The sequence below is a fragment of the Astatotilapia calliptera genome, chromosome 11, assembly GCF_964374335.1.
Source record: "Astatotilapia calliptera chromosome 11, fAstCal68.1, whole genome shotgun sequence".
Lineage (NCBI taxonomy): Eukaryota > Metazoa > Chordata > Actinopteri > Cichliformes > Cichlidae > Astatotilapia > Astatotilapia calliptera.
Window position 1 is genome coordinate 29,243,566 of NC_137432.1, and position 126,260 is coordinate 29,369,825.

General features: G+C 41.0%; 5 protein-coding genes and 1 long non-coding RNA gene across 18 annotated transcripts; 3 read left to right on the top strand and 3 right to left on the bottom strand.

Annotated features, from left to right (window-relative positions):
- Positions 1-7,598: 7,598 nt before the first annotated feature.
- Positions 7,599-11,178, bottom strand: LOC145431838 (uncharacterized). Its single transcript, XR_013912142.1, has 6 exons — positions 10,901-11,178; positions 9,510-9,527; positions 9,148-9,177; positions 8,767-8,814; positions 8,594-8,650; positions 7,599-8,251 (listed from the first exon to the last, which is right to left on the bottom strand). It is a non-coding gene; the product is annotated as an uncharacterized LOC145431838 (long non-coding RNA).
- A 1,298-nt stretch (positions 11,179-12,476) lies between these two features.
- dhdds (dehydrodolichyl diphosphate synthase) lies at positions 12,477-20,280 on the bottom strand. 2 transcript variants are annotated; one of them, XM_026185020.2, is made up of 9 exons: positions 20,194-20,280; positions 19,735-19,804; positions 18,888-19,004; positions 18,650-18,792; positions 17,375-17,491; positions 17,187-17,288; positions 16,960-17,074; positions 14,684-14,791; positions 12,477-13,202 (listed from the first exon to the last, which is right to left on the bottom strand). In XM_026185020.2, the coding sequence occupies exons 2-9, from the start codon at positions 19,795-19,797 to the stop codon at positions 12,960-12,962; spliced, it is 1,008 nt and encodes a 335-aa protein (XP_026040805.1). In that variant the 5' UTR covers positions 19,798-19,804; positions 20,194-20,280; the 3' UTR covers positions 12,477-12,959. The 2 variants fall into 2 exon arrangements, with proteins under 2 accessions (XP_026040805.1, XP_080164190.1); XM_080308064.1 differs by having other exon boundaries at positions 19,914-20,203.
- A 7,023-nt stretch (positions 20,281-27,303) lies between these two features.
- ago1 (argonaute RISC component 1) lies at positions 27,304-50,066 on the top strand. Its single transcript, XM_026185428.2, has 19 exons — positions 27,304-27,807; positions 32,064-32,250; positions 36,341-36,461; positions 37,365-37,546; positions 38,124-38,260; positions 38,596-38,730; positions 39,758-39,845; positions 40,542-40,689; positions 41,508-41,627; positions 41,740-41,862; positions 42,535-42,668; positions 42,912-43,096; positions 43,285-43,444; positions 43,697-43,787; positions 45,898-46,092; positions 46,181-46,315; positions 46,410-46,511; positions 46,659-46,858; positions 47,355-50,066. Exons 1-19 carry the CDS (start codon positions 27,783-27,785, stop codon positions 47,461-47,463), a joined length of 2,577 nt encoding a protein of 858 aa, XP_026041213.1. The 5' UTR covers positions 27,304-27,782; the 3' UTR covers positions 47,464-50,066.
- Positions 50,067-50,166: 100 nt separating this feature from the next.
- On the top strand, positions 50,167-89,155 carry ago3a (argonaute RISC catalytic component 3a). 4 transcript variants are annotated; one of them, XM_026185426.2, is made up of 19 exons: positions 50,167-51,135; positions 64,797-64,968; positions 65,330-65,450; positions 65,650-65,858; positions 67,032-67,168; positions 71,085-71,219; positions 71,322-71,409; positions 71,984-72,131; positions 72,306-72,425; positions 74,066-74,209; positions 75,001-75,134; positions 76,186-76,370; positions 77,216-77,375; positions 77,542-77,632; positions 78,445-78,639; positions 78,998-79,132; positions 79,713-79,814; positions 80,555-80,754; positions 80,877-89,155. In XM_026185426.2, exons 1-19 carry the CDS (start codon positions 51,117-51,119, stop codon positions 80,983-80,985), a joined length of 2,604 nt encoding a protein of 867 aa, XP_026041211.1. In that variant the 5' UTR covers positions 50,167-51,116; the 3' UTR covers positions 80,986-89,155. The 4 variants fall into 4 exon arrangements, with proteins under 4 accessions (XP_026041211.1, XP_026041212.1, XP_080164191.1 ...); XM_026185427.2 differs by having other exon boundaries at positions 74,066-74,188; XM_080308065.1 differs by having other exon boundaries at positions 71,085-71,409.
- Positions 89,156-98,781: 9,626 nt separating this feature from the next.
- LOC113032076 (uncharacterized) lies at positions 98,782-109,569 on the bottom strand. 9 transcript variants are annotated; one of them, XM_080308061.1, is made up of 6 exons: positions 109,431-109,569; positions 106,557-106,613; positions 105,531-105,896; positions 101,462-101,701; positions 99,632-99,733; positions 98,782-99,314 (listed from the first exon to the last, which is right to left on the bottom strand). In XM_080308061.1, the coding sequence occupies exons 1-6, from the start codon at positions 109,438-109,440 to the stop codon at positions 99,268-99,270; spliced, it is 822 nt and encodes a 273-aa protein (XP_080164187.1). In that variant the 5' UTR covers positions 109,441-109,569; the 3' UTR covers positions 98,782-99,267. The 9 variants fall into 9 exon arrangements, with proteins under 9 accessions (XP_080164187.1, XP_026040523.1, XP_026040524.1 ...); XM_026184738.2 differs by having other exon boundaries at positions 99,637-99,733; positions 106,557-106,616; positions 109,431-109,562; XM_026184739.2 differs by having other exon boundaries at positions 99,637-99,733; positions 109,431-109,455.
- LOC113032075 (uncharacterized) lies at positions 108,628-120,325 on the top strand. Its single transcript, XM_026184733.2, has 9 exons — positions 108,628-109,032; positions 109,347-109,404; positions 113,821-114,168; positions 115,351-115,617; positions 116,779-117,066; positions 117,417-117,530; positions 117,706-117,764; positions 117,861-119,750; positions 120,144-120,325. Exons 2-9 carry the CDS (start codon positions 109,365-109,367, stop codon positions 120,171-120,173), a joined length of 3,036 nt encoding a protein of 1,011 aa, XP_026040518.2. The 5' UTR covers positions 108,628-109,032; positions 109,347-109,364; the 3' UTR covers positions 120,174-120,325.
- The last annotated feature ends 5,935 nt before the right edge of the window (positions 120,326-126,260 follow it).

Consider the following 126,260-nt stretch of genomic DNA (forward strand, 5'->3'; position numbering starts at 1 on the left):
AGTTTGTTAAATAACCAGCTTGCTGTGGATATTTAATCTCCAATTAGGGCAAATATTAAATGTCATAGACCTCCGGAAGGCCCATCAAGAAGCTCCTAGCAGTGCAGGTTGGAAACTTGGGACATAATTTCCTCTTATTAACGTTTGTTAATTTAAGTGTGTTTTAATTTCCTGCTGTGACTGTTTGCGTTACATAATTTTCTCATTTCACCAAGAACACAGTCGTTTACAATCATGTAGCCTCTGACATGAGAGTACACGACATTAATTTTAAGGGTTTAAATTTCCAGTATTAATTAACCTTTACTTTAACACCTTTCTTAATGACTAATTTCAATCACTGCTGCAATTTCAATTGAGATTTCCAAACTGATCCGATGAGGATATTCTGCTGAATTTCCATTAATTCCCAGGAACTCAAATGTTTGCATCTTGTCATTCACAGACACACACACGCACACACTCATATACATGTATTGCTTGTACATGGGAAAGAATCTTAAGACACAAGGAGCTTCCCAGCGTAGATAAGCAGCTGAGTCAGAGTTTAGGAGTGGTTTGCTACATGCACTTCATCTGTGAAGTATTCATGTTTGTTTGAAGTCTTAATGGTTAATAATAGGGTGTTTCCCGGTTTCATGTCACTTCTGACCATGTTTCAAAAATACCAAACAGAATCAGATAGTGACTTTGAGGCATGTTGACACGCGAGTATTTAGTGCATTCATGGACATCCTATCTTGATGTGTTCCCTATTGGCCTCAGTCTAATTAGTAGACCCAAAAAATGCAATACAATGCACAAAAGAAATCTCCCCTTTCGAACAGTAAAAGCTGGGGGGGGAAAAAACGTGAAGAGGTTGACTCCATCGTTTCATGCTTCCCACAAATATCGGTACTAAAACCTGAACGGTGTCAGTCTGGATTAGTGTCACACATTCACCAGGACCAGCAAACATTTTCTGGGTACACTGTGTACTTTATTCTAAACAGCCAATGAAATCCCGTAGACTCTCCTTTCTTCCCGTCTTGGTCCCGCCTCATGTCACAATTTACTGCCCACTGGAGCTCAATCCCCCCCCCCCCAGCAGCAGGGGATCTACTGTGAGTGAGCGAAACATATGAAAGGGACGGAGGTAGATGTGTGGCACAACTGTCGACCAAGTCAAAATCTCCTGACATGCAACAGCAGCTCAGGACTGAATGCTCAACGTGACTGTGATCAAGCAGTTGAACCACTCTATTGTCTGGTCATCCACTACATTCATCACTATGGCATGAGTATATTGTTGACATGCCTGTGTGGATTTGCTGAACAAGATCCTGTGTGATGGAACAACTGGAAACATCTAAAAGAAACTTAAAGCTTTCACAAATGTTTAATTACAAAAAAAAAAAGGATTTTTGGTTTTGTGTGTTATTCACAAAAAATAAAAAAATCCATTGTTTAAATCTAAAAGTGAATGTCCCTTTCAAAGAAACACCAGGAAAATAGTGTAAAAGGGAAGGGTGAGTGGATTTTCGAGCTTCTATACTGTCCAGGTACAAAATGTACACAATATACACATGCCAGGACTCCAGCAAGACCAGGACTCAACAAAGATGTTAAATGGTAAATGGCCTGTATTTGTATAGCGCTTTTCTAGTCCCTAAGGACCCCAAAGCGCTTTACACAACCTGTCATCCACCCATTCACGCACACATTCACACACTGGTGATGGCAAGCTACAATGTAGCCACAGCCACCCTGGGGCGCACTAACAGAGGCGAGGCTGCCGGACACTGGCGCCACCGGGCCCTCTGTTAGTCTCTGCTGGCCCTGCACACAAACTGACAGCATAAAAAGAACAGCATAAAAAAACCCCACACTGTACAGTGAATTGAATTTAAATTACCCCCCCAGTTTAGATTACAATTTCTTTTGTAACATTTTTATCCAAAGTCTTCACCCTTATTCATGCTCATGAGTTTGTTAGATACAAAACTGTCCTTCTAGGCGTTTTAAATGTCACACTGCTCATCAGGCGCTGCTTCATGAGCAAGTTTTTGTTTTCATAAGACGCTGACAACTTTTTTTGTTTTTCTTTTTTGGAAAAAAAAAAAAATCATCTGCAATAAGGTGCCACAACAAACTCAGTCAACTTTCTAACTTCAGACAATGTTAATTAGCCCACTATCTCAGGTAATAATCAGCTGTTTGCTTTGGAGATGTTTCTTCGCTCCGTGTTTGTGAACACGTGGTGAAAAGTCAAAAACGTATCTGAATTAAGTTTGCGCGAATTAAAAGTGACAAACAGCTTTACCGACACAGCGCGGCGATTCCAGTTGTTATGTCACAAAGTGATCGTCGTGGACGCTTGTTCATCATCAGCGCTCATGTCTTTACCTTTTTCCTCTTTTAAAAGTATGGACTGAAGATCGGCGTGCTCACCTGCAGCTGTGCGGGGGGTTTGCGCAGTACGGGGAGAGTCAGCCTGCATGTGTTTTTATAAATTGCGCACTGTGGGCATTTTATAAAGTCTATAGGAAGCCGGGACGTGGTCGGTATGGAAGGGGGTGGGGCACTGTGAGACAGACATGCCAATGTGCACGTGAAATGCACAGAGCCCCACGTTTAGGAGGAATGGGCTCGTCCGCTATATGTGCGCTCGTATTTAGCGCTGGAACATTTTGTCTTTGCGATTTATGGATTTGTTTTATGTAACAGCAAAACAGACTGTAGGTACCCGGACATGCCATGTGTAGCATACGCTTCGGGGTATTTTTAGGTTTGAACACTAAACAAACGGAGAGGCTGTAGTAATATATAGGCTGGCTGGTATTAAATTTGTGAAGTAAAGCATAAAAATGTCTATATGCTCAACATCCCTCATATTTAAATTATTTTTGAAAGAACAAAAAATATGACTTTGTAGATTTTTTAAGTGTTTGTTGTCCATACCGTATATGACATTTGCAAAATGTTTAGAAATCAGACTGACATAAAGTTGTTTTGATTGTTTAATGACAGTCATCTTCACTACATGCTGGTTTCATTGCATGTTTTTGTCAGATTAAAACATCTACTTCAGCTTTTGTGACCAGTGTGAAATTTGCTTTTTTGGCAGTGAGAATCTGAACAAGTTTGGATTAAAAGTTTCTTTTTGACTCGGAACAATCACATTGATATCAGGTCAAACACTTAAAAGATCTCTAAACTGGGTACTTTTTGCCATGTAGGTGGACTGAAAATGTAGGTGCTTTTGTTGACATTATGGGTGAAAAATGACCTAAAACACTACAAATGAGGGCATTCAGGAGAGTCATCATATCTAATTTTGATGGCCTTATATCTTGTCACATGAAATATGCATAACCCTTAGAAGAATGTTGGAAACATTTTAGAGATAAGTTGTCTTGATTTGTCTTCATCTGGTACTCAGTGTTTCTCAAACTATAGAGCAGGCCCTACAGAGCCACTGTAGGTTTTATATGGAGTGATATGAAGTCAAATGAATATGACTTTTGAAGAAACTTTTACCAAAAAAGGTGGAGGGGTGCTGATGTTGCTGTGCAGACAGATTTATTCTTTCTTTCTTTTTTTTTTTTGCATTAATGATGGATGGAAATTTGGGGGTTTGGGGACTGAATGCTTTTCTGTGTTTGAAGTGGGACATACAGGAAAACCTTTGAAAACCACTGAGGTAGAGAAGGGAAATAAGTCTGATGAGATAATTAGTTCAGAACTAAATCAGCTTTAACATGAAAGCCTGTCTTTTACTGACTGTAGTTAATCACTGAGTCATTTTGGTTAACACAGTCGTATATTTTTTTATGTTACATTATTTTACAATAATGTCATTATTTCACATTATTGGACATAATTAAACTGTAACTTTCTTTCTGTTATGTTAGTGTTTGCAGTGTAGAAGGTGATAAAGTTAAGAAGGATTCAGTTGCATTTGGATTTGAACCAGTGATTTGAATAAATGACCTCCTGTGCGAGGTGGCTGGGGTCACGAGCATTCCCTACCTGGGAGAGAAAGCACACGTCGAGTTACCATGTAATTTAAATCAGTAAGCTATTAATTTACTTCAGCTGCAGGAAAACTTCATTCTCCATCTTTTTGTGTCATATGTGCTCTGGAGCAGAAAAATTGTGTGCTTATCTCATTAAATTTGATTTATAACTTTAAAATGCTGCGGCATGGTTAAATATACCTGTGGTTTCCATTGTGTTATTAATCATCTTCAGTTGCAGTTTAATAAGTGTCGCCCTCTTGTCTAACCCCTTATCTTAGGTGATTTGTTGCTGCCCACTGACATAGTTTTCAAGGCATCGTCCAGGCATTAACACAGGAGTGACATAACAGTTAAGTGATGTGACATATGTGGTTACCTAACAGTGTAGGGAGGCCATTATATATATGACCACATATGATCCCAACAAGCAGATGGAGGGTTTTTCCCTGCATTAACACATTCATTGTATTTTATCTGCTGAAAACAATTTTGTATATTTGGTGATAAACAAGCAAACTACCAAAGGAGACGTAATTAAGAGATAACTAATGGACTTCTTATTGTTGGCCCGGCTTCCTGCAGATCCATGTGGTTTACAGTGCACACTGTCGTTTTGTGGTATCTAACCTACAGTGGCTTGCAAAAGTATTCTGAACAGCCACAAACATGAATCAATTTTATTGGAATTCCTCGTGAAAGAGGTGTACACGTGAGAAGTAGAACAAAAATCATACATGATTCCAAACATTTTTTACAAATAAATAACTGCAAAGTGGGGTGTGCGTAATTACTCAGCCCCCTGAGTCAATAATAATAATAATAATAATAATAATAATAATAATCAGATGAGGTGGACAGCGTTTGTGAACAGCAGTTTTCAGATCTTGCCACAGATTCTCGATTAGATTTAGATCTGGACTTTGACTGGGCCAGTCTAACACATGGATATGTTTTGTTTTAAACCACTCCATTGTTGCCCTGGCTTTATGTTTAGGGTCATTGTCCTGCTGGAAGGTGAACCTCCGCCCCAGTCTCAAGTCTTTTGCAGACTCCAAGAGGTTTTCTTCCAAGATCGCCCTGTATTTGGCTCCATCCATCTTCCCATCAACTCTGACCAGCTTCCCTGTCCCTGCTGAAGAGAAGCACCTGCTGAAGAGATGCTGCCACCACCATATTTGACAGTGGGGATGGTGTGTTCAGACTGATGTGCAGTGTTAGTTTTCTGCCAAACATAGCGTTTTGCATTTTGGCCAAAAAGTTCCATTTTGGTCTCATCTGACCAGAGCACCTTCTTCCACATGTTTGTTGTGTCCCCCACATGGCTTGTGGCAAACTGCAAACGGGACTTCTTATGGTTTTCTGTTAACAATGGCTTCCTTCTTGCCAGTCTTCCATAAAGGCCAACTTTGTGCAGTGCACGACTAATAGTTGTCCTATGGACAGATTCCCCCACCTGAGCTGTAGATCTCTGCTGCTCGTCCAGAGTCACCATGGGCCTCTTGCCTGCATTTCTGATCAGCACTCTCCTTGTTCGGCCTGTGAGTTTAGGTGGACGGCCTTGTCTTGGTAGGTTTACAGTTGTGCTATACTCCTTCCATTTCTGAATGATCGCTTGAACAGTGCTCCGTGGGATGTTCAAGGCTTGGGAAATCTTTTTGTAGCCTAAGCCTGCTTTAAATTTCTCAATAACTTAATCCCTGACCTGTCTGGTGTGTTCTTTGGCCTTCATGGTGGTGTTGCTCCCAATATTCTCTTAGACAACCTCTGAGGCCGTCACAGAGCAGCTGTATTTGTACTGACATTAGATTACACACAGGTGCACTCTATTTAGTCATTAGCACTCATCAGGCAATGTCTATGGGCAACTGACTGCACTCAGACCAAAGGGGGCTGAATAATTACGCACACCCCACTTTGCAGTTATATATTTGTAAAAACTGTTTGGAATCATGTATGATTTTCGTTCCACTTCTCACATGTGCACCACTTTGTATTGGTCTTTCACGTGGAATTCCAATTCCAATGAAATTGATTCATGTTTGTGGCTGAAATGTGACAAAATGTGGGAAAGTTCAAGGGGGCCAAATACTTTTGCAAGTCACTGTAACACAGCATATCTCTTTAGAGAAGATGCATGGCATAAACATTAATACACCGCATAGGATGTAGATGAGCAGCCTTCCATTTTCCATGAAAACATCTGTCTCTCAGATCAAAAGCCAGTATTTTGTACAGATTTGTATTCAACAATGAATACTGAGCATTACTCTGAAAAGTGTGGTAATCCTGTTACACATATTTTTGTAATAATTGAAACTAATAAAATCAACTGTACTTTTGCCTTGCTCTATATTGCTTGTTGAGAATGAAAGAAAGAAAAAGAAAGAAAGATTAAACCTGCACCATATCTGAATATTATTATCATTTGCTGCTTTGTCTGTATAGAAGCACTAATACACTAGCCTAAAAAAAGGGATGACATCCTCAGAGATACGTCAGCACCCTCAATAATGCGTCATGTTTGACCGAGTTCAGGAGCTGTATAGGCCAAAGGAGAGGGAGACCCCCGCAGGAACAACGATATGCACCTCATCTCTCTGTGGTGATGTGGCACTGACTCCTGCTGGTGCTATGGAGCAAAGACAGTGATGAGGATATCCAGAGGTGTAAACCCCTGAAGCATCAACATCCAGTAGTTATGTTATGTAAAATATTCCAATTGAAGTGAAAATTAAAACTCACTCCAATACAAAATGTGGAAGAGCAAAGAACAAGCTAAAAACAAACAAAATTAAAAGGTACTTTTAAGGTTGAAGGTAAATGCAATAATTTCATAAATGAATCTGTGACTATACACTGATTATTTTTGTTTATCGGACTTAAGTGGCAAATTTTGTATTCTTTAAGTTTATGTAGTTTTTAGGTGACAGTAATATAGTTGTGTTTAAGGTGGTGATCAAATGTGGCATTTAGTGTATAGCTTTAAGGCGTTGCAGGCTTTTGTGAGATAACTTCCACTTGAATAAAATATTTTTCTAGCGCTCTACATTAATGATTGCTCAAGTTACCAATAAACATTTACACGTCACACTTTGCGTATTTTAATGGTTAATGCAATGAGATCACCTTGTCTTAAGGTTTATTTTTTCTCTCATTATAGTGCTAACAAGTTTAAATATACCCAAAACAGGTACAAAAAAAACACTAGCAGCTGCTTAAAATTTCATTTACATGACAACCTTAAATAAATATTTAAAACCTTTAAGTGCCAGTCCTTGGGTGATAATTTAGTAACAATTTATATTAAATTACAAATTATACCAGTAACATTTCCACATAGAGAAGTGTGAAAATTAACTAGCCTGTTGAAAATAGAAAGCCAAGCCTAACAGCAATACCCAAGCAGTCACAAGTAGGGACGAGACCCCATGGATGTAAACTAAAATGGATGTCCTGCCAAAATGGTGGAGCCTGCAGTTTGTTTATGATGAAACCTTTTCAAGGTCGCTGTATCACCTTTTCAAACGTCGTGTCGCAGCATTTCCATTTTTCTGCTCCTTCATCGAGGATTTCCATTTCAACAGTGACCCCAAAAAGGACATTTTGAAAATTTTTATTCAAGAACATTAAGATCAACCATTGGAGTCAGAAAAGCAGAAAACAGAAACATAACTTAACAGAAGTTTTTATCAGATGACTGGGTTCACATCAGCCATTTTTTTGGGACGCATCAAACTTAAACATTTTTTTTGACCTAATAACAGTATTCTTTTTTTTTGTCTGTAGCATTTTACATCAACATACAATGTTTTTAAAACATTTGGAAAGCAATAATTTTATTAGTTCAACATTAAACTACAAGGAGATAAGCGGCAAATTCATATTCTCCTGCAAGATTTTATGCTTTAGCTGCCTTATGTTTACAATTAGATTCAAAATCCAACTTGTTGGAAAAGCTGTTACATCTGTTGTTTAGAAGTTTAAAACAAATCTGGATTAGACAAACTAAAAAAAATGCCACGACTACAGGATATGGACGGTATCCGTTTTTAAAATTGATATAAAATGGATATGAATGTGAAAACAAAATTTTGTTACATCAAGTGCAAGCCAAAAACAAAACTATAAATGACATTTGTAATATAAAACTTGGTAAAAAATACTTATTTAAAACTGTACAATCACCAAGTACACAGAGTGAGCACATCAACCACTATTCATTTGGCTTCAGTGGCTTCAGCCTTGGGCTCCTGCGGACAGAAAAACAAAAAACACGCCAACAGCAATGTCAACTGCATTGTTTTAGTCACATGACAACTTATTCTTAATTTTATTGATTATATTAAAAGGAGTCCTTGCAACACTTATCCATTATGAGAACAAATAAAACAGTAACTGCCTCACAGGTTTCCAGAACTCACACACATCATTTTTTTAATATCTAGTTCTTTTTTTACTCATTTAATCTTTAAACTCATGAACAATTAAAGCAAATAAGTTAAGATAACATAAAAAAGGAGAAACGACCTGGAAAATATAAGAACATCTGTTTGATGTAACATTTATTAATTTGCAGTGTAACAGAAACAAACCTCAGCCTTGGTGCTCCCATTCTCAGCGGGTTTGGCTTTCTTTGTTTTGGGTGCCCTCTAGAAAATAAAATGATAGTAACAAATTAATCACAGAAATGAATCAAGCAAACATGTGGCAAACATCTTACAGAGCTGTTCCCCCATAGTAAGTGTGCAAGATTTTGGTTCAATACCTTTGCAACAGCCTTTTTCTTAGCCTCCACTGCCGCAGGTTTCGGTTTCTACAAGACAAGAAAGAAGATATTTAAATCAGTTTGAGATAACAGAATATAGATCCGTGAAATCCTAGGTAATAAAAGCTTATTACAAGTTAATAAACTTCTTGATCATGGGCTACATCCTCATGTCACATTAGGTAAGAGTGTAAGAGAACCTTTAATATATTCTTAAAAAATGTAAAATTTAAATTTAATACACACATGATAGACTACTTCAACTTCAAGTGGTTGCTTCTTACAAAAAATAGTGAACATTTAACAAAAACGACAGGATAATGCACATTAAATATACTGAGTACATCTAAAAATGCTTAATTGTGTTTAAAAAGAACTTACTAATGCCAGCCGTGCAGAGGTTCTCTTAGGCTGTAGAGCCACAAGGAAGTGAAAGTTAAAACAAACAGTGTCTTATTTTGCATCAATATTAATAGCTTTGTTTATACATGACCTTTAAAGAGTATGCAATTGCAAAAAGTAAGTTAAAACAAAAGCAAAAAAAAGAGATGAAAATGGGAGTAGAGTTTGAATAAATATATTAACTAAGTACAACACTCATCATCCTAAATAAGGGCACAAAATATATTATATCAGTGGCAAAAAACATACAAACGATACATCAAAAACAAGCATTTATCCACAAATTCTAAATGCAACTGCTGCATCAACACAATATAAAAATATATTCATTTTAGACAAACCTCAGAGGAAGCAGGTGCCTGTAAGACAAGGAAGGGGAAAACATTACAAACTGAAAAGTAAAACTACATAATAATAATAATAAATACAGATTTAAATAGCACAAAACGTTTTTTTTTATTTTCTGTGTGCACTATTTTACATTGTTTTAATATAAAAATGTTCACAGAAGATCTAATATATATGTTACATTTTTTTAACACTGCTCTTGATTTTTCAAGTTCACAAAGAGCTTTCCCGCGCATATTTGAATTCAAATTTGGGCAGTCCTGTCACCATGACACCGCCTTGGCGCCCTGACAGCTTCCTTTGTTTTGTATCAGTGCGCGCCTACAGACAGCTGTTGGGAAACTGATAAGATTACTACTTTACTAATCTGTACCTACGACAAATGGAGCTCAACGAATGCCTGAAGAGGTTTCAAGGAAGACAAAAAAAAAAAAAAAAAAAAATCACGGATGAGACTGAGATTTTCATCGAAAAACACCCCAAACAATCCTGTTGTGATAATTTAATTTTAAATCGTTAAATATGCATTTTTTTTAATAGTATGGCCACTCACTGCACCTTAAATTAATGTGTTGAAAATACGATAAAACGCACACAAATGTGCAAAAAAAAAAAAAATCTTATTTTTGTATTTATACGTTTTTTCCTGCTGCGCACTTGCAAACTGCAATCCAATCGCGTTTGACGTTTTTAATAAATATTTACTACTGTTAACAAACCCATTTCAAACGACGATGCAAGAACCAGGCTGGCACATATTATTCAAAACCTGAGCGGAAAAAAATAATAATCGCCACCTCCCCTCCCCCAACTCCTTCCTCAAATTTGCAGCCTGCGTTCGAGCTTATTTTGATTGCTTGATAACGGCGCAGTTCATATTTATCTTCATTAATTCGGATCCCAAGTTATGCATTCAAGCATCGACGCGCAGGTTGAGAAAAAGAATAAAGAAAAACAGTCATTGTCCATATCGAAAGTTTGTTACTGCGTTTACAACAGCAAGATTTGTGCCCTGCCTACTGCCAAAGAGAGGGGGGGAAAAAAGATGGTGTCAGAAATTTTGCACAACGCAATGTCAACGGCTGGACTAACCAGAGTTTGGCGCTGGAAGACAAAAAATTTACAAAAATACACGCAACTGTGCGCGTTTAACTCATAAGAATAATTTAAAACCATGAGCAAAAATTTCAACTTTTGTTTTCGACGAGTGGGAGGATGCTTGCGCTCCTCTCCACTGTCAGACCGCCATTGCTAAAACGCTTGTTAGGGATGATGACGTTCTTCTTAAGCAGAAATATCAGGCGCAGTCTTGTGTTAACTTAATGCTACGAAAACGATTCCAGTGCACAGACTTAAATTAAATTTAAATTCATGTTTTTTTTACCTTTGCTTTGCCCATGTTCTCAGCGGGAAACGAAGAAAAACGTCAGGAAAATACAGCTGCGAAAATGGCTTTTTTCGAAGCGATAACAGACGCCAACCAAGCGCGCACAGCGGAAAATGGCGAATGTATAATGCAAACGAATGTTCTTGTAGTTTATACACTGAAATATAAGAACGAAACCGGTTTGAACCAGTTTTGTGTTTCGAATCTCGCCATTGGATAGAAAGGCGTCACGTGGGTTGGAGGCGCCTCCCATTTGTTAAAAAGGCAGACGGCAACTTGAAGGAATACGGATTATAGTCGCGGGGTGGCGCTGTATGAACGACTGATTCGTTCTGCTGTACCGAAAAAATAAATACGCAGATAATGGCGCGTCAAAGTCGTTGCACCTTTTCTCACCGTCTATCGAATAAACTGAACAATTTTTGCTCACAAAGTCCGCCAGAACCAAATTTTATGGTGTATCTAATATCCCCGCGTTGCAACTGACCAATCACGTTGTTTGATGTCATAGCTTTGAGGCAAAATACGGTCGCGGGTGAAGATTAGACTATGGTGCTTTCTGTCAGCTTGTGGTGGATGAATGTCTATTTGGCTTGGGCATGTAAGACTGTAATTTTAGCCCTGTGTAAAACCAAAAATCAACATTTAGTTATTATTATTATTACCTGAGGGATTGAGGGTCAAACCAAGCGTTGTGTGAAGAAATACTAATACAGACATATACAATTTGTAACTGGTAGATGTTTAGTGGATTTTAAGCTGTCTGACTATATATTAAATAGCTAAAAGTAGGATACCTATTCAACACTAAAATACTGTTCACATGTCTGTGCATTAGTAGTAATATTCCAGAATATTCCAGGACTGTATGCCTGATGAGTAGTATAAATTCATGCTTATACCTATGTATGTGTATATAAGCATATTTTTGTGGGGCAGTATGTTTATAGTATGGTGTTTCTAGTTCTACCAAAGTTTATCAATTCTTCTGTCAGTGTATAGATGATGCAAGTTAAATAAAATTGGTTCCTAGAAGTGTTTCCTCTGGAGGGACAAGATCCAAATATGATGATTTGATGAAGAGATGTCTTGCATTTGAGTTTGTGATTTAAAGACTGAGGACTTCTTGGATAAAATTGGGACATTTTTTCTTCAATTTTTTCCCAAATAAACAAAACCCAACAAACATCAAGCTGGAAAAAAGTAAAAGTGGTTCTTTCCTTGTGTTATACCACCAACTGAGATGCAGAATAGCAATTACAAGCAGTTATTTAAATTTTTGCAATACATAGCGTATTAGTAGTTGATAAGCTTTAAGGCTCAATACTTCCAACAGGTAGCAGCAGAAATTATATCGGTACAGTTTTATGTGCTGAAAGTCATCTACTTGCAAAAACGACTCGTTAATCCAATAAAACACCATCACCAGTTTTCCCCCTGAGAGTCCATATATATCAGCAGCATGGACCACACACATATTTTTTGCTGCACAAGTTAAGACAATAGATAACCATATTTTGGAAGCCAAATGGAGACAAAAGCTTAGACTTGTAGTATGTAAGTACAAAACAGAGAATTTCACATCATTTAATCATATCTGACATACAGTAATCATTTTATTTTGTTCCAGAAAGCTGGTCAAAATATAGTTATGTAATCAAAATCACAGTCAACAAACAACACTTTATGCTTCAACAACAATTTAAAAGTTCTGTGGACGAATGTTTTGGAACCGAAACACAGGATCCGTGGCTTTCACTCACATAAAATGACCTTCCGTTCAACGGCATGCATTTAACTGACAGTTTATACGATGATTTAACTACATCTTGACCAGTCATTTCCACCTATTAGAGTTTTTAAATCTACAATCATAAATAGCAGGATTATTCTACAGCCCCATAGGGGTAAAACTGCCCTCTTATATGAATCAGCAACAAAATAAAACCGCTCCCAGTTACTGCTTGCTCTTCCCTTTTCCACAGAAGCCCTTTTGGGAAGAGGACATAGGAGAGGCTTCGTCCCCGCTTCAGAGGATTTGTTCTTCTATGTATTCTTAGGCCAACAAGGATTCACTGCATAAGTCAGAAAAGAAAGAGTCTCTTTTGTGCTTCAGTGCTTTTAGGAAGTCTCGAACTCGTTCTTCCCGGCAGGAAGTGTAGTGTAGTAGCGCCTCTTGTCTTCTCTGGCTATCGACGGGCTTTCCATTGCTGTGATGCTGCAAGAGCTCTGCTACACAAGCACGATCTGCTTCTAGCTGCTGCAGAGCCTGATGCTCTCGATGGAGGTCTCTAGCTTTCTGTAATAACAAACACACCAAATTAGACATACATTTAAATATATACATAGATACAGGAGTTACTTTAATCTTTCTCTGCCTGTTTAACAACACTGTTTCACAAAGTAACACTGATCTACATTAATTGCTACGGTTAACAAGTGATGAACCTGCAACTCACACAGCCAAAACATAAGCCCTTTTCAGATATGGGATGCATAACACAGCTGCTTATTGCTGCTTATGATTCTCCAAAACAACTAACCAAGTGCCAGCGTGTCACAATCTAGTATACTCATAGTGCTTGTCCAAAAGCTCTGATAAATGGAGGGTTTCATCAGAAAAATTGCAACCTCTGTGCCAAATCAAACATGGGGATCTTTCCATTGTAGTGATCCCTTTGGGGTGGGTGGAGCAGCTGGAAGTTCTGTTCCAAAGAACTCACAAAAATGCAGGGAAGACATGCAGTCATAATCATGCACCGCATCCATGCCCCGTGTCTCACTTGCTTCCCTGTGTTTGCACTTATACTTGAACATATTTGCCAACAAGTCCATACACCTCTTTAAGCCACTGATACTGACACATTTATTCCTATTAAGTTAAATAAATATTTGTTCTCTTTATTCTTCTTTGCTGCGGCCTTTGAGTCAGTCATAACAGCGACCAGGGTGCAACATGGAGCTGACACAGTCAGCTGCCATCACATTAATGAAAAGCAGAGCATGGCCGACAGTGGGTGACAGGGGTCATAACTACAGTAGTACCCAAACAGCTAAGCCCAATTAGGTTCAAAACCAAAAGAGCGGTATGGTTCAGTTATATTAGACATCTGAAAGTACATTTTTGTGCTGCTTCTAAATAATATTATTCTAGTTATACAGGACCTTTAGTCACATTTAGATCCTTCCCAGCAAGGAAATAAAGGAGGCCAAAAATAACAAACATGATGACCCCAAAAACACACCGTATTCTTCGACTGCCTCACTCTACACAGCCCTTCCAACTCTGGGGACAAAAAGCTATGGAGTATTCAAACTAAACACGAAAAACTGACACATACTGTTGAGACTGCACTTCTTTTTTCTTATAGTGAGTTTCACTGATCTAGCCTACTTCGGATCAAAGTGGGCTGTATGTGGCCCACAATGTAAAATGAGTTTGACATCCCTGGTCTAAACAAATAAACTCCTTTCTCATGTTCGTTCCCTCTTTCTTACGTGCACACATGCTTTTGAAAATCACTCTGGGAGAGCACATTTGTTTAACTGGGGCAGTTCTTGGAAGCTGTGACTCAGGGTTCCCTCACATTATAGATTCATCACTAAATGCAGATTTTCATGGAGATAGCTTTAATTGGGAAAAGACTGAAATTCCATGAGTGAACCTGAACTAGTTACTTAACCTAACATGAGTGATGACTCTTGTCAAATGCGCTCGGACACACCGCGTGGCTCACACAGTGTGAGTAAACCCTAATTCTGTCTCAGTATTATCCTTACCTGGATGGATTTGTGATTTAATTGATACTGCAGAATGGCTTCACACAGGTTCCAGAATGAGTACTCTGGCCACAGAACGGACTGAAATACTAGGCAGGAGTGAGAGGTCTGCAGAAAGAGCACACACGAAAACCAATACAAGTTTACAGGGTATCTGAGAAAAAACTGGAAGAACAAAATAAAGCTTTTACAATTTGTGCTGTAACCCAGTCATTAGGTTAATACTGTCTTTCAGTGATTGCACCCCCAAACTGGAAGGGAGACTTGTCACAGGCTTTAAGGAATGTAGAAAGAAAATCTTACGTGCAAATAAATCACTAAAGATATATATAGAAAGATAAGTCAGAGGAGATACAAAGAATTCTCTCGGAGTCTGTTTCAGCTGTTCAAGACTATTTTTTTCTCGTAAAACCCAAGTACTTACCATCCCTGATGGTCACTAGATAAAAACACTGATAGTGAATTAAATATAAACTGTAACTGTACTCATACAATGAAACACTCATCACAGATTGGTTTCTTTTGGCATCAGACAGTTTTGCTGGATTATTTTCACAGACAGCTTTGAAGGTTAACATCATGAATGACCAATACATCTTGCAAAACAAGTCCAACCACCAGTGTTACTCTGTTCTTAATTCACAAAAAAACATTACTCATCAAGCCCTTTCTTGCGATAAAAGGGGTTGGAATAAAACACACATGTTTATTAAAAGGCCAGAAATTAAATAAAGTAGTACATCTCAATACTTGAGCAGTATTCAGATTTTCGTTTGGAGCCAGGAAAAACCCTGCTCCTAAATCATCATGATCCCTAAAGACTCAACCAAGCATAAATCGAAATCCTACTTTGCTGTTTTCATAGTTTCATAGAAAAACAGCCCTATCTTCAGGGGTAAATCAATTCAAGTTTATATATGCAGCACCAGCTGGCAACAACAGTCATTTCAATGGGCTTTATATTGCAACATTCTCAAATTGGGGACATCCTGACTGGAATTGTTCAAACAAACAATTCCTATGCAAATTATTGCAAATGACTAATTTGTAAGAACTCTTGAGCATTTGAAATAAAGGCCAGGATGGCCTGTAAGTGGCTAAAACATTTGGATTAAGTGAATGCTTTACAGGTAGTAAGTAACTGCAGTCACCTTAGAGCCCTGTGGTACGGAGCCAAATAAATTGATCATATTTAAAAATTTTAAAATGAATTATAACAACAACACCTCACTGAAGAGCTGAGGGAAGATTGGATAGTTTATATGATGTAAGTGTTAGAGTTGCTTAGAGATCAATAGGAGAGAATCAGTCTAAATGAAGATGAGGTTTGTGGGAAATGCGGTCCCAATCAAAAGTTTAAGACCATTTGAAAAATGGCTAAAATATCATATTTTGCATGGTTGGATCTTAACAAGGTTCCAAGTAGAGCTTCAACATACAACGAGAAGAAATGGGAGTGAGACAAAACATTTTTTTTAAGCATGCAACTAATTGAAAACAGCGATTAAACTGAAACAGGCTGTTTTACAGCTGATCACAAGTTTAGGACCACACCTTCAAAAAAAACCAAAAACCACACAACCAAAAAACATAAACTACCTCAAAACAGAAATCAAAGTTCCAAATATGAACTCAGCAATGAGTAGCTTCACCGTTATTATTGATTAATGCAAAAATTTGTTGCGGTATGCTTGATGCAAGCGTTTTCATCCAAAACACCTCTTGTCACGGCAGTAATGTTGGAAACCATCGGGATCATCTTCCACTTGACCTTTGCGTTTCATAACCCTCAGGATCGTTTAAGAAATTCCAAATGACTGTCTTACTGCATCCGACCTTAGCAGCGATGGCGCACTGTGAGAGACCCTGCTTATGCAGTTCAACAACTTGACCACGTTCAAAAAGGGAAAGGGTTCTTTTTGCCTTTGCCATCAGAACGTGACGACAGTGTGACTACCTCACAGAAAATGACAATGAATCCTCATTTTTGCACAGATTTGGCCTTTTAAAGGCATGTGGTCCTAAACTTTTGATCAACTGTAAAACAGCCTGTTTCATTTTAAGCGTTGTTTTCAATCATTTGCATGCTCAAAAAAAAATGTTGTGTCTCACTCCCATTTCTTCTTGTTGCATATTGAAGCTCTACTTGGAACCTTGTTAAGAACTAACCATGCAAAACATGATTTTTTGCCATTTTTCAAGTGGTATTAAACTTTTGATTGGGACCGTGTATGGTGAACTTTATTAGCTGTTGATGACACCCATCTCACTCTCACCTGCCAAAGAAGGAAGTCGCTGAGGCGCACCTCTCCAGAGGTGCGGATGAGCAAATCAGGATTTGGCGAGTTATTGCTGTACAGACACTCACTTAGCAATGCCTCCGACACATCACTACACATCACAGAAACACAAACAGCTTGTTAACACAATGGCTCTCCAGGACACCTTTCTACAGAGTATTTAACAAAGGATGACAAGATGAACTCATTGCTGTTTCGTTTACCTTCCTTTGATCAGGCCTTGCTCTACTCCCCATGCCATTTCCCTGACTGCATTGGTGATTTCATATCTTGATGTGTAGGCAAAACACACATTGACAAAACACCTACAAAACAAGAATTTGTGGTGCTGTGGTCACTTCTAATGTACAGGATATCATGCACAATGAAAAACACAAGCTACTAAGCATACTTATTGTGATTCCTGGTTGTGAACACGGCTTTGGCAATAAGCTGTTGAAGGTCAAGTGGCAGCATATTCAAGTCGCCCAGCACTCGGATACAAACGCCATGTTTCTCTAGATTTTCACTGCAAAACAAAACCGAAAGACATTTATAGGAAAAGCATGAAGATGAACAGGATATACAGAAAGACTACTCAGGATCCTGAAACTTGTCTGTCTGCATTTTCTACCCAGAAAAACACAAAGGAGACTCCGGAGAATTTTGAGTACTCAGTGTGTACAGTGGACTTGAAAGAGTCTGCTGTCCAGCACTGTGCAAAAGTGGTTTGTCATAAGGATGTCAATCGTTCGAAAAATAATAACCTTGTATCATAAACAGCCAGCAGCCTCATAAACAAATTTGTCCAAATTTTGATAGACATAATACAACATCCAATAGAAGGGGATTTTTTTTTTTTTTTACAGTGTTAAATTCTTTAGACAGGTTACTCAGATTAAAAAAAAAAAAGGAGCAAAACATGGCATTTGAACAAGTGAGCTACTTATACCACAGTCTTGTGTGCAACAAATACAGACTAAAGGGCAATATTAAGCAATGGATTAGTCAGCAAGCTCTTTGTTTTATTTCTCCAAAGTGAAGAAATAAGTCAGCTGTAAAATATTTCATACTTGTGTGGAAACAGAGAGAAATGGCTTGCAGACTAACAGGCCTCCACCTTAGCTTGAAAATGTATCTGCAGCAGTCATCAGCTGCTTAATAAATAAATAGTACATGCACCACAATGACCACAGAGTAAAATGAAAAGAGAATCCACGTTAGTTGACTAGTCTGAGCTTGACATACTGCACTACAGTGAAAAAGTAAGCACTATTGAAGAGACCAGTGGAAATAACGGACTCCCTTGCTTCCTCTTGGCCATCCCACCATTAGCACACTGCATCTGACTCAGTGTCTGATGCATTGCATTAGTAAATGTTTCTGTGTCAACACTGTTGTTGTGTCTGTCTGAACCAAAAGTAACAAACAAACAACTAACAACAGATTTCCATCCAAGCCCACCCTAAAGGTGAACTCCAAGGATCTCGTGCCTCTGCTGGAAACAGGTCGTCAAAACTGGTTTAAAATTGTTTTCTCATGTACAGACCCTCATTTACTTTAACTTCAGATTTATGCTTGAGCGCTGCAAGTCACTCTTTCTAAACTTTACTTTAAGGAAGCAATGAATCATATGATGTACAAACTGTGACCACAAGCAAAGTGGAAAACTCAGCTCGAAACTCACTGTTCCTCCAGCAGCCTTTCAAACTTCTGCCTGGCGAGCTCCATCAAACCATCCACCTCATCTTCGGTGCGCTTGAAGTTCTCAATGCTGAAGGCATACACCGTCACCTCTGGGATGTTCAGATGCTTGCACCAACGTAGTGTCTGGTGTGGAGAAGACGAAGCATTTTGACACACATCATCAATTTGTTTCTGCCCATGTGACATGCATTTCCTATAGCCGAAACCCCCAAACTCACCTCTGCCAGCTTGTTGAAGCCCTGCATGTGTCCTTCCTGCCGTTCCATGTTTTTCTTACGTGCAAAACGTCGATTACCATCCATGATGAAGGCCACATGTTTAGGCATGGGTCCTGCCTGAAAGACAACAGTCAAAAGAGTCCAAAGAAATGCAGAAGAAAAAGCATTAATGCAATCTACGGTAATCCATAAAAGACCAACACTGTCTAATGCTATGTAGATATCTGCTGATATCTTATCACAAAAATGTCACGTACAACTTTTTTTCGAAACATTTCAAATTTAAATAAAATAGCAATTTCCAGATTAAAAAACCCCCCCTCATCACCATCAACTAATATGTTTGCATTTTGAACGATAACTAATAAGTCATTCCCTGTGGCCCCCTCAGGGGTTACAGACAATAGCACCAGCTCATGCCCCTAGATATTTAATTAAGAACTATTATTATTATTATTATTAGTAGTAAGCTTTTCTTTATGGTATTTTCTGAATCTTAACCTTGTCAAACAAATAAATAAATAGTTTGATGTTTTCTAAATGGCTCAGTTTGTCACTCTATTTTCTATCCAGATACTCTGAAATGACATACTTGATATTTTTGTCAAGGCACACATATTTGGTATACATATATGCATTCGTATAATTCTCAGATTCCCTTTCTTATATATTGCACACCTCTGTTGCTTGTGAAGCCTGCACACAAGAATTTCACTCGTATGCGCTGTACCAGTGTACCAGCACATGTGATGTGACAATAAAAGTGATTTGATTTGAGTCACAGAAAGGCAGAAGACCGACAAAAGCGAGGCTGGAAAAGACAGCCAACTTATAACGTACAGCTTACCTTTAGTATATTGGCAGAAATCTTTTCAAGCAGGGACAACTCGCCTTCTTTTATCCACGACATATCCGTGCTGCCGAAAGACAGAAAGGTTTATTTATAAAAAGGTGGTTGGGGGGGGGGATTCAATGAGCACTCCTACCGCACACACTCCCTCTTCCAGAAGAAAAAAAAAACTTCACCAAGTTTTAGCTTTCACGAAAGGGAAGGCATCTGGTTCCCACATTAACGTCCCATTTTTAGAAGATATTGCATTACATTTGCAGCCACTTATGGATTTCACCGTTAACTGCAAGCCCGGCTCACGAGACCTGCAGGGAACTAAACCGCCGCGAGACTGGAAAAGGACTGACGGGCGCCCTCGTTGCCCAGGAAACACATACAGTGCTTCATTCATTCAAACTACTGAAGCACGAGCTGTTCTACTCACAAACTGCGATCGTTTTATCACATTTCACATACCTTCCAACTCACAGCCTTAACGATGACGACCTCTTCCGTATTGGAGTGAAGTGACGTATGAGCGTGCTGACGACTTCCTGTCAGCAGTTAGTAGATTTTTGAATCATGCGGATGGACGCACGCTACGCTTCAATCAAAGGACTGACTGTGATTTCCTTAACTAAAGGGAAGTGGTCTTCTCAACGTTTACTGAAGTAAAAACACCACAATATGAACTAAGGGATGACAAGTAAATTAAAATCTATTATTTTTAATATCTTTTTAATGTCTTTTTAAAAAAATATTAAATCGAACATAAAAAGCCAAAGACATCAATGGGGTTTGAGAGTGTGTGTGTGTGTGTGTGTGGGGGGGGTTGTAATATAATAATCCAATAATAAATAGGAAAAAATCCAACAAACACCTGACACTGGACCTGAGAGATGCACCTTGCCCTTCAGCTGATCCATTTACTGTTCACTGAGACCTCATCAGCAATCGTGTCAGTGGAAGGGTGGCTGTCAAGAAGCCATTCTTAACGAATGGAAACAGTGAGAAAAGGCGGAGGTGTGCCATATTATATAAGAAGTGGACTGAAAATCGATGGAAACAGATGTTATGGAGCGATGAATCCAATTATAAAATGTTTGGTTCAAATTACTGTCAGTACTGAGGAGGTCGTGAGAGCAGTACAACAGTCTGCAGCTATCTGCTGGTGCAGGCTATAGTTTTAGGCTGCATTGCAACCAGTGGTGTTGGGGATCTTGTCAAAATTGATGCAATTATGAATGCAGAAAAGTACTCTCTACTTTTGAGCCACCATGCAGTGTGGGAATATTTTGACAGAGAACAGAACAAAAAGCAGCCAACATCTTAAGAAGAGCTTCAAAATGTCCTTTAAGAAGCTTGGAGAACTATTCCTGAAGTCTACTAAAGAAATTACATGAATATTTGCCTAACAGAGTTCAGGCTGTGTTGGAAAATAAAGGTGGTCCTACCCAATTATAACTATCAGGCTCATAAACCTGTACAAACTCTTCCATTGCCTAAAGGGCTGGATTTCCATGCGTTTTCCATGCGTCAATAAATCGTTGCACTTATTTCACATTTTCATAGAAAAACATACAAATTGAGCGGTGATTCAAGACTTTCATACAATATTACAGATATAATAATACAGCTACATTATTATATTGATCAAGTTAAAAACAAGGTTTTACGTCATTAGTGGAAAAAATATATATTTGAAATGTCAGCATGTTGAATTTCAACTACCCTAAGTGATTTTCATACCTAACCAACTACGTGTGGGACATGAGAAAAAATATAATGGTTTTTTTTTAACAGTTTTTTTTAACAGTTTTCCATTATATTTTATAATATAATATATATAAAAATATATAAAAATAAAATAATATAATAAAAAAATAAATAAATAAATAAATAAATAAATATCCATTGTCCCATTTAATTCTTTAGATATTCTCATAAATATATCAACCCTTATTGTAATATTGTATTGTAAGAATTCAAATGTTCAATTCCTTTCATTCATTCCTTTATTTCTAGCCCCTAAAGTTTATTGGAAATGTGCACATTTGTTCTTTTTTCCTGTACAAAATAATCAATGTAGGACTGAAAGAATAAAAACTCCATGGTAATTTATTAAAAAATAAAGTATTCTTTCTCGTGCTTTTACTTCTTCTTCTTCTTTTTTTTTTTTTTTTTTTTTTACAAAGGCAAGCCATGAAAGCATTAAAGACTTAGATATAAATATTGGATTAAAGACTTAGATTAAAATATGGTTATTAATGCCTCAAAAAGCAAATATGTAACAGCAATAAAATTTGTAATTACAGATCAATAAATTAATCATTAAGCCCTTTCCTTTACTAAAATAAACATAAACCAAGACAAATGTATAGTTGGCAATACTGATCTGCGACAATTTCTAAAAGAGGATGAAAAAAGACAAGTGAAAGACTTGGTGTTCACATATCAAGCATGTAGGTTGACAAGTTTATCAATTAAGGTTAAATGTTATATTTCAAGATTGCTAATGGCACAACTGCAATAGCTGTTAATGTGAACATGACGAAGCCAAATGGTCCACTTTCTGCTTTGGTTGATGCATGTGATGGAAAGGTCTTGAAGTTGAGAACTCTTTGACTTTCAATCATCTGTTTCATAAAAGAATGTTAGAATAAATGTGTTTCACAATGTTCTTTAACTTCTTTACACCAGCAGATATATAGGTTATTATGCTCTAGGTTGTTATTATAGATAATTTTACTGATCTTCCCCCTTTGAGATTAAACTGATCAAACCCCTGATGTAGCACCTTTAAAATGTACTCAGAATATGTTGGCTGTATTTTTTAAGACGAGTGATCATTAGTTTTAAACCTCAGCGTTGAGCACTATGGAACGCCAGGACTGCCATAATGAATTAATTAAATACACCATTAAATAATTAATTAAATGTGTCAATAATTAATTAAAATTGGAATTAATTAATTAAATAAATAGTTATGACACATGTAATTAATTAATTATTGACACATTTAATTAATTATTTATGTATTTCACATTTTAATTAATTATTGACACATTTAATTAATTAATTATTGACACATTTAATTAATTATTTATGTATTTCACATTTTAATTAATTATTGACACATTTAATTAATTATTGACACATTTAATTAATTATTTAATGATATATTTATTTATTTCATTTTGGCAGTCCCGGCGCCTGGCTCTCGTCATGAAATAATTTTATCTGTCAGCCTCACCCATCAAACTCAGGGGGCGGGGTTAACGCTGCCCATGCAGCTTCTCTAACATTTGATTGGTTGCCGTGCAAAGTAAGTCAAAACAGGTCGATCCTAGATAATCGATTGCTTGTGTAGACTTGGGGCAGCCAGTTATCCCAGAATGCAGATCAAATCACAGGCAGCAATGGTGGTGGTGTAGTTTTAAAATACCCCGTTTTTCTGTCACCAGCTACACTTTTAACAGTGTTTTAGCCGCGAATGTCGCGCCGTATGTCTGGTCAGGTTGTCAACATAGAACATGCTTGCAAAAGTGCTCAGATGTTTTCAGAGATTTCACTAGCTCTGCTAACAGTTAGCATGCAGAGCGCACCGAGGGGGTACATTAACCGGTTTGTTTACATATTCCACTCTCCGTGTTCCACATGTTGCATTCGCAGATTCTCATTTTCACCAAACGATCGTCTCTTTCCGCCTGGTCTTGTGTCTCTGTGCTTCTGTAACATAAAGAACGAGCTGACATTTTTCTCACGAAACCAGCGATCAGCTCAGCAGACCCTCAGTTTACCTGCATGCATCCTCCTCCTCATCTGTCAGCTGTTTAACACCTGCTGCTAATTCAAGAAACACGCCTACGTTACCTGGTGATAGTCACAGTTTAACTGGGCAGCCGGTGCTCGATATAAAGCAATGTCAGCGCATTTTTCTGCACAAGATAAGTAAATATAGTGTTTTCCCCGAGCGCAGAGCTGCTGGAGCTCGTTTCCTTACAGAGCACTTTATAGGCGAACAGCTTCATCAGCGGCTGATGTCCAATCACCGGCACACAGCTTTCAAACCTCAGCTGAGTTTTAGCTCTCAGTGGTTAAACGCTGGACTTCATTCACTCAGGTTCTGTCTGTCGGGTCACGTTTACTTCGCTGTTTTATTTACAACTGAGCAAATCGGTTTGGCTGAGGTTAAAGTTACGTTTCATAACTGCATAGTTTCACAGACGTTTAATGGTTCACTGGCACATGTGTTAGACTGAACTATCATCTAAATATCATCTGTTTTTTAATAGTTATTCAACTGTATTCTAAGCACCAGCTGTCTGTTAGAATGTGATTTTTTTTCTCTCTCTGTTGGCAGAGGTATAAAAATGCGCAGGAAAATCTGACGTGCATGGCGAACTTCACCGACGATATTTAAGGAGGAATAAACACACATCAAACATAAATGAACCATTTGCCTGTCTCCATAATTGAGAGAATTTTCTCTTCTTATATCAACACTCTCTCTCTCTCTCTCTTTTTTTTTTTGCTTTTTCGGTCATGTTATGTTTACCTGTCAAAGGCTTGTTACAAACTATGAAACACATTGTGCAGACTTCTGGATGTTAGAAAAAAACGAATACTGCTCATGAATGAGACTAAAGGCAGGAAGGTGTCCTTTAAAACTAAACATGTTAATAGGACCTCCCTGTTTATATCATAGTTTATGATATAGCACGTGTATTTCAGTAATAGCCTGCTGAGGCCACTATACGTGCTGGCCTCATATCAAATGTGAAGGCAGACTGAGTCTATGTTTGACGTTTGTTTATATCTAATCTTCCTTTTCAAACATTTAAACAGCAGCGAGTCTGCAGCTGAGGGAATACAAATTCAAATTGTCGGAACAGGTTTGCTCGTTTCTTGGATTCATTTGGTGATTTATTAAATGTATAACTGTAATTCTAATCTGCTGCTGAGTCTCTTACACTTTTCTTTATGCTGTATATTTTCACGTCTCTGGAATAGTTGGCAGTTAGATAGTCAGCTGGGAAACTCATGGAGCTGAGGATATCGTGGATATGCTGACCTCGCTGCGTGGTGTACAGAGCGAGGTCAGCATGATTAATATTCACAATAAAAATATTAGCCGAACATCATGAAGTCTGTATGTGTTTCATAGTGTCGAACAACCTTTGTACAGTTAAAGCCAGCAGTTACTACATGACGGAAACACCAACGTTATCTCTTTTATGTGTTTATACACAGGTCACGCTGATTACTGAACAAAAACCCAAAGATCAGATGTTAAACAGATTTGCTCTCTCTCCTCCTTAAACATTGTGGCATGAATAAGGCACGGCGGGACCACAGAGCGACGTTCAGAGCCAACTTTATTTGATTCACATCACACCACACCACCACCAACCCCTGAGTCCCCGTGTTTTAACACGGCGGGCGTGATTGCGGATGCCGTGCAGGTGCGTCCGCACGGCCCCGCAGACCACGCCCCACCACATACCCCCATCGCCCGATTGAGGCCGGGGAGTGATCCGGCCAAACCTACTCCCCCCCGCGACCTGGGGCGAGACTCGGCCCCTACACATCGGCGCCCCAGCCCCCGACCAAGCGACGGGGAAGCGTCCGTTCTGGTGGCCGCCCGCGCATCCAGCGGCAACGACGAAGCTGGTCCGGAGGTCGGCCGCGTAGCAAGCGGACACGGCCCCACCGGCATGGCCGTGTGCTCCTGCACACAGGCGGCTGGGCAGACGCCAGGCGCGCAGAATCGACTGGTGGCAGCGAGGCTGGACTAGCCAGCCCGCCGATCCCCGGCCTAGCGGGGCTGTCCCGCTCCTCTGCCTCCAACTCCGGCTGCACAGGCTGCCCTGGAGCAGGGACCTCCGTCTCCCCGCACAGCTGCTCCGCCACCGCCTCCGCCACTCCCGTTTGGAGCGGCTCCCCGCACTGCGCCTCCGCCCCCAGCAGGCACCGCCCCTCGCCCCCCTCCGGGTGGAGCGACTCCTCTGCCTCCGGCAGGTGTAGACCCTCGCCCGCCTCGTCCTCGGCCTCCGATTGGAGCGGCTCCTCCACCGCTCCCGGCAGGAGCAGCCCTTCACCCGGCTGCTGCTCCTCCTCCTCCTCCGGCAGGCTCGGACCCCCGCGTGGCTCGTCCACCACCTCCGGCTGCCGAGGTGACCCACACGGCTCCTCCACTGTCCTCGAGACACACTTGTGGGGGTGGCGCCCAGGCCCAGAGCAGCGCTGCCAGCTCTGCCATCTTCCCCAGGTGGCGTTCGCTCTCCTGCCGCAGCTCCTCCTGTTGGCGACGCACCTCCGCCGCCTGCTTCCGCTGGGTGGCCGCTATTTCGGCCACCATCTCGGCCAGCTCTTTCCTTTCCTGGCTCTGGTAGGTACCCGCCATGCCGCCTCCTGGGTTTCGGCACCAATGTGGCATGAATAAGGCACGGCGGGACCACAGAGCGACGTTCAGAGCCAACTTTATTTGATTCACATCACACCACACCACCACCAACCCCTGAGTCCCCGTGTTTTAACACGGCGGGCGTGATTGCGGATGCCGTGCAGGTGCGTCCGCACGGCCCCGCAGACCACGCCCCACCACAACATGTTTTTAATGTTAGTTATAATTCAGAATTGGCGACTGAAACACGTAGGACACATAAGAACATCAGGAAATAAAACACCGATAAATATAACCTCAGTAAAAGAAGTCAGCGGGGGTTACTACAGCTGTGTACCGGGGCCTGCGCTTTGTCGGTGGGATTGCTTGCGAGGCGAGCGGGTCTATCCCACGCTTTGCCGTGAGACTGGGACGACATCTCCGAAATCATCGAAACACTTTTGCAAAGAGGCTGTATCTTGACAAACCGACCAGACACATGAAGATTAAACCACTACATTCTCGGCTAAAAAAATATTAAAACGGTATTTGGTAACACACAAACAGGGTTTTTCAAAGCTCAGTTCTGTTAGCTTCCACATGCCGGTTGTTGTGTGCTAGAAACAATGGCCACCAGGCCAAAGCAATGGTTTTGACTCGATCAGCGTTAACCCCGCCCCCTGAGTTTGATGGGTGAGGCTGACAGATAAAATTATTTCATGATGAGAGCCAGGCGTCAGGACTGCCAAAATGAAATAAATAAATATATCATTAAATAATTAATTAAATGTGTCAATAATTAATTAAATGTGTCAATAATTAATTAAATGTGTCAATAATTAATTAAAATGTGAAATACATAAATAATTAATTAAATATGTCAATAATTAATTAATTAAATGTGTCAATAATTAATTAAAATGTGAAATACATAAATAATTAATTAAATGTGTCAATAATTAATTAATTACATATATCATAACTATTTATTTAATTAATTAATTCCAATTTTAATTAATTATTGCCACATTTAATTAATTATTTAATGGTGTATTTAATTAATTCATTATGGCAGTCCTGGCGTTCCATAGAGCACACAGTCTCTGACACGTGAAACATAATTTGGCTGTATTTGCATATCTGCAGTGTAGTTCCACCTTCGACCTCTGGGGTGTGACAGCAAGTTCGTCAACACTTCCTTCACACTTTCCAATGGCAAAGAAGAAGTTTCAGATTTTTTGAGGGGGGCGAGGGGCTGGCCTTTTTTGTTCCGCTGGAGAGTCCTGCTTGAACGGTGAGCAGGAGCACAACAGAACGGCAAGAAATTACAGCGCTGCGGACCATCGGCTAAATCAGAGCACCGGGAAGGATCCCGCTGCGCCGCCGAGGAAGAGTGGTTTGAAATAGGACGGCATCGCCCTGCAGCTGCGCCGTTACTGGCTATAGGGTCAACGGGCAGACGAGCAACTGGCAGCTATCGGCGTTAGCCTTAACTCCTCTGCGGGTCTGGGGGGGTGTCTGGTAGGGGCAGGGGGCGGGGGTACACCGAGAAAGGAGAAGACTGCACGCCGAGAGGAGGGGGCTGGAAGTCTGAGACGCTTCCAGCCTGAAGGGGGCCGGCGGTTTGGCCACAGCACCCCCCGGACTAGCTAGCTTGTACCCGCGCGGCTAAGTGAATGGGATGGAGCCGGGACCGTCTGGCGCTGGTAGGTTTATTTTTACTTAAGTGGTTTTAAATGCAACCAATCCGGGTCTATACTGCGGGCCAAACTGCAGCTGATAAAACTAGACACTGTAGCTTGGCCTTAGCATCGGGGGGGGGGGATGTACGAGGATGCTTGGTGTCAAGCCTCTCTGTTGCATCGAACGTTTAGAGAAGAGAGGGTGTGAGATGGAGAGGAGCTGTCTTGCTGTCTGCATGCACTGCACTCCATATAAAGCGTTATTATTTGTCCAGATTTATAGCTGCAAATGAGCCTTTTTGGAGTCTGACAATATCCTCAGCCATGCGCGGGGGCAGGGAGGTCGTGGGAATCTTGGTGAGGAGGGACGAGGTGAAGCCCGCCTTCAAGCAGCAGCAGCAGCTGGCTGCACCCGCACGCCCCACGGAACAGACCAGCCTCCCTTTCACTGACAGGTTACGTTTGCTAATATAGTTAAGGTTGTCAAGAGAGAGTTTAGCACAGTGTCCTTAAATGCACACATTAACGACAACCTCGGGCCTACCATCTGCAGCGATAACTGAATTATTTATCTATGTGAAATAAGAAGGAGGGAAAAAGGCTTATCTCCTCTTCCTGTTCGAGATGACATAATCTGCGTTTAGACTGAGAGAAGCATGCAGAGCATTATATTTATGTGTTGCGGTTTGATTCTGTATCTGCAGACAGTGCCAGTCAGATCAGAGATGGGCTTCATTTGGTAGTTTTCTTGTTTGATACTGAGGTGTGGAGACCTGCAATTAAAGCACTCACTGGACTTGACTTTATGCCCAGGTCTAAAGTCTGTTTACTGTGGAACGTCTTGAGTGCCCGGCATTAATAATGCAACCATGCCATGAATGTCTTAAATTTGTTGAAGGCATGGCTTTTATAAAGACTTGTATTTTTAATTGATGCAAAATGTTTTGACATGAACTCGTTAACGATCCCTGAATCCTCTTTGGATATCTTCAGGCTTGTGTTTATGCAAAGCAGGCCCTGATGGTAAAATCACGTCATCATTTCAGATCCTGAACCTTGAAATTAGTTGAATAGGCCTGTTTTAATTTCTTAGGATGCGGGGGGGCTCTCTAGAGGCCCCTTATTTCAACGTCTCCTTTTGTGTTTCAAGTGTGATGATTCAGTTTTCTATTTTGAAAGATTTTTCTGGTTACATTTGGCTCACTGTCAACAGCCAAATACTTGGAGACACACAACTGATTTGGCCAACACAAGTGATGCCTAAATGAATCTTTCTTGTAATTTGTGTACTTGGCTTATAATTTAGCTTATAAGCCAGTATCTTGTATTTTTGGAGCCTAATTGTTCTCTAGTTTTTTAACTTTTTTTGTGTGTATTTGTATAGCATCACCAGCCACACATCTTTGCCATTACCAGCAAACTTAATGTGGAGTTGTTTAAAAAGTTCACATTGAGATCCTTTATTTGTTTTATTTGTTGTCCCGCAAAGGAAGCCAAAACGAAACACACAACAACAACGTGTTATCCCAGGTATGACTTTAAAATAGTCATTCCCATGTGACTTGATGTTATTGCGTATTACGTCATTTAAAGGATTCAAGTAGCGAGTGTCTTCATGTTGTGATGCAGCGCCAAAGCTCCGCTTTAAGTCTTACCGCCCGGGAAAGACTGCTATTGTGTTGGGATATGTGAGAGGGCTGGCTCCGCTTCTCACCATCTGCCTTCACTGGCACGAGGGCGAAGTGTGTGTCATTGTGTGTGCGTGCGCAACAATCAAAACATGGTATAGACACTCACGCATTCACACGCGTACATGCTTTCTTGCACATAAAGTACGTGCGGGCACCACATGTCTGGTGTCTGTGTTTACAGTGCTTGTCAGATGTGTTTTAGGGACTTGTGATTCTACACTTTGATATTCATATGAACACACACACACACACGGATAGGTGACAGATTAAAGGAAAAACCAGAATACTTGACCCCCTACACTGAGGATATTACGTGGTACAGTTGTGCTGCTGGCATGGTTTGTGAGACATTGAAAATCAATATTGATTTCTTCTAAGATATCATCTTAATCTGTTAATCACTGTCTTGACGACAGTGATCTCTTCCAGGATGACAGTACCTACCTTCCGTAGAGCACAAGGGCTCACTGGATAGTTTAGTGTAAAACTGATGTGAATCATATCCTGAGATTTTTACTTGCAGTCACCAGATCTCACTGAACCCCAAATTGAACACCTACGTCAGACCTGTGTTTGAAGTGTTAGACATTGCTCCACCACAATCATTAAAGGGAATATATTTTGAATGAAAGACGTCTAATCCCTTCACTAATCTTGTTAAACCAATCCAGTGATGTATAAAAGTTCTGATGGTCTAAGATACAATGATTTTTACTTTAATCTGTCATATACCCGCTAAGAAGAGAAAACAGTGTTTTATGGCCATTACTCTTCCGATTCCTTTAGCATGTTCTGAATAGTGAACATGTGATGGAGTGGCTATTTAAAGCAGAGCTTTTCCAGTTGAGGATGCCGACGCCTTGCCATGATGTGGGAACATGCTCAGTTCAGGACCACAAAGGCCAAGGTCTCTTCAGCATGACCACAGCAGCACCCTGCCTCTTCTCATCTCCTCCAACAGCCATACACATACACGGGTCCCCTGATATCCATGACAATACTGTGTTGCCTTGGTGTCTCCATGGTGAGGCTGGGAATGTACAGGGGGGCCCCCTGTGTTTGTGTGTATGAGTGTGTTCATCGTAGCAAGGGCGCTCCCTCTGTCGTACACCCGTGAATTTGTGTCTGCGAGATGGAGGCGCAGGGCAGCTGGGGTCTTTGTTTTGGTGAAGGAGGGCTGTTCTCTGGGGACCCAGAGGTTAAGGCAGTGGGCCCCTCTCAGGCAGGAGTCACAGCAAGCACCCAGTTTAGGACCCCCTCTATGTTAGACCTCCTGACTTGATGAGACTTTAACTTTGAAACTAGTATGGGCATAATGTATACTGTTAAAAAGACTGCTTCAGGCCTAGAATATACAAGCTGGAGCTAAACTTAACCAACTCGAAAGGAAACTGGACATGTGAAGTGTCTCTTGCACACAGGCAGTAGTTTTATTTTGAAAGTAAAACCCACGACCATTAAGATGCTGGGTGTATTGGTTCAAATCTTACTATAAGTGCAGTGCCCTCCTGGGTAGTGTGTAACTGATGTTAATAAATGTGATCTATGTGTGTAGTAGATGTAGTGAGTGAAGAACAGACAGACATGCTTATAGAAATTTCTTTTATTCTCTTATTATAGAAGAAGAAGCAGATAAAATATGCAAATAGAAAACTGGAAGCTAAGAATAATTGACATTTTTCACTATTTTTTTTTCTTGCAGAATGTCTAAAATCATTGATTCTCAAAATAGCTGCTGTTTATTTCCCCCTTGCTACACTAATCATTTTAGTCACATAATTAATCTCTTTTTCCCCCAATTTAGTACTTTTATTAAATGATATGCATATAGCATCAAATGTGTGTTCGCACAGGGATGCTTCTGAAAAATTTAGACGAACCCAAACCCCCAAAATACAGATTTTTACAATACAGAATTCAGCTAAAAAAAATCTTAAACATAAAGAAGCTGGATGACTCTGATCCATCTAATTGATTATCATAGTTCATAATTTGCATGGTAACCATGTGATCAGACAACGTGATTTCGTGATAACTGGTGAACAGCAAAATTAAATTAAAATTAATCATATTTTCTTTTACTTAAGGAAATATTTACTAATTTATTCATGTTTTTCTCCCTATTCCCTTTTCTCTTAACCCCCCCACCCACACCCCATATATGACCTCATGTGGCTGCTCTTACTGTTGTTAATGTTCGATCACACCTTGCTGTACATACTTCTGTGTCTCTTTCTTTGCTGCCCCCAAATGCACAATCTGCCTTTTAATATCTTCCTTGTTTATTTTTTTTAACTATCTTCCCTCTACCGGCCTTCCTGTCCCTGCGAGTGACTCTTGTGGTGTTCTCCTTTCCCCTGCCTACACTTCCTTCCTGGCTCATGCCCTCCTTGCCCTGTCCTCTGCTGTTCACCACTGCTTCCTTTGCCACCCCCTCACAACCGTTGATTCTTTGCTTTACCTTTGGTTTTTTCCTGTGTGTTGCTTTGTATTTGTGCACTTTTCCAACTTCAAACCCTTTTTGCTCTGAACCACATTTTTCCCTGTTACCTGTCTTTGTCTGTGGCTGCCTATGTTGTATCTGTCCAGTGCCCATGGGGGTCTTCCCCCCACCCCTGCAGCAGGTGTTCCATGCCCCTCGCCGGCCAGGCATGGGTACCGTGGGCAAGCCCATCAGGCTGCTGGCCAACTACTTCGAAGTGGAGATCCCAAAGATGGATGTCTATCACTATGAGGTGGACATTAAGCCTGACAAGTGCCCACGACGAGTCAACAGGTAACATATTTCAGTCACAATATTTCTCTGCATTTCTTTTCTTTGATGTCTCACATTAATGGAAAAGATCAGCACTTGTCAGTTCTCATTTGTTATAAGCAAATAACAAAGTTACTAATTTGTAACAGTGGGTTTGCATTGAAGAAGTCATCAAGTAGCTGAATTGCCTCCTGTGTGGTAATTGGATAATGAAAGCCCAACAGCCACCAACCAGTAATGTGTGTGTTGTCTTTGAAGAGGCAGCGATAACAGCTACTTGAAGCATGAAAAATGTATTTCTTTGCAACATCTATTTACGATGATTAATTTGCGGTTCTTGTATTGGAAAAATAATAAAGTGTTGCCAAAGCAACGCTCTTTTAATTTTAACATCACCTTATGTGAGAAAAATCAGTATGGAGTTGTGGTGCATATAAATAGATATCAAGTTAAAAAAAATTGTACCTGTTTGCATGTGTCAGATATTTATATAACTGGCAGCACATACATTAACAGGAGGTTGTGCTGCTATGTAAGTCATTTTAACTACAACTCTGAGGAACATGAAGAGCACAAAAAGTAATGCATCTGTGTAAAACTGAGTAAAATATATAATTTACCGTCTTCCCTGGATGGGTTTCAGTTTTATATTAGGCAGAAGACAATTTTCCTTCCTGCAGTAGCTTTACCTTCTTTACCTGCTGGTGACTGGACAGATGGTTGAATCAAAACTGAAACCAACTTGCTTGAGCTGAATGTTGTGCCTCCTGATGCAGCTTAAAGCCAAATGATTGATGCAAACATTGGAAGAATATCACCTGTATAACACCTATTTAAATTGGAGTAACTTAGTTTACTTACAAAGTATTTGTATGCTTTAGTATTTTTCATGAAACCTGTAGTCCCTGTCCATGTTTTTACTGGCCCTGTTTTTAGTTATAACAAAACTAATGTGATTTGTCACATTCATTACTTTAATCCAAGAAATAAAGTGTACATAAAAAATATATATATTTCAAAGTTGAGGAGAGAAGTGTGCTCTTTCTACCTTGCAAACTTTCCATGGCTCAGCAAAGAGCTGCTTCCTGTGAACGGTCTGTCTTGTCTCTGCAAAGAAAAATGTCACAGTATACATATGTTTCATTATGTTTGATCCAGGTGACTTCATTCTTTTCACAAAGGCCTGTTTTTTTTGGGGGGGGGTTCACGTTGCATAGCGATCTCTGCTTTTTATACCATCCTCAGATGGTGTCATCTGTCTGACTTTGTGCTGGCTGTCAACAAGATGGGATTGACCTTCACTTTCCACAGTTGTCTTATATGTGGAGTCATACATCAGGGGCTGGTTTAAAGCCTCAATCAAATATATGGCTGTAAATGCCAACAATTTCTAGACTGAAAAACAAATTCACTCCATTGTTACATCAGCCTCTAAAGAGGTCACCTGTGGAGTACTAAGCTACTTGTGATCAGAAAGTAACAAACATAACATCAAACCAACTAAATAAAAGCAAAGCCCAACTGCACTGACTTGACAAAGGGAAACTTGTATGCTGACTGATTATACCAGCTTAGAGAACAGGGACGTTGGGACATTGCACGTTCCAGGTTGCACTTCCTGTATTTAGGAGTGCTGAAGTCACAGGTATGTTTGATTTAACACCAGGTGCCTTTCCTACCATAACCCCAAAGGGGAAATCAACATAGCTTCAACAAAGTCTAAATAAACAGAAGTTATGCAAAATCAAAGATTGTGTCATCATTTATCTGTTTGTATTTCAATGCATATCACATGTAAAATATGTTGTCCAAGTACTGGTGCGTGAATTCATGTGGCTTCACATGCAGCCATCACACACCCACTCTATAAAAGGTTTTCTGCGTTAAACTGTGACAGCATTGTTGTTGTTGTTTTCAGAGGTGTGTTGAACTTTGAACTAGAATGGTTGTGTGGCAGACTTCACCAAGTCATCTCTACACTCGTGCCTTTCATCTTGTCTAGTTAGTATAGTGCTTTATGATCACTGTTAGCATTTAAAATGAATGATAGAATTAGGAGAAGTTTGAGTGAAGCATTTTAGCAACATAAAGACAGGAAAAGGGAGTAAAGTTCAGTGCTAGAAGCTTCATAAAAAGGACTTTCACTTTCTCCTACCAATGATGAATACATGGATTACTAGACTTCCTGGGTTGTGCATGCAAGTCTGCATTACAGAAATGCAAGGTACAGAGAGCTTGAAAATGCCCATTTGTACATGTAACTAGCACCTTTCACAGCAACAATAAAGCTTTGTAGTAGTTTCAAGAAATCATGGGAGGACTGGCAGATAAGCAGAAGCTACAGGGATAAACCAATTGTTCCCATCTCCAATCAGATAGAGCTGTTCTTCCACTTTTTATAGTCAGATGAATCATCAACATTTATATGAAAACTGGCACCTCTAGCATTACCAGTCAGCAGGTATATGATGGGGGAAAAAAAACCCTGTCCAATCCAATTTTTGGCTCCTAAGAGAATTGTGATTCTCTATAAACTCTGCAGCCGTCTTCTGCTAGGTCTTTACCTTGTTCCTCAAAGAGAGGAGATATGACCTACACAAAAAATAAATATACATAAGAACAAATAGTTAAATATGTAGCCTTCTAAGTTGACCAAAAAAAATTAATGACCCGGATAAGGAAGGGTGGTTGACTTGTCAGGGCGATAAACGTACACAGGTGAGCAATCAACCCAGGTGTTACCCATGGGTCTCAGCGAGCCACTGCACAGATCCCAGCAACTACAAAATAAAAGAAAATGATTTTGGTAAAGGTTTGAGTTATTTGGTACTAACTCAGTTTATGAAGTTCACTATTTAGCGGTGACTTACTTATGTTGTCAGACTGGAAACACTCCACATGCAGGAGTCTTTCCTGGGTTGTGAAGCTAAACGCCTCTGCAGGGTAACACTAACCACTGAGTCACCATGTTTTCCTCATAATAAGCCTCCATCTATCTGACTGAGAAAAAAATATTTTTGCAACTCTCCTTTTAAGGCCTCCATCCCTTTAAGCCACCTTTCTTTTGATTGGCAGGCCCCTTGCAGCAGGTGGGTGGGGCTTCTTTGATCACAGCCACAGCTGTGTGCCGGACATGACCATATTAAGATATCCCCTCTCACTGATGTCACACGGTGCCCAGACTAGAAAAAACCCCCACTGAATTGAATATTTAGAGCAGCCTCAAATCTTTGCTTTTGACTCATAATTACATACACCAAATGTATTATTTGAAACTTTAGCCACGATTAATATGATCAGCCACTACACTAACAATACATATGACAGAAAAATAAGAAAAAGCATCAAAGGTTCACCTAAGTACAGTCTCATACATATGAATTAATTTTGTATGTCTCCTAATAGGAACTTTGGTGATCTCAAACCTAAAATACATTGATAGTTTTTACTTCTGTCTGCTAAAACATAATAGTACCCTCATAAAATGTTTGATTACACAAATGAAATTTTGTTAAAATCCTCAGCACAGGCCGTCTGCGGAACCCGGAAAGAGAGCCCTTGAGCTTTGTTGTCCTTCAATTTAACAAGGTCATGGCCATAAACAGAAATAAATGAAGCAAATTGGTATTTTTTTTTATTAGTGGTAGATCCTCAGAAAATCCAAACTCTAAATGAGGATCCCTGAGCACTGAGTGTTCTAGTACCATCTCTGATATTAAGAGAGGATCTTTTAGAATCAGAAGGAAATGGAGCTCAAACACAAAGGGTCCAAGAAGGCATGCAAGGGTCAAGCCCTTCGACCTTTCCTTTTAGAAAGACCTCCTCATCCCCCACACTTGAGTGAAGGTCAAGGCACCATGCATTCAAAGATAGCCCCCCCACCACCACCTGCACCCATGCTCTTTGTCCTTGCTTCTCCCCCTGTGACCACCAGATATTGAACTCACCAGCTGTATCCTGCCTACTCTATATCAATATCTCAATAACTGCACCTCCTCGTGACAAAAGCAGCATCCTGATGAGGGAAGAGGTTTAACTGGCAGAGGGGGATTTGCTCTGGCTTTATTGCACATTAATCTCATGTCATGTTTGCATGTGTTGCTGCTTACAGAGAGGTGGTGGAGTACATGGTGCAGCACTTCAAGCCCCAGCTCTTTGGTGACAGGAAGCCGGTGTACGATGGCAAGAAGAACATCTACACAGTGCTAGCACTTCCTATTGGGAGTGAGAAGGTAAATGTTTGGAGTGTTTTTTTGTGTTACACAGTCACTCAGTGAAGTCTCTCCTAAGCCCTGTTCAGCTGTGATATATTGAGTTTTTTAACAGGAAAGCAAATATTTGAATGACGGTAAAAAGATGCCGTGGTAAAGCAGGATAGGTTGTCCACTAATAGCAGGGTTAGTGGTTCGATTCCTCCTCATCTGTCCGTGGGCATGACCCTGGCTTGATTACCTGAGAGGTTAAAAGTTTCTATAAAACAGCAAAGCATTTAATATGTGTGTATTTGTTGTAATTAGTCATGTTATTTTCTATACTTAAAGGATCTATTTGATTAGGAAATGTGCTTGGTTGCCTTAAGTAAATGAATTAGAAGATATCTGATGTGTAAAGAATAGGGTCAGATCACCTGACTGCCCCTGACGGGCAATTAGAAAAACATCTTTCCAAAAGCATCTCTGGATCTCGTCTGTGGTAATAAGACAGGAAGTCACTGCTCCTTCCCCAAACATAGTCCAGCATTTTTTTTCACTCACTTTTTAACACTGTAATGTGTTATTTAGAGAAATTTAGGATTTTGCACTTCTGGATACAGACAGCCCAGCTACCAAACTGCTTTGTATATTTTTATACTTTCCATACAGGTGTGAGGAATTGTGTCTCCAGCTATTGCCTAGAAAGTAAACTTACATACAACATACAGTCACACCTACAGGTATGGAGACATGCAAAAACTATGCAAAGAAATGTAAACCATACAAGCGCAGGGTTAGTGAAATGTCAGCTTCCAATAATATATTCTGCAGTACCTGAAAAGGGCTACAGTTTACTGCAGAGCTTGAGGATTTCATTTTGTTGCTACAGGTGTGTCTTTATTTCATTTGTTCTTTACCTTTTGCTCTCTCTCTCTCTCTCAGGTAGATTTTGAGGTGACGATTCCTGGCGAGGGAAAGGATCGAATCTTCAAGGTGTCCATCCGTTGGCTGGCCAAGGTGTCATGGCGCCTGCTGCAGGAGACTCTAGTCAGTGGCCGACTGCAGGTCCCCCTTGACTCAGTTCAAGCCCTGGATGTGGCCATGCGTCACCTGGCCTCTATGAGGTCGAGTATATCAAAGTTTCTCTTATAGGTTCATAACAACACACACCAGTATTTACAGTCTGTCAAACAGTCTGTTCACACAGATAATCAGCTATTTCTAAGAGTTTTGTGCATCCTGAAAACATTTAGTAAAATTACAGGGGTTTTTTTCACATTATTTTTTTGTGATATTCTAACTTTACAGCTTAGCGGTGCTTACTGAGTCCTTCCCTCCACAAGCATCAGATCATCATCGCTCCAGGCATCAGAATTACTAAATAAAAGACATGTGTTAGTTGACACCTGTGTGAAAGTGTCCACTGAACAATGCTAAGCAAAGTAATAATGATAACTGGCTTGAAGACTTAACCTGAAAGTGCTCAAAAGGAAGTCATGAAGCCACAGATATTAGATCAGAGATATAGTATCCAAAGAAAAATAGCCTTTTTCCTTAAACCTCTTGTTTGGGTGTTGCAAGTTTTCTGCTTTTCTTGAGGTGACCTGTTCTGAAACATCCACATCACTAGACATGAACTCATGCTGCGGTCGTGCCCTGAATCAGAACATTGATTTCCACCTCTTCACCCCTTCTGATTAGGTACACACCAGTGGGCCGATCATTTTTCTCCCCACCTGAAGGATACTACCACCCACTTGGTGGGGGAAGGGAAGTTTGGTTTGGCTTCCACCAATCAGTGCGTCCCGCCATGTGGAAGATGATGCTTAACATTGATGGTGAGTCACTGAACACAGGCTCACCAGAGTGTGTAGTCAGCCAGTGATCTCAGTGGGTTTTACCGACATTGTGTGACTAGGCAGAAACATGGAGGGTGGGGGGGTGGGGGGGTATTTTGAAAAGAAAAACTTGTTCTGTGAGAAAAGATGAGCCATGAGTATCTTACAAAAGTTAAGTTATAAATTTACACTGCTGCTTTTGTTTCTATGGCTGTTTGTAACACTCATTTAGCTGTGAAGAAAAAGTGGCAGTCTTCTGAAAGTTACAGATTTTAATAAGAACCTGTTTTTTGGTACTTTCTTCTGACTTATTTCTGCTCTCTGTCTCCCTCTAGTGTCTGCCACGGCTTTCTACAAAGCCCAGCCTGTAATTGAGTTCATGTGTGAGGTTTTGGACATTCGCAACATTGATGAGCAACCCAAAACCCTCACTGACTCACAAAGGGTCCGCTTCACCAAGGAAATTAAAGGTGGGCTACTGAAAAGTGTGGAAGTACCTTCCGAAGAAATAATGAAAGTAAATGGTAAATGGCCTGTATTTGAATAGCGCTTTTACTAGTCCCTAAAGACCCCAAAGCGCTTTACACATCCAGTCACCCACCCATTCACACACACATTCACACTCTAGAAAGTACTTTGATACTTCTATGCATTTGAAGTATAGACTTGCTGAATACACACAAGCAGATGGGTACACTGTGGTCATACAGAGATGGACATGGTCAGTAAAATGTTCAAGGAGACTAAATTTAGCACAATTTAGTACTAAAGGACCAAATTGTGCTAAAATATTCCCCACACCATTACACTAGCCTGAATCGTTGATAAAGGCAGGATAGATCCATGTTTACATGTTGTTTATGTCAAATCAGAATTTGACATCTATCTAAATGTTGCTGACAATGTTGTTAAAGCTCATTAGACGAGGCAATGTTTTTGCAGTCTTCTATTGTCTGTCCAATGTTGGTGACCCTGTATGAACTGTCGCCTCGTTTTCCTGTTCTTAACTGACAGGAGTAGCTAAGAACAAGAAACCAGGCCCATCTACTATATCAGCCCATTACAGGCCATCTGCTTCATGCTTTGACATTCAAAGATGCTCTTCTGTGTATCTTGGTTGTCTTCCTCTTCTTCTTCCAACCTCCATCTCACCAACCCTCTGAATGTCCTCCTTCCCTGCAGCTCCATCTTCAACACTCTTGTCTCAGTAAATCCATCCCTCTTCTGCACATGTCCAAGCCATCTCAGTCTTTCCTCTCAGCCTTTTTTCATCAAACTGCTTAACATGAGCTGTCCTTCTGATGTACTCATTTGTAATTCTATCATTCCTGGTCACTCCCAGATAAAATCTTAACATCTGCCACCTTCGGCTCGGCCTCCTATCTTTGTTGGCAGTGCCACCATCTCCAAGCAATTCATCACAGCAGGTCACACATTAAGCTCTTCCTTTCCGACACTTTTATTTAATATTTGTGTTGCCCCGCTTACTGTCGGCAGGCCTGAAGGTGGAGGTGACCCATTGTGGCCAAATGAAAAGAAAGTATCGTGTATGCAATGTTACCAGACGTCCTGCCAGCCACCAAACGTAAGACTTTGCTTTTGTTTTTGGCATAAAAAATACACAAATTTATTTCCCAACTTGACAGCGTCTTGCTATTTTATTTTATCCTATTAGAGTAATACATTAGAAAATATTAGGTATTCATCCTTATATTGATGTCACTGGAAGAAAGTACTTTTGCTTAATTTTGCTGAAGTTGTACAAATGCAGCAATCACATGTTGGACCAATCACCAAAATTTGTCCTTGCTTGTTTGGAAAGCAATTAAAACGGTTCTAGAGGAGCTAAATTAATCTTAGTTCTTTAGCTTAAATGTAGGTAAATGTTCCTTCCAGGTTTACAGAAGGTTCTTGTTCATCTGTAAAGTTCCTATTGTAGAAATGCTCTATGATAATGGTAAAAAAGTCCCTCCTTATGCATAAACATGTATTTCTAGTATTTCGTTGAAACATTTTTTTAATGCTGAAATAATGATTTTTAATCATGTTTGAAAGAGGAGTGTTTTTCTTTAGAATAAGAAAAACCTGCTATTCTTTCCTCTGTTTATTATGAACGTAATCAAGTAGCTTAAATGGGAAATCTCTTACTGTTTTTGACAGTGAGTGCACCTTTTCAGGTTTGGTCAGAAATAACAGACAGAAACAGACAAAACCTGCAAATGAAGAGCGATCGGGTGATGACACTGACATGATGCTCATGTTCTCATTTTTTCTGTACCAGGTTTCCCCTTCAGCTTGAAAGCGGGCAGACAGTAGAATGTACAGTGGCTCAGTACTTCAAGCAGAAGTACAACTTGCAGCTCAAATACCCCCACCTACCCTGTCTACAGGTGGGGCAGGAGCAGAAACACACCTACCTGCCTCTGGAGGTGAGGAAGTGTTCAGTGATGTTTCAACTATGATGCCAAAAGTTTACCATTTAAAGTAGAGGATGACCAGAATATCGGTTTATCAACACTAGCTCATCATGTCTCTGTCTGTATTTGTGTGTATTAATAACTGGTATTCCTCCAAAACTTTTTTATTGGGGTTTTTAATAGAATCCCAACAAACTGCCCACGTGTACATATGTAAAGAATATTGGCAAATACATCAATATCAGAATACATGTTATTTTTATGTACTCAAAAATCTGCCGACATACCTTCATTTAACCTTCAAGTGACTGAGTGGGATCATCTTTGAGTCTTGAAATAGATGTGTGTTTTTTACTATTAATGTGGGCTTGATTTTATTGTAATTTTGCACTTCTAATCAATAAAATGTCACATTTGGCAATAGACCACGGCTAGTTCTGCTGAAGTAGTAAGATTTACTGCTGCAGAGGCCTTGAGGCATTTACTTAATGCCCAGAGTAGCAAGGCAAACAGGTCATGGGTCATTAATGGACACGAGCTCCTTTTTGTATAACAATGGTATCTGTCTTCGATAAAGAAAACAGTAGATGGATCATAAACGCAACTGGAGACATAAAAAAGTGTTACTGTATAAAATGTAAAGCTTTCACATTACGTTAAATGGCCTATCATTTTAGGCCCTTAAATAGCTTGGCCGTCTGAGGTGTATCGATATATATATCGACATAGAGGGTATTAAAAGATAACACAACCATGCACACAGACTAAAAACCTTCTTTCATTGGGACAGCCAATGTTTACACATTAATGACTGAATGTATTCATTCCAGGTGTGTAATATTGTAGCCGGTCAACGATGCATCAAGAAACTGACAGATAATCAGACCTCAACTATGATTAAAGCCACAGCTCGCTCCGCACCGGACAGGCAAGAAGAGATCAGCAGACTGGTGAGTTGCAGAGGGAAGTGTTTGATGGAGGCCGTGCATCATTTTGAAATGACTGATTTATAGTACAAGGTGGAGACGGTGAGATATAATACAAGTCCTTTACTCTCTACAGATGAAGAATGCCAACTTCAACCTGGACCCGTACATTCAGGAGTTTGGGATCAAGGTGAAGGATGACATGGCCGAGGTGATGGGCAGAGTATTGCCAGCCCCTATTCTGCAGTACGGAGGACGGGTAAGGCACGGTTCATTCGTCAACCTGAACATATCGACTTTTATGTTGTCAAGAATGCAGCCATTTAGTTGTGTGTGTTTCACACAGAGCAGAGTGTTGACAGATTAAAAGACAAGTTTGAAAGCTTGACTCCTTTGGTGAGGGCATGTGGTGGCTCTTTTGTGATCTCTGTGTGATTTGCTTATATGGTTTGGATGAAGGGTTTACTGCAAATCAATACAAAGAGTGATCGCTTTTATCCTATAAAGAGGCGCAGATTAGAGTGATCTCTTTGATGATTATAGGGTAGATGGGTAGAGCACAAGGAGTGATTGAATTATTTGATGTTTATTAGTCTATGTGGATCATATCCCATTTCCCAACTGAATACCGATGCAGGATTTTGAGAATTTCTGAGACAGGGCTTTCCACTTTTGGAAGAATAGTATCCTTTATCTCCAGTCATGCTTCAAGTGGCGCTCACACAGGAAGAGACTCGTTTTGACATGTCGATCACAGACTGAGGAAAATGAGTGAATTTCTGTAACTGACTGTTAGTTTGTTAGTAGACACACTAAGCTCTTGACCTTGGAAACTCTGTTTTTGCTTTAATTTGTCATCTCTCTGTACTTTTGCTATAAATGTGACCTGATTTGGCTTAAACTGTCTCTCCCGGTCCTTTCTTTTTTACAGAACCGTGCCATAGCTACACCCAACCAGGGAGTGTGGGACATGAGAGGGAAGCAGTTTTATAATGGCATTGAGATCAAAGTGTGGGCTATTGCCTGCTTTGCCCCCCAGAAACAGTGCAGAGAAGAGGTGCTCAAGTAAGTACTAATGAGCACAAGCAGATGATTTTGTCGAAGGGGAGGGGGATTAAATAATTTCTGCTCATGGCTGTTTCTTTCATAAGGTTAGTTATTTTTAAATGAGCTTTTGCACAGAAGAAAAACAATCCTTCTCTTATGTTGTTTATTCCTCCTATATGTAATATCCCAAAGACAGAAAATAATAAGTTAAAAACGTTATCTCGGAGATGCTTTATACGCTCATCTGTTTGTTCATTTCAGGAACTTCACAGACCAGCTTCGTAAAATCTCAAAGGATGCTGGGATGCCAATTCAGGGCCAGCCATGCTTCTGTAAATATGCCCAGGGAGCGGACAGCGTGGAGCCCATGTTCAGACACCTGAAAAACACATACTCTGGACTTCAGCTCATCATCGTCATCCTGCCAGGAAAAACTCCTGTCTATGGTAACTTGTATTTGATACATGTGGTTTGCCATAATTTTCTCAAAACAAATGAAATACTGTTGCTCAAAGTAGTCAAAAAACTCCTGAAGCATTTGGTCAAATGGGAGTATTAAAAAGCTCCCAATAAACTAGAATCATGTTTTGTTTTTGTTTTGTCGTGTGAGTAATTTCCAAACTTTTTCCTTTAGCGGAGGTAAAGCGTGTGGGTGACACCCTCCTCGGCATGGCCACGCAATGTGTCCAGGTTAAGAATGTGGTGAAGACGTCGCCGCAGACTCTGTCCAACCTCTGCCTCAAAATCAATGTGAAGCTGGGAGGGATCAACAATATCCTGGTGCCTCACCAACGGTGAGCTTCTGTTTGACCCGTTTTTAATTAGTTGCACATATTTATAGTATCTTGAGTTAGGTGATGAGTGATGCTGACACATAGGTGTAAAGCGCTGACAGTGGTAGTAGACTTGAGTTTTCTATCAAAATCCTGCTGGATGACATGGTGATCGTTTGAATACGTTTCAGTAATATGACTCACCAACAGCAGCCCTTCACTGCCTTTATGAGTCTGTGTAATTTGCATCACCTCCTCCATTTGCTGTCTCAGGTCAGCAGTGTTTCAGCAGCCGGTTATCTTCCTGGGAGCAGATGTCACACACCCCCCGGCTGGAGATGGCAAGAAGCCCTCCATTACTGCTGTAAGTCTCGGAGATTAGGCCTTCATAAACGACACTAGATGATTTTAAATACAATCTCAGGAAAAGGAAGGGAATGTGCAACCACGGTGTGTCACAAAGCCTGGCCACTTTTCAAATCTAGGCGTGCAGGTTAAACCCATGGGTGGGCAATACTGGTGTGCTTTTGGCTCTGGTAACTTGTGAACAGCCTTTTTCATTGTTACTGGCTAAAGTTGCTTACTTGATGAAAAGACATTTGAGTTATTTAAAAATGTGAATAAGTATAATGAAGCACTAGTTTTTGTTTGGAGAAAAAATAGACTTTCTAATTAAGCCGATAAGAAATGTTCTAGGTTTAAACTATAGCATTGGTTGTCATTTGGTGTAGATGTAGCAACAAGTCAAAGTCATACACAGAATTAATTGGCATTAATTAACACTATATACCTGCATTTAAGGACAAAGACCTTTAGATAACAAATGGATTTATACTTGGTCTTTATTATTCTTAAAGCCACTGGTTACCTTGTACCATATATATTGACTGTACAGTAGTTGCTAAGTACTCTAGTAGCTAAAAGTCATAAAAAAATGTAAAAATGTTTCTCTGGGATGTGATGGCAATCCAGCTGCTTTGTTGGCTTCGACACTCCTTTTTTTTAGGCAAATCAAAAATAGCAAGGGCATGTAAATAATGCAAATGACCCCGAGATGCCACAGGGAAAAAAAAACCGCACGTTTGTGGTTGCTTGGTGACAGTGGGACTCGATGGCCACTGTGCTCATTAATGCTGGTAAGAGAAGAATACCTCAACATTAGGTAGTAGGTTCAGAATAGAAGAGCTTAAAGCTAACTAGTTTTTACATCATTGGACAAAAGAAAATCTGTAATAACATTTCACTATATTGTAATTTAATTTGAGGAGCCCTTCTGAGGTTTGTTTTGTGGCTTTAGTAAAGTCAAGTCTTTTCAGGCACATGTTCTCACGGTTTGTGGGTTGAAAAAAAGTTTTTATTGAAACAATATGCAACAGCAGCGGGCTTCGAGGTACTTTTTCTCATGTTTGCTCGATGTGTCAGAAGTGTAACTCAGTCAGCGGGGATTTGCAATGTTAAAAAAGGAAGTCCAGATGGTGCATCAGCTGCCATAGGTGCAATGCTTAGGTAACAAAACTAGGTGTTTAAAGTAACCCTATTTTTCTATAATGAGCGATGTGAGTGCTATAAAGTGGTGTAATGAAATAAGCGTGCACATGCTCTGTTCTCAAATTTCATTTTTTATTTTCTGGATTTCAGCCGACTGCTGTTTTTGATCTTTAACAGATGAACACTTTGAGATGGCTGTGACACAAACAGGCTTATTCAGTTATGTTTTGGCTGTTTGATAGGGCTATGGTGATGCAGGGTTTCATTCAATGGTTCTCTCATAGTACCGTTTGCTTCAAACTCCACCTGTATGCACAGCCCATTTCATCAAAAGCACATAGCGCCGATATGACGCTTTGTTTGGACTTTGACGCACAGCACACGAGGCCGAGTGAAGAGAAAAAAGGAGGAGTGCGAGAGGAATTAGTGAGGTATAAAGGGAAACAAATGGCTCATCACTGACTCACATTCAAAAGGAAATGACGTCAGCTCTCGTCCGCCCTTGACCTCAGCTCGCCTATGGTTGGCTGTGTTGTTGCCTAGCAATTATGACGAATAATTGAGTCACGAGGACAGGAGAGGAAAGCAGGTCTGCGTTAACAGTACGAGCTGAGAAGAAAACTGGTGAGAAATGGTCATTGTGGTATCGTGTAAGGATTTGAGGGAAGGAAAATAAAAGGTTGACGTTGAGCCTCGCACACTTCCCAGCTGCAGCCTTTAGGGGATGCTAATGCTCAAATATGCACACGACAAAAAATGACTCATGTCTGTGAATCAATACTTCAACTACTGCACAGATTTTCATAAAGTAAAAAGTCATGAAGAATGTTCAGTGACAAAAGGTGTATTTATTTGAGAGATGACTTTAGTCAAGGGGCTCAATAACCTAATGCTCGTTTGTTGCAAGTCATATTAAGAGTGAAATCAGTGATCCACACAGTATCATGTTAAATTCCTTTTTCAATGTTTCCTGCTCCCTCTAATAGGTGGTAGGCAGTATGGATGCCCATCCCAGCAGATACTGTGCCACAGTGCGCGTCCAGAGACCCAGGCAGGAAATCATTGAAGATTTATCTTACATGGTGCGCGAACTGCTGATTCAGTTCTACAAGTCGACCCGCTTCAAGCCCACCAGGATCATTTTCTACAGAGACGGTGTTCCTGAGGGACAGTTGCCTCAGGTAGGTGGGACGTTGCGATCTTAATGACACAATGCCACCAAAATCCATTTTAACATGTTTTAATCTGAGTGCTAACTGTTACACACAGATTCTCCACTACGAGCTGCTGGCCATCAGAGATGCGTGCATAAAGTTGGAAAAGGACTATCAGCCTGGTATCACCTACATCGTGGTGCAGAAACGTCACCACACACGCCTCTTCTGTGCTGATAAATCTGAAAGGGTAAACTTTCTTTGTTTTCCCTTCAGTTTTTCTGTTTCCGACTAAGTTTTCATACTTGCTTACCTGTTTTTTTCCTTGTGTTATCTTTGGACAGATTGGGAAGAGTGGGAACATTCCTGCAGGGACTACAGTGGACACCAGCATCACTCATCCCTTCGAGTTTGACTTCTACCTGTGTAGTCATGCAGGAATACAGGTATTTATAATAGATATTTTATTGTTCCATAGAAATCTCTATTATAATATAATAAGAACAAATCTGTTTGACTTCTTTTAACCTTGCAGTTATTTTACACAAAAAAATTATTGTTATTTTAATTGCCCTTTTCTCCTCGGTCCTCAGGGTACCAGCCGGCCGTCTCATTATTACGTCTTATGGGACGACAATCGCTTCACAGCTGATGAGTTGCAGATTCTAACCTACCAGTTGTGCCACACTTACGTGCGCTGTACCCGCTCAGTCTCCATCCCTGCCCCAGCCTACTATGCTCGTCTCGTGGCCTTCCGTGCCCGCTACCATCTGGTAGACAAAGAACATGACAGGTCAGTGTGGCTACGAAAGATAGACTACGCATGTCTTTATTCTCGGTTGGTTGATGTTTGTTGGGGGGTTGGTAAGCTTGCTCCCTCTGTGGCCTCAGTAAGCACTTTCTTGACTTTCACAGTTGGTAGTTTCAGGTCAAACTGACGTTAATTTTGTAAATTATGGCCATTCTTAGAGGCAGAATTAACGATTATCCAGGGTGTGTGCACTGGCTAATGATTTGTCAATCACAAGTCATTCACAGTCAAGTCCATCCCTCCCTAGTCATGCTCAGTTTCAAAACACCAAGATAACAGGACTTCGCTAACCAGTGATTGACATCACAGTTTTTACATACATCTTTTATACTGTCTACAGTTTGTGACTGACAACTCCTACGACCAGCAGCAAGTGGGGCTGTTGGTCTGCTGCTGCTGCCAATTTTATTCTTATCAAGACATGAAATGTGTAACTCATCTTTGCTCGCTCTCTCATCACCCTCTTGTCTCTCTGCAGTGGAGAGGGCAGCCATGTGTCCGGTCAGAGTAACGGTCGGGATCCCCAGGCGTTGGCTAAGGCTGTTCAGATTCATCATGACACTCTGAGGACCATGTACTTCGCCTGAGCGTCACCAACCATCGCCGCCATCGTTCCCTCCCACCTCATTTCTACCTGAGTGGGCAAACGGCCCACCGGCACCACCTCATCCCCATCCCTTACTCCCTACAATTGCCCACTACACATACTTCACAGCAATCAGTCACTCAAATCCAAGAAACACAAATCCCCTCTCCTGTAAAACACAGGTAGACTCTGCAGCCTCATGCACTCAAAAGGTTATGAATATTACTGTTATTTTTACTTTACCGGGACTATTGATCTTTTTAAGTTGAATTTTTAAATCATGGGTATTATGTAATTGTATTGTATGCTACCTTCACACTCCTATGTATGTAAGTATGCAATACGGATGGGAGAAAAATAGAAAACTAGGCGATAAAAAGGAGAAAAGAAATCCTAAAAACTTTTTTAACTGCCACCACGATGCTGCCTCTACCCATCCAAATGCCGGATGCCAGTATTGCAAGCCCCTTGTTAGATGGGATCCTCATTAGAGGTGGTACTGGGCACGCACACTTACATGTATCATTTTAATGTTATCATGAACTACATTCATGTTTTTTAATGTTTTTGAAAACTGTTTTTTTTAAACAGCCTTGAGGAGTCCGGGGTATGGTACATTAGCACTTAGTGTTAGCATGTAGGTGCCACCAGTCCTGCACATAAAGAGTTTGTTAGTACATGCGAGGCTAGCCCTCTGGTCTTTATATTATAGCAGACAAAGAAAGAGCAGGTGTAGCATATTGTAGATCCAGGACAGGAGTCCTGCCACACACTCTGTCCTGGTTGGCCAGTCCCTTAGAGATTTCGCCTTTAGAGGCAAGTTTAGCGTAACAGTAGAGGGACCATTTGCATAGTGTGTATCTAATATACTTGCACCCCATGCACCTAAACCAGCATTGTTAACCAGCCAAAAGTGATGCCACCCTATGGAAAGGGGGCACTCAAACAGGAAGATAATCTTTTATTTCTCTATACATCGCTCTTTTAGAATTTACGAGGCACTTTTTAAACTTTACTTTTATTTTATTTTACTTCAAAATGGCGAAACTAGCCTTTGGCGAGACTTTACACTCTACATTTGAACGTTTCACACCCACACTTTCGTAGCTTTCAGAACAAAGGCAATAGGCAAGGTCAACACTATTCTGTAGAGTTAAAAGCAGGCAAATATAGTCTATGATCACTTAAGTGCTGCAATGCTGAAGTCGCCTTCAGCAACTGACCTTGCTCCGATCCGTCTGCACATTCCAACGTGTATCAGTGGAAATGGCGCCAAGCGGCGCGCTCCACGCATCCACCCGTGCTTTTCTTTGCCTAACTGTACCAACCTATCCTGCGCCTGTCCCGCTTTTACACAGAGCTCTTCCCCTCTGCAGGCATTTACAACAGAAGCACACACATGTCTGCGCTCTCAGTCTCCTTCTCAGCATGCAGAGACATAGCTGATCAAATGCACTTGTTCCCCCCATTCCCACGTTAAGCCAAACTCATCAACCTTTCCGCCATCACCTTTTATCCTTGCCGTCTGTTCTCACTCGTCGCATAACACACCTGCAGCATCCCCTGCCCCAATCCCCTATGTTGTGTTAGCCAATCCCTATTGGTGCTCTGTGTGCGTGGGCAGCACAATTAGGGGATTGCTACATTTGACAGGGTGGGCCTCTATCACGACTATTTAACATGCCCTGCCTTTACATCTAGTCACTTTCTGGATTTATGGAAGAAAAATGCATGTAATTATTTTTTATGACTGGATATTCTGAGCCACCTTACTTTGGTTTTCTTAGAGGTAGGAGCCTCGCGCTCACCACTGCCTGTCAGTCGTTTTGCCTCGATTGTGTAATGGTTATAAAGACTGCTTTTTTCCTTTGTCATTATTATTATGAATATTGTGACTAGTGTCAGAGTGTATCCTCAAGAGGGCACTGTGGAGACGGTCCCAAAATTCCACCTCAGTTGCCCTTTAAGCGCCTCAAATCTTGTCTGATGGTCAGACCCCCTTTTGAGTCGAAAGGGATCAAAAGATAAGAGATCAGATGAGTTTGATTTTTAAATCATGTTTATGAACTTGCATAATCAAAATGCCTTTGTACACCGTTTTACTGATCCTTCATTGTGTCCACGGTGATTTGTATATATGAATATATAATATTAACCTGTTATGTATTTTGGCCCAGCAGTTGAGGGGCTTTTCACAGTCGGGGCCAGTCTTCTGCCCCTCATTCTGTGTTTTAAAAAAAAAAAGAAAGAAAGAAAGAAAGGAAAAATATCAACCTGGGGGCATTTCCCCAACACCACTGAAACCAGATGCAGTTCTTCACTCACTGAAGCCACAAAGCACCTTGCAAAGGGGGGAGACGAAATGGCAGTCACCCTGGAAATGTATCATGTGGACACGGGAGAGTCCGTTCCCCCTCCATGCAGCCTCACGGTCTGACTAAGCAATATTGAAGCCACTGATCAAGAACAGTCCTTGTCATAGCACTTCCCAATAGATTTGAATGAAAGGACGTGGAAGCATATTATTTTGGCTCTGTATGTGATAGTATGGGAACTCTGTTGGGGAGGGTTATTTTTTAAAGAAAATAAAATTGTTTTTTATTACTCTTGTTGCGTTTTTTGTTTGATTTTAGTGTGCGTTTAATACAGCTTTGTCTGAAAAGTAAGTCATGGGATTTATCAAGGCTTACTCTCATAGCATCCTGAAATCCACCTTAACTAATGATTCTTAGATATTAATGCATGGGTGGATGAAGAAAAAAATGCACCTCCTAAGTCTCAAACTGTAATTCATTCAAAAGGTGGGGTTACCTTTGGGTGAGGGCGGAGCTGGCGGTCTGACGTCTGGTGACACGGGCCCACCTCTTCCTGTCGGTGTCAGAAAGGCAACTTCACCATATTTAGCTGGCTTGCCGAAGCCTTGCAGAGTTGATCTGTCAACCAGACTGGAGATCGTGACACTTATCGGCGCATACATCGCGCTGTTGACAGCTTTACTTTTGGCAGCTGAACGCATACTACGGAGGACGACGTCGTGGGTGTACGGCCCTCGGGAGAAGGGCCCGTATCAGCAGCTGTTTTTAACGCAGGAAAAGTAGCCGTCGTCTGACAGAATTCCAACTCTCCGACAGCCTAGCTAGTCAGCTAGCTAATTAGGGTTGCTTTCCCGACATTAGCTTTGCTGTAGATACGAATTTATGACGTCTCTTTTAATGATCAGATATCGGTAGGGATTCATTTGGACTCCGTGACCCCGCTGTGATGATATCCTGACAGCTCCTCAAACCACTGCCCCCCCCCCCCCCCACTCGAGCCTGGCTAGTGAGTTAACTTGGCTAACTAGCAGGTTTTCACTGCCACAGCGCCGCGTTGAGCAGCCAGCAGCTTTCGCCGTGGCAGTGAAATCCGATTGGATACGTTGACCGAGTGCAAACGGCGGTTTGTGGAGACTCTGAAGACCCTCGGCCGGCGAAGTGACCGTGCCGGAGGCCCCCCCCCCTCTCCTTTGACAGGACACAGAGAGACCAGGACCCTCGGCCACTCAGCGCTGCAGAGGCGGTGCACAGCCGAAGGAGACACCGGATTGAACGGAGGAAGAGTCCCAAACGTTTGACAACTGTGATCCGGGAAGTGAACCGGGCATTGACCTCATGAATGGAAATCGGAACTACAGGTAATTTATTCTGTCCTTACTGATTCGTTTGGTGCTTCACGGTAGTCGTAGGAGTCACGTTTCTCAGGAAACGCAATATTATTAGCTAGCGTCGGTGAAATGAAACATCGGGATGTGGGGCTTTCTTCAGCCGAAGGCGTTTAACCGTAACCAGGGAGTTTTTCTTTTTGTCCGCCCTGCAGTTAATTTGCCTAAACATGCGTCACAGTTGAAATGGTTTCATTGAAAATCGCCAGTCATACCAGGCTGTATTCACAGGTTAAATACTGACCTGTCCATAACACAGCTCTGCCGGGTGATGAGGAGAGATCTCAGCGCAAACTCATCAGTCAGATGTGGGGACAGCTGCTGAAGATGAGTCTCTGCATTATAGAAGACTTCAAATCCAGTGTGGCTTGTGGCAGAGGGTGAACTCTGGCCTGGCCTTCCACCCCCCGGTCTTGGTCAACAACTGACCCCAAACTGACCTCGGCATATTTTAGGAGCGGCATCCTCTTCCTGCATCTACGATCTAAAAGATGTGCTTTGTCATGCCCCATATTTGTGTATACTAAAACATTTTTAACCTTTCCTAATGAGGGAGTTGCCAAACTTCAGTTATGGCTGTTGAGCCAGAGATAATTGTTTTAAATTGGCCTTAAAGACTAGAAAACTGTGTTATAACACATTTTTATCTGTGACCTTATGTAACATTGCACACTTTTGAATGTCGCCGGAGATGCATGCTGTCACCTGGCTGCATCCAGGCTCTTTCTCTTGGTCTTAGTGGCAGTTAAACTGTCTGAACCACCTGGCCTTTGTCTCATCTGTAACGGAAGCTTTCCACTTATGTGACCATAAACTGAATGCTAGGTACTCTTGATCAGCCACTGACACATGATACAGCAGTTGGTTCACTGCCCACCTCCTCCTCTTCAGAGGAGATCCCTCTCTGCTGCCTAATGTCTCATTATCATCTCAGCTCCTCTCAGGTGGGACACTTCCCAGCATTGCTAGTAGAAGGGACCACAAGGTGTTTTCCTAGTAACCGAGCACCTACAGTAGAGTAAAACGTGTATGCACAGTGTGCCCTTTGAACTAGAATAAACTTGGCGTGTTCTCACAGGCCAAATGACTAGCTTGTTATCTCCCAGTTAAACAGGATGTTTAATCTGCCTCTTCCCCAAAAGAAGAAAAGTTAGCCGATTTGCAATTTCATGCAGAGCATACTGCTAGCCAGCCTAACATTAAGTGCATTAAAGAGCGTGCTTCATGCTTTCACTTTGGAAAGCATTAATGCATTAATACAAACAAATAAACAGAGGTAGTTTTAATGTGCAGGTTTGAGGCTTCAGGGTATTAATATTATTGGTCTTCATACTGGTTCACAATCCCATATCACTGACGGCTGCAGTCAGCTCTGTCTGGGTGAATAATTGAAAGAGGGTCTTCCGTCAGTCAGTTAGTCAGTGGCTTGGAGAGTGGTGTGAAAATGCGAATGGATTGCCTGCTGAATTAGAAACTGATAGCGACTCTTCTCTCCAGAACTGGTCTGAGCAGCAGCTTATGTGGTAAGGAAATCATGGCTCTGGGGAGCTTAGCACCAAGGGTGTAATGAGTAGAAGGCTTTTGAGTTTTAAATAAATCAAATCCATTTTGATGTGTTAACTCCACAGCGTGTCCCCAAACACTTTCTCACTTGTTATTGAAGTAATATTACATTATGGCTGAGTTTTTAAGCCAGAACTAGTGATAATGTTCAAATCACGGGCACAGTTATATAGGACTCGTATTTAAAGTAATCTGTATTCTTTTGACACGCAGAACGCAGAGATTTGAAGGTTTCAGTGGCACTGGGGGTGTGACACATCTGAAACCGAGACATCAAACCGCAACACCAACATCTTCCCGTACTATGATATCCATGTGGAGCTGTTAATACCTAGCTCAGATGTTTCACAGATTATATTTAAAATGCATCAGTATGATGGAGGTTTTTCTTGTGTGGCGCTATACAAGAGAGCCTTTAAATAAGCGGTGGGTATTTTGGGAAATACGTTGCTTTAGTGCTGTGATTTGTTGTGCACCCTCTTGTTTGTTCTCCAGTCATCAATCTCTCACGTAACTGTTGGCACAGAAGGAAATAATCACATCAAACACATTGCTTTGCACCTAAATTTTGCTCGCAGCAAATTGAAAATAGCAGTTCAGTTTGCTTCAAATGGGATTAATATATTAAAAAACAACAACAAAATCCGCAAATATGACACCTGTCACTTCCAGCCGTCATCTTTCTTCTCATGCTTAATGCTAGATCAACTTCTATGAAGGTAGCATTAACCTGATCTCAGTAATTTCCACTGTGTTACTGATTTTTAACAACATTATGTAGTGTGTAGTAGTATCCTAGTCAGGAGGGATGCTGAAAGAAGGAAAAAGGGTGTGGAAGAGTGAGGTGAAAGTCAAGATGAAAAGAGGAAGACCACAACGACAGCTCATGTGGTGAAAGAGGGTGAGGGGGAGATGTAGGCAGATGATCCGCTCTGGTGTCCCGTAAAGGGAATAGCTGAGAAAAAGGCTGTCCAGCTGTTTGGTCTGTTTACCTGCATTAGCCAGTGTGATCCAACTTGACGGTTCCCCAGATTTATTCTGACCCTTCTCTAGAGAAAGAAATATTAATTAATCTTATGAAGTACATGGACCGGTTGTTATATAGCCCTTTTTTCTTTTTTTTCTACTGGAGCACTCAGAACAACATACCTCATTCACCCATTCACACTCGGGATCAGGTCAGTATCTTGTCCAAGGATACTTAGGCACGCAGACTGGAGCAGCCAGGGATTGAACCACCAACCTTCCAATTAGTGGATGACTTCTCGACCTCCTGAGCTACATGCCAGAATTTGCACAGTAAACTCATCAATTTGTGGAATTCGGTGCCAGCTGCATCAGAAATTTAAAAAGCAACTCTCTGGCTATAAACTTGGAAATGTTGACGCTCTCAAATAGATCTCCAAAGCCTACGTTAGTTTCTCTGTGAGATTAAAACATTTGTTTGCAAATAAACATAACCTGCTTCTGACTGTAAAACATTTTATGAGGAAATGCAGAAAACTCTGAATCTTTCTAACCTTTGTATTATTATAAAAGTAATGGCCTTTATTGTGTAGGGGCTGATCAGGCTCAGCGGAGTGCATTAACGACGCCCATTCAGGAAAACCCCTCATATGAAGGTGTTACAGCTCGAGGAGAGCAAAATGATTAAGTCTGTCATTCTGAAAATCCTAAAGACTTGTTGCTCATAGGGCTGCTCGCTTATGGGGGGAAATTATCTCAAGAAGAAACTTGCGTTCAATGAAATGAATTACCTTTAAGTCAAGTGAAAAACTAAAGAAATAGATCTTCGTGGACTGAAGTAATCCTGCCACAAAAATAGCAGATAGTCTTTATGAAAAGGTCAAAACTACAGGGGGGGAAAGATGTGCTGAATAGGAAATCAAGAGAGTTACTGCCCTGCAAAATAGAGCATGGTAATGGGTTTATCTTGGTTTTCTCACTTTAATAACTGCAAAAGTAGAGTTTGAAATTAAAGATTGATTCCTTGAACAGCTTTAGTGGAAACAACTGTATATGTAAACATACTGGGCATATTGAAAGATTTACTGGAAGACAATGAGACGGCACGTACAGTACAGCAGGGGGGGCTCCCCCACCTTCCAGCTGACACACTACACCGAGTAAGCAGGTGGGATTTGAGCTGGCTGGAGATGAGTCAGCTTCACATGAAAGGCAGCCTTGGAAGTGGGTTTTACTGTCCATTAACACATTAATGGGACATGAACTAGTTTAATGAAGAACGACTCTGGAAAATGAGTGTTTGTTTGTCGCACCACCGTCTTGCTTTTGTTCTCTTCGTTTCGTTCCCCACTTGTTTTTCTCACACTCGTGCGTTCGTTTCCCGCTCTTTTTCTTTTCTTTTTTCTTTAAGTTCACACAGTTACCACCCCCATTCCCTCCCGGGTTACTGCTTCTGTATCCTTCTCTGTGCCCCAGTGGGAAACTCTGCCTTCCCTGTCATTCTCCTTGTACGTTGATTCTCTGTGGATTTTCAGCAGACAGTGGGGTCGGCTTTGAGGGAGGGCTTAGTACTTGATTTGCAGTCTCTCCTCATAATGCTCAGTTCATTCAAGCAGCCTGCTGACAATAGGCAGTCCCCGTCTAAAACCCCAGCCACCCATAATGTTAACATTGGTATATTGTTGCTGGTTTCTATGGAGAATGCAATTTAGCATTGCTTTTTAGTTGTTTTGTAGGGATTTTTTTTTTTTCTGTTGTTGTTGTTGTTTTATTGACCAAAGCTTCCTAAAAACATCTTTCTTTATTTTAAACAGAATATAATCTCTTAATGTAATATGGAAATGGTAAGTGTTGGCTGTTGTTGGAACATTTTAACGGAGTTGAGCGTCGCCACCGCTGCTGTCTTGGTTACAGAAAATAGATGCGACGAGGAGGCTTAGATCTGACTGTTAAAAGATTTATAAAATAGGTTTAATTTGACTGAGACCATAAACTCAGGAGGAAAATGTTTAGAGGTCAATGCAAATGACTTTTTTTCCATGTGCTTCTACAGGACAGAAGGTCTTTTTGTAGCCATAGCTGTTTCCATCTGGTGGCATTCAGATAAAACACTGGTTTAAGGCACTTCTGCTTCATTTTTGCGACCCGGAAGCTAGGTCTGTTTTTGGTCTGTTCATTCCTCAACTGAGGAGAATAAAGGTTGCTGTACTCTTGCCTTTTATTGTTGCGTTTCCCAAAATAAAATCTGATAAATAAGCTATCAGAACCATTTTAACATCATCCCTTAAATGCTGTGGTCCTCTTATTTTCATTGAAAAAGTGTTAGTCATGTGTTGCAGTAGTATACTGGGCGGCAACTCTGTATGACACATGTTTTGGGCTTGCAGCTAGTGGGTGTGCATTTTGTGAAAAGCTAGAGGTCTGTGATGTGTCACCTTGCCCTCTTTTCCACCTCCACCTTCCCCCCTTTCCCCCCCCCCCCCCCCCTTCCTGAGATCTGTTTTTGGGGGGAGCTCGAAGGGTCTCATTTTTCTTTGGGGGGGTGATATGGAGAGGAAGAAGGGGGCGGGTGGTGACTGAGATAGGGAAATGTGTCTGTGTGCTTTGTTTTTGAGCTCACTGGAGAAAAAACAGAAGTATATTGGTTAATCAGTTCCAGCAGACTATCTTCATTATTATTCCATTCGGCATTGACAAGAGAGCTGTCAATAGGCAGTCACGTAAGGTAGAGGTGCATTTGTTTGGAAAAGAGGAGGTTGATTTAAATGCTTCTCAGGTGATGTAATGACAGAATAATTCAGCAGAACCAGAGGGAGTCATTTAAGAGGCCAGTGATTCCCTTCATTTCTACCTTCTGCTGATATGTTAGAGGACTACATCAATTTTTCAGTACGATCAGAAGTCAGTCATTTCTGATTGTTGGCCTTTGGCCTCAGACATGTATTTAGTAGATCTAAAACGTTAAGCTGAAGACTTTAAACAGCCATTTTGAACTCTCTTTGTATAAATGTGGGAAATTAGACTAAAGGAAAAGCGTACATGGCCAGAGGCTAAACGATACGTTGATGCTTATTTCATTTGTCTCGGTTGTATCAAGGTGTTAACTGTGTAAATAATTCAAAACCTTTAGCTCTAATTATATTAACTATTATTTATTAAAGTCCAGTTTTAAAACAAACTTTTAATGTAAGCCGGTTCTTATTAACACTTTAACACAACATCAAGTGTTGCTCTGTTTCGGTTGTAGTTAAGCTATTAGATTGCTCCATCCACTTTTCCACTCAGCCTGGACTAGTAAAACGGAAAGCCCCATTTAGCCTGCCTGAATAAATTCTCCCGGTCATTTTAACACAGCTAGGACTTTTTGTGTGTAAGTACACACATCTATCTACATATGAATAAATGTATGTATAAAATATGCGTAAGCTGAGTCAGTAAGACGGCCTAATGCCAGTGAGTCAGAAGAATTTTCTCATAATAAATGATTCCTGAGGGGTGAGGGGTACTTTACCCTGACCTCTTCTTGGAACAAAACCAGTTGTTACAGTTTTGAAGGTAAATTTTTAATTGTTGCTTAATAATTTTGGGCCTTCGTGTTTATGTATTGATTTTTTTAGTTTTCCCCCTCTCTTTCAGTTTCATAGTTGGTGAATGTTATCAGTCTGTGACCTTTCTGAACACCAGCCAGGCCAGTTTGGCACGGAAACTCTTTCTCTGCACATACTTGGTATGCAAATTATGTAGTTTGGTATTTTCTTGCTGATTTTTCTTGGAAAAAATGCGTCACGTAGATGGCAGCATATGTTACCCTAAAACCTGTACATCTTGATATTCTGGAGGGAAACCTTCAGTCTTGGCATTCACGTGGACGTTACTTTGGCACATAACACCCAACTAAACACTGTTGCACACTCTTACCAACAAGGCATTGGCACCCACTCTCCCTTCAAATTCTCGAGATCCCAATTTAATTGAGTTTCCCCGAGTTTAGCTTGAACAAACTTGAGCTACATCCACCAACAATGTCCCAGCCACCACAGAATACTGTATCTCTTGAGGTCAAAGCTGTTTTGAAGATACAAGAGGAACCGTTACTATGTTAGGGAAGTGGCTTAAACGCGGTTGGTTGGTGTACATTGTTCAGCGTTAATTGTGAATTCACAGTTATCCACGTGAACCTCCTGATCTCCTTGTCTTTCTTTGTTGAGCTTTCAGGCACAGGGAGAAAATTCAGGCTCCACAAAGAAATGCCTGGAGATCTGGTAGAGCAGGTCATTCACTGATCAGGCGGTTGGTGGTTCAATCCCTGGCTTACTTGCCCTTCTAGTTTGCAATTCAAAGTGTTCTTGGGTAAGATACGCAATGCCCAGTGCATCCACTGAAGTGTGAGCACGTTCTTGATGGTTACATTTTATTTTTATTTATTTATTTTTTAAGAGCACTGTATTTATGTGTGAATTGATGAACATAACATGTATTGGCTTTAATGCTTGGAGTAGAAAAGTGCTATGTAAGTGCTGGTCTATTTAGCCTTTTACTCTGACTTCCAAAACATGCATGGTAGCTTATTCTAAATTAGTTGTCAGCTTGAATGCAAGGTGGATTGAGCACTTAAGTGCAGTGTGAATCTCTGCGAAAAGGCAAAATGTGGCTTGTAGTGTAACCTGCTTTGAGTGGTCAGATTAGAAAAGCTCTGGATAAACTCCAGTCGCGTCATTTTATTCCTCCACACAGTCAGGCTCGTAAACTGTGCGCTGATAATGAACTGGATGGTCTCATTCCTCTTTTACCTGGAAGATTTTGCGTCCGTGATTTCCAGAAAAAAACCCTCAGATTTTATTACTGACTGTTTGCAGAGGAAGTGATGTGTCTGGAGTATATTTGTGTATGGTTTGTTCTTTGCAAGTTTGAATTTTAATCTGCATTTGTGAATGTGAGGGTGTACCTTGCCTTTCACCTGTGACAGCTTGAATAGGCTCCAGCACTCCAATGATCCTGAATTGGATAAGCAGAAGAAGATGGATGGATTGAGTGATTTAAAAAAAAAAAAAAAAAAAAAGTTGGTAGTAATGATTGAAATCCATTGCATTCTTGTAATAATTACTTTAATTAATAAATTACTTTAACATCCACTCTTTAGCTCACGTTCTGCTTCAGTTTGTTCTCGTGTCTGATCAGGGACTCGTCAGCCTGTCAGTATGTGGCATCTTGTTGGTGTCTATCCGTGGTAGAGAGTGGCAGCGACTCCCTTGGGTGCCAAATGCAACACTCTTGAGATTGACGAGGGTGGAAGAAGAAGGGAGGAGTCTGGCTGTGAATGGTGTGCATCAATCCTTGCTGTCAGTCTTTCTGCGTATGTCTGAGTGTGTGTGTTTGTGTGTGTGTGTGTGTTTCTAGGATCTGGGTGTTGGGACTGACGCCATTGTGCCTGGCCACTGAGCACTCTCCCTGTTCCCACAGCGCTGGCCTCTCCGGATTAGAAACACAACAGCTGTATTGTGTGTGTGTGTGTGTGTGTGTTGGTGTGTGGACATGTGCACTCGTTAGTAGCGTGGACGTTTGTGTACTGGGGGATGTGGCTGAGGGAGTTAGCAAGGACTGGATGTCAGCCGAGCTTCTCACCAGCTAGTTATTCTGGCTCTGAGCCCACTGTGTACAGTGTGACTGTGTGGTGTTGCAAAGCAGCGGAGTGAAATGAGTTCACATTGCTGAGATGTTTCTTGAAAATATTCATACTCTAAGAAAGGCATCTCAATTATTGGTTTGTGATATAATGTTTACTTGTATCTTATTCCATGTGCACCACTGCAGAGCAGTGTGGCACTGATGGCTCAGTAGGGTTGTTTACAATTAATAAAACCAAATATCTTCACTTGTCTTTGCCAAAGGTTTTCTAGTAATACAAAAAGCCACTAAGGCATCTAATTTAATATCAATGACTGCGTGTGGATTCTTATTTATTTCATCATGATGTGACGATGTAAAAGGAGGCAGAAGTGCTTTTGCGTGAGCTGAGTTGGGAACAAATTAAACACGTTCAGAGAAATGCTCACTGTAATCTTTAATAAGCTCTTAAATAGGTCTAAATTCAGAGGAAATGGAACCAAAAAAACCAGGTATAATCTTGATTAGTCGATCTGTGTTAATTGGAAGATTAGCTTAAGTTGTAGCAACATTTCACATAAGCCAATTTTACACATGAACCCCACATAATGCTGGCAGAATCGGTTTAAGCAATCGTCCTGTTTTCTTCACTCTCATGTAAAACAAACATGGAAATTGTCACTGTGACCAAGATTCAGTGTTCGACGTGACTACACATTACAAGTGCCACATAGTGCTAAAGTGAAGATGTTAAAGAAGTATGAATGAGAAACTGTTAAAACTATTTAAAACATGATAATGATAAACGATAAAGACGTCTGAATGCAGCGTGCTTTACATGCAAGAGATGAATTGTGTTGCAGAATGTCTGGTGTGCAAAGAAATGAAAAATAAAGCAAATGTTCTCTGAAAGCTTAAACTGTCAAGATTCACAGCTGTCTTTGGAACTTATTATATTTAAACATGGTGTAAATTGTGGATGACACATTTGTTAATGTTAATCTTTCAAAACAATATTTAAAAACTTATGTCATTGAAGAAATCTGCTATCAGTGAAACTACGGTAGATTAATTCAGGTTCTGAATTTTTCAAGCACAGAAAAAATGGAAATGGTGGCCACTAGTATTTCTCTTAAATGTGGAGATGCCTAACATCTCAGCCCTGTCTCTGGCCCCTCATCCCAAATAGGTCGCAGCGAATGGCTGCTACTCCGTGAGCCTGGTTCAGCCAGAGGTTTCTCTCTGCTAAAAGGCAGTTGTTGTTTTTTTTTCTTGCCACTGTCGCCAAGTGCTTGCTCATAGGGGGTCATCTTGGGGTTTTCACTTTATCATTGTAACGTCTTTACCTTACGATATAAGTGCCTTGAGGCAACTATTGTGATTTGCCGCTACATAAATAAAATTGTATTATGGAGCTTTGTAAGATTTGGCAACATTTTGGAACCTCTTAAATGGCAGTCCATCCATTTTCTTCTGTTTGTCTAATTCAGGGTTGCAGTTGGGCCGGAGCCTATGCCTGTCATAGGGCAAGAGGTAGATTGGTGACCTGTCCAGGTTATAATCTGTCACTCTCACATTCACACCTAGAGCCAATTTAGTGTTGCTAAGAATAACCTGACATGCATGACTGTGGGAGGAAGCCATAGTACCCACAGAGAACCCTCGCAGAAGCACGGCGAAACTCTGCACACAAAGGCTCCAGTTGATTTGAATCCAGGTTTGTTACCCAGACGAAGCCATGTTAGCGAGAAAAAATACAAATAAATCCAGTCTTTAGCACACTCATTGTCTTAAATAACTGCCCTAAAATTAAAACAAATAACTGATCCCAGGGCTTAAAAACCTTTTTTTTTTTTTTTTTTTTTTCCTTTTTTTTTTTTCTCAACCAAAAAAATTAAATACATGAATGAACGTAGATTATTATTTTTTTGACTTTTTGACTTTTTGCCCTCTTTTACTTTGCACATTACAGCCTGGGGGAAAACATACTTATAGATTACATCTACTCTCTTCTGTTTAAGACGTCCTTCCTGTAATTACCTAAAAGTGCACAGTGCACAAAAACACATGCAGCGTGGTATTTTTCAACTTGCGGAGGTTTCCTCGAACGCTTACAGATGCTGAGTCTACAAAGACTTGGTAACCGTTTTGATGTACACGTCTGTGGTTCAGATTTCACTGTTTGTAAAGGCAAACTGTAACAGGCGCTCCGCCAGCAGTCGAAGACTTTAATGCCCTCTGCATATTTTGATTATCATTTCGTGTTTTTTCCTCTATAGATGTTACTGTAAATTAGTGTATCACGCTTGCGTGTTGTGGGTTGTACAGCTTCCCACACACCTAGCAAGCCCCAAGTGTCCCCAAGGTTTGATTGTCAAGGTCTGAGTCATCGTATAAAAATATCAGTACTTAGTTGTCATGAACGTCTTGCTGAGAGTTACCTCTAAATCTTTTATACTGGTACTGTGGTTTTTAAATTTTTTTTTTATAACAAAGCGTGAGATTTGTACTGCTCTCACGGTCACTCCACCACCATCTTCAGTTAAACTTTCCTCTCAGGCCTTCTTGTTCCTGCTTTTGTCGATAACTCCGTTTGTTATGTCTGTCTGTGGAGGGAACTGAGATGCAGCTTTCAGGAGAGAAAGATGCAGGGAGAGATACTTGGCCTGTTGCTGAATGATCGGGGTCAGGGTGGCTATTTGGAAAATGCTGTAAAAACACATCTGTGTGCCATGCTTGGTAAATTTTCAGCATCACAGCATGGTGCCTGCCATGCGCGTAATGTTGTGAGGTCCCATCTATGTTCACAGCAAGCAGTAATCGCTGCAAATGCATACTTTGGCAGGTTTTATTCATCTGCAGAAATCTAAGTAGATTATATAAAAGGAAAAAATCTTTTGGTTTCTTTTTGCTGTGCACAAGAAGTTTGGGGCTTAAGGAAACTTAAGTTTTTTGAATTGTTTCTGTGGAGATTTTCACTTTGCATGCACCATTACATGATCTCAAAACATTTGCAAAAGTGACAGACTCGCCCATAATCGCGATTCACAGGAAGCTAAAGAATGCAGAGGCCGTCTAGCCAAATACCACAGTGATGGGACCGGTGTTTTGATTACAGCGGCACAACTTGTTTCGATGCCACGACGGCATGACTGCAGGAGGCAGGTTGATGGGACGTTTAGCTTCAAAGAACTAAACGTTTGTTTCAGGAAGACGTGACATTTGTGCGAAATGCCAGAAATGGTAACTAATTGTGTAACGTGGGAAATATAAGGCCCTTCTTTCAGCATGCCGGTGCAAAACCACAGCTACAAATTACTGTACATCCGTGTGTGGTTTTCATATCGAAACAAAAGTAAGTGGTAGGGGTGTGTGTCTGTGTGTGCAATGCCACAGCTTGTTGCTCTGTGGTATGCCTTTTTTTTGTTTTTGTTTCTTCGTTTCTTTTTTCTTTCTTTTTTCTTTTATTCACTGCAAGACCCCATCATTGCTCCTGTAATTCACTCACTGCATAATCCAGGAACAGGATGCTCAAGTATGTGTTTCTGTGCCTGTGGTGGCTCTGTGACTCACACTGAATGGAAGTCAGAGGTAGATGAAAGCTAGAAAAAGCCAACTCTGCCTACTATAATCCTACCACTCCCTGCCACCCCTCTAATACTTCCCAACCTCACTGGGACCGTAACAAAAAAGAAGCGTTCTTATTAATGAAGAGCTTCTGGAAGTTTGTATCAAGGACTGGAATTTGTGGAATTGGCACACACCTTTTCTTGCTTTCATTCAGACTGATCAGCATGTCTTCCTCCTCTTTTCTGTTTCGCCTGTGTGTCTCAAATCAGGCTTACCTCACAAGTTTCACTAAGGGGCCCAAGGGAATTACCATTACAAAGTACGTGTGCACATAGTTTTGTGTGGGAGAGACGACCACGACAGGAATTCCAGACTTCTCTTTTTCAGCATTTTACCCCAGCAGCGATTTCAAACAAGTGGCCTTTACCCTCCATCAACCCTGTTAGCCTTCACTCCAGAGCCCACCAGGGGAGCAACTGAAAAATTGAGCAGGGCAGAGAGCACCAGCTTCTAAAGCCCGACTGTAAATAAACAAGCTCACGTTGTCTGCTGATTCGTCACAGAAGGTTTCTGTTTCTGTTGTGGAGAGGTTTTTATGAACTTCCCTTCAGCTGGGCCCTCAACCCCAGTATCACCCACAGATGTCAGAAATGTGCAATGAATCACAAACGTAATATGACTCATGTTTCAGTGACACATTGGGGGCAGAGCCCCAGGCATTGAAAACTGAAAAAAGTGGTTGTGAAGAGGCATGCATAAAGCGAGTCTCTCTGGAGTTTTTGTGTAAAAGTGTCTCTTGTATAACAATATCCTAGTGAACTGTGGCATTATAAGTTGAATCCAAACAGTGCATTGGCACATCAGCATAATCGTTTGGGCCGTGTGAAGGCAAGCCTCAGCAGAGCCAGAAATAGCCCTGACATGAGCGTGGTGCATTAAGTTGAACAGAACGCTCCGTTTCTGGATCAAAGTGACTCATGTCAAAGACATCTCATGGTCTTGGTGTTGGTGTGCGCATGTTCTCTTAAGACCAAATGTGTGATCTGTGTCGCACACAGGTCAACTGCCCGACACGTGTTTTTCGTTCTCTTAGTGCTACACAACTAGCCTTCATTAATATTGCGCGGTGCTGTTGTAGTTCCAGGAGAAAGTTGAATCATTGTTTTTTCCTGCTCCTCCTTGAGTTGGCAGATCCTGTTAAAAGTCATCTGAAATGTGACGACAGTCATGTCGGAGGGATGTGAAGTCACAACATTGAGTTTGTTTATTTTCTTTTTCTTCGCGGTCTTTCTGTTGTTTGTTGTTATTTGGATGAGAGATTTCTTATGATAGAAGCTGTTGTCTTGCATCATTGAATATGTTGGTCATCAAGAGTATTTCATCTGGTGACTCATGCACCTCCTCATTCAGATTCTGTATATAGTTAAAATGAGGCGGACACATGTTTCATTGTGAGTCGATGTGTCATGAAGCACATGTCAAAGAGCTTACATGTCTGTGGGTTTTTCTCACTCTTTTTTTTTTTTTTTTAAAGTATGACAGTATTCAGTACACAGTCATTACTATTTCTTTACTAGATGTTTCCCTGCGTATCTGCATCATCTCTAGACTTTCCTCTGTATGCAGGATTAAGTTCTAAGTGTTAGATGTGGTTTCACTGAGTGTAGCATGTTTGTTTATTAAAAAACATAAAAGTACCTTTTAATTCATCGTGCATCTTCTTTCTTTCTTTCTTTCTTTTTTAAATGAATAAATAATTGCTTGTGTCAAAAATGAAACTCCAAGCAAATAATGTAATATCTTCTAAGGAGTATATTGCTAAATCTAATCACCTTTTAGACTTTACTGAAGATAAACTAAAGGTCTGAAAATGCTAAAAGTTCCAGGATGTGTATCAACCTCACATCATCTTTTAATTTACCCCCCCTCAGGAGCCGTTGGGGCCCAGTCCCTGTTCTCCATGCCTCGGCGGCCTGGCTATGGCACCATGGGGAAGCCAATCAAGCTGCTGGCCAACTGCTTCCAGGTGGAGATCCCCAAGATGGATGTCTACCTCTACGAGGTGGACATCAAGCCTGACAAGTGCCCACGGCGAGTCAACAGGTAAGATTGATTCACTGGCTGCTTTCTGGAAAACCTCTCACATGCAATATTTACATTAGCTACATTTCTCGTTCTAATCCATCATGAAATATTGAGCAGCTTGAAGTGACCTAGCACTTGCCAGAGCGTACCTGAAGTTGTTGTACACAGAAGATATTGTTTGTGTTGTACAGGAGGGGCACGGGATGAAAGCAAAATCTAATGCTAGCTTTTTTAGCCTGGCTTATAGCTGCCAACTGCCGCTTCTGTCCAGTGGAGAGCTCACAGCACACAGTGTAAAGTTGTGCCTGTTACTTCTGTCGGCATGCACTTTTTACAAGAGACAGAACAACTGCAAATCCTTTGTGTTCATCTTGTGCAGGGAGGTGGTTGACTCTATGGTGCAGCACTTCAAGGTGACAATCTTTGGGGATCGCAGGCCAGTCTACGATGGAAAGAGGAGTTTGTACACAGCCAACCCACTGCCTGTGGCACCCACGGGGGTGAGCTGCAGAAAAGACACAGACACAAAGGAGACAAACGCTCCTTTTTCTTCAGTGCAAACTGAATGTACTCAGACACACAATCTCAGCTGCTCATTATCACCTTAAGTGAGAAACGATGCATCCCTGCGGTTGTTAAAGAACGTAGACGATGTTCAGAGCATCAATCTGTCTGCACTCCTTTTGTTTTGGCCCACAGGTGGACCTGGATGTCACTCTCCCAGGAGAGGGAGGGAAAGATCGGCCCTTCAAAGTTTCCATTAAGTTCGTGTCTCTCGTCAGCTGGCACATGCTCCACGAGGTGCTGACTGGCCGCAGCATGCCTGAACCCCTTGAGCTGGACAAGCCTATCAGCACCAACCCTGTACACGCAGTGGACGTAGTACTGCGAAACTTGCCCTCCATGAAGTGAGCTGCTTATTGCTGTCATGTTTTGTTTTTTGTTTTTTTCTTGAATGATTTCCTTATAATACCATGTAAGATAACTGGCAGATAAAGTTATGGAATGAACTTAAATTAGGAACGTTTTCATCCTTAATTTACTTTTACCTTCTGTACTTTCTTTAGCTTCATCTTCAGTCACCAAACACAGACATTGTAAAATCCAGTCCCTGAGATACTCATAGCAAATACAATGTATTTATTTTGTCCTAGTAGCACTAATATCAGCACTCCGATCCCAGCGGAAATCAAACACGGCTGACACGGTCGCTCACAAGCACCTTACCACCTTTCATTCAGTATCGCTTCCCTAAGGCTCAGCAAAAGCACAGTTGAACACAATATTGCCAGAGCTGTAATGAAAACCTTTTTCAAAGCATTATTAAAAAGTGGTAATATCGACACCTTTCATTTAGCTGTGCTCACAGGTTCTGGCAGCCCGGTATTACATTGGCATTTTGACACATTGCAAATGTAGGATTTGCAAAGACGAATGAGACCTATATACAATACATAATGAGTCTTTTTGGACGGGTAATAGGAGGTTAATGGGTCCGGGCAATGTTACCACCCTCTCATCTCGCTGATGTACTTTCAGGCCATATTGAACAGCAGCTGAATGTGACTCCGCATAAATTCATATTAACCTACATTCTCAATTCAAGCTAATTTTACTTTTTCCTTCATCTTCAACACAGATTTCTTTTGCTCCTATTTGACCTTTTGTTTTTCAGGCATAGCCGTGAGATCATGGTATGCTAATCCATATGAGCCAAAAATTCAGGCTGCTCTAAATGCTCTGCTTTAGGACTCTTGATGATGTAATTGAGAGGGGATATCTTAATATTGCTATCTCAGGTACACAGCATTGGCCTCAGTCACTTACTTTTCTAATCTTCTGTTTGCAACTGTCAGCCAATCAGAAGAAAGCTGGCTTGATTAACAGGTGGCTTAAAGGGAGAATTGCTAAAACACCTCCTTACAGACACGGTCAGTCTGCATCAAGCTGCAGATTTATATACTGTTAGTCATACATAGAGCTACTCTACTAGAGCCCAGAAAAAAATTGTGGAGCTGGAAATGAGTATGATTGGGTTCCCTTTAATATCAAACTTATAATTCCCCGTTTTCTGCATCTAGGTACACTCCAGTGGGCCGATCCTTCTTCTCTGCTCCAGAAGGCTACGACCATCCTCTGGGAGGTGGGAGGGAAGTTTGGTTTGGTTTCCACCAATCTGTGCGCCCTGCCATGTGGAAGATGATGCTAAACATTGACGGTAAGAACAAAAACCCAGTGTTTTCCTTGCCATCATTTTTTTTTTTTTTTTAAATTCTTGACTCAAAAACAAAAGAGTAAAGTCCATATTCCTCATATTACTAAATATTGAAAAATGCCCAACACCCACAGCCTCTTCTTTGTAATTCAGTTTTTGGTTGTTTACAGTCACAAATCAATTTTGCCGTTTCACTTTTGCAGCTGGGGAAGCTGGATTATAATATCAAGTCTCCATGTTACAGTTTTTATAGAGTTTTTGCACATGATCTTTCCACTTTTTATTTGAAGAAATGTAATGACTTTATTGGACAAAACTTTGACATGCTTCTTAATAGATGCATGTCAAACTTTATTTGTTTCAATAGCAATGATGGGGTCTGGCAGGCTCACTTCATGCTGTACTGAGGGCCTAATGTTTTCATGAATACCTTCTGTAGTCTAAAGAGAAACTTAGGCCACGTTCACACTGCAGGCGAAAGCGCATCAAATCCGACTTTTTGGACCCTATGCGACCCATATCCGATCATGGTATGACCGTGTGAACCGCACAAATCTGATATTTTAAAATCCCATCTGAGTCACTTTAGTATGTGGTACTGAATCCGATACATATCTGATGTTTCAGAAAGCGACTGCTGTTTGAATGGTCACGTCGCATTAAATCCATCTTTTACGTCACTGACACAAGACAGACGCCAATTATCAGCGCCGGAGAAGACATCGTGAATGTTTCCTGGCCATCCAGTGTAGATGTTAGTGAAACTGTTGGGAAGACAACATTGGAGAAACGTTAACATTTTATTTGTACTGTATGATCTGCAGATTCTGACAGAAATCTGCAACTATCCTTTGAAGCACCGCTCCTCTCTAAAACTGCAATAAGGATCATTATTAGGCCATATGTAAATAACAAAATAACTTTATAACTTAAAGCAAAATTGGGAAACATAAAGTCAGGAACAAGTCTTTATATTAAGGGCCATCAGTCAAACAATATTTTTTGGTCTGGTCTAAACAGAGTGCGTTGTGTGTGACGCCTTCTTTTGCGCATGCGGGCCGCTTTGAGGGTTCACACTAGAGCGCGTTTGCTGTCACATTTTATTTGTAGTGTGAACGAGCAGACAAAAACATCGGATTTGAGCATTAAGACCTGCAGTGTGAACATAGCCTTAAAGATGAGCTTTTTGCTCTTGTGTTGTCACGCAACCAACCTCGAAACTCCTGCTGTTTTATGTTCAGTCACCGGAAAACCGATTCGATTTGTTAGCGTCGAGTTAATTCTGTTGGCTAAATGTGGGTTGTTTGGAAATGAGTAGAACTGTTGAAAATCGAAATCAATAATTGGCTCTAGCTTGAGCTTCCTATCAGTAGAGAAACATAACACGAGACAATGCACTACAATTTCAATCTGTTGTTATTTGTGGAAAAATATGTGGCAGAGGGGATGGCAGAGAATGTGTCCTGCCATATGCACACCGCAGGAGGCTTGTGGAGATTGTGTCTGGCAGGGCTGCTGATAAGAGAGTGTGTGAGTGTGAGCGAGAGAGCGCCTAAGGAACACGGAGGAAAGTGGGTTCTTGGCTGGATGGGAACTGACTAGTTTGTTGCTGTGGAGACGGAGAGAAGCATGTATGTGTGTGCTTGTGCTGTTGTGCCTACATATATGAGACTAGTGGGTGTTTCTGGGGTCAGGAGGGTAGCTGTGTGGAGCGTTTCCTTGAGACAGCTTTTGTTTAGTTCTAAGTGCTTGAACCCGCTGTCTCTTTTGGAGCATCTCTTCTGCTCTCTGATTTTTTTTGTCTTCTTTGGCCTCTTGTACAGAACACTTGGCCACCTGAAGTGTCTTGTCTGCTCTTCATCAGCAAACTAGAACTCCGACTCTTTGCAAACCATTCACATGCTGCATTGTATATTTGTAAAGCAAAGTAGTAAGCCTGCCTTAAATAGCCAAGCACGAAGGAAACTAACACTACCTCCCACAGTCTGCATTTTGTGCGTGTAAGTACTCTCAACAGCTACTTCATTAAGTACACCTATTCAATTGGTCTTTAATGTTAAAAATCTAATTGGCCAAATACATGTCAGCAACTACTTTAGTCGTGGTCAGAACGACCTGCTGCGGTTCAAAATGAGCATTAGAATAAGAAACAAATGTTATTTAAGTAACTTTGAGTGTAGTCTGACATCAATGGAGCATTTACAAACTGCTTCAAATCAAATGACTCAAATAGCTACTCTGTATGCAGAAGAGCACCTGTGAAGACACAACACATAGAATCTTAAAGTAGATGAGCTACAGCAGCAGGATTTTGACCCTACCCCATGAATGGAGGTAGGGTCAGAATTTGGTGAAAACAACATGAAGGAATGGATCTGTCCTGCCATAAATCCTTGGTTCAGGCTGCTGCAGGTGATGTAATCGTGTGGGGGATATTTTCTTGGACTACAGGAGTATTGATGCTGACCATGTCAATCACCACAGTATACTTCTGATGGCTGCTTCCAGCAGAATAGCATGCCATCTCACAAATCTCAGATCATCTCAAATTGGTCTCTTGAACATGACGATGAGTTCACGTATATCTCAATCCAATAGAGCAGTAGGAGATTCGCATCATGGATGTGGAACCAACGACTCGGCAGCAACTGTTTGATGCCATCATGTAAAAATGGACCACAATCACTGATGAATGTTTCCAGCACCTTGTTGAATCAGTGCTGTGAAGAATTAAGTCAGTTCTGAGGCAAAAAGAGGGTCCAACCCGATACAAGCAAAGTGTATTTAATGAAGTAGCCAGTGAGTGTAAATGAAATTATTTTAATTGCAGAGCAGTGAAATCTTTTTAAAAGTTTTCTTTTACTTCGGTGACTCAGACACTTCTGCGCATAGATAATGAAAACAGAATGCGTGGGAAGGTAAGCTAAGCGTCATAGATGTGCGTTTTTAGTGTTTTCAGAGACGATGTTGATGACAACGCATCACTAGATTACTTCTCAAGATTCTCATCCTCACCGCTGCACTTCTCCATCTCCCCGTGTCCATTTTTGGGTTTCCTTTGATCTGGCTTTTAGTTTTGTCATACCTGTTCTTTTTTTGTTTCCCCCTCTCTCTCATCTCACAGCTACTTTTATGTGCTTATACACAAGGTGCTAATGCAAGGTAGCCTCCACATCCCCTTCTGCATGAATCATGCTTCCTGCGCTGTGTGGTTACCATGCACATTTTGAATGAACATCAGGAATACACTTTGTTCCTTTTGGAGTCTTTGCTGTTATAGCTCAGCTGGTCTTTATATGGTGATTTTGGTCCTTTACTGTCAGGTTTTGACTTAAGCTTTTATTTATTTTTTTATTCTTATCTCTACTTGAAAACAATTTCTTTGGGAAGTGCTGCGAGTGTCCCATTGGCACATACCTCCACTGCCTGCTAACCGTGCACTGAAAAGGCAGAAGTGTCACCACTTGTTCTACTCACGAAATTTGGTTTCCTGTGACTTCTTTCTCTTCATCAAATTGAAAGTGAATTTGAACGCTGGTGTCATTTTGGCACCTTAGAGGAAATTCGGTGCAGATGATGAGCTTTTCTTGACGTCATGAAACTTTCGAAATCGCTGTAAAAATGGTGGCTGTACTGGATGTTTTCCATGGGTGCACCAGAAGACGAACTTGAAAAGGGAAATTGGCAAAGAAAAAGAAAGTAATGCTAAATGTTCTTTCTGTTGATTGGACAGCCTTTTATTTTTTCTGATGTTGATTCCTGTCCAGTAATAAACAAAACATGATTTTTGACTGGATATAACTTTTTTCTCTTTCTCTCTCTTTCAGTTAGATATTGTTTGCAGTGCGTCATATTCATTTTTCTTTTTTTTTGTTGTTCCTAAATGACACTAGTTGTTTTGCTTTTTTTGCCTTTGCAGTGTCTGCCACAGCCTTCTACAAAGCCCAGCCAGTGATCCAGTTCATGTGTGAAGTGCTGGATATTCACAACATCGACGAGCAGCCTCGGCCTCTCACAGACTCGCACAGGGTCAAATTCACCAAAGAAATCAAAGGTGACGAGTTGAGTTCAAATCGGATTAAACTGGGACTCCACGAATCACAGCTCTTCATACAAAAGCAAATACTTAATGGTAACACTTTGTATTATTCACCAGGTTTAAAGGTGGAGGTGACGCACTGTGGAACCATGCGGAGGAAGTACCGCGTCTGCAACGTGACCCGTCGACCTGCCAGCCATCAAACGTGAGTCAGCCTCTGGGGCGGGCAAGGGAATAGGAGCCACTGCGAACAGTGTGCGAGTGAGATGAAGGCAGGGGAAACCAGAGGATGTGTTCACCGAATCACTACCAAAGAAACCAGATAATGGCTGACTCATCCGACAACCATGCGCTCGATGTTAGTCATCCCTTCGTGAGGCAGCTGTGTGGCTGCAGTGTCGGGACTGAACTGCTCTCTGTGCCATGACTACAGTTTGATTATTTTTTTTAAAAGGGAAATTATCTCAGAAAGAGTGATTTGTCAGTTTAAGCCCGACAAAAACACATGTGGATCTAAGCTTGGTAGTTATTGCTTACTTCCCTAAGCCATTTCTTTCATCCTGAAACTGACAATAAACCAAATATCTATTTAAAAACAAATAAAAAAAATATGTTAAGACTTTTAGCAGTTGAATAGCTTTGCATTTGCAGAGGGATGACCTTCTGTCTGTCACTTGCACATTAAGCAAATTAATAGCGAAATAATGCGCGGGGCGCTTGACATAGCTCACATCAATTAACATTTGCATTGCTCTTGACAAAAACTCTCCTCTCTGCAGGTTCCCTCTGCAGCTGGAGAATGGGCAGACTGTAGAGCGTACTGTAGCCCAGTACTTCAGGGAGAAGTACAACCTGCAGCTCAAATATCCACATTTACCCTGTCTACAGGTGGGCCAGGAGCAAAAGCACACCTACCTGCCCCTAGAGGTGAGAGAAAAGAAGCTGCATTTCCACTCAGTTATGGGGGGGTCCGACAGTAACTATTAAATCAAGCATGATGGTCTGGTGGGCAGCTCCCAGAGCAGCTGAAGGAAAAAGCTCCGGTTTGCCTGGGGGGGAAGAAAAAAGGAAAGCCTCTTATTTGCTTTTGTTTCCTTGCAGGTGTGTAATATTGTAGCTGGTCAACGGTGCATCAAGAAGCTGACAGATAATCAGACCTCCACTATGATCAAAGCCACAGCTCGCTCTGCACCTGACAGACAGGAGGAGATCAGCAGGCTGGTGAGTTCTGGAAATGCCCTCTGAATACGGCTCTCCTGTCTTCTACATGCACACGGTTTGAATATAGGAAATTACAATAAAGGGCTGTGTTTTAAGAATTGTCTGTTCAGTAGAGAAGAGGGGTGTCAAACATAAGGCCCACGGGCCAGAATTGGCCTGGCAAAGGCTCCAATCTGGCCCACTGGACAACCTTGGAAAAATGTGAAGGAAGTTCTAGATTTTGAATTTTTAGTTTTATTCTTACAGTTTATCCCCCCCTCCCCCCACCCAACACACACTACATTATTATTAAATAATAATATTAATATATTTTAGTGATATAATTTAACACATTTTGTATCGGTTTATCAGGCAACGGTAGCTTGAAATTTCATTCAGTAGCATATTATTAGTAATACTGCTGCATGTATTGCTGATGTATTTATGTTTACTGCTGTTAAAATTAAACCAGCAGAGCATTTCATCCCTCTGTAGTGCTTCAAGAATGCATTCCCAGTGGTTGAGTTTAGAGTAGAGGTCAAAAGTAAGAGCCTCTTTTGGGGGTCAGGGGTGACTGGGTGCATTGTTAGGCTTGTTGATACTTGGTTGCTGTACCGTTCACTTTTTGTGTTAAATTACGGGTCTTATAAGCTCCTCGACTACATTCTCATTTTATATTGTGAGCAGAGGCAGGTCTACACGTTTCTATATCACATCTGGTCACTGCAGGCTCAACAAAATGTTGTAATCTTAATAGCTTTAATGTGGAGCTACTATAGTGTCTGCGGCATGCTGTTTAGAGAGAGGATGACAAACTATGTAGTGACTCCCTCTGGCCACGGTCAGATCAGCAGCACACATGTAATACCTGCCCTCACCTTATTAAACCCTGTCTTGCTATCTGTTGACTGTGGAGCAAAATGGCCACGTTTGCCCACAGGAAATTATTGTCGATGTCACTGCGCCGGCATTTTCATTATACGCAACATTTCTCGTAACTGAAAGAACACGGTGGTTGGAATAACAGATTGAATGTTGCAGGAGCACAAAACAAGCAGATAATCTGTGTTTGTCAGAACTACATAATGGATCCTGTAATACTTTTGGTTATTGTGGTCATGGGTCCTGTTCTGGACAGAAGTGCTGACATTTGACATTTTGTGGCATGTCAGTAATTTTCATTTAGTCTTAAAGTGCTCATATGACGCTGATGCAAAAGGAAAAAAAAGACTAACTTTGTTACGGCTCTTCCTCACAACCAGCTCTTCGAGGTTGGTTGTGGATAGCCTAGTGTGTTTAACACTTGTTTTTATATTAACACATTGAGTATAAGGTTTAAACACTGAGCTTTAAAGGCAATCAGATTTTGTTACTTCACACAGATCTGTGTATCCCCTTTGTTTTCAGTCATCTTCAGGCAGAGTGGTGGTGATGTGTTAATCATTTAAAGGCGAGAGAAAAATATGTCATTTTAATTGCAGATTTTTCAAAGGTTACTTTTAATTTGCAAAACCCCCCATAAGTGTGCGAGCAGCAGCAGAAACTTTGGGAGAATGATTGTCTCTATAGCACACCCTCACAGCACTGCGGTGGCTTTTAGTCATGCTGTCAAAAGTTACCTTAGCCTGACCCTGCCTAATTTTACTACTCTTTGCTTCCAGGTGCGCAGTGCCAACTATGAGGCAGACCCTTTTGTGCAGGAGTTCCAGTTCAAAGTGCGTGACGAGATGGCCCACGTGACGGGGCGAGTGCTACCCGCCCCCATGCTGCAGTACGGCGGCAGGGTGAGCACAGAGCACTTTATGGTACCCTTCCTTTAAATCACGCCCATTCTCTCTGTTTGTCTGACACGCTCTCCCCTTCTGCAGCCTTTACTCCACTTTCTCTATGGGGGAATTAACCCACTGGCTTCTGTGTGTGCTCCATGATGTCACCGTTTTTGGTCTTTGTGGTTCAGTCTCAGTAGTGCAGCCTTTTATTTCAATTTTTAGAAACGTTTAATAAGTTCACGATGTTGAGGCGGTCAATTGGACATTTTAACTTTTTAATCATTTGCAACAAAGATTATTTTGAATCCAAAAGATCACCCAATTCATGATTGGATCGCTCCTCAAGTACATTGGATACGGAGCAAACAACATTGCTAATGCTAAAGTGTAGAAGCGGCTTATTGAGCTTGAACCTCAATGTTGATTAACATCTTTCTGTTTATCTTGGAGGAAAGCACCAACTGTAATGTAATAATGAAACCTTTGACACAGAAATACACACTTTACTAAATGTTATGCACACAGTAAATTACATCTTAAATGCTACAGTCTGCAGCACACAGTGCAAATGGCTTTGCAGTAAGATTTCAAGTTAAGATTTTAAAAGTTACATTTTACAAAAAAGCTTGTTTTTATGTAGTCTGTGTTTGTCAAAATGTGAATTTATGTACAAGTTTGGTGTGGGTCATGGGTGCGTTTGGACTGTGTGGATTTTCCGAAACTGCGTTTACCTGTATGTGGTTGTTGAGTCTGTATGAGGAGCGTGAATGTGAGTGTTTTTCTGCATAATCGCAAATACATCGCCTGAGATTGTAGTGTTGTTTCAGAACCGCACTGTAGCCACGCCCAGCCATGGCGTGTGGGACATGAGGGGAAAGCAGTTCCACACCGGGGTAGAGATCAAGATGTGGGCCATTGCCTGCTTCGCCACACAGAGGCAGTGTCGAGAAGAAATCCTCAAGTGAGATCCTGTGCTAATATTTTTTTTTTTCTCATCCCAGTGGTCTCCTTTGTAGGTTCTTTTGTCTCACTGTGAATATGGTGGTGACGCTCAATCACATCACCGTGCAGTATATTTATAATATGTCATCATAAACATTTCTAAATCATGTCTTTTTTTGCCTTTCTCATTAAAATACTTAAGTTTGTTTTGAAAAATGGTTTAAATCTTCCAAAATTAACTAAAACATACACCCTAATTTCTGATTCTGTTGGTGTGTGTGTGTGTGTGTATATGTATGTGTATATATATATATATATATATGTATATATGTGTGTATGAGCTAGCAAAAGTTAAAAGAACGGCAGCACCTTTTAACACACAAACTGACAAAACAGTGCCCCCTGGTGGTGAAAGAAAATTCAGTTAAAATTTTAAGAGGGTGGTTACAAAAAGTACCTTTGAGCTGCTTTGATGTTAGAAATGAGCCAATTTGTTTACGGGTGCCTTCCCAAACTGCAGAGCACAATCAATTCATAATTTCTGGTTCAAATAAAACCCAACTAGAAGAATCAGATCATCTGAGCAGAACGCGGATGGCCATGTTGTTTGTAGAAGAGGCCTTATGTTTCCTTTTGATGTCTTTGTTTTTACTAGTGGAACAGTGCATGTTCTGTTAGACAGAAGCAGTGTTTAACTCTCAACACTAAAATCCCATTCCTGTTATTATCTAAAAGCATTTTAACACCTACTTGAGAAATTACAGTGCTTGTGGAAACATTCCAGCTGGAGTTTCAAGTACTCAGATTTGTTCAGGCTTTCAAAATGCAGTTTTGAGACACGAATTTAGGATGAACAACAACATAAATAGACATTAGTTTGATTTTGGGCATTAAGACATAATGACTAAGCTAACTGCCTTCAATACAATATTCATGTTTTGCAGAGAAAACTTGGCACTGTTATTTTCTTTTTCCCCCTGAGCTCATCTTCAGATGCTACATTCTTGGAGCTCTACAAAAACAGTTGTCTTCATTGTTTACTCTTTGCTTGCTTCCGTTCTTCATGTCAGGGGTTTCACAGACCAGCTGCGTAAAATCTCAAAGGATGCTGGGATGCCCATCCAAGGCCAGCCGTGTTTCTGTAAATACGCCCAGGGAGCAGACAGCGTGGAGCCCATGTTCAGACACCTGAAGAACACCTATGCCGGACTGCAGCTCATAATCGTCATCCTGCCGGGAAAAACTCCTGTCTACGGTTAGAAAACTGCTTAAAATGAGGCATTATATTTGAGTCGAGAGCAGTGTTGGGTACCGACAAACAAAGTCATTTGTTACAGGTTTTGCCTACTTATAAAAAGATTACTTTTGCATTCCCCAAAATAAACACTGCAATTAAATTCCTTGCAGATGTTAGCTTTATAGATCAGGGCACGTGTTGCCTACTGCCCAGCTACCTTTTGATTGTGTTGCTTTTATCTCATTTCATAGTGAGGTAGCGTTAGTCTCATCTCCTCCGCTACTTTTCCAGTAACAAGATCTTTCACTTCCTGAAATTGACAGCTTAACCGAAGTAGAGGCTGGCCATTGCCGTGTCTTTATCTCCAGCATCACTCTTGCTATCAGAGAGCTGTGTATCCATCGTTTGTGTGCTGTGCTTGGCAGGCACCTATTATCAACCGAAGTTTATAGAGTTTGCATCTCACTGTGATGTTTTTTCCTTTTCCCCTAAAAATTCAAAGTAATGCAAATAATTCTGGGAAGTGAAGGCTGTTCTCTCTAATCTTATTTGCTGTGGTACACGTGCACACTGATGCAACCGTACGATTTGATACTAGTAGGCATAAAAATGTCAGTGTGTTGCTTTGGAATTTTTTTTCTTTTTAATGGCAACAAAAGAAACAAGATAACATTTTAACAGTAAACTACGATCTGAACCCACACTTGTTGGTCTTAATATTAGTAATACTGTGACTGGATGTGGGAGTTATGAGCCCTCTTCTTTGTCTATCAATTTTTCAGTTGTAATACAGATTTGAAATCTTTGCGTGGGGTGTGTGCGTGCGTCTGCCTCTGACTTCCTGTTTTTTGCATCACTCACAGCGGAGGTGAAGCGTGTGGGAGACACTCTGTTGGGCATGGCGACTCAGTGTGTTCAGGTTAAGAACGTGGTGAAGACGTCACCACAGACTCTGTCCAACCTCTGCCTCAAGATCAATGTGAAGCTGGGAGGGATCAACAACATCCTGGTACCTCACCAACGGTGAGCTGTGGTCTCCCTCTTATTATATGGCAGTGTTATAATGCTATATTAAGACGTCTTATTAAATAAAGTCTCACGTTAAGGGTTAGGGTGACATGACACTTGGTGTATTGTTATTTAACTACCTCAGTGTTTTTGATCCTTTTTTCTGTCTCTCGATCCACAGACCATCAGTGTTTCAACAGCCAGTTATCTTCTTGGGAGCAGATGTTACACATCCACCAGCCGGAGATGGGAAGAAGCCTTCTATTGCAGCAGTTAGTTTCTTTATGTCCCCCTACTGCAGCAGTTAAATATATAAATTGTAGTTTTTGTTTTGATAATATTCCTCTTCTCTGATGGGTGTTACAACCCCAGCTCTCACTAGGGGGCGACGTGAAAGTAGTAGTAGAAGATGTAATGGATGAAGGCAAGAGTGATAATCTTTCAGAAAGTCAAATAAAGTCTTCACAGACAATAAATCCAAACACTTAAGAGTTATTTTGGGCTTCGATCCCACTCTGTGCAGAATAAATATTTAACAGAAGACTTGCTGTAGCCCTAAACCCAAATGTTAATAAGCAGACACATTCTCTAAGTGTGAGTGATGTTGGGGGTGAAATCCTATTGGGAGAGAAAACTAAACATACAATAGTAAACACCGCTGAGTGCAAACAGAAAAGTAATAAAGACATGAATCAAGTTACAGATTTAGCAAATGAATGGTCACACTTTTGTAGAAACTCAGAGACGCATAAGAAGACGTTAAATTTCAGACACCCTGACTTACAGCTCAACTGATCTTTTGAGCCGTGCAAAACAATAGTTTGTGCAATTGGAGAAGTCACAAGTCAAGCACAGGTACAGTGAGGGGACAGGACTGGGGAGGCGGCAGAAAGGGCTAGTGGAAGCACTGACCCTGGATCAGGGCTGAAACGTACTGATCTGCATGCAGAAAAACATTCAGTGGGTTAGTAACGCAAAGAGAGGAGGAAATGCTGACACTTCTATGAATAATGTGTCACTTTCCCTTCCACATAAAATCCATTCCCCTTTAATAATGGCTCCTCTGCTCCAAACTCTTTGTCAGGTGGTAGGTAGTATGGACGCCCACCCCAGCAGGTACTGTGCCACCGTACGAGTCCAGAGGCCCAGGCAGGAGGTCATCCAGGACCTGGCCTCTATGGTGCGGGAACTGCTGATCCAGTTCTACAAGTCAACCCGCTACAAGCCCACACGGATCATTTTCTACAGGGATGGAGTTTCAGAAGGCCAGTTCAGACAGGTATAGTCCCACTTTTTTTTTTTCTTCTTTTTTTTTTTAAATCTTAAACTCAGGGTTTTACTAAAGATGTGAAAAAAAGACTAAACCAGGTAGAATTCTGCAGTATGTCATTTTATTGTTCAAGACGTTAATTGGCTTCTTACTGAATTTGGGTACGTTATAATCTTTGTAGCTGAGGCATACTGGTAAAGAACATGTTTGTGTATTCCATAAATACTTTTAATCACAAATGAGTAAAGTCGGTAACAGTATTCCCAAATTTCTTAGTTGTATAACTTTTTTTTGAAGTTGGGTCATATGGCAGCACACACAACCAAAAATGATATTTTCATATTATTGTAATTGTCCTCTTCTTCAGGTGCTGTATTATGAGCTGCTGGCCATTCGTGAGGCCTGTATCAGCCTGGAGAAGGAGTACCAGCCAGGCATCACCTACATTGTTGTGCAAAAACGCCACCATACACGCCTCTTCTGTGCCGACCGCAACGAGAGAGTGAGTCCTCACCGCACACCAGCTCATGCTGTTGCTCTTTTAGTATGACGTTTCCGCTTAAAGTCAACATGGTGTGTTCATGTGTTCATCTGTATTTTTTTTTATGTTCTATGTTGGAACATTAACTACTGAAAATGGGCCTCTTTAATTACCTTTTTGTTGTCATTTCGGCTGTTCACCCTCCTGACTGCTGTAATTACATTCGATTAAAGCATTAGGGCCCAGTGCAAACCAAGAGCTCTGGAGTGGCACTCAAGGCCCAGAGAGTGAGACCCAGCCAGTAACAACCTTATTTTCAGCGCTCGCACTCTTCTTACAGAGCATTAGGCTCCCTGGGGCATTAGGCTTTTAATTGGTTGTTTCGAAAGCACTTGGCGAACCTTTGCCTGGGTCTCTCCATCAGCTAGTTCTTCTTTTCAATCATCAGAAATTTTAGTTCCCGACATCATTTAGTGCATTAAAAGCCCTGCTATATCTGCTTTTTTTTTTTTTTTTTTTAATGGCGAAAAAGGGGGAAAACAAGTTGAAAGTCAAAAAGCATTAGTATTGAGGGTAACTGAAATTAATTTTGCTTTTCAAGGTTGGACGTAGTGGAAACATTCCCGCTGGTACTACTGTGGATACGGACATCACGCATCCCTACGAGTTCGATTTTTACCTCTGCAGTCACGCTGGAATACAGGTCAGTCCAACCTCTTCTCCATCTCATATGTTGCTGTTTGTCTACAGTATTTCATCTCCTTCTCCTTCAAAAAAACATAAACGTCTGCACTTTTGTAGATAAGTAATAAATAGGATTCAGGAATAAACCAAACACAAGCGGTTTTAAAGTTTATGATGCAATTTCAACAAACTAACATGAAGCTTATAGCTGTGCGGTTTGTGCAGTGGAAGCTCCTCAGCATAGCAAAGCACATGGGTGGACAAAGAGTACACAGTTAAAGCAAATAAAACTTTCCTTCTCAAACGTTTTGACTATATTTGAGCTATTTAGTTTAGGGGTTTGCTAATCCAGTACCTCAGTAGCTTATCAGCCCCCCTTGCATGGCAAATCGTGCAATTATTTAACCTAAAGTATCATGTAAAAGAGCAGCAGCTGAAGCTTTGTCCAGGAAAATGTGTTATTAACAGCTTTGGTACCTAAAATTTGCTGTCTGTATATTTAAGATGGCGTGGAACCATCCCATATGTCCCTTATTTCAAAACGTGAAGATTAGACTACAGATCTGTAGACGCAGAAGCTGCTTGAGTTAGCTGATTTCTACTTGCAGCATTAATGTTTTATGTATCTATTTTTTTAAACACATATCTCATATAGCTAAGCACAGTTAGGTGATGTTCCTGAGTTTTCTGGGCTGTATTTCCTGTCAGCTGTGTCCCAGTTCCGTATTGAATCTTACTTAATGCTTACCTCCCTCTCAGGGCACCAGTCGGCCCTCCCACTACCATGTACTGTGGGACGACAACTGTTTTACCGCTGACGAGTTCCAGCTGCTCACCTACCAGTTGTGCCACACCTATGTGCGCTGTACCCGCTCAGTCTCCATCCCTGCGCCAGCCTACTATGCCCACCTGGTGGCCTTTCGTGCCCGCTATCATTTGGTTGACAAAGAACATGACAGGTAAGGAGAGCGTTCTCCCCATTTAAACTTGCTCTGTGAAGCTGCTAGAGTTCACATGTGCTGGATGAATTGCCCTTTTTTTGTCACTCATCTTAACGGGTCCTTTCTTGTTCTTTCTGAAGCGCTGAGGGCAGCCATGTGTCTGGTCAGAGTAACGGTCGGGACCCCCAGGCGCTGGCCAAAGCTGTTCAGATCCACCACGACACCCTGAGGACCATGTACTTCGCCTGAGCTACACCAACTCTCCCCAACCATTGCCACTCTTAACACACACACGCACACAACCATGCACACCTGGCATGCCAGTCAAGGGATCCTCATAGGTGCAAGTCCCAGCCCCCCCCCCCCAACATGCCTAATCAAAAACGGACCTGACACTGTGCAGAGGAAAACAGGGAGGAGGGAGGGGAAGAGGCACCCCCACACTGGACTGAGGATGCAAAAGCTGCTTTAAAAAAAAACAAAACAAGAGAGAATCTCAGCACTATTATGCAATATTAAACCAGCCAACTAGTTTATTTTCACCCTTATTAGGCCCCCTCTCCCCTCCGGTTTTCACTACCCCGCCTATGTGTTCGTCCCCTGTTTTGTCTCCTTTACTTGTGGCCTAGTTTGTGGCTGTTCTTTTCCTTTTCTTTGGCATAGTCTTTGATAAATCTGCTTCTTTGCCTTCTTCAGTACCTCAAGTCAGTTTGAGCAGCAGCACTTTTACATTCTGTCAGTTTTTGTGTAATTTGTCTTTGATTTTTCTCCTATTTCTTTTTCTTAAGTTTAGGGGCAGAGAGAAAAAAAAGGACTCAGACTCTGGAGTTATTAAGAGGTGTCTGATGTAGTTTGAAGCATCAATTCATTGACCAGAGGTCCTCCCAGTTTGGTCTTTTATTTTTCCTCTTGTTTCCTTTCTTGTTCTGTCACTTTTCACTAGTGTGTGGGCACGACACCACCAGTTGCTTGTACAGAGCTACATGTTCTTTTGAGCACACTGCCACCTATTGGCAAAGAGGGATATTGCCCCTTAAAAGTCACAAAGAGGAGCCGTTTTGGTGGTCTCAGATCAGTTTCGGATTTATTCCTGAAGGTTAGCTGTCACATTTAAACGGAGGGCAGTTTATATTATATATCAATTTGCTGAGTTGCAGCCATCCATGGATTGTATTTAAAGTATTATTGACACGTTTATTTGAGTCTGGTTGCTATATTTCTTCTACATTATGTGAAACATTTTAAGAATCTAATTCTTAAAGAAAAGAGAAGATTTAATCGTGTTAGCTTTTGTTTTTAAATCGCCCTGCATTCATTTCTCTCAGTGCTTTATCTTGCCTTTCCCCCCTTGTACCTAAGACGGTGGCTAAATACAGATGATGTCGATGGTTTCCTCTTGTGCAATAATCAGTCGAACGAAGGGAAGAGGATTTTTAGGGGACTTAAGTGACTCAAAAGTACAGTTTTCACATTTCATATGAAAGCGAGTGTCCTTGAAAGGAGAGAAGTTTGCCACTTGCAAGGCACTTTCATGTGTCGCTCCTCTGTGAGCTGAATGACCTGCATGTTGTATGAGTTTGCTCTCGCTGTTGGGCAAAAAGAAGGAGGAAAAAAAAAAAAAGGTGCAGTTTTGGTGATTTTTCGTGTTTTTACTTGAACTAAAGGACTTTGTGCGTCTCCGTGGTTTGAGAATACTTTCGGATCAGTGGGCATGATTTTAGAATTCCTGATCGTCAGCTTGCTAATGAGATTGATTTTTCTTAATTCCTAAGAATTACAAAGCTTTTCACTTGACAGCAGCAAAGTGGAGTATAAAGGCCATAAAGAGGTAGTATTCAAGTGCCTGTTGGAAGTTAAGTGTGTAATCGTCAGAAGCTGTATGAGTTGTTTCAGTGGGGTACAATGATCAAAGAGCGTACACCAACCAGACAGCGTGAAGCAAGAAAGTTTCACCCGATGCCTCTTATTCTTCTCAATAACCGTCTACTGACTTTTCTATACATCTCATTCAAATTAACCTAAGATCAATATATTTATTGTATTTGCCTGTACGGCAGTGTTAGCTGTTGGCTTTGCTTTGGAGCAGCATTCAAGCAAAGTAGGCCAAGTTGTCTTTTTGCCTAATATTCACCAGACATGGATCCAGCTGCTACAGTGTGTTTGTAGGCGATTGGGCTGGCTTCGTGGGCACAGAGTTGGCCTTCTCCCAAACTGTTTTTCTTTTTGTTTTAGATTGATTAGAACCCTAAATCTGAGTTCGGGTTTAATTCCTGCCCACGCGACCGGCCCAAAGTTGGGACTGGCTTCAGAACAAAGCCTAGGAGTCAAGTGGACGACCTTTAGTGTGAAGCGTGTGTCTGGGTAACGGGTCACCACGTAGCTGCTCTAATGCTGATGACCTGAAGTTTGCTCGGGACGTGTTTTTAAAAGTTATCTGCACTAACAGAAGCATGTGTTTCAGGAGTGAACACAGGCGCGGTGCTACTCTGAATTAGAATTTGAAGCTGAACCTCAATGCGAGACTTTAAACGAGCAGGCGGGATATGTAGGCGAGGGGGGGGAAAAAAACTGTAAACCTCACTCACTGAAGGACGAGAAGGCTCCACTGCTGCGGTTGTTGAGGGGAGTTATAGATTTATGATTTTATTTGGGATAGATCTACTCTGAGAACTTGTAAGCGGTACAACGGCAGACGTGTGGTCCTGCCTCTGCTGTTGCATTCGACTGCCTTTCACAGGCTAGCCTTTCAGTGTGGAAGCCAGTGGGTTTGAGCCTTCATGATTTCACTAGTATCTGAAAGCCTTTTTAAAAAGCCAGATCGAAAGTATATTTGTAGATTTTAAATTATGTAATGCACACCACTTATTTTTGCTAACAGAAAAAAATGTAGTCTAATTATTAATCTTAGTAATAAATGTATCATGACAAGTAATGGTTTAAAAAAAAGAAAAGAAAGTATAACAAAGTTTTATTATCGCAATAGACTGTTGACTTGTTCTTGTGTCACTGTATAACGTATAGTGTATGTGTGAACAGTGCTGGGGTTGTTGAAACTAGTTATGTGTGTTTGGACTGTCATACTGTTATTGATAGGGATGTGGACTCTAACCGCCTCTTGCTTTGATGTTTGGAAAAAAAAAACTTGCAAGATGTTGAATGCTTCTTCTTTTTTTCCTTCTTCTTTTGTAGATGATCAAACAAAGTTTTTCATAGAGAGGACAAAGTGTTAACATGCTATATCCCGAATGCCTTTGTTATCGCAGTTTTTCACAATTGCTAAGACTCTTTTCTTAAAAGGATCCCCTGTTTTCTCATATTGTGACTGAACAACATTCACAAAACCTCTGACTCCTCTGGAAGTATCAAACAATAACCTCAAACTGTAAACCAAACAATGTTTGTAGATCATAGACTCAGTCAAACAATGCTGAGCATTCATTACGCTACATCCAAAAATCCAGCGTTCTGGCTGTGTAGCTCCAGGAAAAAAATTCCAATAAATGCATATAAAAAGCATAACTCGAATAGAGTTTAAATACTACCCACTGTAAGTACAAGCAGTACAGGATTACACAGTGTCTGTGGATAAAGTAGGTCAAAAGGCTAAGAAACAAGCACATAACAGTACAGCGTGAGTGTAACTGAAAGTGAACATGTGATCTGTTCAGCTGTGTCGCGCCAGAGTGAAAAAGAGATTTTTGCAACTCAACCTGTTGCATGTGTATTTCTGGGAGTTCCTTTTTTCGAGACGCAAAACATTGGGAGGAGAAATCTTAGTGCGCTGATATTTAACGCAGAAAAAACGGGTCACCTGCTTAACCAGGTGAGCTATGCTGGTGCCCCAGATCCTGCTTATTTAAAGCTGAAACTCCAAATTGACGTCTAACACGGTGCGTTCGAGTGACTAAACGGGTGCAAAACATGGACCGTTTGGTTCAGAGAACGGGATTTAATGTCTTAGCAATTCAGAAAAGCTGTGAGAAATTACAAACCTATTGTAACAACAAACAGTAGACTAGGAGGGGGAAGAAAAAAAAAAAAGGCGATTGATATGTTGAGCTCCTGCTCTTGAATTTTCTCGGGTTTCTTTTAACTGGTGCTGATGCCTGCTCCTTATCGAGAGGAGAGTAAAAGGAATGGGCATGTGTTGTTGTTTTCTTTTAAGTCTTGGTGATCCATTTCAAAGACACGTGTGATCAAAGAATAGAGAAACAAGGTTTAGTAGTTCTCCATTCCTTTGTGTTTGAACCCTGGGGGGGGATTTAGATTGGATTACAACCACCATTGCTTTCTTCAGACTGGTTTCCTTATTCGAGCCACTTCACGTGCACACAGATACAAAGACGTAAGTCTGCGACGTGGCAAAGCCTGTTATCTTATTTTAGCGCTCTTTCTTTTTTGTTCCAAACATTTACTCCCCTCGGTCTACATTCCACGGCCGTACAATCTCATCCAATCCCCCAGCAAGGTGTAAGGAAGGTTAAAGCTGAAGGACAATACTGAGGGATATAGTGTGTGTGTGTGTGTGTGTGTGTGTGTGGGAAGGAATCAAAGCTCATCAGTGAGAACTTGGTGTGGCAGGTTATATGGAAGTTGGACGTGTGTGTGTGTGTGTGTGTGTGTTTGGTGGCTGATTGACTCACTATATCTCTGCTGTCTGTAATAGATGTTCAGGTGGTGTATAAACTACACCCTCGAGGGCAGTTGAACACATGTTTACATAGCAAATGTGTTTGCCTCGCTTACATTTGAAATGTCATCAGCTCGGCTTTGCAAATATTAGCTAGCAGAGAAATGACCTAACATGAGCGAGACCTTTTAGGGGCCTGTGGAAGCGAATGCTTAATGGGATACAAAGATGTTATTCATGCAGCCGATTTTTCTTCAACACACAGCCGTGCTACACAAAAGTGGGAAGGTTTCGTTTGTCCTTCCAGTTCTGCTAGAAATGACTCGTTATATTTGACTTTAAACTAAAGGTACACTAATCTCACGACTGTGTCCTTTTAGCTCTCACTTAGGGTCGCTACGACGACTGTTTATGAGAGCCGTGAATTGGCGTCTTTAGCTGCCTGGTGAAGAAAATGTAACAAATTAACTTTAAAAGGCCGGTGCCTCAATTTTTAACCGAAGTAAAGGTGTATTTTGTCTCGAGGCTTCAATCGGTATTCCTCATTTTGGTTGCTCTATATTTGCAGTGGAAGGTAGCGAGAAAAAGTCCACAGAAAGTGCCTTTCCTCTTGATGGTGCTGTAAATTGAAAGATGAAATGTAAAAATCAAAGACGTAGAATCTCCTTTTGAAACACACATTGCAATGCAGGAGTTGCTGCATTTCTCTCTCACACACACAAACACACTCACAGTAAATGGTTTTTGTTTTTTGTTTTTTTGAGATGGCAATGCAGAGTTGTTTTTCATGTATTTAAAGATTAAGCCTACATAGTAAAAGACATTATGCCAAGTAAATGGTTGTGGTTGAGCTCTTGCTTTCTAGTGCATTTTTAGTGTCTTGGACCAATGGTGTTGTTGGTACAGTGGAATGTGTGTTTGGGTGGGTTGGCGGAGCCAGGTGGTTGGGAGTGACACAGCCCAGCCCACGAATGGCAAACATAGCACAGCACTTTAGAGACTGCCACAGTCTCTGTCCCTCCAGTCCCCTTCTTCCTCCCGCCCAGGAGGAGGAGAGGATCCAGACCTCAGCGTAAACGAGGAGACGACGAAGGGATGCGCGTTACCAAACGAGGCAGTCGGTCATTAAAAGTGTGCCTCATGCTCTTGTGACTTTAATGGCTCGGTAGAGTCTGCCTGCTCTCAGGTGGCGTGTTCTCGTCAGGACTGCCACTTTTGACACTTTGTTACAGCTAGGGCTGGGTGTCACAAACGTCACTCATCAGTACCTCCTGGTTTTTTGGAATTGGAGTTTCGAAGCAGGCTAGAACTTTCTTTTTCTTTTTTCTTTTTTTTTTTTTGCACTGAGGGAAAGCAACATGCGTGAGGAGGCAGAAAGGTGTCTTATTTTTTTTTTAAACATGTGGTTCAGAAATGAAATGAACAGAGCCAGTGTCAGTATTGAGACTTGTCTCAAGATGCCCAGCCCTAGTAGCAGCCCCATGGCGTTCTTTCATCTTAGAGCAATGCCCTGCCATGTGTCTTGTCCCTGTCGGAGGGAATGCGTGCCCAGCAGTATCCTCGTCTTGAGCCGGTAGGGATTCGACTGAAAAACCGAGTATGGTCTGTAGTTCTGTGGGTACCTTTTCAGTCCAGGGGGTGAAATCTTTCTATTACAAGAAATCTCAAAAAACACTGCACCTCACTTACCTTGGTATGCTGCATATGTTATACTACATGAAAGAAAACTGCAAATTGCTTTTATGATATATAATGCTTGAGTAATGCCTGATTGCGATATTCTTATACGGTAACTATTTTAGATTCGAAATAAGTATAACTGTAAAAGATTCTGTTTTGTCTTAACACTTATCCAATTTTGAAATATTGTTCTTGAGCCGACTTTTATTTTGTTGTCCTATTTAAATGTGTTGTTCTTTAAATATATATATATATGAAATATATATATGCGGAATATTTTATGGTGTATTTATTGAGTCCGTTCGAGCGGCTGGAGTGTCCGCATCAATCTTGCAGCGTGGCGGGGGTGGAGCCAGGAGGGAGAAGCCTTGAGCCCCTCCCCTTCCATGTTGACGCCTTATTCTCCTAGACACGCAAGCACAACAATATGGAGGGGGGTGCGGGGTGGAGGAAAGGGCGGCGGCGGCGGATTTTGACTTGTTCCAGGTCGACTTCCTCCTCCTTCCTTTTCCAAATATTCTTAACCCTCCCATCTTCTTTTACCACCCGTGAAGGCCAGACGCCAGCCCCCTACATGTTGCAGCTCATCTCTGACGAAGGGAACCATTTCTGAACCACACTGACTTGTGTCGAATAGCTGACTTTTCATCCCAAGCTGCTAAATTGGTACGTTAGCCATGTAAATTCCCTGAGCCAGTACAGAGCAAGTAGTAGAGTGTAAAATAAGTTTAAAGAAAAATACGGGGGGAAAGAAGGAAGGATGTTGGAAAGGCAAAATTCATTGAATTACAGTGAAATGTTTTAGCAAAGGCGTTGCTTCTTTCCTCTTTAAATGTCTCCTATTTTGTTTTGTTTTGTTTTTCCTTGTGCCAGAATATTTTACAGCAGGACCAGGTCTCATTCCACAGGAAAACACATGCCTCAGCCTTAAGTGCGTCCTTACGTAATATAAATCCGTGTGACTTTTGCAATGCCTGTGCTGTGTCGGGTGGCCTACCAAGAAAACTAGCCTACGTACTTGATCTGCCCTGATATCTCCAACTGGCATACTCATCTGTTCTCGCATGTAAACCACTAACATTGCTACACAACGTAGAGCGCTCTGATGAATGAACATTTCTCTGTTTAATATGTACTGATGTCAGAACGGGAGCCAGGTCTGGGTCAAACTGCCTTTGGAAACCCTTTTCAGTATTTGGTGTTACCTGTTGAGCAGTGCCTACAGCCCGAGGGCAGTTTGGATATGTACGTATGCTCGTTAGATTTTATGCACTTGCCTGTATTTTGTAAGCTCGTTGCTCGGTTGACACAGCTCATTGTCGCTGATTGCAAATCCAAAGAAGGATCCAAAGAACAGTTTGACGCAGGCCTTACACGAGAACCAGGCGGTTCCCCACTGTGCCGGATTACAGAGACCTGTGCCTGTACAATGAACCAAGGATGTTGTGATGATTTTTTTTTTTTTTTTTCCTTTTAATTATCTGTTGGTTGTCCCTCACCTCATCGGAGGATCAGAGACATTGACCTTTTGAGTGTTGTCAATCTTCCAAAGCAAGAAAAGCCCTCTGTCCTTTTAAACCGAATGGCTTTTGGTTTATTCAATGTTTACCGTAATGTTTACTCCCATGGCTATCTGATGTTGAACCTGTTTTCATTACATTAGCATTCCAAAATGACTTCAAACCAAAAACTGCTGAAGAGATTAGGCTCCTGACGCCGTTTACCTTGTATACACTTAATGGTTTTGAAGACAGATTATTTGAGAGTGGCCAAGGATATCAAACATTTTGGGTACTCTGATTGTTCCGATGCATCGTCACTCTTCTGTCAGTCTTATTTCAAACTAAAGATCTTGAGCTCTGATACCTCTGAGTGAGGCACCAGCAAACTGACGTGTACGTTGAACCTTCACCACCAGATCATCCATGTCTCAGCCTCTGTATTTTTGCAAAAAGCTGTGTTGTACCAACAGCTGTATTCCTTTCAGTTTTAATTGTCTTTCTTTTGTTACTCTTTCTCTCTTATAGGTTGTTGGCCTTTTTAGTGTTGCTTTGCTTCAGTTTGAAGTGTATCTTTGACTAATACTTGCAATAAAAATGCTTTGCTTTATCTTGGTCGTCTCACTGGGGAAACTTTTTTTTTAAAATGTGTAATAAGTGGAATTGCAGAAAATGCTGTGGGTAATAAAAATCACATATTGCCACCATGTGCTTTAGAAAACACCGGGCTGCTGTCGAAATGTGTAGGTCCCTCACAGCCTACACATTATATATTGTTTTATATTTTATAGAGAAGGATGAATATAATCTCCCTCCCTCAGCCAAGTTTGCTTGGGACCAGCTCATTTTTTTTATTTCACTGGTTGAACCTGCTCTGCAGCAGCTGTACCACACCTCTCCCTCTGGGAGAGCTTTGAGGCCAATATGAGAGTGCAAATCTCAGTCTTCCTCGTTTCCTCCTGATCTGCAGCACCATCTTCAAAATCCTTTGTCTGATACAGTCTCTATCCCTCCTCTGCACATGTTCAGACCATCTCAACCTTGCCTGTCCAACTTTGTCTACTGAGCTGTTTTATTCATTTCTAATCTTTTCTATTCTGGTCACTATGATTGAAATTCATAGCACCCCCAACTCTGCCACTCCAGTTTGTTTTTCTTCTCTGTCGGTGCCACAGTCTCCAGACCAAAATAACTTTTTATTGAATTTTTAAAAAAACTTTCCCCCCAAATATGTTAATTTTTTAAATGTGTCGACAAAAGCCAAATTCTTTGCCTTTTCTCATAAATTTTCAGTATTTTAGCAGAAGGGCAGCAGTCAGGGTTTTGTATTTAATACCAAATGAACAATCTGCCCTGGAATGAAAAACTACACACTGGTAAACAATGACAGGAATTCCAACACAAAATGAAAATAAGTAAAATTGCTACATCTCTGCAAAAGCACCAGCATTCCTACTGGGTATATAAAGATAATTTCACTTTCACTGCACAGCAAAACTTATAAACTTTGCTCTGAAATGCTGTTCCCACTAACAGGCTGAGAATTTCATGAGGATAAAAGTGAGTGCCTGAAAAACACTGTAAACAGGATTATTGACAAGCCTTCCTGATGCCTCTGCGCAGCTATGGTAACGGAGCTGCTATCACTTACTCTCTCTGATATCTGTTGACGGGAACAAGCTAAAAATCTGATTGTGTGCTTCCCCTGACACAAATTTATGTCTTTATAGTTAATGTTGGTACATGACGTTTGATCTCACGTAATTCCCAACAGGGCAGCCCTGCCTGAGCAGAGGTATAATTAACCACAGTGACTGAAAACACCTGTGTGGGAATTAAAGCAGCACCCTGCAAACTCACTGAAATGCATTCCTTCATGCAGACGGTTTATTTTGTTTTATTTGATTTATTTATGCATGCATTTATTGCACCAGCCTTGGAACTTCAGTAATCTGCACATGCAACCCTTTTTGCATTTACTGAGATTTTCCCTGTTAGCTGTAAATGATGAGCTTGTTGGTTTAATACTTTTGGTGGGGAAAAAAAAAATCCCAATCAAGTTTTTACTTTTTTTTTTCCATTTTACTTTGTTCTGGTGTCAAAAATGCACAGTCTGCATTAATTTAGAGCAACACTGAGCTCTTGTAACATTAACTATGATTTTTTTTTTTTACTGCACATTTTCTTTTATGACAGCAAGAATTTCATTTATTTGTTTGATTGGTATTTGAGAAGTTGTCATTTATACCCATCCTAAACTACATAACAAATTTATTATCATATTTTTTGTTTCTTCACATTTAAAACTATAAAAAAAAAAATTGTTGGAAGAAACTGGGGAAGCATTAAGCTACAGCAGCCTGATGACAGAACAACAGTAAAACAGAAAATGATCATCTCTGAGCCGCAACATCATTAAAAACATGGCGAGATGGATTCTCTGCAAGAAATCAGGCGCTCTGCAGGGTGGGACTAAACACTTATTATGCTCACATCCTAACTGTCAGTCCCTGTGCGCCCAACTATATCAAATCGACAAAATGATGGTGTTAATTTCCGTATATCATTTAAATAAGGCAGAGCCGCCGTTTAGTCAAACAGACGCCCCTCTGCGGGCCTAAATGCAGCTGTCACACTTTCTCTCCGCCTGAGAGAAAACACATTCATCTCTCATGATGTTACAGCAGGACTGTGACAAAACCAACTGTTAAAGGCTTAATTGACACTAAATGCCAACCAGAAAATCCTTCTGTATTTTTTTTTAGTCAATCGGTGATCCCTGTGTTCCGTATCAGGCATCTGCCAAATTAGATTTAGGGTTAAACTTAACCTGAGTGTCAAAAAATGGTCACAACAGTTTGTTTTCTGACCACATGGAAGCAGCAGAACAAGCCAAAAATTGACAAAAAAAGCAGATAAAGGATATTGTGAACATGTTTGCCAATAATTACAATGCATCACCATTTGAGTTATGGATCTGGCTACCTTAGCTTCCTTAATTTAAATTTATGTGACAGTGGATTGTAACTTCGATCCACAGAATGCTTCACAGACCTGAACTTTTGCAAGTCCAGCAAAAAATATGGTAAAAAAATAAAAAGGAGAAGAAGAAGAGAGGATCAGAATGACACACCTGACATCCACGAGATAATGGAAACATCTCGGAGGATGTTGAATAAGTTACAGTCCGGGATAAACTGATTTGTGGAGGTTTGTGGAGGGGATGGAATTTCTCATCTGACTGAGTTAGTGTAGCACTGAACTCCTTATGCTCCACGATTTTTCACCAGCCTCTTGCTGACTTTGTAATTTCTCATAAATGATGGGCAGGTAGTGGAATTTTACAGCTATCTCTGAGAACAACATACTGTAAACCTGATAACAGTGTATGAATTTTGTACGTGTGTTAGACATCTTGTAGTGCAGTCACTTTTTCTTCCAACAATCCAGAAACTGCAGATTTAGCAATCTAGATTTAGCAGTTTCACTAAACGGCAGTCGTGCTCTTTATCAAGTGAAATACTGATTGATTTTGCACTAGAAACAGCTCCTGACAAGCTTACTTTTGCAGGTTCTTTGATAGAGTTTGTCCATTTTAACCTAAAAATAGGATAACTGAGGCACTGTCACCCAAAAAGATATTTTGGATGACAAAAAAAAACAGTATTTTAGACTCTTACAGGTTATAATTCTTACATTTTTGACTGTGCAGAGCCAACTCCTGATGCGCCAGCAATTTAGCACTTGATTAGAAAGTGAGAACTATCAAATAAGCTCCATAACAGATTCTAATGAAAAGAAATACCAACTGAAATCAGATGTCAGTTTTGATAAAGCCCTTGATATAAATTAGTTTACAGGGAAATTAAATGCAGAAACAGTCTGACTGAACCACCCTGGAGCTGCACTGATGCTCACTGAATAACTGAATAAGATTTACACTCTTCTTTTACAATATATTGCTTTCATCTTTCTTATCATTAACGATTGTTTTGACTAAAAACTTTGGAATAAATCTTTTTTTTTTTTTTTGTTGCCCTTTGCTGGCATTTCGCTCGTCTGATATTCTTGTTTTTCTAGTTTGCGTCTTTCTGTCTTCACACCAGGTTTCCTTAATCACCTATCAGTGATTAGATGCTGTTCGTAACACCTTGACCCAGCAGCTAAAAAAGAAAGAAAAACAAGGTTTTGTTAGAAGTGTATTGTTTTCTTTTTAAAAGAAGCAAGCCTGCTGATGTGCTTGCTTGGTAAAAAATGATGTAGAACATGGTGTGCCACAAAGGACACAGAAAAGAAAAAATGGGCAGTGTATACAAAACCTCTCCAGTGTGATGTTTTGTCTAAAAACAGTGAAATGAATTGTGGCCTAACACTTAAATGTAACACAAATGTTTTTGTCTGAGGAATGAGTGTCACTAATATTCCTTTTTGTTCATTTAAAACACACATTGTTGGTCTTCTTCAGGGCAGCGACTGTATGAGGAAATACGATCCAATACCTCGAGGATCCAGTCTCAATTGCAGATGGGACTTTACTAATCATGTCTGTCCATCTTCTTGTTTTGCATTCATCACCAGCTTGAATAGAATCTACCCTGCAGTTCCACCTCTCACCAGAAGTGGGAACAGTTCACCAAGGAAAATTCTGGTTGGCTGAGAAACAGATGGAGAGACGTGTTCACTGCCAGGGCTCATGCAGAGTGTACAAAAAGGATGTGAAGGTGGTGTCTGTATTTGTTCGAGGTCAGACACTTGAAGGAAACCGGGGCGAGGGCTGAACCAGAAACAAAAAAGAATACACAAGGATGTGCAGACATGTGGCTAAGACCCATATTTACCATGATTTGTAAAGTTCTTCCTCTTTCTTTTTTTAAAATATCACATCATGTTGACATCTATTTTTCAGCGCTGTATTTTGAGTGTTCATTTTACCTCTAACCTCCCTCAGTGCTTCTGTTAGGAGTGTGTACGATGTGCAGGGAAAAACCATTTGACTCCCAGACCACACACCAATATCTACTGCCTCACAAATGACAAACGACCTGGTAGCGCAGGGAATTATCAGAAGTCAGCCTGTGAAAGAGAATCAACAAACTGCAGAAGGCCATCCCAGCATGAGATTTGGCATCTGCGCTGTCAGCAGCAAATATTGATTTAATAATACTGCTTTACTATCTTTGAGTATGCAAATTGACTGTCTGCCCAGAAACCTTTCTTAATAGATTTTGGAAAGGGAATAAGTAATGTAGATCAATTTTTATGCACTTTGATTCACTGGACATCTCTTTTTAAATTGGAGCCAAAATGATAATTGGGAAAATGCATTTATTCGCTCTGAGCTGGAAGACAGATCTATACCACTCTTCTGTTTGTTTACAACCAGCAGCTGGTGGTTTTCAGTTCAAATGAGGCAATTTTTATTTTTGTACTTAGCTGTGTGAGTTGTTATTTTTTCCGCTACTTTTTGTAAATTTTAATTATTTCTGCCTACAAAAAGTAAGGCTATCACTGCGAATCTGCCTTTCACCTTCCCTGATTAGAATGGTTGACACTAACTTGCAGTGACGGTCAAGGCCCAATGTCATTTTCTCTTCAGTGGAAAAATAATCTGCTGAAAACCTTAAATGCATTTTTATCTAATGCGCTGTCCTGTAATCAGGTTATGGTAGAATTTAACTTCATTTTCAAGGGCAAATTGACAGAAAGACACATGCAAAGCCTAATGAAGTCTGCCGACCCACCTACCAGGACCTATTAAGCTGACTAAAGAACTCATATCTTTATAAAAATATTTAAAAATTGCAAGCTTTTCAATGAGTTCTGCGCAGCTTCCCTTGTTCTCTGGATTCATATTTACTTTGCAGATATGACAGTGCTATCAGTCTTCTTATCTAATACTCAGCAAGACATCAAATAAGCCTCTTTCCCTAAAATGTCAAACTGATGTTTAAAAGGTTAAGAAGCTCATAGCATGCCTAGATTATAAATCTAGGCATTGGCCCTTCACTGGCTGGTCCCATCTATAAACATGAATGTGCAGAATTATGGAAAAAAGTAAGAGTAACTCGGCTGGAATTACAGATGTTTATTAACTGGGATCAACAGAGGAAACTGGTGTTTGCATGTGTCATGATGAATCTGTGCACTCAGCCGTCAAGGATTAGTTGTTTCGACTGAATCAATTCTGTGAATAATGACCACTTAAAACTTTCTTTCCAACCCTAATTTAATTATTTGCAATGTGTCATTGGTCTGTATAGGTTGTCAGTCATCCACATTATGGCTTAAAAAGAAGGCAGCTGGATTGTTTCATCTCTAACCCAAGAGGCTTCTTCAGCTTTAAAACAACTGGTGCCAGCCTTGGAAGTGGCCTAATGGCTCGTTGACCCACTATTGATTACGTGATTACGTGAGCGATTAAGGGTCACACGAGCCCAGGGTTTGTGGGTCATTACCATCACAGCGACTGAGGTTTGAATGCTCTGTGCAGACGGGTGGACCACAGATGCACAGCACCCAACGCTCAACGGGACAAGAAAGGACACGCTTGATGGTTTTGCTTTTTATATGTCCCTTCCTTTTCTCCTCTTTCAACTCCTCCATTCCTATGCCCTCACTATAATATGTGCAGTTTGGAGGGATCATGTGACAAATTAACGAACTATCGAAGAAACTGCACTTTTCAAGTTTTGGTGAGTGTAATTCTAGTGTTTTATTCATCACTAATGTGCAGATATGTGTGCCTGTTTGATGCAGTGTCGCAGCCTCGATAAAGAAGCTTGAAAATTTTGCCAATTCTTTCTCCACCAAAAGCCAGCATGACGGCAGCCAAAATGTTAGAACAAAAGCAATTTTATTATAGTTATTTTACAGTTTTCCATTGGTGATATTTTTTGTTTCCTCAACAAATTCCATAAAGTCTGTTTCTGTAGCGTCCTTTTAGATGTGCCTATTTTTGTCTCTCAACCACAAACCTCTTCCCTCTTACTGAAAAGTTTCATCATCACTAAGAGGAAATCTGAAAATGGATTACTAATTTATACCTTCAGTAACAAAAAAAAAAAAGAAACACCCATTGACCCATTTTCAGCCACATTTATCAGATGACCTTGTGTGATGGACAAATACAGGAGCAGATTTAATCACTGAAGTAAGTGGGTCCAGTTGTTTGGAGGATTATGGCTATAGAGGCAGTAAATTGATAAATTTATGATTCACTTTTTAGACAACATTAAACTGTATGATACATAAAGATTTATCTCCCAGGGTAACTTTTCTTTTTCCTTCCTTTTTAAACCTTTCCATTACCTTTGGATCTATGCAACCTTGAGGATGTCTTGTAACACATTCACTTTTTGTACATCCAGCTTCAGCTTTGTAACATTCAGGTTCTCTACTTGATGATGAATGTGCCTCTCCTGCACCTCCATCTTCTCTGTAGTCTAGCGGGAGGGACACGAATGCAAGGTAGCACAGGGTAGGCTAACAGTACAATGGAAGTAGTGCTAATGAGTTAGTGACAGACGGGATTTTAGCACAAATCTGAATGAGAGAGCTATTTGCGAAATGTTATTCCTCCGTTTTGTGCACTTATATACACTCAGTGCTCCTCAGATGCATTCTCTGCACACGGGCCAGTCCAGTCTATTTATGTAGACTTCATACATTGGGTACATTTGCATTTCGCAGACTCTTGTGAAGCCTGCATTTCGGTTTCATGCAGCATGGCATATTAAGAAAGCAGGTGCACACTGTCTGACTTCAGCAGTGTGATTTGTATTCTACACTCGTAACTCTGGTTTTCTTTCCATTTTCATAATATGTCATCATTATCTTTTCTACCTCTGGATATGGCTTTAGGGAGCTGGAAGCTCTAATAGCTAATATCCCTGTTTAAATTTAGGATTTAGCAATACAGAGGACTTTTGTAGAAAATTGAATGACTTTTCTTTGATATTTTTGAAATATTCAGGGCATAGAAAGCAGAAACTCTTTGGCTAACAGTCCCAGAGGCACACCTAAACTTTCATGTTGATGTTCTGTTGCGTTTTTTTCCTCCCACACCCGATAAAACTTGTCCTCCTCTTCACCTCTGGCTCTCTGGTTCCTTTTCCTTCAGTGTGACTCACTGTACTGCACGGCAAAAACATTGCTGGAGGTTAAAGGATTTTAGCGTGATGGGTGTACCGTGAAAGTGATTATGTGTCCACAGTGTTATTTTGCACACACAATCAGCTTTCTGGATGAACACCAAGAACACTTCATTCAGCCAGAGGAAGAAAAACAAAAACAAAACTGAACCTAACAGGAATCCCAGAGGATAAATTTACTCTCCTAATCACACAAGTTGAACTCATAGTGGGCTGGGACCTCCACTGGACTGAATGCACTGATTCAACCTGTGTTCACTACCTAAAATAAACAATCCAGAGGTTTCAAGTTGTCTCTTGTTAGACAATCTCATATGTACTCATCAGGCTTTTATGTTATTACTATTTTACACTTTTATCATCCGTTTCTTTACATGACGTCTTCTTCGTGACTTCTTTTCTGTTCCACTCACCCCCAATCAGTCATGGCAGATGGTTGCCCCTCCCTGAGGCTGGTTCTGCTAGACGTATCTGTTAAAGTGGAGTTTTTCCCGTCCCGCTGTCACCAAGTGCTAGCTTATAGCAGGCTGTCTGATTGTTGAGTTTTTCCCTCTAAGGTTGCAGGTTCTTCACCTCGCAATATAAAGCGCTTTGAGTGGTGTTATATAAATAAAACTGAATTTGAGTGAATTTTGCTTCTTGGTTACTTTAATAATAAATGTGTGCATAAATATGTGTTTGGTTTAATAAAGGCCATCCATCCATCCTCTTAACCACTTATCCTGTTAACCAGTAGGCTTTCAGGGGGACTACGTTACTGGTTAACCAAACATGTCTTTGAACTGTGGTGGAAAGTGACAGTACCTGAAAAAAATGGATGAGTCACATGGAAGAAGTACACCTCTACCTTTATCACACCTTCAAACACATAAAGGTATAATCAGTGCCCCAGATTATGTTCTGCTGATTAGAATATCCTTAAGTAGTGACAGGTGGGACCTGTTTAATTTAAATCTCACACTGATATGGTGTTCTTTTTGTTGTTAAAATGTGTAGAGCGTGATCATGGTATGATATGGAAAGCTCTTCCCTTAGCCTCTTAAAAAAGATTGTAGATGGCTATAAGCTTGGCAGTGATTTTTGAAAAAATTAATTTAGGAAAATCATCTACAGCTGGCATAGATTTCAAACCACAGCCGGTTTGTCCAGTCACGGCTACCTGAGCAATTTCAGCCCCCAATTTCAGTTGTAACAAAAAAACGAAACGTGATTTTCATCTCAGGATCTGCAGGTAACTCTCGAAACTGCTGGCATCATTGTAGGTATTTAAAATCAAAAAATGATTGTACAAATCTGACCTGTATGGGAGGTGTGCCAAGCAAAAGATAAACTGCAGTTTGACAGTGAGAAAAGACCAGGCCTTCTGGAATAATGTGCTCTGGACAGACAAATCAAAGATAAGAGTTGTTTGGTGCAGACCAAAGACAGCCTCTCAGGATAAGAACCATGAGGCATCTATGAAGTATGGTCCGGAGTTGCTTTGCTGTCTCGGGGACTGGGCAGCTCATGGTCATTGATTCAGCTCTAAATTCTACATCATATTAAATTGCACTTGAATAAAATGTTAGCCCATTTGCCTGAAAAATTAAGCAGCAAGTAGATATTTTGGAAGGATAATGATCCAAAGCACACTAGCAAGTCCACCAGGGAATGACTCAAAATGAGGAAATGGAAGGATGTGAAAACCACAAAAACTGCATGAAAACTCTTAAAGATCTTGCCTCTAAAGGAATTTTGCATGGAAGGCGGGTAAAATTTTCACTAAGCTGATGTCAGAGTCTGGATAATTATGCAAAGAAACCTGCCAGAATGTATTTTAGCTAAAAGGGGTAAAAGTAGCTTCTGGTGCCAAGGGCTTACTCTCTTATTCCACAGTAGAACATCACATGGATTGAAAAATATATTTTTGTCTCTCGGTGTTATTCAAGTAGAGTTTTTATTAAGTATCAAAGAGGATCAAATGTTTGCTTCTCCAAGTATTTCAAACAAACCAAATACTATTTTTCCTCAAATTAATAATCACATGACCATCAGTGATTACAGTTTTCATTCACAGAGTTGTTTGTTTTTTCATAAAGACGCCAAATCCTGCTTTCAAACTTTATTGGAAGGCTGATAAGCTTGTTGCATATCTGTGAAAATACATGCTTGAAGGAAATAAAATAACAAAAAGCACCGTTAATTTAAACAATCTTTGTGAACTGTTGATTTCCATCACATTACGTAGAGGGATTTCAGCATAAAGGCAATATTTTACAGCATATTTTAAGCATACAGCTTAGTTAACACAAGGTTACAAAATGAATGCTTATTGAACAGTTTCAGGTAAAGCCCAGCGGGAGGCAGTATAAGGCTGGCCCTTCAATCCACATATCCACTTTTTTTATATATATTTTTTTTATCTGTCCAGAAGCGGTTCGCTCTTCACATTGTTTCAGTGCAGTGAAAGGTCATAGTGCTCACAGGACAGGAAGGCCCTCCCCCATAGGCCAGTGCTCTTCCTGTTCTCCTCTCTGAGACACCTGAGCAGCATAATGTGGCTCAGGCACTGTTTTTTTTTAGATGGTGTCATCTAAATGCTCGTGCAGCCTTTCTCCTCTGTTATTGTGCCTGTACCTCCTGAAAAGAAACCAAGTGTTCAATTTAGTGCAGCAACAGTGACAAACTGTACACTAGCTCGAGTAAAAATGACAATTGTTTTGTCAGCAGACGCAGGCTGGCCTGTCACGCCTCATGTTTGCACAGTATTGTGTGGGAGGACACCGTGTCACATTTTGCTGTTTCATTCTGTACCATCACCTTTTTTTTTTTTTCCTTGTCGTTTTCTAAAGCATCCACTACCAGTGTCTTATTTTCTCGCTGCATATGGCTTTATCAACTGAGCATAGCCTGAAATGAGATTTGTGCTTGTGTCTGCCAGTGACTGTGTGCCTTACCGTACCTCCACAGCAGAAATGCGAGCACTCCTCCTAAACTCAGCAGGAGCAGGAGACAGACTACAGCTGCCGTCGCACTTCTGTTCTCGGTCTCACAAGGTGCTGTCAACCAGGAAAAAACAGCCGATGAGAGGAGGAACAAAGAAAAACAAACCCAAAGAAACAGAAAAAACAGAGGTCATCTGGCATGGCTGTTCTTAGAGGGCAAAGAGGTCCCCTGCAACAACTCCACACAGTCACTAAACTGACTGGAACACCAAGGGATAACAGGAGGCATCCTAAAATACCCTGACTGTCGCTGGATCATCATGCCTCTTGGCAGATACGAGGAATTGCATTTGTCTTGCCTGTTTAGCAGCAGTGGTAGCGGCAGTGGCAGTAGTGTTGGTAGTGATTTATTGATTGCACTCTGGAAAATCCTTTATCACTGAAACACCACCGGTGATACAATACACAGAACAGAACAGAAGCGCAATCAGGACACAGCTTCAATAGACACAATGCATTATGTACAGGAGTCCGATTCCTGAATATCCATGACACAGCACGGTGGGCTTTAAATAAAGTGTCAACAGGCGTAGCCACCTTTACATCGAACCGCCTGCTCCAGCCAAATGGGGATCAAGCATTGAGTTTTTTAATCTCATGTGGAGAAATGTGGATTTACATCCCAAGTAAATGCAGTATGACCATGAAAAAAGTGCTGCATTACAAGTCAAAGATAACTCTGACTTAAGTCCACGAGAGTATATTTTTATATATAAACACAAAAAGTAAAGAAATTTGTATTTGGTAGATTATTTCTTGCCAATAAATCGTACACCTTGAAAAACCTGCTTATTTAAATGAAGCCATGTTTGTAAGGAAAATGCGTTTGTGGGTTGAGCAGCAGAGTTGAGTATGTGGGCTGTGTCCATTAAAAACTTTCCAATTTTTCTCTTGCCAATCACAAACAGCTCTGACAAGTTTTTCATGGCCACAACCCACATACTCAACTCTGCTGCTCAACTCTGCTGCTCAACCCACAAACGCATTTTCCTTACAAACGTGATGCCATTTAAGGGAAAGATTTGTTGCCAAGGAGCACTGTTACAAAAAAAAAATAAAAATCAACCAAACACAAACCTCCTTAATTTTGTGCAAAGTTTATCAAAATTATTGATAAAATCTGAGTATTACAAGCATTTTGTTGACACATAAAAAATCAAGTGGTCTACTGCAACGTGAGTCTATTGCATGATGCATTATAGATCATGTAGCATTTGTAATATCTTAAAAAATGTTTTATTCACACATATGCACAGCTTGGTACTAGCCATAGATGATTTTCAATTGCTTTATGATAAATTTATGCATGTCTCAATTTGCAAGATAACAAGACAGCGATCAAATTAATGTAGAGGATTTTTAAGAGAAATGTTCAAGTAAATAGATCCATCTCAAAATTGTAAAACCAACTCCAAAAAAAAGTTTATAATTAGAATATTTTAAGAGTTCAAAAACCCAATGTTCACACTCCTTTTTAGACCTCTTATGGTCTCCTTTATCCATTTAGCTGCTAAATGCTGGATCACATTTATCAGCTTCACTCTGACTTTGTGTGTCTGTCTTTTGATGTCAGACAGGAAGAGTTCAGTGTTTTTTATGACAACAACAGCTGGAAATTAAGTCAAGAACAGTGACAGTGAACCACAAAAGCCAAGCTAAAAAATAACCCACAGACCCAAGACGTGATAATTATCAGTGGCTTCATCCCTGTGGGGGGGATATTTCCCTTTACACTTCCACTGTTAATGTCATAAGTGTTGATTAAAAAAGGTAAAGCAGTACCTGCAGTGTAGGTGGCGGAACTATGGCCGAGCTTGTTGCTAACAATGCAGGTGAAGTGGCCACAGAGTGGAGAAATGGTAATAATTAATATTGTTCCATTGTTGGAGACTTTGCCCACCGCCTTGGTGATGTCGGCACTCTCGTGGCGCCAGCTGAATCTGGGATCAGTCCCCCAGGCCTCGTTACAAACAAGCAAGGAGTGGGACACGTTAATGCTGACGGAGACGTGGTGGACTGCCTCTGGAAAGACAGACAAACAGAGGTGAAATATGGAAATATGTGACAAGTATGTAGGTAAAGAATGCAGGGCTGGATGGAAACAAGAGGATATATGAAGTGCTCAGCCGTGGGCATCTATCTGTTATAGAATAAGAATAATGGCACACGGCTGTCCAAGAGGGTCTCAGACAAAGAATCATGAGAGACATTTAATGCTGTCAGGAGAAACTGGCTCAGTTTCAGAGACAATAATGAGATCAGAGAGAGAGGCATAATGTTGGAGAATGGGATGATGGAAAACCCTGGAAGCCGAGAGAGCAGATGTAGAGAAGAGTGGAGCTGATGAATTGATACTGTTAGGGCAGACAAATGAGAGTAAAAGCACAGAAGCTACGGGGAGACTGGATTCGTCTAGAGGGACAAACGCAAAAAGAAAGACCGGGAAAGTGGAGCCTGTAGGCAAATTTAATTCCAAGTGTTACATTATTAAATGAGACATCTACCAACAGAAGAAAACAATGCTTTCTACTGTGAAATTAAAGCGCATTCGTTATACTGTTGGTAATTATTGGAGTTAACACTTGAAAGGCCACAACAGAGTCAGCTGGAGAGTATTTGATGTATTCTTTCTTTCATATAATTACTCAGAGAGATTCATGTAAAGAGGCCAAGTTTTACATAAACTGCCGCAGCAACATATTCAAATAATTTAAAGCAAACAACATTTATATTCATATTTCAACTAACTGTTGGTATATTCTCCAGCAGCCCCACTATGTAGTAGGACCTTTTGTTCCCACGTCTTTACACTGGGACGTCTTAATGTTAATTTACTGCTGCTTTAGCATTTACTGCTGCCGTATTGAACCTTTAAACAAGTACCAGGTGGAGGTATGACGCATGGATGTAATTACACCATAATTTTACAATCAGTGGATATAACCATCAAAACGCTTCTAACTTAATGATTTATACTTAAAAATTCATACCCTCTCATGAGTCTCTTGTCTCTTGTTAAAGGCAAAATAATGGATTACACAGTAAAAAATGTACAGTAGCTTGGTGGTAATATTCTTTCCTCAAAGTCATCAGTGTTTAATTATCTGCATTCATTACTGTGCAAAAACTTTTGTTGTGTATCATCTAGAATTAGGACTGTTGTTAATGAATATTTATTATGAGATAATCCATACACTTCTTTTTGTAGTTAACCTATTGCCTGTTATTTATAATGTTTCATTGTGCCCACCATTGTTGTCCTCAAGCTGAACAAAACCAAAGCAAGATATTTTATTTGGGCAACCCAACATGTTAGATGGGTATCTCTCTGCTAATTGGTCTTATAGCTTCTTACCACTTTGACAGTGCTTCAAAATTTGATAAACAGGTGAGCTCTGTTGCTAAACTAAGGCATCTCAGTAAGGTGAAGGCCTCTCCCGCTGCATGACTTTGAGAGAGTAATTCACACTTTTATTACCTCTCTTGTTTAAACTATTGCAATTCTTTATATGTTGACTTTGACCAGTCGTTTCATCATCGCCTCTGGGATGTGCAAAATGCAGAAGTTTGCCTTTTGACAGAACAGAAATGACGTGATCACCTATATTCTTGTTACACTTGCTCCTTACACAGACTTCGAGATCCAATTAAAATTTTTATTACATGTTTCTCAGTCTCAGTCATTTAGCACCACCTTGCTTAACTGAACTTTTGCAACCCTACAATCCTGCCAGAGCACTGACGTCTACGAACCAACTGCTTTAAGATGTTTCCGATTCAAGCTTAATAGCTGAGGTGATCGAGCCTTTTTAGTGGTGGCTCCTCATCTTTTGATCAACTTAGCTTACCAGCCTCTCAATCGTTTTAAAATGCTGTTAAAAACCTACTTTTTCTAACTTGCTTTGGGTCTAATTGAACAAGATACCTCAGCTTTTATTATTCAAAATTGTTTTTACTCAGTTTGAACTTGTGACGCTCTCCACTTTAGAGGATGTGGTTCACCATATTAAGCCCACAGGTTCCCCTCGGGATCCTTTTCCTCCACAATTTTTTAAAGACATTTTTCCTAGTATAGGGCAGTATGTCCTTGAAATTATTAACAGCAGTCTGTCTTCTGGTGTGGTTCCTGCAAATTTCAAACATGCAGTAGTGCAGCTACTGCTTAAGAAACCTGGCCTTGATCACAGTTTTAGCGAACTATAGGCCTATTTCCAAGCTGCCTTTACTTTCCAAGGTTTTAGAGAAAATCGTTTTTAGTCAACTGAAAGATTTTCTAGATGATAATGGCATCTTTGAGGTTTTTCAGTCAGGTTTCAAAACACTTCATAGCACAGAATCTGCATTATTAAGGGTTTTTAATGACATCCTTCTGGCATGTGATTCTGGTAACCATGTTGTCCTTGTCTTGCTTGACCTAACTGCTGCTTTTGACACCGTAGACCACAATATTCTAATTTCTCGATTAAGTGATGTAGTAGGTATTGGTGGCACTGCACTCAATTGGTTTAAGTCTTCTTTGTCAGATCGAACTTTCTCTGTCAGCCTTCTCGGTTCATCTTCTGCTCCTCTGTCATGCGGTGTCCCACAGGGCTCAATTTTAGGGCCACTACTGTTTTTACTGTATTTATTGCCTCTGGCTTCTATCCGTAGAAGGCATGGGATCGCATTTCATTGTTATGCCAAAGACTGCCAAATTTATTTGCCACTGAAGCAGAAGGGTGGCATCTCCATAAAACCTCTCATGACATGTCTAGATGACATTAGAGCTTGGTTGGCTCTAAACTTTTTAAATTTTAATGAAAAGAAAACAGAGTTGTTGGTGTTTGGACCCAGTGGTCCCTGTGAGTCCTCCTCTGTAGATTTGGGACCTCTGGAAGTTTATTTTAAACCTGTTGTTACTGATCTTGGTTTTAAGTTGGACAGTGATTTTAAATTGGACAACCAAATCGGAGCAGTGGTGAAGTCCAGTTTTTATCATTTAAGGCGACTGGCAAGAGTAAAATCTTTTCTTTCGAGGCAGCACCTTGAAATAGTGATCCATGTTTTTATTTCTTCCCGCCTGGACTACTGTAACGCACTTTATGTGGGGGTCAGACAGTCGTTGCTCTCATGTCTGCAGCTGGTTCAAAATGCTGCTGCACGACTCCTAACAGGAACTCGTAAAAGAATGCACCCCTGTCCTGGCCTCACTACACTGGCTGCCTGTGTCTTTTAGAGTTTTGAAATTCTTATGTTTATTTTTAAATGCTTCACAGTCTTGCCCCGCCTTGCCTCTCTGAGCTTTTTCATCTCCACACACCCTGTCGGTCTCTCAGGTCAGCTGACCAGCTGCTCCTGGAGGTACTGAGATTGGTAGGAAGTCAACTTGAACCTGAAGTTTTATTTATAAGCTTCCAAATGACAACATCAGACACTTTAAGGTGCTTAATATTGTAAGGTAAAGACTCTACATTAGTAGAGAGGAAACCCCAACAACTAAACGCCCCCCTTTTAGCAAGCACTTGGCGACAGTGGGAAGGAAAAACTCCCTTCTAACAGGAAGAAACTTCCGTCAGAACCAGAGTCAGTGAGGGGTTACGCGACAACCTTTAAATGCTCATAATTTGAATTAAATGATCAACTATAGTAAATATAGAGCATCTTAACACTCAAGCAGTTGTTTATCCCTGCACTGTACCAGCAGTGTCTTTAAATTTCTCCATAACGTCTGTTACAACAAGCCTTTGTGAAGTGGGGACCTGGATAAATGGACAGCATACTAAAGTGACTGTGCACATATTTTACTAACAAAAGGGGATTTATCTAAGGCTGTCACAATAAATCCTCTCACGTGCCGGTCGTCATACTGTACCGTATTCCCTGACGATGCATTGTGTGGAGGTGTTGGCTCCTTGGCGATCTGTCACAGTCAGAGTGTACACGCCGCTGTCCGCTGTGGTGTATCCATTAATCTGGAGTGTCGTCTCCTGCTGCTCGGTGCTCACACGGACATTTGGCCTCGTACCAGCACACTTGAGACTCCTGCCAGAGCACGTGGCCAGTGTCACTCTCTCAATATTAAACCCCGTTTCCGGCTCGTGTTCCCAGGTTATTGTGGAGATGTCTTCCAGGTGTCCACGCTTGATCTGGGCTTTCAGATCCAGGCTGGATCCGGGGACTACATACACCGGCTCTTCATTGAGGATGTGCACTGACATACAATGGAGCCCACATGGCACTGAGAACAAAGATCGCACTGTTCTTTATTACATCGTCTTCTGTGCCTCTTTCACTTACGTGACTCATACAGTGCATATTTCTACTGCACTGGCCATGAAGACCTGCAGTATTCAATCAGACTTTTGCCTCTGGAGTGTTTGCATTGTACGAACAAAATAGAAAGCTAATGAAACAAACAATAACATAATATGTCATCGCCATCCTTCTCTGTATGCGCTTTATGAATATACTATAGCTAGTTGCTGTCAAATAATGTCAAGTTATGATTTATAATGCATGACAGCCATGCCTAATGTGATATCCATCAAACCACATCAATATCCTAAAATCTGTGTCAAAGCCTGGTAAGCCTGTGTGCATTTACCATGAGAGCTATTAATCATGTGTCTTAACTTGAAAGGCAAAGGATGGGGGAAACGTAAATAATGCAAGTGCGGTCATTAACGCAAGAGGCACTTTTGCGTAACAGTGCAACGTCTTAGGGTTGTTTTGATCATTCTTTGTGTGGCTGAGGAACAGAAACTGTGCCACTGTCTCAGCTTGAACAAAGAAAAAAGGGCAAAGCAACATAGCAATACTTTTTCCCTTCTTTGCTATTTTTTTTTTTTTGCCTAATGACAAAATCATTAATATGGCGGGTACAACAAAAAAGGCTTACTCAAGAGAAACAGTGGGGCAACTCTCCAGCACAGGAAATACTGTAGATCCATAACACCTGCTGATGTAGACGGAGAGTAGAGAAAGAGGAATTTGTCCATGACCTCAGCAGCGGCACACAATTTCCTCTGTACTCAGGCAGCAGGGGTGCCACTGCAGCAAGAATAATAACACCACCTCCAGAGAAAATGTGAAATTAAAATGAGAGCAAAAACAATTACAGCCAGCATGTCCTTCTATTAAAAAAATGTAAGCCAAATGTTTAGGGTATTCTTTTTTTTTCTCCCCTCTTAATTTATTTGTGAAGTATCCAAAGAACAACAGTATTGGCATTGCAGACTGCAGTAAAATCAGAAGTTGGAACAAAACCGGGACACGTCTGCTGCCAAAACTAAAATGAAGCCCCTCAAGCACAGCTGCTACAGGAAAACACAGAGAGAGAACAGAGATAACGGTGCAAGAACACAACCCAACCTGCATGCATTAAATATAACCTAGAATTCCCCTTTTTGTTTACCTTGAAGTTATCCACATCAAAACCCTCTGCAGCGGGACTCACCTACCTTTCTAAACCCGAGACAGACAGCACAGTTGAGTCAGAGGTCTTCTGCTCTGTATTGACTTTCTCAGAGGTTAAAGTGCAGCGCAGTTCACCTCAGTGAGAAGAATTATGGCCCAAAACACCGCAATACCTTTAAAGGGCTTGCCATTGTAAGAAATATTCCAGTTTGAAACAGCAGTAAAGCCAGATGTCTTCTGGAGCTTCTCTTCTCTCTGGCCTTTCCCCCCTTCTCGTCATGTCCAACCCTTGTGTGTCACGTAGGCGTCATTTTCTTTTCCAACAGTCTACCTCCCACCCCACCACCACTTCCTGTACAGTCAATGCTCTTTTCTGCTTTGTGCTTTAAATAAGTTGAACTGTCTATTGTAAAACCACCCCCTTTTTATTATAAGCACCACCCTGCTCCTTTCCTGGGCCTGTGTTCTAGCACACGCTCCCTGGACAATACAGCATATTTGATTCTAGATTTTCACACAGCTGCTTCTGAGCTGTTTGTTAATAGTGATAAAAAGAAATGGCTTTCTTTGGAAGGAAATCACTGACAATGTTGAAACGCATTCTTACAAAATAGGTTTTGTACTGCGGGCTTCTTATCCGGCACGAACACTAGTTGCCCTGCAGACACAATGCATTGTTTTGGTGTTGAATTGTAAAGAGGAACTAATACACGATTTACTCTATTTTTATTTCTTCCAATAATTGTCCCTTGCTTGCAACTGAGAAACCTCTTCAAGCATGTTAAGGGGAATGCCAGCGATTTCATTCCCTGGGAAAGTTTAGCTTTGTGTTAAAATCTGATCGCCAGCTGTTTTAAAGAAAACTGCAAGCGGATACAAATGAATCCATCAAACAAGATGATTTGATATGATCGAAAGCGCCACAACAGCCTCCGAACCAGCTCTGACACGAGATTGTTTTGCCACACGTGTCTCTTACACCACTAGAGCACTGAAGCATAATGACATCACTTATTCAGAGGTTAGCTCCACAGTTTCTCACTTTGGGGAGCACATCCTGGGGCACGGATATAATGAGCGATTTAAAAATGATTATAAAACCATTTGTATTTGCAAAGGATTTACGAATAATCATGGGAATCACAGCTGTGGCCCCCACTGAGTCTACAGAAAAGTGCTGTCAGTTGGAATTAACCAGTGGGTGGCACTAATACAACAGCTGAAAAATATCAACACTGTTAGCCCTCATATCAGCTTTTTTTTTTCTTTTTTTCCTTCTTCTTCCTCAGCAGACATCATCTATAAGCTTCTGGCTCCATATGCAAATGAATTACTTGCTGGGGTTGTTTCAGTTTGCTAATGTGTTACTGAACAAGCGAGCAGCTGAATCAAAGACTCAAATGTGTAAAGATGGTGCAATTATATGATTTTATCTGGTGCTCTAGGGGATCATGGCTTCTTCTTTCGACTGCTCCCTATAGGGGTCGCCACAGCGGATCATCTCCTATCTCACCCTCTCTCCCTTACATTCTCCTCTGTCAACCCGTTGCACTACATCCACAAATCTCCCCTGTGGTTTAATTTTTTTTCAATTGCCTGGCAGCTCCATATTCAATATCCTTTCCCTGGTAGCCCTCCTCTGCACATGTCTAAAGCATCTCAGTCTTGCATCTTAACCACTGTGCTGACCTGAGATCACCTTCCGGAAGGAAAATGCCAATGAATGATGAATGTGAAAGGAATCGACTTTCTCCAAATGCTGTCGCTGCAATGCAACAGCTGTTACTTCAAAGTTATTTCCCACCCACTGACCATTCTACCGCAAACAAATGACTGCGTCTTCTTTAAGAAAACAGGCGTGTCCGTCACAGGTATGAACAGAAATGTAGGAAGTAGCCGACAAGTGTTTTCGTCCTTACAGCACAAAACTAATATGTGGACAAAGGGGCTATACAGAGGTAAGCCTATTATAATATAACCTATACTACATACTATATTTAAGATGTTTATGTTTGTAAGTTTATTAATCAGATGTAAACCGAACTAGATGTATAGCCAGCCAGCACAGTAACAATATGATAAAATGTCCACACAGCATTTATTGGAAGAAATATCCACACCTATCCCAGCTACCGGAGAGAATGTCTTTAGGGATTTTTAAAAATATCCACACATGCATACATTTATTGTGTGCATATATATATATATATATATATATATATATATATATATCTTGTATAGTTAAGGTTTTAATGCTTTAATCTCCCAACAGACTGGCCTGACTGACGACATGAGACAACCTTTGCTCCTTATCAGCTTGTCGCTGGCAGGTAAAACAATTTGCACTGACAGTCACCTCTCCTCATGTCCCGCGTGCAAGGTTCAAACAGCTCACAAAAGTCTGTAAAGTCCAAAGAGTTTCGACTGAGTCTGTGCTGAGAGTGGAGGGAAAACAAGGCTGGGGAAAAGACGCCGTGGTATTCCAGGCACGTTTTAAAACAACTGCATTTCAAGCAGAAAGCTCGCCTTTAACCGCTCTTAAACCTGCGCGGCTGCATTCCCGTCGGTGCGCCGACTGAGTGACGTGATGCCTTCAGGGCCTGCTTACAGGCTCAAACATCTGAGCTTTCATCTCGTGATTCAGAACGAAGAGTGTCTTTTTCTTTCTTTTAATGGGAAGGGCGAGTCTACAGGTTTTGAAAACAATAATATGAACAATAGGACTACTAGTAGCATCGATACCTGGCTATTGTTTTGAAAACATGACATAAAAAAGCAAACGCCTGCATAAGTCCCAAGAAAGGCGAAGTTTGCTCTTGTTTCGGTTATTTTTATTTAAAAAAAACAAAACAAAAAACTACATTTCCTTTTTTCTGTTTTTCTTGTTGTTTTGTTTGTTTTAGATCTACTGTATTTTAAGAAAAAGAGAGAGAGAGGGAGTGATTCTATGTATTTGTGAAATGTTTTTAAAGATTTATGAGTTCAGCAGGAACAAGTGAGCCCAGAAAAGGTTCAGAGGCAGAATAACACGATTTTTCTTCGCGGGGTTTGTTGATAGTAGCAAAAAATATAAAATAATGCCAGCCGCACTTAGCGCCTTGTGTTTCCTGTTTGTGAAAACCTTTTGCTCAAAAACAAAAAAGATCAGGCAACAAGCTTCTGAAAGCGAATTAGCGCCAGGAATGTAAATTATATTTTAATTTGTTCATTAACTAAGGGCTGTTCTTCATGCATGAGAGATAATTATTAAAGTAATAATCATCAACATTTTCATATGATTAAATATTCATTTTGCTGCTATCGGCAGCTGCTTCTACACAGTTCTCATTCAACCTACACTGCTCATGAAAGCACTTCTCCAGTTCTTGTGCCTGCGGTTTGGTGGATGCGTTTCTGATAAATTCTTTGGTAAACAAGAAGCTGTTTAGTTTACATCTCCAGAAATGTTGTTCAGCTGAAAGTGACTTAACGAGAAGGACTGTCAAAAGAAACCGCCACACCCACTGGAGCAACCCACAGATTTAAAGTCCAGCCTCTTTGGGTACAAGTTTGCAGGTAAAAGTTTCATCATCACTCCGCTTTTGCTGCAATTGGCATGGCCTCTGGACTCTTTGCTGCAGTTCATTTCAGATCCATGTATCCAACTAAATCACTTTAATAGTGATTTATTAGACAGGCTTTACTTATTAAAGTCTAACTCTTAATGATGTCATAAATGCATCTTATTTTAGGTGCCCTTGTAAAAACGGCCTTGTAAAATCATTCCAACCGCACATGAAAGCATCAGCTCTGGGCTGCTTCACTCGTTATCATTTCTCACTTCTGACTCATTAGCCTTTATTCTGACTTTTTTTTTTTTTTAAGAAGACAACAAACCTAAAAGCCTAAAACACTTTTGTTGTCTTTAAGAAATCAGTGGGGAAACCTGAATACAGGCCATTTCACTGGTGTCATTTTATTCTCTGCTCTCCTGTGAAAATCGTATAAAGGCAGTCCAGCGAGACTGATCAGGACCATATTGATTTATTCACTATAAATCACTGGCTGGTGTGTTGTCGCATAGAAGCTTTATATGCCAGTAAAAAAAGGCATTGAAAATTCAGCAGGGCTTTTCCAGCTTCAATCTGCAATACTAACACAAAACACACACAGAGAGGAATGGTAGCTAAAGACAAAAGCACATATTTCCTTCTTTATTCCCATGCAGATTTCAAATTGACAAACATGCAAACAGCAGAAGAACTTAAATTCAGTTTTTCTTTGGAATGTAGTTGCTTAAAAAAATCGCTTATGCACCACTGATTTTGTGAAGAGAGACAGCAAATATGATTATGACATGGCTTACAATAAGTCAGGCTAACAAAAACACAAAATAGATGTTTAGTTTGGGATCACTTACAATCCAAAAATCATGGTGTGAAATCGATGAGGAAGGAAAGAGTGTGTACCTTACTAATGGGTTTTTACCCCCTGAGCCCACTGTGTGTATCTATAGATTTTCTCCTCTGCAGTGGTGAAAGATGTACTCAGATCCTTGGAGTAAAACTACAAATTTAAGAATACTATGCTATTAGAAGTATTCCAAAACCCCATATAAGTGAAAATGCAGATGCTTTCTTTTCATTCTAAAAAACATGTAGGTGCATCTCTGTAACCTAAACATTTTTGTAAATACCATTTTTTTTTCAGTTTTCATTATTATTATTTTAATTTAGAAATGTTACCGTTTTATTCCATTCTGCTCCCAAAACAAAAATGCTCAGAGATGTGTCCCACACCTTTCCCCTTCTTATTCACCAATCTGCATTATTATATCGCGGTAACACAAACATGCAGACACACACCAGACACTATGCTAGTACTTGCCTTAATTCTTCAGATTCAGCAAGCTGCTGGAAACATTCCTCAAAGATTTTGGTCCATATTGATATGATCACAAAGTTGCAGCAGATTTGTTGGTTGCACATCCGTGATGCAAATTTCCTGATCTGCTGCAGAGGTGCTCTGTTAAATTGAGATCTGGTTATTTTAATACAGGGAACAAACTATTGCCAGTCGGACTGACCCCCGGCTGCCAATCATCTATTCTTGGAGATGATTTGAGATGATTTGAGCTTTTCGACATGTTAACCTCATCAGAAAATGGGTACACTAGCAGCAATACTCAGGTCAGCTTTGACTCAGTTGGTGCTAAGGAGTCCCCGCATTACTACACAAACATCACCACCCTATTACAAAGAAGAACGGATCCATGCTTTTCTGTTGCTTCAGAAACTGTAGCTCGTTACATCAGTCAGTGTTTCTAATCTTCTGTTGTCAAGTTTGATGAGCCTGTGTGAATTACAGCCTCATTTTCCTGTTCTCAGCTGACAGGAGTTGCATCCTCTGTGGTCTTCTGCCTCAAGGTTTGACGCATTCAGAGATGCTCTTCTGCATACCTTGGTTATAACGAGTCCTTATTTGAGTCACTGTTGCCTTCCTGTCAGCTCGAAGCAGCCTGACCATTTTCCTCTGACCTCTTGACATTAACAAGATATTTTTGCCCAGAAAACTGCTGCTGACCAGATATTCTCTTCTTTTGGATAATTTTCTGTAAAGTTTAGAGATGGTTGTGTGGGGAAACTCCCAACAGATCAACAGTTTCTGAAATATTCAGACCAGTGAGTCAAGCATCGACAACCATGCCATGTTAAAAGTCACTTAAATCCCATTTTCTCCTGTGACGTTCAGTTTGAGCTTCAGTAGGTCGTCTTGACAGTGCTTACTTGCCCAAATGCATTGTGTTGCTTCCATGTGATTGGCTGATTAGACATTTGTATTAATGAGCAGTTAAACAGCTGTACCTACTAAAGTGGGAGTGTATTTGCCCATGGACTGTTAATAGCATTTTTAACTTTCAAGAGAATCCCCTCTTTTCAGTACTTGCTACTGTAACCAACACTAGATGCTTATTTTTCTCTTTTTTTTCTTTCTTTTTTAGTTGTTGCTGTAAACAGAACAGAAACCAAATCCAGCTCAGACATAAGTTTGACCAATTTTTCATAGTGAAAAATGACCTGAACATGACCCGTTCCCTTGTGGGAGTATCTAAGTAATGTGGGCTGTTGCAGTGGATGGCCTTGCTTTCGCCTGGCTTTTTGGAGGGTGACTTTTCTTCCCAATAGTTAAACTGGCTCTCCATTTTCAGCTAGGCAGTTGTTTGAACTTTCTCCATCTGTCTCTGGTTTTGGTCGAAGCCACAGCTTCTCAAATGACACTATAATGCGTCACCATCAAAGTATGAGAACCGTTTTGCTGTTTATGTTGGTTTTAAATTACTTGTTTGTTGAATGAACTGATGACTCATTATTGAGGAAGGAAGAAATAAAAAAGCCATACATTGATTTTATTCCTTAGTTTTTTCTAAGACTCTTTTGTCTAGACTCTTCTAATTTCTGCAGAAGGTCACAAAACAAAAACGCTGAGATGCACTGATTTAATTTTTAAAAATACACCGTGTTTATGCTTATCTTTGCCTGGATTACCCTGAAATTTGATGTAAACAGTCATGTGTCCTCAGGTGCTATTATGATGATGGCTAATTTCACTATCTAGTATATTTATTTTCGTAAAAAAAGATTACATTCTTATCAGGTTCTGCTGCACGTTGTTTGAAATATAAAACATTTCCTCCACCCTAAATTGAAATGATAAACATTGTAAGCACTGCATCTTTAATATCTCTCTTTTTTTGATTGTTTGTTTAGTTCTCCTCCCCGTCGGTGTACTGGGTCAGAAACCGGTGGTGATCAATTTCCAGACAAACCCAGTGTTGTCTCAAACTGGTACTGATGTAGTGTTCACATTGCTGAACCTACCAAGTGTCCTGACCATCACATGGTTGTATGAGAACAGGCCTTTGGGCGTGTGGGCTGGAGGGACCTCAACGGTTGAACCACCACCGCAGTTCCAGGGCAGGGTCTCCATCACTGCCAACACGCTCAGAATTGGAAGTGCCCAGCTCCGGGATGCGGGGAGCTACCAGGCAACGGTGCTTCCCACTTCTAACACAAACCTGTCTGTGAACACCGGATCAGTACAGCTGAGAGTGTTTGGTAAGAGATAAAGAAGTGCCCCTGTGAGTTGATTTAAGAGAGAGTTGGGAAGTGGGGTGGTAAGGGAAAGTGGAGGGCTTGTAGAGTGTGTGGGGGGAGAGAGGTTTTGAGGGAAGCGATAATGTTAGGGAGGAATACCAGGGAGTAAAAAGAGAAGAGGGAGGATTCGGGAAGTAAGAGAATTAGTCTGGGAGGTATAATGAAATTAGTGACCCATAGTAGGCGAGGTAAAATTAATGAAAAAAGAGGAGGGGATGAAGCCAGTGGCTCAGGGCTTTATGCTAATTAAAACTCATCCAATATGCAGCATTCATGCTCTTAGATGTTTGATATTATAGCAGTCTAAATGTAGCGTTGCATTTGCATACAGTACATACTGTATTTGCATTCATTTATATTCAGTACTGTAATGGAGCCCGAACAGCTGAGGGTCTCTCTTTATTTTCAGTCAGCTGCCCACGCTGCAGGGATGATGTACAGATTTTCTCAACCTTCTTACCACCAGTGCTAATAGGGTGCCAGAGAGACCGAATTGTTAGAGGCACTAGTCTATTATTGCTGAAAGGTCACATTCTCCAAACTCACCACAGCAAGTTCATGTCATGGAACAGCCGCGTCCTTCTGCACGACTCTCAGCCTCCTACTTACTCGTTCATAGCTTCCTCTTGAAATGAAAGGCAGCCAAAATGCTAAAATATAAATCCTGCTGCTGATTCACAGGTGATCTGCAAAAACAGGAGTGATTAGAGTTATTTAGTAGTTGCTCGAATGTTTTTGTTTGTTTGCTGTAGCTGCTGAGGTTCTCTCTTAGTCACCGCTTCCTCCTCCTCCATCCGTATGCCCCCTCTTCTCCTTTTCCAATTATTTAACTTAGGCTGCTCGCCAAGAGGCATTTCGGGTACCACTCACACCGTCTGCCCCCTTATTCGCCATCTGTGCCTCTATCTGAACGGTGTCCCTTCTCAGCTCTCACTTGCTTTGATTACAACAAATTATCCTCAACAGATACATAAAGCTGCCCTCTATTGTTCTGTCACTCCAACTTTTGAAGTGAGCTCCCTCTCGTTCTCTTTCTCTCTCAAACACTCAGGCTCATACCTATAGTAGTCGTTAATTTTAAAATCTTTTCTCAACATTTCTGCTTTTGCGGCTCTTTGGTAAAGTTTATTTTTCTTCCCATAGATGCCGTAGCCGGAGTGAGTTTGTCTGTGCCTTTAGTACCATTGGAGGGGGGAAATGTGTCTCTGAGTTGTACATGGACTGCTGGGACGGAGATTACAGTCCAGTGGGGCAAAGGAGGCTCAACAGTCACTGCTGACTCCAGGATCACCATCTCCGGTGGCTCTCTCATCATTAACCCAGCCAGACGGAGTGATGCGGGGGAGTACACATGTACAGCCAGCAACCCCGTCAGTGCCCAAACTGCCACAAAGAGCCTCACTATCTACTGTGAGTTTGTAGTGATTAAGACAAGAGGAAGCTAATCTGCTGTAGCCACTGCAAATAGCAGTAGCTTATCTGCTTACCCCCATTGCACTGCATACAGTATGCTGAAGTGCACTCAGAGTGCACAGAACATTGTCCAAAAGCTTATTGTTGTGCTTCTGGCTTTGTTTCGATCACAACAGTAATTCAGTAATTCTCATGTTACAACTGCTATGCTTCTGATCGGTGTCCTCAAAGATCTAACGTGTATTTTTTGTGTGTCCGAAATAAATCCCATCCTCTGTAGCCACAGACGTATTCATTCACAGGGGCTGCTGTACTGTAGACTGATAACAGCTGGTAAAACTGAAAGTGCAGCTAATGATTACTTTCAATGTCACCTTATCTCTTGATTTATTTTTTTTCTCCAATAATTATTCAGGCCAGTTTTTCAATTTCAACCACAATTTCCCAGTTTGGTGAACTGGGCAGTAATCAGAAACAGAAATCAACCATAAATCTGCAAAGCCTGCATGTGGGAAACTATAACAAGCAAATATTTACAATAGTTTCCATCTTTTTTTTAAATTAATGCATTTCTTCAGTTAAGCTGTGCTGACATCAGACCAGCTGAGTTTAGGGTAGTAGTTAATGTTTGCCCACTAACTGCATTCTTGGTGGTTCAGTCCTTTTGACACTGAAGCTGCCAAAGTGTCCTTGGGAATACATGGCGGTTTGAAACAAGCATCATGTGGGAGAAATTCCATCCATATTTCCGATAAACAACATACACAATGTTTATTTAAGTCGTACTTGATTCGTACTAGCTTATAATCATGTTTTAAGAAGAAAAATACAAAAGTTGCCACTTCAGTGAGTGAATTATACTGTGAGGCATGCAAGTCATGCAATACATGTAAAAATAACCTTCAGAGAGAACATTTTCTTATTTTTTCTGTATGGCAAAACTCCATTAGCCGAATAACTTGCAGTCAAGATTAAAGACAGTTCACCAGAGTGATTTATCTTGATGTCTTTAAAATAAAATTGACAAAATGATAACTCCTTTAGCTGAACATATAATCCGTGCCTTTGCTTTTTGAGATATAAAACTGTGCTCATTGTACTTGTGAAGTAAATCTTTCTGGTGCTGATAACTTTGTCCTCTAATAATCAACAAACCAGATGGCCCTGACACCCCTGTGCTGACCAAGGACACCCCGAAACAGTGTGTCGGAGGAGGGGACGTGGTGGTGGGACAGACGGCTCGTCTCACCTGTACGTCTAACTCGCTGCCTCCTGCGCTCTTCTCTTGGCAACTCGACGGACAGCCTATCACAAATAGCCCGCCGGACAGCGGGGCGCTCACCATTCAGACTTATTCGAAAAATCAGAGCGGCCGATACGCCTGCACGGCCAGAAACGCCATCACTGGAAACACGTCAACCCAGAGCACAGTCTTTGCCATCGTGGGTGAGTTATGGTGAACGCTGACCTCTCTCTGACTGATTATGATGACAGTTGGTTTTGGACTCCGTCCTCATATCTGTCTTCACGACAGGAGAGGGACAGAAAGTATCCTGGGAGATTGATCTGCTGAGAATGCGGTCAAAGTCATTCAGTGAACCAGCCCGACTCATCCCTTTATTTTCACTTGTTTCCTCACCCCCCTCTTTCTTTGCAATTACTTTATCATTCCTTTTTTTAGAATCTTCACCTCCTCTTGTCTCATTTTTTTCTTTGCCTCCTCTTGTTTGTCTGAGCCTCCAGACTCATTATCTTTATTAATTCTCCCCCCTGTGACACCATTCCTTCTATTTCAGACGTATGCTTCAGCGGAGGGGAAGTGGCGGGGATTGTGATTGGCTCTTTCCTGGGCATCTTAATCATCGTGCTCCTCATCGTGCTCATTTTCTTTCTTGTGCGAAGAAGGAAGGGTGAGTTCGTGTGTGTGTATGACCACAAACCTTGTGTTTGTCCACTCTTAAAAAATTTATTGTCTATTTTGTGAAGCAAAACACTTTTCATCACAGTCTTTATTAGCATCTTTACTTTAAAAGTAGTCCATTAATTTTTCCTTGCAATGTTGCAATATTATTTGTTTTATTAAAGCATTAAGACAAAGGGAAACTGCGCTGGTTCCAAAGACCAACCCAAATCAAAGGCCTGTGGTAAGCCCCTGTAAAATTTTAACTACAGATCTGATTTATTGACAATTCTTTTTTGTTCTCATTCCATTTTTCCTTTTTCTGTGTCTTTCCATTAAGCCCGCAGATCCACAGCCTAATGGTAGAAGGGATTTGGATCAAGGTCCCAACCCTCCCCTCTATCAACACAACTCTGACCGCTTATACAGAGCTGCACGCCAAAGCCTTGACAACCTGCAGACACTGCCGCCAAATGGGCTGCGTAACTCTGACACACGCCAACACAATGGCCATACGCACACAAATGGACTCCTACACAATGCTATTCAGAACACCAATTCATATCCACATAATGGCATTGACAACCCGGCTTTCGTGCAGACCGATGCTCAGAATACAAACACACTCCCAAACACACAGCAGCAAAATCCTAACATTCTCATACAGACTGGCCCTGCCCAGGGCGGCGGCCAGCCGCAGGCGGTTCATGTCAGCCTTAACGCGCTGCCGCAAACTACCCAGCCGAACAACAATGCACAGTTGCCCGCCATTCATGTCAATCTTAACTCGTATCCAACTGGTGGCCAACAGACACAGCAAGACATTTCTTTTCCCTTTACCAATGCAGCCAATAATAACGCTTCACAAATCCAACACAGCCTGATGCCTGCAGGGCAGTCTAATCCCAGAATGCAAAGTGGCAGACCCTATTCTAGTGACCCCCAGGATGCTCAAGTAAACGCATATCAGCAAGATCAACCAGGACTTATTCCGACTGGATACACACATTATAACAGTAATAACACTTCACAGAGGAATGCCAACACACAAACATACCAGGAACCAGAGTCTCACAGGAGGTCTGACAGGAACTCTGGAAGACAAGAGGCCACTCCTAGTTCCTCCCGTCGACAGATGTCTTGGGATTTCCTCAGAGGGACACCAGCGTATCCCAACGGCACGCAAGACAGAGGACAGACATCATCTGAGTACACCAGTGATACTACAGACTATACCAGCCATGCTCCCATACGCGAAGGAAGAACAACAAACAGATCTCAGCCTCGAACTCAGAGACAAACTGCTTCCCGTAGCAGGACTCCACCCAGACAAGATGCATCATTAGCTGACAGACGCTCGCGGCACCACTCGGCTGATTTTCAGCAGGTACTCTCTGGCATTTTAACCCAGCACGAGTCCTCACAACGCACACAGAGAAGCCCCCACACACAAAGGGAAAGTGCTCAGCGAGACATCAGAGGTTCGCCTCGTAGCCAGTCTGCCCCCAGGCAGGAAGCCACTCACAGCAATAACCCCCAGGCACTGCCTCCCACTGCCTCTGTAGGCCACTCTGCTGTCTCACAAGGACCCACCATACAACAGGGACTGACTGCACCGCAGGGTGCGGACACAAGAGCTTTGGCTGATCCTAATCATCTTCAACAGGCACACATGGCTCAGCAAAACAAAACAGCACCAGTTCAAACAGCACCACAAGGCGTGGGTACACAGACACAGCCTGTCACACATGGTGCTGGTCAAGCTCCCCAAAGGGGAACTGCTCCAGCCCCATATCCCTCCAGCCAGCAAAAACCCAGCAATCTAACCCAGGCTGCACTCAAAGCCCACACTGCAAGGGCTCAGACATTTCAAAATCGGAGACAGCAGACCCAGGCTGCCCTGCTTCACCCCGGACCACAGACTCAAGCTCCAGCTGCTGGGGATCAGCACCCACCGACTCCTCCTCCTGTTATCCCCCTCAGAGAGTTTCAAACGCTCCCTAAAGAGCGCAAACACCATAAATCCCCTGGTAGAGCCCCGGAGCCCCCAAGACCTCCAGTTAATATGCCAGTGGCTCAGCGACCTGATGCGCATCGCCATCACACCGTGATGCCTACCAACCATCATCACCAACCTCGGAATGGCCACATGCATGTCACCGCACACAGGCACGGCCACGCTCATGCTCATGGCCATGGGCAGCCTGCCCACTTAGCTCACCAAAGGCAGGTGAGTGTGAGACACAGCACGATAGCAGCCAACAGCTGCCATATGTTTGATATTGCAGATTTCCAGCATGCGGCTGTCTCTGACGTGCACTTTTGTGCCTGTGTTGTCCTGCTTCCTGCGTACTTGCATTTATACGAGGCCTGTTCCTTCTTTCACTGTCTGCTCAACAGTTGCTGCCTCAGTCTTTTTTGAAAGATGCTTGACAGTCAGTCTTAAAAAGTGTTGCAATTTTTGGGTTGACAGTGTTTGTCAGTGCCGTAAAATTGTATTTAGTCTCGAGTGTTTGTGACATTGTGGCAGTTTTTAAAGTAGCATTGTGTGTCAGGTGTCCTGCTTTTTTTTGGTGTCTGTGTGTGTCACATCGGCAATGAAGGGCTTGTTGTGTGTCTCCAGCAACAGGCTCACAGAGGGAGACCAAGATGATGACAGATGTCAGCAAACTACACTCTGCAACTGTCCTGTGAACAAACAGCCGACAGACGAGATCCAATATACCACCAAGCAAGACTGACTGCACGGGGTTTAGCACTTTAAAAAGCTGTCAAACGCTGTCATAACTGACTCCTGAAATCAGTTATTTTTTTATGGAAAAAAAAAAACGAAGACTGGGGTGAGAAATGTTTTCTGAAAAGATATTAGAAATTATCTTAAAGGAGGTTCGAGCTACCCTTTTTAAGGGGAAAAAATTACACTTACTACAAAGCTCCATAATCAACAAACCTTTGGAAATACAATAACTGTGTCCCACACCCAGTTATTGGACTGCTTTGTACTTCTGAAGCACATGTATCACAATTTGCCAAGGGCCTGTTTTTTTTTTTTTTTTTTTTTTTAAAAGTGCAGTGATCCATAGGACCTGAAGAAGTTCATGTCCTCTCATCTATTTATCAGCAGCACTAAACAACTAAACTGCCCAAATAAAATGCACACGAGGTAGCTGCGTGAATATCCGTGACTACCTGAGCCAGTAATGACAAACAATAAATGAGAAAGGACCCTGCACAAGATGGACTCGGCCCCTGGGAGCAGTCATGAATGATGAAATTAGCAGCAGGGGTGGTCTTGATTTACTTGGAGCTATTTATTTTGTGCCTTCTGTTTACAGATGCCTCTTATGACACTTCTCAATTAAAGGGATTCGCTCCAGTGGTGCTGGGAAATAATGCTCTGCTTACTATGAGGGGGATCCCCCCCAAATGGATGGGCGCCTATTAATTAAATGCTTTTATGTGACTTAAATGACTTGGAAAATAATCATACCCGTGCACGAATGAGGTCAGCACAAAAAAAACAAAAACCTGAGCTGCCGCACTTTCTGCTGAAAAAGCAGTGTAACAATTTACGGGTTCATAGACGGCTCATTAAAAATGAAAGATTGTCGTTATTAGCTTTTTTTCCCCCTTTTTTAAACTCAGGGTATAATTTTATATTGATGATAAGTTGCACTAATTGATATCGGTGGTGTTGTTTTGTATGTTTTATTTAATACTGATATAGTTCTGTTTCTCCTAACAGAACCAACAGCTCGGGCACTGCGTTGCACCAAATGTGTAACAAAAAGTTGGAAATGAATTGTGTCACATAAATTTTGTGCTGGCTAAAAGTTCAAAGGGTTTAAAATGTCACATCCCGAGCCTCCAGCAAAACCATTTACCGCTAGTATGCATCTGTTACGAGATTTTTTTTTAAAAACAGGGCATGTATTTGTGACCTTTTTATTATTATTAGCAGACAAAAAGTGGATATGTCAATCAAAGCCTCAGGTTAAAAAATTGAAAAGTCTCTTTTCTTCCCCTGGAACTTATTTGGCATTAAGAATACAAATCACAGAATATCCCCAACTCTGTTCTTTAATATTGAAATGAATAAGCTCAGCGTTTGAAACCAACATGAAAAACTACTCAGCGCATATGGAAGCTCCAACCAGACATCTGGAGCACCATAATTCCTTTGGTTCTTGTTTTGGAAAATGAATGCTTGTAAACAGTTCATACAGATGTTCCAAGTGAGATGATAAAAGTACAGTATTTATCATGAGAAGAATGTGTATATATTTGGGACTAATGAACAGATTTGTATTTTTATTTTATCAATAAAAATAAAGATATTTTGCTACTGCGTTTGTCATCTCGCTGTCATCGCGCTAGACAACACTTTTCAAGGACTGTTCACAGCCAAATGCACCCCCACAAACACATGAGGATTTTGGATTTCCAGTGCAAAAATACCTCCTGTATGCATGGATGTTGACAGTAAGTCAATCCATATAAGCGCCTATTTATTCTGGTGTTCTTCTGTATCACAGAGCTGTTTGCAGTCTAGCCATATTTCTGCTCACTGTGTCTATAGTGCTAATTATTCATGGCGCCTGTGTATACCGAGTGCTGTTGTTGATTCTGCTCAGATAAATCTGTTCCTTCGGCTTGCTGTGGAGGTGCGGAGTGTGTGTTTGGATCACAGCTCCATCAGTCTCCCAATCCCCTGCTCCCACTTGTACGTCACCTCTGATGAACAGGCCTGCTGCTCACTATTGGAGACACTTCACGGTAGTCTAGCACTGTAATGAGTGGAGATGGAGTGCATTTGAGTACCTGGTACCAGAATAGGTTACACCATTGCCTACCAGTTCCAGATGAAAGCTGTGATTTATGAAAAGTTTGGAGCGGTTTTACAAATGAAGTACTTTGTATACTATGCTACTCCTGCTATCTTTGGAGGGATGTGTGTTGTTTATTTCCTAAACAGCTCAATGGAAATTGCAAGACATTCTGGAGTCTTCGAACACGCAGCACAGTAAACCTCAAAAGCTTATGTCGCCACCTTCCCTGGGCCAATTTGCATGTAAATCTGCTCGTGTTGTTTTAGTATACTGATTTAAAGTGATTTACTGTGACTGCCGCAAGTAATTGTAATTGTTTACGCACGCCTTTGGTGGCATAAATTAAAGGAAAACATAGCTCAAGTGCTGTGTGTGCAAAGAGGGCATTTTTCTGTATTGACGAATGCTCGTTGTGGAGTGTGTCAAATTGCAGCAGCGAGCTTTCCTGACTCAAGTGTGTAGAGAGCCAGTGTTGATTTTACTCAGGAGACTGCAGTAGATTTGCACAGAAAACCTTAATGCCACAAGATGGCCAATATAATCCTAATCCAATCTTAATTTAAATTCAGCGCAGCTCAGCAGGCATGCATATTTTTTGTATATTTGATGACATTTTATAGTTTGGAAATAACAGGGGAATGGCCATAAAGCCCAGACCAAATTTAGTTCAATTAAGTAACCTCTCAGAGTGAATAAAAATTGATGATACCTCCTTTCTTTTGTTCACAGCATTGATGGTGATTTATTCCAGCACAAGGCGAAAGAAAGAGGCCAGGCACGGCAGTCCTCATAAGACTGTATGATCATTGAGATGAGCTGCAAAGCCCGTTGAGATCAATGCTGTTCATCCCTCTCAAAGTGTCCTTGGGCAAAACACTGAACCCCTGCTGCTGTGCGCTGACCCCTTCGGTGAAACAGCATGTGAATATGAGTGTCAGAGGAATACGAAATGAAACAAATTTATGATTAAACTTTGCACACAGGATAACTGAAAAAGGCTATGAGTCTAAATTTATGACTCTAGACTGTCCCACAGTCATCTATCCTTGGAAAATGTCCTTGACCAGGACAGTGAATCCCCAGCAGTTCACTAGCTGTAAATTTCTCTAGACGGGAGCGTCTAAAATGTAAATCATAAGTCAAAACTGCACTGTGTCAACTACAGACTCCATGCCTCCACCTAACCCACAAGGGGGAGCCATGTGAGAAGTTTTTTTTTTCGCTTCTATTGATCGCTTTCTACCACTTTTCTTCCTCCTCAAGGCCTTCGCCATCTGTGCAACTGTGACAATGTGTGCTGAAATTAAATGCAAGCCAAAGGCAAAGTAATTTTTGTCTGTGGTCCAGCTAAGAAAATTAAAACACAATAAAAAAAAAAAAAGCTCAATATACAGCATTAGGAATATCCTTAATTGTCACAGACTTGTTTACAGAAGTATAAGGGTGCCTGCTGCCTTCTGGGATACATATCAAATACAATAACTTCACAGACTTTTGTGTATCAGCGTAATCTTCAGTTTGATCAATTGAGCATATCGTGCTGTGTTTAATATTTTCGCCATGCTTTTGCTATCAAATAAAAGCAGATTGTTTTATTGATATTTTCACAGTAACGTAAATCCAAAACAAGCCTGAATCATTGTAGACATTCTGTATCTTAAAACCTATTCAACAAATCTTCTGTGGCATAAACAGACAGCAATGAAAAAAAATCTATTTGTCGTGAATACTCTTCTATAAGAAGACAGACACATTCATGGACACTTCCCTTTTTTGAAGCAGAAGTTTCAGGGTAGAAATAACCTATAGTTTAGAGCTTTACCTTAAATGTTCATTAGAGATGCTGAGAATAGTGCATGGGTTATGAAACTGAACATAAATGTCACCGTCTGCTAGAATGACACCAAACTTAACGTGTACAACATTTTCAAATGAAACATAGGTTCCTTGTATGCAAGCTGCAACCAGGAGTGGGAGGTACCCAGAAGTAAGTGCACATTCATCTTTGGTGTTCAGAAAAAGCAGATTCTTCGAGTTGTTGTGCAGATAGTTCTCATAATTAAGTTGTGAAAAATCCAACATCAGCAGAAAAAAAGAAAGATGATTGTGCAAAACTGAGCAGATGCGCAACTCAGTAAAACTACTTGTGAGCCAAGAACAGTGAAACATGCAGCACTGCAGATACTTGCTAGAGAGAGAGCTCTTTAACACAATGCTTTTTGATCCATATAATTTGTATTTAAAAACCTTTCCAATCATTTTCTAGGCACAAACGCTCCTTGAAGACATACTTCTAGGTGGAATTAAGTCTTCATCGCAGCGAAGAGTGGCTTGAAATATTAGAAATTAGAGTATTTCTCTATTGTTTTGGCACTTTTCTTGAAAGATTTTTGAAGTCATTGGCTACGTGCAGCAAAATACTAGATAAGATAAGCTGCAACCATTAATTCATGTGTCAAAATCGAGTCTTATGTTACTGAATAACTAACCAAACTAAAAAAAAAAGAGTCCTTTTGAGACTGTGTGAACCACGGTGTTCATAATGTTCAGATATTTTTTCAGAGTGACTTTTGTCCCACATGTTCTCTCTGGTAGTGAATAGCTGCGATAGCAGACTATTATTTTTCTGAGAAAATTTTTTTTGAGAATGCTAATGTGATCTACACTGAATGCTCTTCAGAGGCCCATTTTAGGAGACAAAGTGTTATTTCCTGCTTTGCAAACAATGCACACTTGCCTAACGAGGAGGCTAATGAGAATGTTCATACAACACAGGATAATGCCAGAAATAAAAAGAAAATGCACAAAACACTGCATGGAACAAAAGTGTCTAGATCAACTATATTTTGACAGTTAGATGTTGTTTTCTGCATGTGATTGCTTATATTTTGCAGAGTAAAACTATCACGCTGTGGCCAGCATCAGGGATCATCTGAGAACTGAGCCAAAGCAAGTGAGAAAAACTGTAAAGCAAGGCTGACTGTATATATATAATGGCCACAAGTGACATTTGCAGAGGAAAAAGTAAATGCCAAAATGTAGTGTGCACAAGCAGAAAGTAGTCATAGAGTTAGTGAACAGAGTCAGAACAGAAGTTTGCACATGATTTCAAATACATGAACTTTGAGCAAGTTCAACTTTAAGAGAAAGGTTGTGATATTTCTTCTTTCTGAAGAAGTGTCATTCAAAGTATGAGGAAATATATGCAGTAAAATAACACAGATCTTAAAATAGTTCAAATTCAGACTTCCAAGCATACCAGGTGGCGGTGATGGGGACCAGATGATGAATGTGGAGGTAAACCTGCAGCCACAGCGTTCACAGAAGTTTTGTTTTTCTTTCTGCCGTTCTCCACGTTGCACAGTTTATCATGGGATAAGCTGTAAAAATAGAACTCGGAGACTTTGCGTTTTTCTAGCAGATCACTGTAGCCAACTCCTTTGAAAACCAGTGTGAGGTAGGGTACAGTAAGCCTGTATTGCAATAGCAGCGTAATTAAATACAGCAGAGCGGTCTCATTTCCAACTTGTCACACAGCTAACGCAGGCTAAGAATAGTGGTTCAACACTCGGCAGGAAAACTCTTGTCATCCAGGTGGAAGTCCAGAGACTTTAGAGTCTTTATAGTAATTTTCGGAAACTATGTTAATGTAATACTAGTGCTTTGAAATGACAGCAAAAAAGGTCCTGACTATGACTTTGTGTGTGACAATTTGGGAGTAAGAATGTGTTCATCAAGCACGGAAAGTAAAGTCCCACATACTTTCAATCAAAGGGCTGTCAGTGGAGCTTTAAATACCCCACAGAACAGATCCTTCACTTGGTTACTGTGTTTGCATGCTACCAGCTGGATGGACTGCATTCTCCTGGACTGGTTTATGCCACTGCCCTACTTTTCTTGTGACTACAAAG

Excerpts from the sequence above, each read along its gene's own strand:
- dhdds (XM_080308064.1), bottom strand. The coding sequence starts at position 20,128 with ATGAATGAAGCACTGTATGTGTTTCCTGGGCAACGAGGGCGCCCGTCA. Across the intron at positions 19,005-19,734 it reads TTTCTGCCAATATACTAAAG|GCAGGACCCATGCCTAAACA; the intron begins GTAAGCTGTACG and ends GTTGTCTTTCAG. Across the intron at positions 17,289-17,374 it reads ACAACCAGGAATCACAATAA|GTGTTTTGTCAATGTGTGTT; the intron begins GTATGCTTAGTA and ends CTTGTTTTGTAG.
- ago1 (XM_026185428.2), top strand. The coding sequence starts at position 27,783 with ATGGAGCCGGGACCGTCTGGCGCTG. Across the intron at positions 32,251-36,340 it reads TGCCCACGACGAGTCAACAG|AGAGGTGGTGGAGTACATGG; the intron begins GTAACATATTTC and ends TGCTGCTTACAG. Across the intron at positions 46,512-46,658 it reads GTAGTCATGCAGGAATACAG|GGTACCAGCCGGCCGTCTCA; the intron begins GTATTTATAATA and ends CTCGGTCCTCAG.
- ago3a (XM_080308065.1), top strand. Across the intron at positions 67,169-71,084 it reads GATGATGCTAAACATTGACG|TGTCTGCCACAGCCTTCTAC; the intron begins GTAAGAACAAAA and ends TTGCCTTTGCAG. Across the intron at positions 75,135-76,185 it reads TGTCGAGAAGAAATCCTCAA|GGGTTTCACAGACCAGCTGC; the intron begins GTGAGATCCTGT and ends TCTTCATGTCAG.
- LOC113032076 (XM_080308060.1), bottom strand. The coding sequence starts at position 106,656 with ATGGACAAATTCCTCTTTCTCTACTCTCCGTCTACATCAGCAGGTGTT. Across the intron at positions 105,897-106,556 it reads TGCCCCACTGTTTCTCTTGA|TGCCATGTGGGCTCCATTGT; the intron begins GTAAGCCTTTTT and ends CTTTGTTCTCAG. Across the intron at positions 101,702-105,530 it reads ATGCATCGTCAGGGAATACG|AGGCAGTCCACCACGTCTCC; the intron begins GTACAGTATGAC and ends CTGTCTTTCCAG.
- LOC113032075 (XM_026184733.2), top strand. The coding sequence starts at position 109,365 with ATGAGACAACCTTTGCTCCTTATCAGCTTGTCGCTGGCAG. Across the intron at positions 114,169-115,350 it reads AGTACAGCTGAGAGTGTTTG|ATGCCGTAGCCGGAGTGAGT; the intron begins GTAAGAGATAAA and ends TTCTTCCCATAG. Across the intron at positions 115,618-116,778 it reads AAAGAGCCTCACTATCTACT|ATGGCCCTGACACCCCTGTG; the intron begins GTGAGTTTGTAG and ends TCAACAAACCAG.